Here is a 123,597-nt window from a genome sequence, read left to right as displayed (position 1 = left end):
ACCCCCGTGCCTTCCGTTAAGGGTAGTAACTGCCGCTCCGTGCAGGTTACCCCCGTGCCTTCCGTTAAGGGTAGTAACTGCCGCTCCGTGCAGGTTACCCCCGTGCCTTCCGTTAAGGGTAGCAACTGCCGCTCCGTGCAGGTTACCCTCGTGCCTTCCGTTAAGGGTAGTAACTGCCGCTCCGTGCAGGTTACCCTCGTGCCTTCCGTTAAGGGTAGCAATGCCGCTCCGTGCAGGTTACCCCCATGCCTTCTGTTAAGGGTAGTAACTGCTGCTCCGTGCAGGTTACCCCCATGCCTTCCGTTAAGGGTAGCAACTGCCGCTCCGTGCAGGTTACCCTCGTGACTTCCGTTAAGGGTAGCAACTGCCGCTCCGTGCAGGTTACCCTCGTGACTTCCGTTAAGGGTAGCAACTGCCGCTCCGTGCAGGTTACCCTCGTGACTTCCGTTAAGGGTAGTAACTGCCGCTCCGTGCAGGTTACCCTCGTGTCTTCCGTTAAGGGTAGCAACTGCCGCTCCGTGCAGGTTACCCTCGTGACTTCCGTTAAGGGTAGTAACTGCCGCTCCGTGCAGGTTACCCTCGTGACTTCCGTTAAGGGTAGTAACTGCCGCTCCGTGCAGGTTACCCTCGTGCCTTCTGTTAAGGGTAGTAACTGCCGCTCCGTGCAGGTTACCCTCGTGCCTTCTGTTAAGGGTAGTAACCGCCACGCCTTGCAGTTACCCACAAGCCTTATGGTAAGGATAGTAATGTTAAGAATTCAAACCAAGCAACTGTCAAACCCATAACAAAATTACTGCTATCAACATTTTTATGGGGTGAGCAGCCTTCCTGATAATTCATACAATGCTGCTGCTTGAACATGCTCTGCTTTTGGACTTGGCCCTAGAAACTGTTCTGTGCCTTTTTTCCTAATGTCCATGTACCAGTACCCCAGACCATAAACTTTGGGGCCCAGCATTGACCGTCATCTGAATCCAATTCTCCCCCCATCCCACCGTCAAAGCAGAGAACGATGCTGCAGTTGTGTCAATATCATGTAAGCTAATTAGTAATCCCCATGCCTTCTGCCGCTCCGTGCTGGTTACCCCCGTGCATTAGTAACATTCCCCATATCAGACCCTACCATTGAATCTGCTGTGCTGGTTCCAGCTTTTCCAGAATATGGTGGCTAGGCTTCTTACAGGGTCTTGAGGGACAATATTGCACTGGTTCTAGAGAAGCCTCGTTGGTTTGCCTGTTCCATTTACGATACAGCTTAAAATTCTACAGATTCTTGCACCTACAGATTATGTCACTGACCTGGTACATAGAAATGTAGAATGTGATGGCAGATAAAGACCATACAGCCCACCCACATCTCCTGCTCAGCTTTATCATCCCTCCCTTTTCCCTCAGAAATCCTCTCTGCTTGTCCTATGCTGTCATAAATTCTGATATGGTCCTTGTCTGCACCACCTCCGCAGGGAGGCTGTTCCATGTGTCCATCACCCTTAGATTACTCCTGAGTCTTACCTCATTCCATAAACCCTTATTCCAGAGCCTCCTGTGTATTTATTCTCTGGAGGTATTTAAATGTCTCTATCACATCTCCCCTTTCTCTCCTTCCTCCAGGGATATATATAAATATATATATATATATATATATATATCTTTAATTCTTTCCCCATATGCTTTATCATGAAGACCATTGATCATTTTAGTAGCCAGCCTCCAGACCAACTCTATTAGGTTTCTATCCTTTTGAAGGTGCGGTCTCCAGAACGGTACAGCCTACTCTCACTAAAGACTTAAACAGAGGCAAATATTGCTTCCCCTTTCCACATGGCTATTCTTCATATACACCCAACCATCCTTCTGGCTTTTGCAGTCTTCTTATCTACTTCTAGATCATCATATCTGATAACCCCTAGATCCCAGATCCTTGTTCCTTATAATGTACTGCTTCCCTGGGTTTTTGCAATTCAGATGCATGGCTTTGTATATTTTAGTATTTCATCAACTGCCGGCCTCTACTCCATTCTTCAAGGTTCTCTAGATCCTTCCTGTTTTCCACAGCTTCCAGAGGGTCTACCCTGTTGCTGATTTTGGTATCACCTGGTAAAAGACAAATCTTTTCTGACAGCCCCTCCTCAATACTAAAAGACAGGAAACAGAGAATAGGATTAAATGGACAATTTTCTCAGTGGAAGGAAGTGGACAGTGGAGTGCCTTAGGGATTTGTATTGGGACCCTTACTTTTCAATATATTTATAAATGATCTGGAAAGAAATAAGACGAGTGAAATAATCAAATTTGCAGTTGATACAAAATTGTTCAGGGTAGTTAAATCACAAGCAGATTGTGATAAATTGCAGGAAGACCTTGTGAGACTGGAAAATTGGGCATCAAAATGGCAGATGAAATTTAATGTGGATAAGTGCAAGGTGAATCATATAGGGAAAAATAACCCATGCTATAGTTACACAATGTTGGGTTCCATATTAGGAGCTACCACCCAGGAACGAGATCTAGGCGTCATAGTGGATAACACATTGAAATCGTCGGTTAAGTGTGCTGCAGCAGTCAAAAAAGCAAACAGAATGTTGGGAATTATTAGGAAGGGAATGGTTAATAAAATGGAAAATGTCATAATGCCTCTGTATCGCTCCATGGTGAGACTGCACCTTGAATACTGTGTACAATTCTGGTTGCTGCATCTCAAAAAATATATAATTGCGATGGAGAAGGTACAGAGAAGGGCTACCAAAATGATAAAGGAGATAGAACAGCTCCCCTATGAGGAAAGACTAAAGAGGTTAGGACTTTTCAGCTTGGAGAAGAGACAGCTGAGGGGGGATATGATAGAGGTGTTTAAAATCATGAGAGGTCTAGAACAGGTAGATGTGAATCGGTTATTTACACTTTCGGATAGTAGAAAGACTAGGGGGCACTCCATGAAGTTAGCATGGGGCACATTTTAAAACTAATCGGAGAAAGTTCTTTTTTACTCAGCGCACAATTAAACTCTGGAATTTGTTGCCAGAGGATGTGGTTAGTGCAGTTAGTATAGCTGTGTTTAAAAAAGGATTGTATAAGTTCTTGGAGGAGAAGTCCATTACCTGCTATTAATTAAGTTGACTTAGAGAATAGCCACCGCTATTACTAGCAACAGTAACATGGAATAGACTTAGTTTTTGGGTAATTGCCAGGTTCTTATGGCCTGGATTGGCCACTGTTGGAAACAGGATGCTGGGCTTGATGGACCCTTGGTCTGACCCAGTATGGCAGGTTCTTAGTTCTTAATATTGCTTACAAAAATGTTAAACAGATCTGGACTGATAACCTCCCCCCCCCCCCCCCCCTTTCCTTGGCGTGACCTCTGTGTACCACTACCCATTGTTTTCCACTAAACCAGTTTCTAACCCAGTCAGGCACCTTAGGGCTCATCCCCAGGATGCTCAGATTGTTTATAAGGCGAGAGGGTGGTGTGAGCAAAAAATCATCAAATGTCCGTCCTTTGTGGTGGAGGCGAAACTGCTTTTATTCCAAAGATTTGCCTCTTGCCATGGGCAAATAGTTTAATCCCAATCCCAACACGAGCCTGTGTTTGGCAATGAAGCTTTATCAAGGGGGAGGCAGTTTATAAAGCTTTCTTACCTGTAAGTCACCCATGTGGAAGGGTTTCAAAGACCTTATTGCAATCCAAGTTCACTGCATCTAGCCCCCTCCCATGATCGAACTCTCTGGTCACCCAAAGAAATTGGTCAGATTTATAATCCCTTGGATTCTGTTTTAACAGAAATCTCGTTAACTTCCGAAGAAGCCTGTGGTTCTCAGACTCCTCCTTACTTCCACTTTTGTCTCTAGTCCTAAAGAAGCCTGGAATAGGTCAAACAGCGGAGCTGCCAGGAGCTCCTCGCGTACCCCATCCTGCCCTGTTGTACTTTTCTTGCTTCAGTATTGCTAGCTCCTCGCGAACAGTCTTTCCCCAAGCCTGAAAATTCTTTGTGTGCCTCACTTCCAGTTTTCTGAGATCCTGTTCTTAAGCATTTCTGCTTTCTCCACCTCTGCTTTCCCAAGGGTCTGCCCAGCAGAGGTGGTCCCAGGTCCCTCTTCCAACCGTGGTCAGGTTGGAGTTGGCCTGCTGATCTCCGTTTGCCTATCTTCAGCCATGTCTGTGCAACACGGTCTCACCAACGATTCAGCTAAAGCCGAAGGATCAACCGCAGAGTTGGTTCTTTGTGCCAGCTTTCCCAGGGCATCGAGGGCTTTGATCCTGCTAAATGTCTTCATTTTGCCGTTTGATGTACATCATCTGATATGTTTTATTTGAGAAATGTGCTCTACCTTGTTGTTCCTAGCCATTTGATGTACTACGTTTAGCAATGATTTGCTTCTGCTTTGCCGTCCTGTATTTATTGTAATCCGCGGGGGGATGACTACGTGGCGCGGGATATCAAATTTTAATATTAAATTAAGGTAAAGAAGTGCAGGAACCTTAACCTCGAGGAGCAGAGAAAAGCGATTTCTTTCAGGCTCTTGCCATGGGCGCACCCCTGACTCTCCTAGCCCCAAGCTCGAATCCGACGCTTGGCATTTTCTAGGGGGTGGGAGTTGCTGGTGGAATCCTGTTGGTTCTTCCTATTAGAGAACAATTCAAAATGTCAGTCTCCCTTTTAGATAATCTTGTACCCAGTATGAGGAGATAGAGCTATCAAACAATGCAGATTTTGTAACTAATTGGCATTATAAATAAATGTGAAATAAAAAGAGAAGCTACTGGTAATTTATTAGGTTTGATTTCTTTCCCTCACCATCTAGCCCTGGACACCTGCTCCCTCCTTCCTCCCACGTCTGCCTCATTTGTGTCAATTAGGGCTTGGATGGTGCCTGATTTAATTCACTTGACTTTGCCTGTATGCAATCCCAGCTGCAGACGGGGCACCAGCCAATGACCCCACCCCCCCACCCCCGGCAGTCTAACCGCAAGAAGGGGGCCTGGGCATAGTAGAGGGGAGGCCAAGCCTCAACGTCTCCAGTGGTTGTGAAGTGTAACCCAGACAGAGCTGCAAGTCCATCAGGGCTGAGGTCATTACAGTGCAAAAGTGCTGAAGGAAGGAGGTGAAGTTAACAATTGAAGTTCAATTTGAAGCAACCCTGACTCATCAGGGATGTCTATTTTGCCTCGGGAGCTTTTCTCTCCAAGATGTTAGCTCTCAGAAAATTTCTGACCCAGGTCACTGCTGTTATAAATCTTCCCCTAGTGGCCTGACTCAAGGTGCATGCGTAGAGGGGTAGCCACGGTCTCTGGTATTTGGGCAAGGACCGATCCTGCAAATGTCTGGTCTAGATATAAGAGGGCAGAGGGAAGCTCTGGGTGATTGCTCACGAAGGCTCATGGCACTGTTGCCTAGCAGAAGCTGATTCTAACTAAGCTGGCAGCCCAAGGAGCAAATCAGGCTGAAAAAAATATAATCCTAATTCATTTTAAAAAGTTTTATTATTGTCCGCATAAACATTCTGCCTGCAGAGGAACAGAATAACAGACAGCAGGGTGGCAGCGAAGCAGAAGTCAGGATACTAGGCCAGTTTATTTATTTATTTATTTATTTATTTAAAATTATTTAGATACCGTTTTTTATGCGACCAAAATAGTTTACAATAAAAACATACATAGCAATTAACAAATTCATACAATAAAGTAACAATAAAAATAAGAGTAAATGAGATTTACGCACAGTGCCTACAATTGGCAACAAAAAACAGGACTGGTAGGATTAGATGGGATTAGTTTCGAAAGCGCATTTGAAAAGGAAGGTTTTTAAGTTCTCCTCGAATTCCTTCAGGTTGTCAATCTGCCTTAAAGTGTCTGGAAGAGAATTCCAGACTGAAAATGCACGTCTTCTGGTAATGCCAAGGCGGGTAATGTTAATGGTGGGTACTTGTAAAAGCTGTTTATGGGCTGAACATAAACTCCTGTTAGGTTTGTATATACGAAGCTGAGAACTGAGCCAGGTTGATGAGTCATCACGTAAAAGATTATGGATCAGGGACAGTATTTTGTATTTTATTCTGAATTTGACAGGCAGCCAGGGCAGAGAGTGAAGGACGGGAGAAATGTGGTCTCTACATAATTTGCCCGTTAACACGCGGGCTGCGCCATTCTGAACGGGTTGTAAGGGGCGGCTGGAGGAGCGTGAAGCTCTGATGGGTCACTTGACTGACGGGGAATCTCTCTTTGGATACTGCCCCGGTGCAAGGCTGGAGATTTGCCCCTGAGCCACAGGCTGGATTCCTTCAGTTTGTGGCCCAGCGGGCAGAGAAGGTGTGCATGCGTGTACCTGCTGTCAGCCAAGACCTGCAACCCCATCCCTAAGCATTTGGATCGATCCTCGCACTTTACAAGAGATTGCTGGGTTTCCCCCACTGTTTCTAGTTAACCACATGGCCTGGGGGTTGCACAGAGGGTCCCAGGGGTGACTCTGTATCTGGACCTAGATTCCTCGTGCCTATAACCTTGCAGCCAGACCTCATATGTAATGTTATTTTGTACTTAGAGTACCTTCCTTGCTTGGAATCAAACTGTCCTTTCCATTTAGCTTGGACTAGAGCTGGCTAACTCCTTAAAGGTGCAAAAAAATGCATCCAGCATCCGTCCATTGTTATCCGTGTAACTGCGAAAGGTCACATTTCGGGGGTGCAGCGTAATACTGCGCCTTTCCAAATCTGTCCTATCGATACCGGAATTCACAGGCTCGGGCCTGGCACTCAGCATCGCAGCGGTGCCAGGCTTCACTCTCCCGGCCTAAGTACAGGAGCATCTGCACACCAGTGCTGCGAGGACAAAATCCAGGAGCCCCACCGCTGCACCAGCCACAGACGTCAGCCCGCTGGGATCCACAGGGTTCACGTGCAAATGTCATGAGGACTCTGCTCTTTCTTTGGCCAGGAACTGAGTTCTTGAACTCTGTGCATAGCTGCAAGGATGAGAAGTCAAGTTTCTTAAGGAAGCCCCACTGGGTTGAAACTCTGGGCATTTATATAGCATGAACCCTGAGGAGGAGCGGGCTTCATTCGTTAATTACAAAGATACCCATAGGGTTACCAGGTCACTCCATCTCACAAAGGAGAGGCTGAGCTGGTCGTGGTCATGCCCTATCACAGGTAGGGACTTGCATTTCCCATTTACCTAATGACGACAAGCTCACAAGTTTGTCCACACAATAAGGTAAAACCAGGCCGGGTTCAGCTGCTCCCGCTGACCTGCAGCGATCTTGTGATCCCTAAAGGGGCCAGGAACTGGCAGGGGCTCAGTCCCTGAATCCTGACAGCCCTTGCTGAAAAGAAGTCTCTGAGCTGCAGAATCTCCACGTTAAATGAATTCCTTGTCACTGGTGCGGGGCAATAACCGCTTTCTTCTGTTCTGCACGCAGTGGTGTGTCACAGGTGGTCAGGCTCTACCTCCAGTGAGGGAATCTGGCCAGGCCTTGAGCATATTCTGCCCTGTACCCATGAATTTCTTGAATGTGCCAAGAATAAGGAAGAGCTGGGGAGGGGGGGGGGGGGGTTCCTGCCTGCTGGGAGAGCTCTTCCCACTGAGGGGCACAGCGAGGGTCTCTCCCCATTCTTATCTGCCTTCCCTCTGCTGCGCGGCAGCCAGACAGTGCGGGAGCTTGCGAGCTGCTAGGCGATTGGCAATTTTCTGCTTCCAAATTAAATAGAGAACTAAATTATCAAATTAATTGTTTGCCATGTTTTTCTCTGAGCCCCTGTCAGCTGCCGCCAGCTGCTGCTCCAATCAGAAGGGCCCTTTCAGCCACTCTGAAGCGGAGGCGGGTCTTTGCATGGGGGCCAGCTATCTGCCGAGTGTCAGTCACGTTAATTGTAAATTACTCTGTGTAGTACAGTGTCAACATGATTAAAGCATGAAGAGGAAAGCGGAGCCAAAAAATGTTATTTTACCTTTCATTTACAGCAAGGGCAAAAGCTGCTTCTCTGCTTCCCACCCATGACCACTAACCTGTCAACCATTACAGCGAGGCTAATGCAAGGGCGTTACACTCACCGTTCTCTGCCAGCCTGCAAATCCCTCTCACCCCCTAACCGGACAGCATCCCCAGGACAGGCAGAATTTCTCTGGCCTGGCAGCAGTGGAGTGGTTAGGGGTGGGCCTTGTTTGACAACCCCCCCCCCCTCCCCTCCATCCACTGCTGTCACCTCAAGCTTATCATTTCACTCCTCTGTTTACAAGCTTCAGGTGTAATCTCTCCAGGAATGAATGGGATCCTGATCAGGTGAATTACTTTGCACAGGGCTATGAACGCTGGTCCCACCCTGGAAGGAAACCAGTCACAAGGACGTGGGAAAGCTCAGGCCACGCCCTAAATTATTAACAACACACCTCACTTTCACTGGCACGGTTTCGGAGGAAAACGCCAGCCGTCATGAGGATGGCAACAAAGCCTAACCTACGTGGAGTAGTGGTTACAGCCCTAAACTGCTGTGGTACAACAGCATCGGGCTTCCAAGAAGGCTGGGGTGACCTGCATGGAGGGACCGTGGTTAGAAGCAAACGGGAGACCCTGTTTTAAGGCCTGGGCGTTGGATTAAATGTGAGGATCGTAGCCGAAGATGGCGAGGCTTGAAATGGCCCTACCAGTGGAAGTGGTCAGTGCCATCGCTGTACCAGATATTGGATGTGCGTGGGACAGAAGTGGAGGGCAGGGGTAGGAAAAGTGATGAGAGGTTAGGAAAAAGACGTGGGAGAGCAGGAAGCTAAGGTTAGCTTGCATGTGAGAATTTACAGGCGCATCCACCCAGAGTGGGAGAATCTCAAGTGGGCAGACTGGGTGGCCTATTTTGGTCTTTATCAGACATCATTTATTATGTTACTATCAGATAAGAACATAAGAAAATGCCATACTGGGTCAGACCAAGGGTCCATCAAGCCCAGCATCCTGTTTCCAACAGTGGCCAATCCAGGCCATAAGAACCTGGCAAGTACCCAAAAACTAAGTCTATCCCATGTAACCATTGCTAATGGCAGTGGCTATTCTCTAAGTGAACTTAATAGCAGGTAATGGACTTCGCCTCCAAGAACTTATCCTTTTTTAAACACAGCTACACTAACTGCACTAACCACATCCTCTGGCAACAAATTCCAGAGTTTAATTGTGCGTTGAGTAAAAAAGAACTTTCTCCGATTAGTGTTAAATGTGCCCCATGCTAACTTCATGGAGTGCCCCCTAGTCCTTCTACTATCCGAAAGAGTAAATAACCGATTCACATCTACCCGTTCTAGACCTCTCATGATTTTAAACACCTCTATCATATCCCCCCTCAGCGTCTCTTCTCCAAGCTGAAAAGTCCTAACCTCTTTAGTCTTTCCTCATAGGGGAGCTGTTCCATCCCCTTTATCATTTTGGTTGCCCTTCTCTGTACCTTCTCCATTGCAATTATATCTTTTTTGAGATGCGGCGACCAGAATTGTACACAGTATTCAAGGTGTGGTCTCACCATGGAGCGATACAGAGGCATTATGACATTTTCTATTTTATTCACCATTCCCTTTCTAATAATTCCCAACATTCTGTTTGCTTTTTTGACTGCCGCAGCACACTGAGCCGACGATTTCAATGTGTTATCCACTATGACGCCTAGATCTCTTTCTTGGGTTGTAGCACCTAATATGGAACCTAACATTGTGTAATTATAGCATGGGCTATTTTTCCCTATTGAATCAAAGGGAAGGAAAACACCAATCCATAGGAAAGGGGCAAGGAGAAAGGCCCAGGAGCTTCCCGCTAGGACTCCCGTGTTCACGGAGCAGTTACTATTACACATGGCGGTCCTGGGGCTGGGAAGTGGGGACACTCAGTCACTGCACAACAGCGGCACATAATGACTAGACTTCAGATCCGTGTTTTAATCGTGCGCCGGATGGAGCTTTTGTGCCCTCCCCCGCCCGCCTGGGGACTGTCACTCCAGTGGCTGGGCTAGGTTTCGTGAGGGAGGGTATAAAATAAAGGGAAAGCCCTAGCAAGAGAGAGCACAGATTCCACTGAGCTGGCCGAAACTATCGAAATGTTTGGCGGTCTGAATCCCACTTGGGAATGTGAAGGCTCTTTCTTTTCTGTGGTGCAACCCCTTTCTGTACAGATATACAAGTACACACCCCACAAATATAACTAACGGTGAGGTGAGCAGTGACTCCGGAGGACAGGGCTCCCTTGGAAGGTGGTCAGTATTTTTCCAATACTGAGGAAGTATGTCAGTCCATATCTGATTTGGAAACACTGTAGAAAAAGGAAGTTGTACTAATCGTGCTGTGGGAACTAATTGGGCAATAATTCATTTTATCCCCAAATGGCCTACAGTTAATTCTGTTTGGTCTGTACCAAGGATCAGTCCCAGGGCTAAGCCCATAGAAATGAAAGACAGAGACCAACTGGAGCCTGTGGCATTGTGAAATGACGTGAGTTGGGCGGACTCCATATGAACATGAGAGGCGCCATGCTGCGTCAGAGCAAGGTCCAGCCAGCCCAGCATCCTGTCTCGGACAGTGGCCAATCCGGCTCACAAGTACCTGGCAGATTCCATAAAGGAGATCTAATTTCTCTTACTCGTTCGCAGGGATAGCAAAGGCTTTCTTTAATCTACCTGGCTCAGCATGTGTCATGGACTTTTTCTCCAGGAACCTGTCTAAACCTCTTTCAAACCCTGCTATGCTCGTCACCTTGACCTCATCCTCTAGCAACAAATTCCACAGCTTGATAGTGCACCGAGTGAAAAAAACAATTTTCTATGATGTTTCGAAGATGCCGGTTTTTAAGTTTCATGGAGTGTCCCCTTCTCTGAAAGGGTAAAGAACCGTCCTTCATTTGCCTGTTCCACCCCACTCATGATTTTATAAACTTCTAGCACGTCCCCTCTCAGCCATCTCTTTTCCAAGCCTGTGTAGTCTGTCGTCTCAGGGGAGCTTTTCCATCTCCTTTATCATTTTTGTGGCCCTCCTCTGCACCTTTTCTAGTTCCGCTATGTTTTCTTAAGAGGCGGGGACCAGAACTGCACACGGTACTCAAGGTGTGGTCATACCACGGCTTGAGAGAGAGGCAATATGATATTTTTCGCTTTATTCTCCATTCTTTTTCGGATCATTCCTAACTAGATGGGCCTTACGGTCCTTATCTGCTATCATATTTTACATATCCATGATAGAGGGATTCGACAGAATGGCAATAAGCTGAGATCGATGGCACAAAGTCAGTTAATTAGAAGAGCAGCTTCCACGGCAGTCAGTGACATTGCAAATGTGCTGTGACACCAAAGTGGCCTGAGGCAGCCCTCCGTTTTGGTATCTTTTTAAATCCTGTGAATAGATGATTTAAACTAAAGTGTGTGTTTGACTGTTAGATGTAGGAGTCTTTATCCCTGGCTGGTAAGGAGAGGAATTCCTGTACCAAACTCATGGGATCACAATGGTTGAATTATGCCACCTGCTCCCATGACCAAACAGTAGAAAAAAAAAATCCCTCTTTGATCTAACTGAAGATCATTAGGTAGTTTCCCTTAATGGAGCTCTCAAAAATCCTCTTACATGAAGAGTGGTTTCATTTGCACTCTTGGGATGTTACAACCTCAATCTTTTTTCATGTCTCACACAAGGGTTGTGAGCTTCTGTGAAGGCCATTGATGGCTGGGGCATTGGTTGGTTCCTATTACATGTTTGGGATATTTTGCTAGACTGGTGTGTACGACTTTTAGATTTCTCCTAATAACAACAACAACAACAAAAATCTTTTCTCTGCCTTCTCCTCCTCCTATGTTTTAAACCGTTTCTCTTGCGTGCACTGTGGAAGCCTGGTCCACTTCATCAGCCGCAATGGGAATACTGGACCCCTGCTTTTATCCGCACGGCTCTTCTGTGAGCAAACGGGCCAGATTGCAAGGTGAAGCCTTAAATAATTTGTGAAGGCTCGCCCCTCGTGCCCGTCACCCACCACCCTTTCACTTTTTTCTTCTGAATGAATTCTACTTATTGAAAATCCCCAAATCGCCAGGGCTGTCTGCAAGTCCCTAAGTTCCGGCAATCAGCACACTAGCCCAGGGTGGGCTGGGCTAGAGAGCAGGTTCGCCGGGTCACCAAGCCCAGCGGCAGTGGGCAGTCCTTGTGAACCTTTTCCGCCTTCACGTTGTCTCCTCCCACGTCTCTCATCCAATTTTAGCCGAACCTGGCTATCCCTTGCCCCGGCGTGATTGCCAGCCCCACAGAGCTGCAGCTAATGGGATCTCTCAGACCCAGCCCAGGAAGGGAGGACACATTCGCAGGGGGCAGGCTAAATGGTAAAAAAACAAACAAAACAACCCCATACACTGAGACTGGGAGAGCAGATGTTGGACTGGGAGCACTGGGCGGCTCGATGCTGGAGCCCTGGTCAGGTTCCGGGCTAGGCGACGGGGAGGTGCCACTGGGTTCCCACCTCGCGCGAGCACCAGGGGGCAGCACCGGGAGTCGAGCTGGGCTCCACACACAGGCTCTCCCTCCCCCATTCCTGTCCTGGGTCACACAGCCCCCACCGGCCCCTCCCCCACTCTCGGCTCACACAAGCCCTCCAATCTCCCCGCCCTGGTGACACAGACCCCGCCCCGTCCCTCCCTCCCCCTCCTGTGACACAAGCCCCGCCCCCGGCTCCGGTTTCCGAGGCGGGAGTTTCCAGGAAGAGCAGCAGCGCTGGCGCAAGGACACCAAGTGCTTTGCCACGTTAAATAGTCCCTCCCGCCTCCCACTCTCCTTGACCCCGGAGCCAGCCGCCGCGGCCGGGGGAACAGTCAGGGGAAGCCGGAAGAGCCGCGTCGAAGCGAGCCGGGGTCGCTCAGAGGGGCAGAGCTGGAGGACCCCGAGCGGATGTGGCGGCGGAAGGGTCAGGCCCTAGCTCCTCCTCGGACGGGCGGTGTTGGGGCTGCCTGAAAGATCCGGAGCGGATCCGGCGTGCGGGAGCCCGGGGGCAGGGGGCGGGGACTCCGAGGGACTTTTTCCGCCTGATTCCTCGGCATTGGTGAAGCTGTTGCTGGCGCTGCTTTGCCCTCTGTACTGGAGTAATGCTGTCCCCCCGCCCCCACCCTTAGTCCAGGTTACCCCCGACCTCACCCTGAAAGTGCCCTGGCAGGAGATGGATAGAAATATAGACCCCCAAAGCCGAGCTTTAACATCGTGGGTGAGGGTTACAGTGAGCAAAATTAGGTTTTCTCCCCGCAACTTTTGTTATGGCTTGAAGCCGAATATTGGTGCTGGTAGCCCTGGCTGGCCCCGACCTCAGCTGTCAGGAGCACATGGTGCATGCCAGTCGAGGTGGGAGGCATGCAAGTCAACAGTTTTGTGAAAGAAATGTTCATCCTCGAAGGGTGCAGCACAGTTTGCATCCGACAGCGATGAACGCCTTTTCGCTAGGAATGTGGAGTCTGCATTTTGGTTTTCGCAGTTTTCCTCTGTGCAGGGCTGGCCATTGATACCCCATGAATGAATGGGGAAAAGGGCCGCCAATGCACTTCTGGATACACTGCGTGGCGTGAGCAATTCGTGCAGCAGGCAGGACCTGCATTTACTGCTTCCCCATCCCCCTCTTTTCCCTTCTCTGCTGTGACTGCATTAATGTTTCTTTCCTGGCTCTTCCAACAGCCTCATCCATTCCGTAAGCAAGGCTTCCCTGCCCTGCTCTGCTGCCTCTGAAGTTGCCTGTTGTCATGCAGGGGTTAATGCAAGCCTCGCAAACAGCCAGAAGAAAGCTTAAAGCAGCTCTCTTGCATTTCCCCTGCATACCACAAGCTTCTCTCTGCTGCCTCAGGAAGGGGGATCTCAGTCTAGTTGTGCGTGTGTTAGGCAGAGGAATGGTGCCGCAGCCCGCAGGACACAGGGCTGTGCTTGCACAGGCAGAGATGATAGCTCCCATAAAAGTGGGAGGGCCTGGTTAAATAGGTATTTTACCTGGGCAGAGTGGCCTAACCAAACATTGCCCTCCAAATGCAGGTAAAAGTTTCCTCAGCTTCCACGGAACTTGTGCTTTCAGCTGCATTCAAAAAAAGCGATCCTGGATGAGTGTAGGGCAGGGAAGGGGGTGGGAATGAAAATAGTGCACATACATTTGATTTAAAATGTGCACACACCACTTAAACCCCCTCGCCCCTTTTCACCATCTGCACAAATAAGTGCACAGGATTTGCACGTGCTGATTTTCAACACCACGCAGCTGGACTTCTCTCTGAAAATACGTGTCGAGTGCACACGGTAAATGTGCCTACGTAATTCGCAACTCTGCGGGCAGCTTGAAAATGGTAGATGAGCTTTCTCTGCCCGGTTAAAAATACATGCCGGCTTCCACCGCCTGCGCGCTTTCAGCCATGGGAAAAACAAAGCGTTCTCATGAATGTGTTCAGGCCTTCGGAATAAATCCGCCTGCATGCATTTGATTTTCAGAAGCGAGCGCCCTGTAATTATTCAAAAGATCCAGATACCTAACTTAAGGACCTATGCATTGGCCCTCCCTAAATGAGCATTTAGTTCCTGCTGAGCACCTAAACGTAGATGCAGGGTCAGGTCAGGGGGTGTATGTTGGGGACTCAGTCCTGAATTTCAAGGCTGGATGCGTAAATACAGGTAAATCAATAGCAGGCCTATATTTAGATCCCCAAGTAGAATTTTCAGCACAAAAATCAAACCTTTTTCAGTGGAAAGGAAGCTGTAGGACCAGGGGTCATGATATGAAACTCCGAGGGGGTTAAACGCAGGAACAATCAGGCCGATGAAATTTTGGTGCGCGTTAACGTCGCGAACATAATTGAGCGCCTGCCCCCTTAATGCGCGCTGATCCACCTCTCCGAGGTGCCCGATGCAAAATGCAAATGGGCTGCTGCGGTAAAAAGGCGCTAGGGGAAATCGCGTGTCCCAGCGCCTTCTTGGCACTGGGCGCCCGGAAGAGGTGGCTGTCAACCACAGGTTAAGAAAATGGACGCTCGTTAATTGAGCATCTCTGACCGCTGGCACCCTTTTATTTATTTTTTTTCGGGATATAATTTTGTAGTTCCTTCAACTTAATATCGCCACAATATTAAGTCTGAGGAAGAACAGAAAAGCAGTATATTCTGATTTTCTGAACACTTTGGGCGCCCATTTTTTTTTGTTTTGCATGGGGAGGGGGGAATAGATAATAGCTGTTGCGCGTCCAAAACGCGCGTCCAATTGGAGGTTGAGCCGTGCGCTGCAGCCGGCGCACGGTATTGCATCGGCCTGAATGTCAGAAAGTATTTCTTCACTGAAAGAGTGGTGGATGCATGGAATGCCCTCCTGGAAGAGGCAGTGAAGACGAGAAGGGTAATAAAATTCAAGAAGGCATGGACAAAGAGGATCCCTAATGGCCAAAGGCTGTGAACAAAGAAAAGGGGGTAATATTTCTACATGGGAGTAACCTGCAAAAAGCAGCAGAAGACATGGGGGGTGGGGCTGGGGGAGTTTAACTTGCTGGGCAGACTGGGCGGACCATTTGGTCATTACCTGCTGTCATGTACTATGTTACAATGAGCTGTGGGCAGTCTGGGTACCTTATCCGGATGCAATCATATGGACAATTTAAAACAGGATATTCAGCGGTGCAAGCAGCCTTAACCAGATTACGTACTCGGAATATCGGACTTCTTTGGTTAAGTTAATCTGGCTTAAGTTTGGCTTACCCACTCATGATTTATCCAGGGAAGTTTTAAAATGTAAAAACTGGTTTCTCCAGCTAAACCCCTAACCTAGCCAGACTAACTGTCTGAATATGGATCTCTAGTTACTGAAGTTTGATTAAACCTCCATCTGACTTCACAGGCCTAGGTCAGGGACTCCTCTTTTTTTGAAAACTGAGGTATATTTTACCCTCACTCAGCCACCCACACAAAGAATAGTTGCATAGTACAGGGGCCTTTTCTGCATGCAGACTTTATTTATTGTATTTCCTTGTATTTAATTTTTTTAAGTTGCCTTTCCAAAAAGGTAATTAAGGTGGGTAACAAGATAAAACAAAAAAAGCAATATCATACAACAGATAAAAACATAACCATATCATACAACAGATAAAAACATAACCACGGGGATTAAAGCAGCAGCAAACGGGAACAAGCGACACTAGATCAGCTACAGTCACAGAAATTAAAGGGGCCGATGCTAAAGCAGTGAAATAGCAAAAGAAAAGGCCCAAGCAATCTGAGCATCAAAGAGAAATCAAGTAATAGAAATCTCCAGACAGAACATTTTTCTTTTAGGAGGTAAAGTGCTGAGAGAGTCGGCTAGGCCGAACATTTTAAAACACATGTGTAACAGCCAGGCCTTCTCTGAGAAATGTCCTTCCAAAGTCTGGGTACAGCGCAGGGAAAGGCCTTACCCTACGCCTCTTTAGCAGATTTAAGTGGCCTTAGATCCTTCAGGCAGAGAGGCCTGGAGTTGCTGACTACTCTAAAAGCCGTCCTTAGCAGCGTAAATTTCACCCGAAAAGGGATTGGCCACCAGGGAAGGAATATAAGAGTGTGCGGCTACCTAGATGGTTTTCCTAAGAAAATTGCCTACATGATGTGCAGGCTTACAAGTGTGTGTGTGTGTGTGTGCGTTGCAAACAACACTGGCTATTCAAAATTTCCCCTATAAGAGGCTTTTTGGCTCTCAAACAGTAATGTTTTCTGTGCATCTGGATTATTTTACGAGCTGCTCGACTGAACTGCAGTGCAAGTAGAACAGCTATGACTTGCTCTCGCCTTTCAAATACACTTACTGGATTGATTTTACCATAAGTTGGTTGAAACCTGTGTCCAGTGTTTTAGTGAAGTGTGTGGGGGGGGGGGGGGGGCAGTGGGCGGATATTTTACACACTCATCTTTCTTCATTCTCTGCTCACTGTTTCCACAGAAGCACAAAAAATGGGACAAACCTCTGAATCCACAGCGCCTTAAACATTTAAATGGCTGCATTGCCTTAAAGCACCGGGCCGCTGTCACTGTAACATTGTAAAATGTGCGGATAGCTTTCACATTGTAACCTTGTGACTGGTCAATTTCCACATTGTTCAAGCGGTATATAAGAGTTTTAAAATAAATACGTCTTTTTTAATTAATTAATTAATTAATTAATTAATTAATAAATACATTTCAGGCAAGTGTTAATCCTAATGAAATGTCATAGCTGTCTCCTAAGGACTTGCTTGGGTCCCTCCCCCCCACACACACTTCTCACTGATGTGGAGAGTTCAGGGTACCCGCTTACTGGGCTAGGAAGAGGTGCATCACCCAGAAAACAAAGGCTTAGACCCAAGTCTAACTTGTTAATTGTAAACCGACATGATGCGACATCTATTGTGAATGCCGGTATAGAAAAACTTAAAATAAATAAATAAATAAATAAGTGAATTCTGACGTGGTTTATCTGTGGTTGTTGATGGTAGTATCCATTTTATAACTGCAGCAGCAGTAGAGATTTCTATTTATAATACTGCCTTTTTCCGCTAATGGGGGGGAGAGGGACACCCTATAGTGAAAAACACAGAATATCACTGACATCACCAGCTGTTCTGTGACATGGCTGCTTCCACCAGCAGCAGGGAACTCAAGCTGGTTTTGGACTTACTAGAGTCCAGAACTTATTGTCCAGCCAGGTAAGACCATTCATGGCCACTGGGACTTTCCTTCCAAATTTAAGCCTACATCCTACACCCTTAGGCTACCATCTGAGAGGTCCATCTCACCCATCACCAAGAGTTCCACTTCATCCCAGGAGCAGAGTCTGAGAGGATCAACTCATCCATCCCCAGGCACAGTTTCTGAGAGGACCACCTTGCCCCCAGGAGCAGTCTGAAAGGATCATCTCACCCATCCCCAGGAGCAGCATCTAAGAGAACCACCTTCCCCATCCCCAGGCGCAGAGACTGAGAGGATCATCTTGTCCATCCCCAGGAGCAGTGTCTGAGAGGATTATCTCGCCCATCCCCAGGAGCAGCGTCTAAGAGGACCACCTTGCCCATCCCCAGGAGCAGTGTCTGAGCGGATCATCTCACCCATCCCCAGGAGCAGAATCTGAGAGGATCATCTCGCCCACTCCCAGCCCCCTCTTTTTCTGTCCAGGCTTTCAGACTCTTTTTCGTTTGATCGGAATATTTTTGCACTGTGTTCTCCTGAGCTTTCCTTCAGCTCCAGTATTTATGTCATTTATCCACTTGTGAAAATTGTTTCCATTTGATTTTTTAACAGCAGAAGAGGGGTGTGCGGCCTTTTGTCGTTTTGCAGATGTATCAATGCTGCTGTGTATTTCTGTTGTCCATCCCCTGGGAGCTACATCACTGTAAGCTGTGCCCCCAGAAATGGTCGCTGTAGAAGGATTGCTGCACTAGGTGTGGGGGGAGTTGCAGGGGTGAGATTTGGGGAGGCCCAGCCTGCGAGACTGTTGGGTTGCGGTGGTGTGAAGTTCTGGGACAGAGATCAGCTAAGGCCTCCTCTGCTTAGCACAGTCTGACCTGCTCCCACAGCCCCCCTCCTTCGCTCTCAGCCTCCTCTCCGCTAGATTATTGATTTGTAGCCCCTCCAGCCCTTTCGCATGCAGAAAGCACAGGCATCAGAGCTGAAAACAATCTTGGGCTTCAGCAAGGAACGAGTGAGCGGCTTTTCTTTCTTCTCTATTGCTCTCTACGCTGGTTTTGTAATGTGAATTTAAAGGTGGGCACAGCAAAATATCTGCCCTGGTCCAGGCAAAGCTAATACGAGATGATGTATTCTGGTGTTTAGGTTACGAGAAGGAGCTAATTTTGGGACTAGTGATATGAATGATGCCCGTGATGGGGGTGAGGGCAAGTTTTTAATTATAATACGTGAGCTACTGAATGAAAGACTGATGGTAGATCTAAGACTAACCTTACGGAATAGGTGTTTGCCACGAAGGATCTGACCTCAGTTTCGTTGGTGGCCTCACTGCAAGAGCAGAGCCAAACAGCTAGAACACCCCACCCATATCACCTGAGCACCCAACACCATGTCGCAGGCTGCACTATGTGCTGCCTCCAAGACCAAAGTGCCTTGAATAACCGTCATCACCAGATCTCCGGCAAAATCTCAAAAGGCTCTAGCATGGCTGTGCAAGGAAGATCTGCCACTGCCCTATTCCCTTTCATGCTGTCTCCCTCTGGTGCCTCTGTTCTAGTAGGTGAGGGAGCCAGGTATTGATCAGCCCCGGAGTTTTTGCAGTCACTGTCCTGACAGGACCTGACAATGAATGCTCTGACTACAGCAAAAGCAAAAAAGCGCAGACCTGAGGCTAGGCTGGTGTTGCCAAGGGAGAATGTTCTGTGATTTAACTCACAGCAAGGGAGAAGAAGGGGATGAAGTGAGAGGAGACCAAGAATAAACCAGGATGCACAGCTGATTAACTTTCTAGCAGCTCCCCTACTTAGGATGGAAAAAAAATCAAGGACCCAGAAAATATGACACCGTTCCATGTTTGTCCGGTTCTCGTTTCTGTGTTAATTGGTGGCCCTCCTTAGTGAAGAGTTCCTGCAACCTAGTGAAGACTTCAGCCTCACCCTTGCCATTCATAGCCACAGTTGGATACATTACTAATGTAGTACAGCGAGTAGATACATACATGTAGTGCACATACATGTATACACAGTGCATGTGCAGGTACAGGCACTTTGGTATAGTAGATAGAGCGATAAATAAATACATATGGTCAGACATTGATACACCTGCAGTGTGAGTCTGATAGACACAACATCAAATCCAAAACTAAGCTCATGCTTTATCTAGTAGTATTGATCTCACACTACTCTACGAAGCCAAGGTGTGGATTACATACAGGAGACAAAGACAGTAACAGAATTCAAAAAAGTGTGGATCCCTTATCGGCAAGAAGATGGTGATGTGGATGGAGCAGTGGTTTCTGCTAAAACTACGTTGAAATGATGATATTGTGCTTCCAAGAAAGGCACAGGGGTAATCTGCACACAGTGGCAGTCACCCTTGTGCCTTCTGTTCACGTTTGTAACCTCCATGGATCAGCAGTTACAGTCCCCAACACATGGCTGGGCAGACTTGATGGGGCCATTTACTGGGTTGGGATTACTTTTCCCTGTGTGCCTCACCTTGTACTTTTCCACGTTAAATTTCATCTGCTATTCAGTTGCCCACTCTCCCACTCTCCCAGTCTCACAAGCTCCTTCTGCAGTTCCTCGCAATCCACTGCTGTTTTAACAAATTTGAATAATTTGGTGTCATCCGCAAATCTGATCACCTCATTCATCGTTCCCTTTTCTAGATCATTTATGTTTATATTAAACAGCACAAGTCCCAGTACCAGTCCCTGTGGTACTCCATTAATGAACTTTCTCCATTTGCAAAACTGACCATTTCTGTTTCCGCTTTTTAACAGTTACCCGTGCACAATAGAGCAGCGCCTCCTATCCCATAACTTTGTAATTTCCTAAGGAAATCGACCAGCTCACCTTTCTCTACATGTTTACTTACATCTTCAAAAAAATGTAAAAGATTGCTAAGACAAGACTTCCCCTCGCCAAAATTATGTTGATTCTTCTCCATTAAGCCATGTCATGATTTTCCTTTTAAATTAATAAAATATGCTGATTGAGGACTCCTGCCTCTGTTAGCAGCAATCATTAACATCAGCTTAGAATTGGGTATTTTACCTACTAGTCTAAAAGCAACCACAGTTCGCCCCTTCTTAAAAAAAAAAAAAAAAAGCACATTCATAGTCTGCTGAACCTGAAAATTACAGACCTGTCTCCAATCTGCCTATACGATCAAAAATCCTTGAGAAAGTTGTCCATGGACAACTTACTAATTTTCTTGACATACCCCTAGTATTACACCCTAAGCAGTCAGGTTTTCGAAAAGGTTTTTGTGCTAAAACAGCCCTTACTGCACTGATTTTAGAAATCAGCTTAAATTTGGACAAAGGTCTTGCTGTCTGCGTTTTTCTCGACATAAGTGCTGCCTTCATCACAATAGACCATCAGCTTCTTCTCAACCATCTATTCAACAATGGTATTCAGGACTCTTCCATTCTCTGGTTCAAATCATTCCTAGAACGTTCCAAATACACTTGAATTCATTTATGTCATCTATTCACTCACTTACCTGTGGGGTACCCCAGGGCTAAGCCCTTTCTCCTACTCCTTTCAATTTGTTTATCTCTCCTCTGGCAACCTTGATACAAAGTCTTGGTTTCAGCAGCTACATTTATGCAGATGACACTCAGGTTCTTGCTAGTATTGATTTTAAAAAGGGAGTCTCTCTCAACCAATTCAATCATTGCCTCTCTGAGATAGCCACTTGGCTTCAGTCCTCAAAACTTGAAGTTAATCCTGAAAAACCTGAGGCTGTTTGGTTCCCCAGAAATAGTGATCCAGTGGACTTCCCTACTCCTATCATGGCTGGAACTCCAATACCTCTGAAGAATGCAGTCACTTCTTTAGGGGTACAACTAGATTCTTCACTCAAATTCTCTTCATATGTTTCTGCCCTAGTTCAGCGATCCTATTTCTTCTTACGGTTCATTAGAAGACTCAAACCATGTTTAGAAATTAAGAACTTGAAGATGCTCACCCATTCTCTTATACTTAATAGACTAGACTATTGCAACGACATACTATATGGACTCTCTTCCAACCAAGTTCACAGACTTCAAACAATACAGAACACAGCAGCTAAAATAATCTTCAGCAGGGGCGGATTGGCCTATCGGGGGATCGGGCATCCCCCGGTGGGCCGGTCGCTCTAGTCATGTGGTCTGCCGAGCGCGGCCGTGACAGAGCCACGCTCGGCAGACCACGTGGTATCTCCTGGGCTGGCTGGGGCGGCGAATCCCCGGGCCGGTCGTCATCGGGAATCCGCCCCTGATCTTCAGTAAGAGGAAATGTGATCACGCCATGCCAATTCTCATCAAACGTCATTGGCTTATGGTTTCTTATAGAATTCGGTTCAAGATTGGCTGTCTAACTTTCAAAGCCTTTCACTGGGGTACTCCTTCATATTTGTCCAGTCTCTTTCTCCCATATCTGCCTACATGTACTCTACATTCCTCACAACTAGAGCTTCTAGTTCTCCCCTCGCCTAAATTGATAAAACTGGAACACGCTGGTGAAATCTGCTTTTCTTATCTGGCGCCCCAGTCTTTGGAACTCTTCCTTTGGTGTTTCACCTTGAAAAAAACGGTGCCACGTTTGGGAAGTCCCTTAAAACTTTCCTTTTCACAAAGGCTTTTAATGTATGGTATGTTTATTTTTTTAATGTATGTACATTGCATTGATATGCTTATGTAAGAATTGCAATTCATCAAGCTTTATAAATAATGATATATGGCCAGCGATTTTGTTTTTAAGAATGGCTTCTGCCATTTTGCCTGGCACTGACCATTTTGCCAGGCTCATCAGTCGAGAGTTTCCCGGTCACCTCAGAGCCCTTTATAAAAATTGGCATCACACTGGCCATCTTCCAGTTTTTGGGAATCATAACTATTTGAAATGATAGGTTACAGATTACCAGTAATAGGTTATCAATTTCATGTTTTAGAACTGGTTCCAGTGATTTGTTACTCTTTAGTTAATTGATCTAATCCTCCATTATTGCAGATATTTGTTTTAGTTGCTCAGAATCTCTGAAATTAAAGAATGTTTCAGATGTTTGTTCCCCAACATCCTCTTCCACAAAGACCAAAGCAAACAATTCATTCAGTTTTTCTGCTATTTCCTTGTCCTCCCTGAGCATCCCTAATGCTCATCGGTCATTTAGTAATTCAACTGACTCCTTCACAGGCTTTTTCCTTCCAATGTACTTGAAAATGTTTTTAGTTTTTGCCTCACTGGCAAACTTTTTCTCAGAGTCGTTCTTATCTTGACCTGCCTAACTCTCTTGCCTATTTTCATAATTTGGATCTGCTTTCAATTTTTTGAACAATGCTCTTTTAGCTTTAACTGCCCCCTTTACCTCACCATTAACCCATGCTGGCAGTTGTTTCGTCCTCCTTCGACCTTTTATAATGCATGGAATACATTTTATTTGAGCTTCCAAAAAGGTATTTTTAAACAATGTCTATACCTCATGTAAACTTTTAGCCCTTACAACTGCTCCTTTTAGGTTTTTTTTTTTCGAATTTCTTCATTCTATCATAGTCTCCCTTTATTATTGTGTTGTTCCCTGTGGTGTGTACTCTTCAGAGGTATGCAAAAGGTTATGCACAAAAGTTATCTCCATGACACTGAGCCAAATAGTGCCCCCCCCCCCCCTTTGCACCCTCTTCCACCCCAGAGTTGTCCCCACTATCTTTCTTATGGCATTATTTATAAAAATTAAAATAATTCCATGGTTTGAAAAGGAGGTAAGAATGGGGTTTGGGCAGCAATTTTGCTGAATAGAAGCCTATGGGAACAACACCTTTTGGAATACCTCCCGATTAATATCGTTCATTATCTAGACTGTGGCACATCTGGACTAGTGGCAGTTTACATATGCCATTGGTGTAGGTGCTCACGTGCCAGGGGTCTGAAAAACCTCAGGCACACTGTCAAAAGTTAATATCTGCTTCCCAAATAGGGCTCTTATTTTCTATTTTCAGTACAGAAATAAATATTACATCTAAATAACTGTTGTCTTTTGTTTTGCTTTCAGGTGTTGCAAAAGGAGATCCCTATAACAGTTCTGAAGGCCATGCGAGGCATTTCCCTGTTCCTGTTCTGAACGTGTTGATTTCTGGCTAGCCCTGCCTCACAGGGCCCCTTACCATTGCTCTCATGGACTGCTGGGCTCTTCTCCTGCTCGTTCTAAGGATGCATATTAAAGGGGCTCCTCCAGAGGACCCTCAGAGCTATTCTTCATAGAATAATAGCAGAAGACTCCAGTCTTGATCTGTGCTAGCCTCACCCTGCCTGTTCTAGTCTCTCTCTTTCTTCCCTCCCTCTCTCTAACACTCTGTTCCTTTGTCACTTGTTCTGTGATGTGTCTATGATGTCATCTCTTTATCTCTCTGGCATTTCTTTTTTTCTCTGTCATCCTTGCATTTTCTTCTTCGTGTATCTTCCATGCTTGTTCTTGCTTTGCTGCCTTGCATTTGAGTTCTCTCCATGCCTCCCATCTCTGTCTCTCTTGGATGCTCTCCCCACCCTACTACATAGTGAAACAACAGTGCATTTTTTTTTTAAATAAAATACGAAAGACATTGTGCTTTGCAGAACCTCCCTCATCCACCTATGCTTCCAACCATGGAGCATCTGAGAAAGTACATTCAACATTCAGAGTGGCTCCCGGGGCTGACTCTAGAGAAAATGATGTTGATGGCACTCCCCCCATACATTCTCTCCTCTTCCCCTTTCCTCCAGGCATTCTGCCGTTTTCCCCTTCCTATATCAGTTCTATCTCCTCTCTCCCTCCCTCCAAGCATTCTTACTCTCCTCCAGATATTGCTTCTCCTCCATCCTTCAGATATTCTCTCTTTCTTCTTCATCCATTCATTCTTTCCTCTCCCCCCCTCTCTTCCTTCTACTTCCCCTCCTAACTCCAGGCATTTCCTCCCTTCTTTCTCTCCCCCACTCCAGTCATTCTCTCCCTACTCTCTCTCCTTCCACATACTCTCCTTTCTATCTCTTCCCTTCCCTCTCTCCAGGCACATTCCTTCCCTTTCCCACTTCTTCCCATTCTCTCCTTCCTTTCAGGTATTTTCTCAGTGTGCAGAATATATTTATTTAGTGCTTTTTTATACCGGCATTCATGATACAGATCATATCAAGGGCCATTATATACATTCTGGAGTCACCTCAGTACTGTCAGCACAAACTCTCCACTACCAGGCACAAAACCCAACAGAAAAAACCCCCAAAACATTCTAAACCTCTATAGCCAATTTGTCATACCAAAACAGTACTCACTACCAGGACTCAAATAACAAAAAGCCTATGTATGAAAGGCAGCACTACAAACTGGACCCTGGAACATCAATACACTTCCTACTGGGAAAACAAAATAAATCACTGTGACAGATCCCTAAACAGAAAATAAAAACTAGTAAAATACTTGACCTCTGTCACAAATGCAGAATGCAGACAGATCCTCAGCAAATAGAGAATAAGGGACACCTCCCCCCCCCCCATGTCAGTCTTCCTCTCCCTTAACCACCATACTCCACTCCATGTCCCCTACCATCACCCCATGTTGGTATCTCTCTCTCTCTCTCATCTCCTAACCATCACCACTCCATGTACGGTCTCCCTCTCACCCCCATTACCCCTATAATGTAGCTCTACCACTCCTTGCCTCTGCTCGCCTCCACCCCTGCATGGTTGTATCTCCAGCTCTTCTGTAGACTCTCTAGAGCCAGCAGCATCAGTGCTCAATAGCACATGGCGTCTTCTGCTGCATGGGGCAGTCTCGCGGTTTGAATCATGAGATCCAATACTCTTGCGGCTCATAAAATGGGACTAGTCCAGAGGAAAATGATGCCCTATTGCGTACCACTCTTCCTGCCACCTGTGTACATAGTAGGGGGTGGGGGCAATAGAAGCCGACCCAGCCCACCAGTCATTCTAGAGCTTCATCTATTCAAACCTCATCTTATAGTGGGCTCCGATGATCAACACTGTTGCCCAGCTTACCAGTCTAACTGAAGATGCTATAAAGCACCCGAGGTGCCCCTTATCTCACAGTGCCCAGCTAGGCCTACCCAAAGGCCAGCCCTGGTTGCTCAGTGAAGACTCATGAATATTGACAGCATTAGAACAGAAAACTATAATTAGAACCAATGTTGTCTCGTTTAGAGTTATGAGCCTCGAAGGTGCTGAACTGCCCTGGGATTCAGACTTCATTCAATTTCCTTTTAAAGAGGGATTCTTTATACTGGTTGAAACTTGAAACATAAAAAAAAAAATGAGGAAACATATAAAGAAATAGGAACACCTTACAAAATCATTGTGATAATTGGTCAAAATGTGGTTTCCAGATAATGATACGTTTGCTTCTCGATCCCTCAGCACTACTTATGAAAGACCATTTGCATGCAAAGAGGATCTTTGGGACTGAATTATTATAAATATTTTCCCAGGGGCACAAAAGGAGAAAAATCCTTTATAAATCAGACCATGTGTCTCCCCAGCTCCAGCAATCCCTGCCTGTGATATCACAATCTTAAATTGTAAGCCCTCTGGGGACAGGGAAATACCTACAGTACCTGAATATAATCCACTTTGAGGTGTCGAAAAGCAGAATATGAAAACCAGATAAACATCAACAGATAATGACGACAATGCTTTAAGAATAATGACCAGCAAGAACTAAAGACCAAGCAGTTATTAATAATTGGGAGTGGAAATGTATAAAAAAAACATAGGGAGCATAAAGCAGAAATGTCTATATTACAATGTGCAAAATGTTATTTGCAATTTATCCTACCCCTCCCCCCCCCAGGAGTTTCCTTCTGTTCCCTTGGGCTTCTAGCTCCTTTGGGACTGACCTCTCCTGGGGTTATAGCACCATTCACAACTAGCCAGGGTTTTCGCCCTAATTTAAGCCTCCGCAGTGTCAGTCCTTGGTCAGGGGCCACAGGCTATAGCTCCCTCTGGGATGTCTGTGCCTTAAGTCTGGACAGTAGGTTGAGAGATGGCTGAGACTCCCACCCTAAGAGCTGTGGCCACCTCCCTTTCAGCATCTCTGGCCTGGACCAGGCAGGGTTGCAGAAGCCGGGTCTTCTGCATGGCAACTAAAGCTCTGAGCTGGCCCTTGTGCCATGTATGGAGTTACAGAAATTACGTTTTATTAACTTCGGTTTTTAAAGTTTTCTCCTACGTGAAAGTCACTGTTTCCCCATCTGTTAGAGCAGTGGAGTGAGAGGGGGGAAGGGGTGGAAGATCGAGGCTTAGTACATAGCCAAGGCCTTTCCTAGCCAGGACATTGCTGTGAACATCAGAAAGCGGCACACTCCAGTTTCTGCATGGCGAATCCACACCAGGTTTTGAGATTTTCTTTTGCCTTTTGTCAAAGGGGTCTGCAGAGGAACTGGGGAAAGGGGAAAGAACAAACCATCATTTTAAAAGGTTTCTTTCTTTCTTTCTTTTTTCTATGGGCAACATAAGTGTCGCAGAGTTCCCATGAAAATACTATAACAATATGGAAAACCCGTTTATACGCCCCTAAACGAGGTATGGACTCAAAAACTTTATTTAAAGAACGACAGTAGCTCACAGAGTTATTACAATAAGATAATTTACTCCTTAACTTTGAGTATGACAGTCCCCGAACCTCTATCCCGAGAAAGAAGAGGAAGAAAATGAGGGAAAGAGCTTGGAGCATTTTTGTATTCTGATTTTATTAACAAAAGGAAAAATAGATTTCTGGCCCATCCAGGTGGGGAGCTCGGTCGGGAATGGGGGTAAGAAGAGATCCCTTTGCAAGGGATAAACTTCCATGGCTTGTGAAAGCAGGGTACAGGCCTGTTCTGCAGCTGAAGCCTGGGTTTGGAGGGCGCACAAGCAGGGGCAGTGCCTCCCATCCCCTTTCTCAGGCTGGATCTCTAACTGTTTTAAGGGGCAATTACCAAATATCCTGTGTAGCTCCAAAGCTGGTGGGGCACTTTTACCAAAGGGTTACCTCCAACCAAAGCTACCCGGGTGGTTTCTCTTTGAAAAAAATACTCACTGATGTAAAACAGGCCTGGTAAAAGTCCGCGCCCTCCTGCGGCTGCCACCTCTGGGGGTGGCTGAAGAGGGGTAAATTAGCATGCATAACACTGACGAACCATGCCCCACAGGCTACCTCTTCCTAATCAGACTGACAGCATGCCCGGGGTGCAGCCGGCGGAGAAGGGCCTGTTTTAAGCCAGGCTGTTTTGATGAAGATTGCCCTGCGCATGGGAGGAGAAGAGAAGGGTGCCTTGCAAAGCTGAACTCGCCAATCCAAAATCTACAGCAGCGCCAACGACTTATCCTCGTAGCCTACTTTGTTTCGGCCATCTTGTTTCCTTCGATTTCGTTTTCTGTTGCATTGAAGGTGAGGCCGATTTAGCAGCCCCCCCCTCCCCCCGAGGTATTTTTGCTAATTTGTTGAGCATGGACCCTCATATCACGGTAGCAGATAAGAAAGGGGCCTCGTCACTGGTACTGCAGGGCCCCGGGATGCCATTGTTTACCAATGGGTTTCCCCTCCACATTCCCTTCTCATACCAAAATGTGCTTCAGGAGGCCGCAGGTCCTTCTCATGCACTGACGTATACAAGAGTCTTCTACGTAGCAGTTTTGGGGGACCATGTGAGAGGCCTCTAATTTGACAGGAGACAGTGGTCACACAAACAGCCGCTTTGCTTTGCATATGGCAGCCTGACCAGGGCGCTTTACAAGAAGAATTATGGCAGACGGACGGCACAAAAAAAAAAGTCAGGGGGTGGGCAGAGGAGGGGGACGTGAGATGGAAGCCTTGGAAGAGACAGAGAATTACGAAGGCTTGGACGTGAGAAAGGGCCCTGCTTGGTAGGTGGAACAGGGGGTAAGGGAGGGGCGTGGGAATGAGTGGGATTCTGACTCCGGAGGGAGAGGGGAGGGACAAGGCCATAGATGAATTTCTAGGTGAGGATTAAGGGTTTGTACACACAATCCTGAGGAGGAGCCAATGAAAAGGGGGGGGGGGGGGGGGGGTAACAGGGGAATAGCAAGAAGAGCGGGAAAGAAGGTGGACAGCAGAATGTTGGAGCTGCAACCACTGAGGAGTAGCACCAGTAAGGCCATGAAAAGAGTAGCGCATAAATAAATAAATATATATTACCTTCAAATGCTGTACAGATGAATCTTAAGTAAGCAGGATTAGGGGTCCATATACTGTACTAACTAAACATTTTTCCCCATTGGCACAAGTTGATGGGACGGAAATTCTCCCCATGGTGTACAGTACTATACACTCTCAGGAGGAAAGGCTTTTGCAGAAAAGTTATTTACTCTGTAATCTGGGACTTGACATTGTCGAATACAGAATTCTTCTCCCTGGCGCAGGACACACAGGGTTGGATTTTTGCTCTGTACATCTGCAGGGAGCACTCTGGGAGTTGAGGCGTTCCTGGGTTTTTATTGTCAAGATCCTAGCAAACAAAGACCCTTCTGAAAATGAGGCAAGGCTGCACGTAGGAAACGGCTGTCCTCATTCTTGTCAGAAGCACATCAGAGACGGATCCTGACACAGAACTGGCTGTAGGTGTGAGTGGATCCAGGGCAGACCCTCTTGGACCCATTTCCCCTGTGGACTTCCACATTGTCCCTTCTCCCACTTAGGGACCCCCCCCCCCCAATGGGTTAACACAGCCTCTGCTTTGAACACGATTTCTGCCTTCAGCTTTTTTAGGGGGTGGGTGGGGTGGTGGTGGCCATTTTCCCCTCTCCGTTCACTACGCTTCCTGTGCATCTGACTTGTCACTTCCCCACCCAGTTCCTGACTGAGGTAAAGGAAAACAGAAAAGTGCAGCTGGAGCCCCAACCAAATGAGTCCTCCTGGTCTCAGTTTGGGATCCATTGCCTGGGCTTCCCTCTGGGAACTGCAGCTGGCCCGGGAGTGGATGGCCGCGCTTCCGAGTAGACCTGCAGGTCCAGGAGAGAGCTGGAGTCAATAAAGAAGATGGTAACACCCCCCGGACCCCCGTGCTCACATACAACTCCTTACAGAGAGCGTAAAATGATGTGGCTCCCATGTACAGAAATAAATAAAAACAGAAATGATATATGGGTGAGAGGTACCATCTTGTATTATTTTATTGACCTTTATTTCTGTGTTACAAAGAAGGCACTTTTGAAAAGGGATTGATCCAGCCACCCAATCATAGAGTTAGGCAGCTAAATATTTATTGCATTTATTTATTCTAAAACTTTTATATACCGCTTAATCAATGTTGAATATAACCACCAGTTTCACTCTGTGTGGGCTGTGCTGTCCTTTCTCCAGACGACTGTGTTTATTCACCCCAAATGTATGTTCCCCGGAGTGTAACTGGCCTAGAGAGAAAACTACCCGGGTACGTTGAAAATTTCTCCTCGTTCAACCCCATCTCCAAAACGCACTTTACGGTGCTCGAAACCCAGAGACCTTTCTTGCTAAGCCTGTAGTTAAAGCACACCTAAGACAAGAGAGGAAGAATTAAATCCTCCCCCCTAAATGTGAGGCTGCAATAAGTTTGCAGCTAAATACAGAAGCATGCACAGCCCCGGCTTCGTCCGTGCGTGCATTCCCCCTCTCCGTTGGCAGGCAGGAATCCAGCCCACGTTTGCAGCCTGCTTGGGCTCGCTAGGCGGAATGAGCCGGCGCTCTCTGGTGAGCCTGCACTCCGGTTTCCATGTCAACAACTCACTCCACATTTCTCTTTGCACTGTTGGCAGTGGCTCCTTTGTGGCCGGGGCTCCCGTCCGCTTTGCCGAGCCGGGATCCGGCCTGGTTTTGCAGGCTGCTGCGGCGCTCGGCCGAACGCTCCTTTGTGAGAGGAGCTCCAGTTCCATCTTTCTGTCCCGAAGCGGTGGTACAGGTTTTGCAGCCTGCTCTAGCACTCAGCTCCTTTGTAAGGTTGTGCCGTGCCAGGGCCAACTGTAAACCAGTTACCCATCGTGGGCTTTTCTGGCGGTTAACCGGTTAATCAACAGACTTAACTGTTTGCGCACACCTCAAAATCTCGTCTTCCGCTGCCAGTCCAGAGTTCCTCCTACTCTCTTCCCCTCCATCATAATTAATAAGTCAACATCACTTTAATCCGCGCCCCCCTCCCCCTCCAGTAAATCCAGTTATGTCGCCTGTTTTCTATCAGCGCCACCCAGACTGTAAGCTCTTTGGAGAAGGGTCCTCCTCTGTAGCCACGGTCACCAGTCACCTGTTTAATGTGAACCCTAATACAGTGACGGACACTGCACTTTGCAATGAAATCGGTGTCCTGCCACTCTGGGTTTTCGTGGAAATTCGCCAGGTAGAATTTTGAAGCTGTGCCTGGTTAGTTGGCACGCTCCCTAGTCTCCCAGTTAGCCCTGCTAATTAAAAATGTAACAGGTTAACGCTTTATTCCAAGCCAATAAGTGCATACCAAGGGTCATTTCATAAAATAAGTAAATAAGGGCCAGCAGTGGCCTCCATTTTCACTCCAGCTGCAATAGGTACAAAGGAAGGTTCCAGGTCAGTGACCAAAGGTTCCTTTGTGAAAATAGCACCCATGCTATCTGTTCCAGGATCTATGACCCAATCCAATTTTTGTCCAGGTTGCTGTCAGGCAAGCCAGCAGGGGCTACTTGCCTGTTGCCCTTGCTTGCTGTGATCCAAGCATCCTTTGTCAGGAAGATATCAAATCAATTTCTAATAATTTTATTTGGAGAGATATGCACAAAGTTATCCGAAGAAGCACTGGCAGAAGACAAGGTGTGGTGGTATTTTGTCTTCTGCTTGTCTGGCAGCATACATACCCATTAATAAACAGGCCAATGTTTCAAAGCTCTAAGGGGGGTGAGATGTCTCGTTTATTCAAGATAGGAATTAGAATAAAACAGAGAGAGAGAGAGAGAGAGCGAGAAAGAGAGCAGATGGGAAATAGTACTGTTTTGACCAAATAAGGAGGAAAGATTGGCAACTCTGCAGGAGACTTAGTACATTTATAAAACAGTTCCCTTAATGGAAAAAAAAAAGTTAAACCATGTTTTAAAAGTGTTTCGGGCAGAAAACTATGATATGATCTCAAATGCCCAGCCAAGGCAGTCCGTTTTCCAGTACCGAATATTATTAGTACTGTATTAGTAGTATAAAATAGCAGCGCTCAGATGGCGTGCATGCAGTGTTCCTGCTTCAAGGATTTCCTAACCGAAACCGGAGCAGGCGATGTGCTCCCAGTCCAGCGAGCGCTGGATACTGAAGCAGCAAGAGATCAGAAAAGAATGGCATTCTCTAGCTCTATGACAAGCCGTCAGGACTACATTTCCCTAGGAAGATGCAGTCCCGGGCCTGCAGCCGCTTCCCCCCGATCCGGCACCGGAGAGCCTCTTTAGACTAGGAGGATCCGCATCCGAGCTTTCCCTCTCTCCCTGCTCCGTGCTGGGGAGGCTCCCTCTTCCCTTCCCCTGGTGCCAGCTCCAGGCCCGGGATCTGCAGCTCTCCGTGGCACGGCAGCAGCAGCGGCTCGGCCGCCTTTGTGAGAGGAGGAGGGAGCCGGGAGCGCAGTCCATTCCGTTCTCCAGATTGGGGATCCGGTCCGGGATTTGCAGGCCGCCGCGGCACTCGGTAAAATGGCAGTGCTGAGCCTCGTGTCGGAGTGAGCAGGGTCGGTCGCGGGAGCCGCTCAGTCTCGGCGCACGGGAAGCAGCCGAGGGGGGGAGCCGGGGGGCGGTGCATCGGGTTCCCCCCTTCCAAAAAAGAAAAAAAGATTCCTCAACCACATTTTGAGCGCTCGATCTCTCCAGACGCCCCCCCCCCCCTCTCCACAGAACGTTTGGGGATTTTTTTTGTTTGTTTGTTTCTTTCTAACTCTCCTTTTCCGCTCCTCCTTTCACCTTTTCCCTGCAAACGGCGGTGCGGGAGAGGGGCACCGGCTCGCTCTTAATTGTTTTCTTTTTTTCCGGTTCTTCTTCTAACCCCCCCCTCCCGATTAAGAGGGAGCGTGAGAAACGCCGGGCGAGCAGAGAGTCCTCCCCCCCCCCCCTTCCACCTACCATCCCCCACCCGGACCGCGCGCGGCAGCCCCGGCTCGGCGGGGCCGGTGGGGAATGAGCCGGGGGAGGCGGACGCGGAGCCCCGAGAAGCAGGAGAGGAGGAGGAGGCGGAGAGGAAGGAGAAGGAGGAGGAGGAGCAGCAGCAGCAGCAGTGCCGCCGCTGCCGGGAGGGAGCTGCCGCCTGAGCCCCGGCAAGAGAACGAGAGGGAGGGGGGCGAACCAGGCCCCGCTGTCCGGGGAGGGAGGGCGGAAAGCCGCGGAGCCCCAGGGGTAGGGCTCGGGGAGGGCCGGGGGGGTGGGTGGGGTGGGGGAGAGGTGCTCCGTCCGGTCCGGCGGTGGGTGGGGGGGGGGGGGGGAGGAGAGGTAGCGCACAGGCCCGGCCGGCAGGGAGGAGGAGAGGGGGGAGGGCGGCGGAGAGAGAGCGGTGAATCATGGCCGCGCAGGTCGCCGCCGCCGCCGCGGCCAGCAGCCTGGGCAACCCGCCGCCACCGCCCGAGCTGAAAAAAGCGGAGCGCGAGTGCCCGGAGGAGGCAGCGGCGGGGGGCGAGGCCGCGGCGGGGGTAGGGACCGGGGGCGCCGAGCAGCGCGGGGACCTGAAGGCCAGCGTAGGGCAGGAGGCGGAAGGCAACGGGGCCAAGGAGCTGCACGACGGGGCCGAGAGCAACGGCGGAGGAGGCGGCGGCGGTGTCGGGGCAGAGCCGGACCTGAAGGGCAGCTCGAACGGCAACCCGGGCCCCAGGCCGGCCGCCTCCGTGAACAATAACCTGGCCGAGCCGGGCTGCGGCGACGGGCTGGGGGCGCCTCACGCGACCGCCCTGCCGCCTTCCACCTACGGCTTCGGGCAGCAGCAGCACTACGGCCGGGGCCCTGCTTTCCACCAACATGGCGGACAACAAAGCCCTGGCATGGCAGCGCTGCCGAGCGGCGGCGGCATGGAGCAGCCCCCGTACCAGGGCCCGCCGCCGCCGCCGCACAACTCGCACCCGGCCGAGCACGGCTTCTCCAACCACGCGTACAACTCGTACTCGTCCTACCCCAACCGCAGCGCCTACCCTCCGCAGGGCTACCCGCGGCCCGCCGGGCCCGCCGCCGCCACCAAGCCGCCTATAGCCTCCGGCTCGTACCCGCCGCCGCAGCAGCGCTTCGGGGGCATGGGGGCGGCCGGCAGCCCAGCGCCCACTGCCACCCCTACCCTCAACCAGCTCCTCACCTCCCCCAGCTCGGCCCGCGGCTACCACGCCTACACCGGGGCTGAGTACGGCGGCGGCGGGGCCCAGGACCCCGGGCCCCCCAAGGGCGCAGCGGCGGCCCCCACGGTGGCAGCGGCGGCCGAGCTGGCCGGTCAGTACGGAGGGGCCGCCCAGAGCTGGGGGCCGGCGGCAGGAGCAGGAGGAGGCCAACAAAGGAGCCACCATGCGCCCATGAGCCCCGGCAGCAGCGGGCAGCCTCTGCCCAGGACTCCGCAGGTACGGTTTTGGGGAGTGGCGGGTGGGGGCATGGGATTAGGGCGGGGAGGGGGCCACAGGGGGGGTTGGGGGGGCCCCATGGAGTCTGCCCTGCAGGCCGGCTCGCAGGGCCCACATCGTCGTGGTACATCTGCCATTGTGTGTCTTTCTCTAAATGGCTGCCTCTATGCCTTGTGGGGCTCTCTTCTCCCCCTCTTTCTGCATTGTGGGCGCTTTTTTGTCCGGGGTTTGCCGGGAGGCGCTGCTCTCCGGGGCTGGGGGATACCGTGGGCTGGGGGGAGAGAAGAGATGGACGCGGGTGTGAGGGGGGGAGGGGGTGCTCCCATTTTTTTTTGCAGGGAGAAACACGAGCAGAGCTGGGCTTGCTTTCTTGCAGGGAGCTTTGCTCTTGCTACATCTCTTGCCTCCCTCCACCACCATGGAGAGCAGTGGCCCCTGGTGCTGAGGCTGGCGGGGGAGCTCGTGAGAGAAGGATGGGGGCAGAGGTCTTAAGGGCCAGGCCGCTTACAAGTGCTTGAGGTGGCCGGCTGGGGCCATTTTCTTGTTCCCCCCACCCCCTGCCCCAGCTCTGCTTTTGCCAGCCCTGTGTGCATGGCCTGCACTGGTGCCTCTGTGCTCGTCCCCTCGGACGCGCTAGTAAACAGTTCCGTGATTTGAGTAAGTGCAGATTTGCTTTGGTTTGGGATTTGAATTATGGAGGTAAAATCCTTCTGTCAAAGCCAGGAGACAGTTGGTCTTAGGTTGACATCCTATCTGCGATCTGATTGGCTCCCCAGCCCCTGCTCCTGGCCATTTATAATTGCCTCTGATGTAATGGTGCAACAATCCCTGATGAGCTCATAAACTCTTACACGCGGGTTCTCAGCTCGCGGCCACCTAAACCCGGGTGGGGGGGCCTCGGCCGCCGGGTGGCAGCTGCCCCTGACCTTGAAGGGGGGGTTCAGCGCTCCTGGGCCCTTGTGAGCATTCTGCCCGCAAACAAAAGAGGAGGCGAGGGGCGTTGGGGCTCGCTTTCTGTACCTGGATTTATTTTGTTTGCTGGGTTGCAGGCGGCCTGAAATAATAAGATTCTGTGCGCTCAGAGCAGTGTCTGGCTTTCTCTGTACGATGGGTTTTGGTGATTTTTTTTTTTAAATTTTATTTGGACTGGCACTCTTTTTACTTTGGAATCTATTTTTATATTTTGGATAATGCCGACCGCCCCCCCCCCCCCCCCTTCCCTTCTTATGGTATTCTTTCCATCCTTCTCCTTTCGCACAATTAGACTTGATTTTATGCTATTTTAACTCAGTTCTGCAAATTTTGTGTTCACAATTAATGCTTTAATAAAGTTAGTTATTTTTTTTAAGTGAGATCTCCTACTTCTTTACAGAGGATTTTCATTTTATTTTTGTTTCCTTGGCATTCATCTGGGGTGGGTGGGGAGGATATAGAGTATAGGTATAGAGGTAGATGTAGATGTAATTTGCCCACCTAAATACTAAGACAGTTTACTTGTTTTTGTTTTTTAAAGATTTATAAAAGAACACCCTTGTTCCTTTGTTGTTGTTGAGCCCCTGGGTCAGAGGTCTTGGGGTGTGTGTGTACAATATTTAGCTTTACTTTAGTTTTAATATCCATCCTTGGCCTACCATTCAGAATTTTGGAGCTAAGAGTACAGTGGTTAGAACCTAGAGCTGTAACCTTGGAGATCCCCGTTCAATATCCCCTATCCTCACATCCTCTGTGACCTTGAAATTGCTTAATTAACCTCCTTGTGCTCAGGCTTGATTTGTAAGCTGCCTTGGGCATGGTCATTGTCATAACTTGAATTATTTTGTAGAGCCTGTATAAATCATAATATTTAAATATTATTTTACTCATGAACTTGCTTGGCAAAAATTGCTTATGAGCATCAAGCAGTAGTACTTCTCAGAATGCAGTGGGTGCCTGATGTTACAGAAAACTTTCTGTTCCATAAATCATTTTCACTAGGTAGTAATAGAGTGATTTTTTTTTTTTTTTTTTTTTTTAAAACAAGTAAACTAGATTGTTATAACCTGGAGGTCATAGCAACAAGCTCATGTGGTCCAGAGCTTTGAAGCATTTTAATCCTTACTCAGGTGTATTCATGTGTGTGGTTTTTTTTTTTTTTTGTTATGGAGTTCCTGGTTACACAATTTGTGAAGCTTGATTCAGTATCCTGAGCTGTCATTTTTATGCTACAGTGTTTTATCTCCTTTTTGAAAGAATTGTCATATTCCAGTACTGGTCACCATTTATTAATTCCTGATTTGGTGAGCACATTGTTCTGCAGTAGTAACTATCCAATTTTTCAGAGAGCTTTTTTAGGAAAAGCTTCTGGTAAGTGCCGGAGGGATGTCCTGAAATTCACTTTTAGGAAGGGAGGAGTTTCCCATAAATTCTCATTTGTGAACCCTTGCTGTGTGTTCATAGTCTTGGTATGCACTTCTGCGTGTGTGTGTGTGAAGTTCAGTTTTGCAGACAACACTCCCCACCAACATTAGTAACTAACGGCAGGTACCCAAGGACCTGGATCTACAGTGCTGATAGAATTTGAAGGGAAGGCTAATACATTCCAAGATTAGTTTCCCTTTGATTGCTATGGTATATTACATCATTAAAATGAGACATTAAGTTAGCCTGAAATTTTGAATTAGTGGGAGCAAACTTGAAGCGAGTTTCACAGGTGGGCTCGTGTAAACTTGTCCGTGGAATATTGCTTTCTTGCAGTTTTCCCTGGGAAAAGAGAAACATGGTATTGTAATCCTAATTTCTAAACTTATTTTCTGTGCAGAGTTTAGGAACAAAAAAAATAGTAATCCTGGTGGACTGCATAAACATGAAATGTGGCATTTCTGCTGATGCTCTGGGACAGGGTTATGCAATTCTGGTCTTTGAGTGCCACAAACAGGTCAGGTTTTCAAGATATCCACAATGAATATGTTTGCAATTGTATTTACATACAAAAGAGGTAACGCATGCAGATCTCTCTCATGCATATTCATTGTGGATATCCTGAAAACCTGACCTATTTGCAGCACTTGAGGACTGGAGTTGCTCTAGGAGAAGTGACCTGGTCCTCTGGAGCCAATATTTGTCAGCATTCCAGGTATAAAACGGAAAATAAGCCTCGTGCATATTCATTAGGGATATTCTGGACACCCGACTGGCTGTGGGGAGGGGGGACATAGGACTGGTTTGAGCACCCCTGGTGTATAGGACGGTTATGTGACTTGCGTAGGTTGTAAGGTGGACAAAGAAAACTATATTGTCCAGGTTCTACCCACTCTAGCCAGCCCCATTTAGACAGCATCAATGCTGAAATACGAATTTCTGTACTGAACCATCTAAGGCAAGGCATCCCAAACCTGTCCAAATGACCGCCCTTACAGCTAATTGAGATCTTCAGGATATTGACAGTGAATGTGTATGAAAGAGAATTGCAAATACTGAGTCTGCAGTAGACATTCATCGTGCAGACCCTGAAAACCCGACTGGCTGTGAGGTTCCCAGGACAGGTTTGGGAAGTCCTGGCCTAAGGATTCTTTTGGAGGTATCAGACAGACCGTCTCACTCTGTTCTGGGAAATCCTGTTGGCTGGCAGCCTGGGGGATGTCCTGGGTGTTTTCTCTGTGCATGAAATTGAAGGTAGCCAAAACCAGTGGGATTCAGCTGCTCTGGCTTCATTAAGGAGACTGTTAGAATGGGTGCAACAGCAATGACCAATTTCCATCTCCATAAAACAGTGTTCCCGGATTGAAATTGGCCACGTTTCTCCTCGATTATGAGTTGTTGAATGTAATAGGACTGTGTAGAGGTTTATTTAGGCCCACTAGATCGGCCTCAGAAGATGGGGAATACCAGGCTGTGGATATGTGATCCTCCCCTGGATCTTCTGGAATCCTTGATCATGCCCTTCACAAGGTGCTAGCTCTTGTTAGATTTGATGGGGTAGAAACCCTGTTCCACCTTGCATGGTCATTTGGCTCCCTATTTCTTCGACTTGGTGGCGCTTTTTTTTTTTTTTCCCCTTCCCCTTTCATTGCTGTTGAAATTTTGTTATATGATCTCCTGAGGCTTAGTGATGTGGCTACCAAGCCAGTGTTGTGGTCCTCATTGCCTCCTTGGTCTCTGGCTTTCGGGCCTGTTGTGAGTACAAGTGGGGGGGACTGATTTTTAGCTTGTTCTTATACAGCTTATTGCCAGTTATAACACCCAGGAACATTTTGTAGATGTGACAGGAACGCATATGATTTCTGTCTGTGGTTTTTAGTGTGGACTTTGATTCTGTGTGTGATAAGCCCAGGTAAGTGGGGGGGGTTTGTTTTTGTTTTTTTTTTTCTGTAGCAAAGGGTAGACTGAAAAAAGTGCATCCTGACAACTCGCATGACTTCTTTCAGAAAAGTGAAATCTTGCTGGAGATTTGTAGTTATTTGTTGCTCATCCTTGAAGTAATGGCACAGTTAAGTTTTGTGTTTTTTTTTTTTTTTAAAAACAACCAACTTGAGCCGTGGCACGGAATGCCTCTTGCAATCTATGAAACCTTTATGCGTTCAAAGAGCCTGCTACTTGATAGGTGCAGTGTCTTTGTCATGTGAATTGAGTGCAGCGGACCAGCTGCCTGCTAGTGAACAATTGGATGGCCCTATGCTGTGAAAATGGGTAATTCTTCAGTGTTGGCTGAAGTATACGTTTTGGAGCCAATGGGGCATGACATGCTGTCAATCTGTTGGCACCATGTAACCTTGTCTGGAGCCAATGTGCTCCGGCATTATCCTAGAATCTGAAACTGTGCCCTGGCTGTTGGCATTTTATCTGAAGGGATTTTCCTGCACTGACGTTCCCTTTTGGCACTTGGTCTCTACAAGAACATACCATCTAAAGTTCGCACAATTTATTGGGAAAAGACCTTTGCAAGTTGCAGCCAAGTGTAAACACCAAAGCGCATTTGTGCAGTCTGTAGGGCAGAGCAGCCAGAAAGCTGCCTTATTTTATTTACAAATATTAATATTCCACCTTCCAGATCCACAAATCTTTGCAGTGTCTTTCATTGTTCAGATACAAAACGGTAGAAGCAATTCTGTGCACGTGGAATAATTCAGTCATGATAGTCTGATTTTGTGTTTGAAATTTTTTATTAAATGTCAAGCTGGATCATAGGCCGTCTTGAGGTGAGACAACCCCACTGGTTTTCAGTATTTAAGGTAATCGAGGATTCCTGGATAGACTTGTCACCATGCAGTTTCTGCCATATATTTTGTTAAAATCATATCCCGAATGGACTTCATAATCTTTTTATTACAAATGCTCAGATTTTTCTTGTGCTCTGGCCAATAAATAAGTCATGAGCAATTTTACTATCCAAGAAATTTATAGATAGGTTGTCAGCTGTCCCTTAATGCATGATTACATGTCCTTGTTTTAGTAATCTCGGGAAGTATTTCTTTACAGAAAGGGTGGTGGACACATGGAAGAGATTCCCCTGGGAGGTGGTGCAGACAAGGACCGTATCAGAATCCAAGAAAACATGGGACAAGCACAGAGGATCTCTGTGGGACTGTAGAGCTGAGGAGGAGACGTGGCTGGGCTGTATGGACTTTTATCTGCTGTTCTGTATTTCAGTTTGAAAAACTGAACTTTTAAGTGGATATATTGGGCCAAAGATCTTAGGCCACTCATCACCTGTGAGGCCCCCTCTCCTCCACCTGAAATAAGTATCTAGGAGCAATGCAGGGAATGGAAGGCTTTAACTCTCTGAACGTGAGAACTCAAGCTGCCTTCATACCTATGATCTGATTCACTGTTGTGACTGGCAATATGGGTGTAGTTTGCAGCTGGCTAGGATGGCTGGAGCTGCGAATTGCACCTCAAGACTGCCGGCATGGTGGTGGCCCATAAGATAGATTTGGAGGAGTGGTAGGAAAAATGGAGGTACCCATATATGCTTTGTTTTAAAGGTGGGCTCTTACAGCTTTTCCGCCCCTCGACTTGGCACTCAGCTATGCACCCTGCTTGCCCCCTGCAAGGCTGAGGCCCAGACTGGCCTTTTCCATACTGCCTCATCAGGAGTCTCTAGGAAGCTGCCCATTTAGCAGCTTAGATTAAAGGTTTTCTTGCATCACTACACGGTTTTACAGGGAATAAGTGTACAAATACGGTAGTAAAATTGCAGCTGGGATAAACTCTCTGATCTTGACTTGTGGAAAAATGACTTAGAAACTCCTAAAGCTAGTATTAATCTCATTTGGTTGTGGGTTGGTGTTATAGCTACAAGCATGTCTTGTCCTTTCCATACCAGATTAATATGAATTCTGTTTTCATTGTGAAGTTTTTTTTCCTTTTTATGTTGCATATTGCCCTCAAATTTGAGGACAGATTCAGAAGCTTGAATGATGATTGAGGGAAATGGAGTGAGTGAAGATAGCGACTTACCCTTGCCTTGCTCTTCTCCCTCTAGACATGGGTGGACAAGAGGAGGAACAGGAGCTGTTTAGAATCTTAGTCATCCTCTTATGGTTGAAAATCTGCTGTGAAGAAGCCGTTACTTAAGTTAGTATTGGGAGGCTCACGTCATGTTTGAGACGTGGGCCAGACGCCTGCTCTCCAGGCTTGACCAGAGGTGTAGCAGAGGTGGCATTCAACGACCCAGGGAATGGGGGAGGGAAGGAGTCTATTACTGAGCCATGGCAACAACGGCCCACATTTAGGCTCTGGAGGAAGCTGCAGCCTCTGGTCTCTAGCCAAGGAGTGTGGCTGCCAGAACATAGGAACGGCGTGGAAGAATCCTTGGGTGGTGGCTCATGAAGGCTCAGGATGCCATGTTCTGATAGTTGGAAGCCGAGAGGAGCAGGAGGACACGATAAAGAAATGGGCAGCCTTCTGGAGACACCCCCCCCCAAAAAAAAAAGGCATTTGGTGTAATTCTGGCATCTGCCTTTGCTGGTCGGAGATGTATTAGCAGGTGCTTGTCTGATAGGATGGAGAGCGACTTTGTAACTTTGGCTGTCTGAGTTGGTTGTTGCACGGCCCGAGGCTCTTAACATCTTTCTCTTTCCAGACTGGGCTACTTCAGAGCATCTTGCAGGGCGACAGGCAGGTAGAAATTTTAAGAATAAAGCAACGATAGCTGAAATGCTGGCGACGCACACGACTGATAGACCTGCAGTGACTGCTATAAAAGTGGCAGAGCAATATTTATTTCGGCATACCAGTGATCTAGAAGTAGTGATTTTACAAGTGCTTGTTTTCCTGTGGTTTTCAGTATTGGAAGCTGTTTTAAAGACTTGCGTGCCATTTCTCATTTTTTGGTGTTCTGTTGGATGACCTTTTTTTTTTTTTTCTTTCTTGTATGTAGAAGTGATTACTGTGGAATGTGTCATTTTGCTGGCATATTTTGTCAAAATATGAATATTTTTTTTTTACTCCTAACTTTTTCTGACTTGTGAAGTTCTTGTCTGATAAGTCCCAACAATCGCCTCCTATGAAAATGCTCCCCTGGAGTGTATAGCAGTACAATAATTTGCTTGTGTGGTTTTTTTTTTTTTTTTTTTCCTGGTTACTCCTTGAAGGCCTGACTACCTAAGCCAGGGGTGGCCAACGCCAGTTCTCGAGAGCCGCAAACAGGCCTGGGTTTCAGGATATCTGCAATGAATACTCATGAGATTAATCTGCATACCATGGAGACAGTGCATGCAAACACTCTTCATGCATATTCATGCTGTCTATCCTGAAAACCAGGCATCCCCTGTTTGTGGCTCTTGAGGACTGGAGTTGGCCATCCCTCGCCTAGGGATGGCCAACTCCAGTCCTCACAGCTAGTGCTCCAAGCACTAGCTGTGAGGAAGCTAGCAGTAGAGATTTCTTGTCTCTGCCAATCTAAATTCCAAATTATGGAGCAATTCTCCCCAAAATGGTGTATAAATATCTTTATGGTACTATACAATTTTCATGAATAAATATATTTTTAACACTAGAAACCTGCAGAGGGAGCATTTAAGCATAGCCAGCTTCAGGGTTAATGAGGCTGATCTTCTGCTTTAACGTTCCTGGGAGTTTGAGTGTGTTAGTTCATGTACCATGGTTTTGCTGTCTTCACTGAACTTTCTTTGTGGAAATTGCTTAATGACGTGGTGTGAGGCAGTACTGGGGTTTGGAGGTCAGCTTGAAGGTCGAGCACCCTTCTCTGAGAGTATTGTAGAGAGGGCTCAACACCTGGTACTTTGTAAGGACCTCAGACTGTGATGTCATGTGGATTGTCGCACACTTCTGCAAGTCACAGTTCTGACCTCATTGACTGACTGAACTAAGCTTTAGGGAAAAACTTGGACTAATTATTGATGCTTGTAAGAATGTGAGATTTTATTTTTTTAAATAAAGGGTAAGCATTAGTTAGAGTGCTAGGAGGGCAGAATGGAGATGATTCTGTTGGATGGTTTTGTAGGATGGACTCTTATTTGACCTCTGCTTATGGAGGAGAAGCCTCAATATCTTAAGTAGTCTTCTCAATCGTTAAGCTAATGAATTGTGTGTCAATACTGAAATGGAGTGAGGTTTGCTTTACAAATACCTGTGCTTTGTTCCCCTCCTTCCTTCCCCAAATATTCCCCAGCATGTGCTGATGGTTTGTTTGTTTATTTAACAACTTTTTTTTATACATCTGACATTCGTGGGTACATCATATCAGTTTACAAGGAACTAAGAGAAATACAGCGAACGGCAGGGGGGATGGATCTGTATGGTTGGTGGTGGATCTGTAGCCCAGCTTCAAAGACCGGTGGGCGCACACAAAATAGCCAGCGTTGATTTTTATTCCTTCATGAATGTTACGAAGTTCCCTAAGTAGCAGACATTGTCAGTGTGAACTCTGCCAAACCAGCCGTCTGGGAATGGGAGCCCTGAACACAGCTATCCTGCCCAGGGTTCAAACCCGTCTCTTACAAGAGACCAGAGCTCAGTAATGGAAGGATTTTAGCAAAAAGCATCCATGGTTTTCAAAGTGTGGCTTTTGAGTAAAGACAGGCTTCTTGGAGGATGTGATCAAATAAAAGGCAAACCTCGTACCTGTACCCAGTGCATGTATATTCGCTTGAAATGTTAATCTGCTTTACCAAGATATTTTTATAATATTTCAGGCCTATTGTATTTATTTTGTTTATAAATTATATATGTTTACTGGTGTAGTTTAATATTTACCAAATTTCCATGCGTGGTACACTTCATTTCTGTTTGAAACAATGCATTGTATTGGAGAATTTTTATTTTTTATTAAGTATAACACAATAAATGTCTCTGACATCTGCCACATGATTTGGTAGAGAGCAGTGACTAACAGCCCGTGTAACCAGAAACCCGAGTCCCCTTTTCCTGAGCAGTCAGAGCTTGAGTTATAAAGGGCTTTTCCCATGGGCCTGTCCAGAGCTCCCTGTGTGTCTGCTTATGGATCAGTGAGGTGTGTTATCCTTCAGTTCCTTGAATCCCGTATCCCTCCATGTGGTGGCCGTGGAAAATCACATCTGTAGTGTTATAGGAAACTGTTTTTATTGTCATTAACAGGTGTCTCACTCTGTCTGGCCTGCAGCAAGGCGGCTTAAGTCTCTTTGCTACTCTTTGGGTAGTGGTACGTGTTCGCCAGATGTGAATGGCCTCTGTGCTAGTTCGTTGAAATATACTTGAGCATTTGCCATTATAGATGTTTCTTTCAGGGTGAGGTGAGTGTTTTGAGATGAAACAAGGCATCCCCCATTTTTGCCAGCTTTTTGTTTAGAGGTTTTACATCTTTTTTTTTCCATAAGATTCCAGGCTTCTTCCATTGCAGTAACAGGAAGGCCGTCCAGGGTTGCAGCAGTGTTAGCAACACGCGTGTCCCCCATCACCTTGACCGTCGAGAGTAGGTTTTCTCCTGTTGCTGACCTGTGACTGGTGGCATGGGAAGCAATGCTTGGTGAATACTTTTTGCTAATGTATTAAGTCTGCCTGATGAACCCAGATCTACAGTCTCCTTGTGAATGTTAACTGGAGAGGATGTCTCATTGTAAGCAAAGGGTTACATTTTAAAAGGCTTAATTGGGACTTGAGACACAATCAGATGTGCATACACATTGTAGGTTGTCATAATAGATGTAACTTTGCCCACATACAAAAGGGGGGACATATGACTTTCTTTCTTACATAACACAAGTTTTAAGAATATTATACCCACAAATGGCATGACTACATTTCTAATGTTGGACGTGTAGTGTCTAACTTTACACACCAACCTGATTTTCAAAGTCAATTTGTGTATTTTAATTGTTGGGAGAGGTAACATTCACTTTTCAATGTGTTTGAAAATACCCCTGTGAATCTGGAGTTGGTATTTTGCTTTGAAAATGAGTTCCTGAGCTGAAGGGGGCTTAAAACTCTCCACCAGTCTAAAAGCTGAGGGACAACTGTAAGTAGTTGGTAAAATGTAAAGAATCTCTATCTCAAACTCTAGGTAGTAGTAGTATGACTATCTCTAGTAGGGGCAAGGAACGTAACTAATGAAAAAACAGTTATCTAAAGCAGGTGTGTGCCATGCCTTCACAACTTTGGAAACTTAAAAAGCTATGGCTTACGCCTCTGAATGGGCAACAAGGAGAGGATCTTCCAGTTACTGCCAGGTGACCTGGCCCAGTCCATGGCAGCAAGAGCATACTAAGCACCAAGGCCCTCTGGTGACACTTATGTAAATATTCAGAGGTTGGGTCACTGTTAAACACAACAGTATTTAGTTTCCCTGAATACTTGTGGGCAACTATGTTAGTTTCAGTCCGATTTATTTTATATTGGACATTCAAGACAGCTAATCGGGTTGCATGGTGCTGAGCATCACTGCGTGGGAATCGTAGAGAAGCACCTTGTAGAATTTCGAAGAGGGGTGACATGGTGAAATTTTAGATAAGTTATTAGTGTGAATTTAGCTCACACCTTTTCACTGGTAGCTCCAGGCAAGTATTTTTATGAAGCAGAAAGGGTACAGCATCCTTCCATCTGCATTAATGAAGGGAGAAAGTTTTAACTGTGCAGTCAACTCATTATCCATGTTGGGGGACAGGAAGGAAGGGAAGTGGAGCCATTGCTGTTAAACTTAAATGGAAGTGCTTGGTATCTGCAGGCATTTTTTTACTTCTGTAACTCTCTTCTCCCCCCCCCCCCCCCCCCCCAGCTTGCTCTGCTTTTCTCTGTAAACTAGCACCTACACAAATCCTATCCAGCAGTACCAATTTCTAAATGGTGCTTCAAGACCACCTTTGAGTGCTGCTCTAGCCATATGTCGTTGCGTTCTTTTATGAACATGCATCAGTCACTTTCTGTGAAGGAATCTTACACAAGTTTGACATTAGTTGGGAGGATACAAATAAATCAGTCTATAGTAAATGATCTATAGTACTAAGGTAGCTATGCACAACTAGGCTTTCAGATACTTGAAAGGTTTTAATGATCTAAAGACAATGACAAACCTTTTCCATTGGAAAAAAATCAGCAGAACCAGGGGTCACGATTTGAAACTCCAGGGAGGAAGACTCAGAACCAATGTCAGGAAGTATTTCTTCACGGAGAGGGTGGTGGATGCCTGGAATGCCCTTCTGGAGGAAGTGGTGAAGACCAAAACTGTGAAGGACTTCAAAGGGGCGTGGGATAAATACTGTGGATCCATAAAGTCTAGAGGATGTGAATGAAGAGAAGAGGCATGGGGGTAGCTTGCAGGAATGACAGCTACTACCTGGAGATTAATACCCTTATTCAATAAACATACTTGCTGTCAGTGTGACTCCAGCATTGCTCTATGCTTCAACGGCAAGAGGAAATGTGGGAAAAAGGATTTGCATTCACAAAAAAGCAGGGAGTAGCTTGCTTGTTGCGGTGGTTACTACCCCAAACTAAATAAGTCTGATACTTCACTTTCAATGCATATCCAGCATAGCTCTGTGCTTCTACGGCAGGGGGGAAAGAGGAAAAGAGGATTTATATTCAGGCAACAACCAACAAGGACTGAATTACATAGTCTGGGTAAACAAATAATTATGGGTGTAGCTTGCTTGTTACGGCGGTTACTACCCCGAATCAATTAAGCTAGATACTTCACTTAGATGCAGCTCCAGCACTGCTCTCTACATCAATGGTGGGGGTGGAAGGTTACAAGAACCAAAAAGTTACTAATAAGGGCCAAGAGTAACAAATAAGTATGAGAGAAGAAAAAGTGTGAAAGCTTGCTGGGCAGTTTGGTCTCTTTCTGCTGTCATTGCTATGTTTCTATATGTAAATTCATTCACTTGCTGCCTCTTTGCTGTCAACTGCTGAAGTTTGTGGTGCTTACTGCAAAAGTACATGCAAGATGAGGAATATTAGGATATCTGTAGCCCCCATCAGCACATGCATGTGTTTAGTATTAGATATTGTTTTGGGCACTATTGGTCTGGTTTCCTTGATTAGTCAGCAACCCTCCTTGTTAGTTGTGGTTTTCCCAGGTTTCTGATGGACATGTGATTTGCAGATCTTAGGTCTGGCTTTTGAGGTACAGCTACCATAGAGTAGTAGCTCTAGTCTGATTGGGATTATTATTTTGTTGGAGTTGTGGTGTTAAAGCAACTAGCTGGTGGCCATGATCAAAGATTTGTGAATGACTAAGTCTTAAATGTTTCCTCTTGGTTAGTTGGTTCATGTGTAGCCCTGTGACAACACAGACCACTTTTCATTACTGGGCTAGGTTGGCCGTGGCCAATGAAAAATGCTTTTTCCTTTAATGAAGTCCATGAGCTTGTCTCTTCCTTATCCTTTTCAGCAGGGCATGTGCAAGCATAGGCACCCTAGGTAAATCTCTGGTCATTCATTTCCCCCTCTCCCATCTTAACTAAAGGCAGCAGTGCTTCCGGCACAGTGCAACCTTAGACAACAGAATTGGCTCAGGTACAGCCCCCCCCCCTCTAGACCTCACACAGACGGACGGATGGACTCCCAAATCTTGGCTCTCTAGACGACTGCCTAGTTTGCCTAATGGAAGCACCAGGCCTGTTTCCTAGTGTGATCTGCTGTATTGTTGAGCATGGCCTCCCCTTTAGAAATCAGTATGGCTAATCTTGTACCTTGCCCCTTGAGCACACACTCTCTTTCCTATTGGTAAGCATGTGAGGTTAAAGAGATGGGACTTGGGGGCATGCAGGAGTTTTCAGCCTGATCCTGGGAGAACTCTTGGTCAGTCTGGTTTTCAGGATATCCACAATGAACATGCCTTGCCTGTGAGGGATTTTCATGTATTGGCTCCATTATATGCAAACATCTTATGCACATTCATTATGGATAACTTGAAAACCTGACTGGTCGGGAGGTACTCAGAATTGGGGCGGGGGGGGGGGGGGTAAAGTCGGTCCAGGTACAGATAATTAGGACTAGGATCCCAGACAATTTACATTCAGGCCGATACAGGAAAAACGTGCGGGAGAGCCAGCGAGCGCCCGCTCTTCCTGAGCGCGCGATTCAGGAGGGTGGCCTATGCAAATTAGGGCTTGCGGTAAAAGGAACGGTGGCTGTCAGTGAGTTTGACAACCGACGCTCAATTTGTCCGGCGTCTGTTCTCAAACCCGCTGACAGCCGTGGGTTCGGAAAACGGATGCTGGCAAAATTGAGCGTCCTTCTGACCCAGGGGCTGATTTTTTTTTTACTTTTTGGGGCCTCCGACTTAATATCGCTATGATATTAAGTCGGAGGGTGTACAGAAAAGCAGTTTTTACTGTACACTTCTCCGGTGCCGGCCGAAATTAACGCCAGCCTTTGGGCAGGCGTTAATTTCTGAAAGTAAAATGTGCGGCTTGGCTGCACATTTTACTTTCTCTATCGCGCGGGAATAATAGGGCCATCAACATTCATTTGTATGTTGCGGGCACTATTAGTTTCGGGGGGGTTGGATGCGTGTTTTTGACGCGCTATTACCCCTTACTGTATAAGGGGTAAAGCTAGCTCGTCAAATGCGCGTCCAAACCTGGGCTAACAGTGCGCTCCACCGGAGCGCCCTGTACTGTATCGGCCTGATTGATAGCTACTGGGAAAGCCTTCTGTACAGGCTAATACTGATCTCACCCAGTATTTTTTTTTCCACAGGCAGCTGCAGTGACTATAGATACCCAATGCTATTTTTTTCTTCCATTTCAAAGTATTTACAGCAATAGGTGTAAGGCAATGGGAAGCTTTTATTTCAGGCTAACCCAACCATGTAAACAGGTGCTGTTGGAGTAGCACTTTGCAAGTGGACTCCTTGCAAAACTTGCACCTTGCTTGACTGTCTTGTGCTGCTGCTTCCCCTATATTTTATTGACCATCCTGTGCCTTTAGAAACACCTGCTCTGTGCAGGTTGAATGCGAAGACTTCCTGCCATTGGTCAGTGGATTCACTGCAGGGCCATACGGGGCATCCTTGGTTTGTTGCATGATGGGACTTAGTTCTTCCACCCCATGTTGTCGAATCTTTCATATGCGAGATGAGGTGCTGAATGTTTTGTTTGTATCTCTTTTCTGTACAATACGCACAGTTGGCAGAACGTTTTCCGTGGTGTTCTGTTGTCTACTTACCCCTGTTGAGTGCTGAATATATAATTTAGATGTTGGGACAAGTAGTGTCCAACTTCAGCGGCAGCTTTTTTTGTTTGTTTGTTTGTTTTTAATTTATAAAGTTTCCCTTTTCAAACACCGTAGTTAGTAATGCAACCTGCACTTTGCCTGATCCGTGGCACGCGCGTCCCCAGGGAGAACGTTAGCACAGTCACGTGACGCTGTTTGACAAACGAGACTCTGCGGGATTGCCCTGCAATCTATTATCGCTGGAAGTCAAAACGGTAGCCAGGTTCCCCCCCCCCCAGCAAAAAAAATAAAAAAAAATCACGGCTCAGTTCAAAGGCGAAACCTGCACTTTCCCTGAACGCTGCCCTCTCCCCGGTACAGCCCACCTGCGCGGTCGCTGGATCCTGCATTATTCATAGGCCTGTGCTAACGTCAGGGTGTTGCCATGGTGTGGCTATGACGTCATAAAGTCGGCCTGTAGAGTTCACGCCAGGGCCAAATGGGGGCGAGAACGTGGTCATTGATACACGTGCGCCTAATTGTCAGAGGACAGAATTTTAGAGTCGGATGCTGACTGCATGGCCCTCTGTGTACCGCCCCCTTCCTAATGTGCAAGTGGGGTGGTTCTTGATCCGTTTTGTGCGAAGGACGCTAGACTTTGTGGTGGCAGAGTACTGCGACCACGGCTGCTCCTACTTATGTTGCTGGCAGTGAGAGAGGAGTTTGAAAGGACCGGCGGGAGGGAAAGAGCCACTAAAGGGAAAAAAAAATGTAGCTTGGGTTAGTGGTGAAACTTAACGCACACAACTTGTGATAATTCTTGTTCTTCCTTTTCTGCTCCTAGGAGCTGGAAATCTCGGTAACATCACCGAAGTGATTATCTGAAGCAATTAGGCAGTTTCCAGTGTGCCAGACTGAAAATAAAAGCTCTCTAGGAGGGTTCCATAAATCTTAAAAATGTACAATGAGATCAGTTTCCATGCTGTTTAGAAAAGAACTGGTAAGCTAGCTACTTGAAAAGTTAGACACAAAGACTTGTATCGTTTTTATTTTTTGGTGTAGTAGGGATATTGACCCTAAAGCAACTTTCTGTCGGTCACTTTCTGCTGATCTGTTTAGATGGAAAGTATTCATCACTTTAATGTACACAGCAGCATGAGATAGATATGCAGCCACCTTCCTAGTGGCGGTAGACTTCCTTAAACAGGGTTGTTTTGGTTGGTCTCAGATGAGAGATGAAAACTTGTGAAATGAGATGAAATGCTATAGTGACAACGGTGTTAAATTGGTTGGAAATGGAGAAGGCGTTCAGGAGAGGAATTCAGGAGCTTTGAAGATGGGTAAATGGGGGGTGGGGGCATTTTAATGAGGGGAGAATGATGAAGACTGGAAGGAACTGGCCCAGAGCTTCTCTCCATGCTGTGGCACTTACTGCACAATTCTCTAGCCCTTAGTGTGTTTTGGGTTTTTTTACCCCCTGATGGGGAAACCTGGGGCCTTGCCTGTTGATTTTGACACCTCTACCCTTGGTACATTTTGTCAAATTTGATTATATTGATTTGATATTAATATAACTTGTTGGACATTATACGTGCAAATGGACATTCCTACCCTTCTGAATTGGGGATGTTGGCGGAATCTGCGGGTGGTCCGCACTCTGCTTTTGTGAAAGTTGTGATCATGCTAGTTCATGTGTTGATGAAGGCCTTGATGCAGTGTAAGTGCTCCAGGCAAGTTCTTAACCTATGGATTATAGGGGGTGCCATTATATGAAGCTACTTGGAAAATCCAGATTGAAGTACAATGGGATCTGACTTTTTTTTTTTTTTTTCTTGTTAGCTTCTGAAAAGCTGGGATATTTTAACTTCACATGCTTTTACAGTAGAGCAATGAGTGACCAATTGCCACTTTTCATAACTCTCCTTCACAGATAAATTAGGAACACCCATGTCTTATTGTGTACAAGTGCATGGGTAAAATGGAGTAATTCTGTTCCCCCCCCCCCCCCCCAGTGTGTGTTTTAATTCTGGCCTATACCATAATCAGGCCGATACAGTAACCCACCATTGGACGTGCGTTTTCCCTTACCCCTTATTCAGTAAGGGGCCGAAAACGTGCATCCAATCTCCCGAACCTAATAGCGCCTGCAACATGCAAATGCATGTTGATGGCCCTGTTAGGTATTCCCGCGCGATTCAGAAAACAAAATGTGCAGCCAAGCCGCACATTTTGCTTTCAGAAATTAGCGCCTACCCAAAGGTAGGCGTTAATTTCTTCGGGCACTGGGAAAGTGCACAGAAAAGCAGTAAAAACTGCTTTTCTGTGCACCCTTCAACTTAATATCATGGCGATATTAAGTTGGAGGTCCCGAAACTTTCCAAAAGTAAAAAATAAATAAATAAATTTGAAGTCGGCCCGCGGCTGTTGGGTCGAAAACCGGACGCTCAATTTTGCCGGCGTCCGGTTTCCGAGCCCGTGGCTGTCAGCAGGCTCGAGAACCGACGCCGGCAAAATTGAGCGTCTGCTGTCAAACCCGCTGACAGCCGCCACTCCGGTCCAAAAGGAGGTGCTAGGGACACGCTGGTGTCCCTAATTAGCATACTGAATCGTGCACACAGGAGAGAGTGGCCTGTACACGCACCGGGAGAGCTCTCCCGCGAACTTTACTGAATCGGCCTGACAGTCAGGTGCTATGGATTTCACAATTTTCTGATGAATAAAATTGCAAATGTGCAGTTATTCAGTAGAATTGACATTTGCTGTTCACCTCCTATAAAGGTTAAGGGGAGGACGGGTGCATGAGAGGGACAGTATGACTCCAGCTTTTGTCAGCTGGAGCTTCTTGTAGTTTGCTGGAAGTGGACAAATCCACCTCCATGGGTTTTTCATTGAGAAATTGTTGGGGTTGTTTGCGGAGGCAGATTAGCCCTACAGTATTCTAGTAGCAGAGAGAACTGATGCAAAATGAATGACAGGCTCCTGAGTTCTGCCTGTGGTTTCTCTTTCTGTTCCTGCCTGATGTGTTCAGTTGGTGTAGGAACCAGAGAGGTAATAAAATTAGCTTTTTAAAAAATGGACACAAAGTGGGGGGCGGGGGGAAAAAGCATGCATCTTCGCTCTTTGAAGTTTAAGCTCTGAGGGTGAAATCTTCCTAAAAATGTTCTGGACAGAATCTGTTAGCTTTAGTGAGTGGTCTTCCACTACCCCTTCAGTATATGGAGTAGGGGGAGAAGCTAGCCTGTCAGCTGGGCATCTTGATAGCAGCTGGGAGGATATCTGTTAGGGGAAAAAAATGCTTGCTGGCTGTCCTGCCAGATGGGGGGTGGGCGAGTTTGTGGCTTGGTGCTGCTCAGCTAGTGCAGGGGCATTTTGAGGGATCTTTATTCTGGGTGAAAGGCTGCTCTGGGGGAATCTTGAAGCACAGGAGACAACTTTTCAAACTGACTGGTGGGGGGGTGGTAACCCAAATTTGACTTCTATGTTGCTTAGTCATAGCCCAAAGCAGATTACAGGCAGTGAAAGAGTTTGCTCAATATTGGGGGTGCTCAAGCACCCTGTACACACAGAACTGGCATATGTGGTCTGAGGGATCTTGATTGTGGGTGCGGTGCTGCTCTGCTGGGATAGGGGTAGTCTGAGGGATCTTGAGTGTGGGTGCTCTGCTAGACGTGGGGGTCTGAGGGATCTCGATTATGGGTGTTGGTCTGGTGGGAAGGGATGTTGAGGGCTATTGTACTGGAATGGGGGGGGGGGGGTGTGGTGTTGAGGGATCTTGCTCAGTTAGGGCAGGAATTTGTTGGTGCTCCATAGCGGAAGCATGGCCGGTCAGTAAAAGATACGGGGGTAACAACTGCTTCTGCTCCCTGCATTCATGCTGAAGGACGGGCTTCAGTGTCTTTTGTGAGCCGCTCGGCAGCCGAACAATAGCCGCTGCCGCTTGCCGAGGCCATGTGGCGAGTCACGTGTCCCGCCGCCGTCCCTGCCGGGGTCCTGGCCCATCTGTTAGATCGGCGCTTTCTGGGTTATCAGGCGGAGATCCAAGTCCTCCCAGACTGCCTCCTGGCCAGAGATTACAGGCACTAACCTTTTTTTTTTTTTTCTTCTCCTCCCTGCCAGGGCTGGTGTGGCTTTTCTCTTATGCAGATTAGCCATGTGTTTCTCACTTAAGACACAGGGGAAAGACTTTTTTTTTTTTTTTTTTTTTTCCCTTCCCTGCATTCTGATCGGAAGGGGCGGTGTCCGGCCGAGCCCAGGGACCGCATCTCCGGGCCAGGGAAGAGAACAAGTGTGGCGGAAGGATTACTGCGGCCCCCCCCCCCCCTCCCTTCCTTCCCACTGCGGCAACGTCAGCACAACACAACCAGCCTCTCTCATGCTGCTAGTGTCATTCATTCAGTGCCAAGACTGCTTTAAAAAATTCCTTTGGCCCCGGTTCAAACAGGAGTACAGCTGGGATGTGTTAGATTTTAGGCAGTCTGCCCTCAATTTGAGATGAGATATAAATAGCCGTGCCGACTTCCTTAACTAGCGCTCTCGGAGGTAAAATGCAGGTTAATTACTGTGGGAATCGATTGGGGGGATCCTTGGCACATTCCCTCCCGCTCTTTGAAGAGTCTCAGGGACTTATTGTTATGAATGGGACAGGGAGGGAGAGAGCAGGTTAGCCGGAAGGTGGGAATTTGATGTGCATTTTAATACGGAGGGAATGGATGGCACCGCTGGATCAGATTTTATTGATTTGGAATTCCTGGAAGAGTCCCTGAAGATGTGGCAAGCAAGAAATTAATTTTTCTGCCAGTCTCCCTGCCTTTTTTTTTTTTAATAGTACACATTTATTGTGAAACTTGACCTAAGCTGGTTGGTTAGAGTAAAGCCTACTAATGTAATTTAAAGTAACTAGTCATTCCATCCTAAAAGCATCCTTAACAAGAATATAGGAGTCTGACCTTGGATGATGATGATTCAGGAATAGATGTCTTCATCTTTTATAGACTGATTTCTTAATAAAAGTAATTAAAATTTTTTTCCTGTCTAGCGTGTGACACTTTTTTTTTTCCCTTTGCTGCAACATCCTGGTAGAACCAATTTTTTTCTCTTTGTTTTGTAAGGGATCTCAGAAAAAAACCCATATAAAAAAGCATAAGCACTTCCTTTTTATTTTTTGGGGGGTGGGGGATTAGATTATTCTCCTAGGGCGACAAGCAGGATGGTAGTCCTCACATGTGGGTGACATCATCTGATGGAGCCCGGCATGGAAAACGTCTGCCTAAGTTTCTAGAAACTTTGGCCAGCAGACTGAGCATGCCCAGCCCGTTGCTATCCGCGCGAGATCCCCCTTCAGTCTCTCCTTCAGTGCAGTTGCCACATCTCCTTTTTTCTCAGGTATAAAATGGTGGGAATGCAGTGAAGTAGGTGTGTTGTGAATATTGAGAAGTATATGCTGGTGAATTGTTTCCTGACACTTCTCTTTCTGCGAGGGACCCAGTCTTCACTAGCATACTCGTGCCAGCTCACTCCTAGCGGTCTCTGAGTAGCATCTCCTGGTCTCTTGCAAGGACTTGAAGACCCCTTTTGGTGGTTTCTTCCCATTTCTTGTGCTTGCCTGGGAACAGAGCGCGCACGCATTTTGATTCCTGTTTCCTAGCTTTCATCTTTGGCGCCCATGAATTACACCCAGTAAAGCTGTTTGCTGAAGTGCTGAGTCCAGCAGTGTCAGCAGTTACTATAAAAGCAGCATGTAGCTTTCAGAAAAATCTCACAAGTATTGGTGCTGTTTTTTGATGGAAAAGCTGAAGAAAAATTTTTTTTTTTTTTAAACCAGTGGTGTTGAGCATAGCTAGATTAGGTATCAAAACAGCTAGAACACAACCCTTATGACTACAGTACAGCAAGGACAAGACACACTCAAGGCGAACAGAAAAAAAGGTGCACAGGGTGCAGCTGGCAAAAAAAAATGCTATGGAGATCCCAAGGTCATCAAGCTAATCCAGAAAGGGGGCAAGTACCCTGAATCCTAGTGCCAGCTCCGTGGGTGTCTGAGCACCTCCAGTATTGAGCAAAATCCATCATTCTGCCCAAAGAAGGATAACGTGTGTTGCGTTTAGCACCACTAGTTATTTTGAAAAGCTGGCACCTATGCTTCAAATTTTGGTAAACCATAAAATGACTCCATAAAGAAACATTTCAGTCCTAATACTGAACCTTCATCAGGGACCAGAAGTAAATTCTTGTTAATCTGAGGAATGCAAAGTTAACCTCTATTTAGTTTTGTCTCTTGTGCTGCGTTTCCAGTAGAATTTGTGTCTTTTTAAGGAAACTGGAGCAAATGTCATTTTCTTCCTAGAAACACTCAGTTGTTATATGTTTTACAAGAAAAATAAATTGCAGTCTTTAAAGGCATTTAAGCTAGTTTCAATGAAAAGCAATCTCCGGTGTGAAATTTTGAGTAGAAAATTAAATTTTGCTGGCAGGTTTCTTGCACTGGTGGTTGACCTGTGTGCTGCTGCACCGCACAGTTACCTGGAAAATCCTAAAGGCGCGAGGCAGATCTCACACCATGGTGTTTGGTTTATTTTCAATAAGTCCTTATCCTGCTTAGACAAATTAAACGTTAGAATCTCCTTCTATGTTTCAAACTTACCGTTTCCATCTGTGGCTTCTCTTCCTCTGCATGTTCCCCCAGCTGCTCTTTGCTACCTTCACTGTCTGGGACTTTGATAAGGGTCTGGCTGTGCAGAATCCATTTGTTTTGCTGATTCTCTGTTTAGGGCACACTGTGTACGACTAATTTAGCTGATAAAGGGGTGAAATTGGAGTCTGTTTTAATAGGGCTTAATTTAATCAGGTGTATCATCCTTGTGACATGCCGGGGCGCGGGGTTTGGCCAGCAATTACCTGAGCTATTTTAGAAGAATCTGAGCCCTGAAGATCGAGTTCTGGTTTATACGCTGGTCAGAAGAGAGCGGAACACGTTCAGCTTTTTCTGCTTCTCTCTCCTGCTCGAGCTTTGCATTTGCAGCATAAAATGGCTGAAATTCCTTACTCCTCGGGAGAAGGGTTATCTAGACCCTACTTTTTCTGTGGGTTTAGACTCCGGCATGAGAAGTGAAGTCAGAAGTAACTCCTTTGGGCTGCAGACTTGCAGAAGTCACCATTAGCATCTTGTGTGGCTCTTTCTCCCATCTCTTCAGAAGCTCTTTGCTTTTTTTGCAGCCCAGAGCATGACTTCATGCATTTTTTTTTCTGATCTGCTCGGATTGTAAAGCACATTGTGAGATGATTGGGTGGCTTTGTATGAATGTAAAATGTTATCACTGAGATGGGACAGCTCTTTTTTTTTTTTTTCTTGTACTTGCTGGTGCTGTGTGGCTCACTCTCTGTAGCTATCAGTAGCCAAGGAGGACAAGTGCGGAGTCTGCGCTGGAGTCTTCAGCTAAGCAGCTGTGATGGTATTGCTGCTCTCTCACCAGAGATGGTGTGCTGAATGCTCCCATTTAAATCTGATAAATGTAGCTCGGCCATGCTGCAAGATCTTGTTTTTGATCTGAATACTTGGACTCTCCATTTCTTGTGGAAATTGTCATTGGATCTTTCATATTCACAAGTTGTTCCAGCGACTAGTCTAATGGTCTGCACATTTGACAATGCCACTTCGTTCCGAATACTACTCTCTGGCATTTGTTGGACAGAACCAGAGCCTATGCTGTTGTAACTGGGTCATAGATAATTCTGATTTTATTTTGGGTACAGAGGTTTGACAGGCTGGCATTTTAGCCCCCTATTTAGTGCTTTGGGTAACTTTTTTTTTTTTTTACACTTTTTCACATCCATGGGTACTTGAACCTTGTGGTGGGTTTACACTGTATCATTTTCTTTTACTGCAGATGTACAGTTGTAATTCCTCTCTTTCAGAAAGCATGCTTCCCAATATTCTAAAAATAGGCGGCTGTTGCCCCAATTCTGAAGAATGAGAATGCTCACCCTAAGATAGGCTTCAATTATAGACCGATAGCAAACTTGCTATTTGCTGCAAAGAGAAAGTGGTGACCTCTCAGATCTCTGGGTTTATGGAAGAAGCTAATAAGTCAGAGCTAGCCCAGGCTGGTTTTAGGAGGGGGATGTAGCATGGAGTCCATCATGGTGGACGTGATGGGACTCTCTGATGCCTGCCCTTAATGCACATGTGATTCTTGGTCTGTCAAGTACTTTTGACCTTGTGGATAATGGTATCCTGATCTCTTTAGGATTGGAAGGGACTGTCTTAAAATGGAATTCTTGTGTGTGTGTGGTGTTTTTTTTTGTATCCTTCCAAGGTTCTTGTTAACATTTAGGTGGTTCTGGGATTCTCGCTGTCTCCCTTGTTCAGTGTTTGTCTCTGTTAGGGGGTGGTATTTGATCTTTTGATTTTATCCCTTTTATAATGTGGATAAGTGCAAGGTGATGCATATAGGGAAAAATAGCCCATGCTATAATTACACAATATTGGGTTCCATATTAGGTGCTACAACCCAAGAAAGAGATCTAGGCGTCATAGTGGATAACACATTGAAATCGTCGGTTCAGTGTGCTGCGGCAGTCAAAAAAGCAAACAGAATGTTGGTAATTATTGGAAAGGGAATGGTGAATAAAACGGAAAATATCATAATGCCTCTGTATCGCTCCATGGTGAGACTGCACCTTGAATACTGTGTACAATTCTGGTCGCCGCATCTAAAAAAAGATATAGTTGCGATGGAGAAGGTACAGAGAAGGGCGAGCAAAATAAGGGGAATGGAACAGCTCCCCTATGAGGAAAGACTAAAGAGGTTAGGACTTTTCAGCTTGGAGAAGAGACAGCTAAGGGGGGATATGATAGAGGTGTTTAAAATTATGAGAGGTCTAGAACGGGTAGATGTGAATCGGTTATTTACTCTTTCAGATAGTAGAAAGACTAGGGGGCACTCCATGAAGTTAGCATGGGGCACATTTAAAACTAATCGGAGAAGGTTCTTTTTTACTCAACGCACAATTAAACTCTGGAATTTGTTGCCAGAGGATGTGGTTAGTGCAGTTAATATAGCTGTGTTTAAAAAAGGATTGGATAAGTTCTTGGAGGAGAAGTCCATTACCTGCTATTAAGTTCACTTAGAGAATAGCCGCTGCCATTAGCAATGGTAACATGGGATAGACTTAGTTTTTGGGTACTTGCCAGGTTCTTATGGCCTGGATTGGCCACTGTTGGAAGCAGGATGCTGGGCTTGATGGACCCTTGCTCTGACCCAGTATGGCAGGTTCTTATGTTTTCTTATATATGCAGATGATCAGATTGTAGTCCCATTAAGCCAGGATGCTGATGCTACTCTTTCACCTTGACAATTGTATGATTGTAGTTAGTACTTGGTTAAAAGAGAATTTTCTGGTTTTCAATTCCAAAAAAACCCAGAGATCTTACAAATAGGAGCCAAACTGGAGAAAATTCAGATTTTCATTGATGAGTTGTGATCTCGATGACTGAAGAAGTGAGGCCATTGGGCTAAACACTAGTTGGACCCTGGAAAATCAAATAAGTGTAGTTTTACGAACAGCTTATAGGCGCTTATGCCTGGTAAGGCAATTAAAACAGTTTGTCCTTTTAGAGCATTAAAATTGGTGGTGTATGCTCTAGTACTTGTAATACTGGATTATTGCAATGCCATATACTGGTGTTTTTAATAAGAAAGTTCTAGGTATTTCAGAATATGGCGGTGAGAACTGTAATAAGTCGGTCTAGCCGGGAATCTGCTGCCCCTCTTTTAGTAAACCTGCTTTGTGGCAACCTGTGAGGTTACGATGTATGTTCACACTGTTGGTGCTTGCGTGGCACCTCTCCTCCACATATGTCTTGAAGGCTGGGTTGGAAATCCTCAGAGACGTGCAATCACAATATTGCCATCGGCTTCAGCTGCCACCAATAAGAGCTTTTTGGCATGTTTGAAAATAGATCATTCTCTATAACTGTACCCAAACTATGGAATGATCTCCCTTTGTCCAAGGAAGAGAATAATTTAATATGATTTTGCTATAAATTGAAGACCTGGCTGATGATTACCAAGTGTTTATAAGTAATTGTTCTAATCTGGAACCAGTAGTAAGAATCTGTGCTTTGTCTATGGAGTGTTTTTCTGTAATGGTATATTATGTGTTTTTTTTGTTAAACTTTGTACATTGCTTTGTAAAGTGGTATTCTAAAACCTGGAAAGCAATTTATAAAATTTATTTTATAAATTTATTTACAGATTTATCACTTAAGTGATTTTACAAAAAACTCACATTCTTCTAGAATAAATCATACAATGAAAATAACTTACAGATAAAAACAAAAAATCAAGTCTCTAACACATTAGATAATGTTGGCTTCATAAATAGCAGCAATTGTTGAATTTTATAATTTATAGGCTTGGGCAAATAGGAAGCTCTTTACCATCTTCCTGAATGTTGTCAATACGGTTTCATTTTTGAGTTGCTGTGATAGTGTGTGCCAAAGTGGTCCTTGCACATAAAGATGCTCTCTGGATTCCTCCAAAAACGTACTAGCTTAAAAGAAGGGCTATCTAGATTTAGTTGTGCTCCCGAACAAAGAGTCTTAACTAGACAATACAACTTACGGGCAAGTTCATTCCTTTGTATACCAAAATTAGGGTTTTAAATTTTACCTGCCAAGCTACAGGAAGTGCAGTGAATTGGAGTAGTCGATGGTGGATAATACTAAAGAATGGATCACATTTTTTAAAACTGAAATCATTCAGAAAAGGCCGAATTCTCCTAAGCGTTTATAATTTAATTTTTAATAGGTGCGTACTATTCAATCTAAGAAAGGCAGTGCCTGTCGGGTTGGATACAATACAAAACCTTATCCCTCATCCACAAACAGAATGGATGAATGCTGCGCTACTCTTCCAAACACCTCAAAGGAATCTGCGTTCCACAGACACCGGCCTTCTCACCATCCCCTCCACAGATCAACCAGGGAACGTGCTCTGTCCATAGCCGGAACGCCCTTCCCCACAAACCTAAGACTTGAACCAACAAGACAAACCTTCAGAGAGAAGCTTAAAAACATGGCTCTTCCAAAAAGCCTTCACAACATACAAAGGACCACCACACTCATCACACTCCCTCCCATTCCCCCCCTCCTCAGTCTCAAGCCATATCTTGAAACCCATTTAACGCAGAATATAAGCTTCTATATACCTAAAATGGTGATGAGAGATAAAGTTCTCCTTTTAATAGATTGTTTCCCCGTTATGTTCTCCAAGTTCACAACCTGTTACAATGTGATAACACATGTTGAATGTCTGTATATAAAAGCAAATAAATAAATAGTGCCGTTCTGCATTTTTGTGGCTCAGGCACGTTGACTCTGAGCATGGAGTCGAGCTGGTGTTGTGCCACCTAGGAACAGAGGTTTGCAAGAGCCGTGTGCTCTCCTAGCTCTGAAGAGAATGCCACCTTACTCTTGACCATGGGATATGGGCAAAGTACTTATGAAAGCCAAATAAAAGGTTTATTTTCATGGGAGGATGAAGGGAGACCAGTTCCGGCAGTTCCTACTGCACACAAATATGTTAAAGCAAGGGGCAGTGGAGGTCTGTGCAGTCATTTAACTGTAACGAAAAACTTCTTTTTCAAACTATACCTTCCTTGTATCAGAAATGATGGGAGGGGGGAGTGAAAAAAGCATTTGCATGCATCCAACTATCCCGCCTGCCTCCACTCCTAGTGAACCCCTATTTTCAGTTGCCACAATTGTGCACAATCGCACATTACACTTGCGCTTATCTGTACAGAGGCTCGGCAATGTTCAGAAGCCTATTTTATGGCATAAACGTGCTTACCGCAGGGAGATATGTAGATAGTTGCTGTCTTTGTGTCCCGTTGTAATTGTAAGGTTAATGGACAATTTTGGGTGGGATATGGCGAGTAGACCCTAAGGAAACACAAGCTATTGTTAAATGTCCCTAAAAAGGCAGTGTAAAATGTTTACAGCTTAACACAGAATGACCAACACAAATGGAGCAAATTATGTATATACATTTTAAGATGCCTTTTACTGGTCTGGGCTTTTCTTTTTAACTGGGATGCTGTTGGCGGCTCAACCTTTAAATCTAATTGAACAGATCTGCAAGTTCATAAGTGTGCAGAGTGGTCGAGAACAGGTAAACTAAGTGCATTACAAGATGGCTATTAGTCTGAGGTTCTGCTGAGTTATCATAAACCTGGAGATAACGTTTAAAACATCCGCGCGGGCGTACACGTACATGCGTATGCCAGTTCACGTGAATGGTTGTGGCCATTTTATAATATCCGCGTGTATATGCATGTTATAAAATCGGATGTACATGTGTGCACAATTTTATATGGACCTGTGCGTGCAAATGCCAGCTCTCCCGCATAAGGGGGAGGGGGATTTAAAAAAAAAAAAAAAAGTGCTGATGCAATAGCCCTCTTTCCCAGTTCACCAAGTTAACGGATCGGATTTCCTAACCCCTCCTGTTTAGCCTTCCTTTTCCCTTTAACACAGACCCTTAAAAACACCACTGACTCACCTAGCTTTTTTTTTTTATTATTTTTTTATTTTAATGCTTGCACGCAGTCCACCGCACACTTATGTACGTAAATATTTTTGCATGCATTTCAAGGCAAACGCCCTCGCCCCACCCCCTTTTTTTTTTTTTTTTTTTAATAAGTTTTGATTTGAGTGCATTCTCGCGTGTGCCTTAATCTGCGTGGCACGCGCCAGCCCAAGCTACATATCTCCCGAATTTGGCGCACGTAGGGCTTTTAAAATTCACCTGTAAGAGTTTGTGGTCACCAAGCCCCAGATGTTGGTTGGACTTCCTAGGTAGATCCGAGTGAGTGCAGCACCTTAGCTTCCATTTTCTGTAATAAAGTTATGCAAACGTGCAGCATCTTAGAGTATATATAATAAAGCTACTTCTACAGATTAACTTTTTGAAGAAAAATTCATAATTCAGATCTCAAACCTGGCTCACTGCTAAGAGTGGGGATGATTTAGGACCTTGGGGCAGTGCTGATCATTTTTGGTACATGTGAGATTGACAATTCCACCCCTCCCACCTTATCTAGGAATAAAGCAGTCTGTCTGTCTATCCCGTCCATCCATTCTTCCTTCATTCTCTTTCCTTGCAGCCTTCCAGTCCAATGGATCAGATGGGCAAGATGAGACCTCAGCCGTATGGAGCAAGTAATCCATACACGCAACAGCAGGGACCTCCTTCAGGGCCACAGCAGGGACACGGCTATCCAGGTCAACCGTATGGACCACAGACGCCCCAGCGATACCCAATGGCCATGCAGGGAAGGACACAGGGTAGCATGGGCAGCAACCCCTATGCACAGCAGGTGGGTGCTGACACATTTTGCCCATGGTGGAAGCACCAAGACCTCAGTAGCCAGGCACTTCTTTTCCCCGCCTATATATTCTTTGAATTTTATTTTTCTAGAGGACAGATTTAAGGGTGTTTTGTTGCTTTTGGTACAGGGCTTTACGTGGCAGGTAATGCTGAGCTGCCCAAACCAGATAATTTGCAGGTTTTGGTTATGTAACGTTATTTGTATTGCTTATTTTATATAGGTTTGCTCAGTCTGAGAGCTTTGCTCTCTACATTTTAAAGCCTGCCTAGGGAGGAAGACAGTATGTTATGAAATTAGAAGCTACTTTATAACATCTCTTATTGATGAATGTTGGTACCAGCATCAGAATTGGCCAAGTCCTGATTCACTGGTACCTTTTTCTGTCAATGTTGACAGCAGAATGCCAGTATTGTGACTAAGCATCAGACTCCTAAGTGTGCCATGGGGGGGGCTATGCTGTGCACCCCAGTAATCCAACTGGGGACAGATTCCTTGCTGCACAAGATTAAAGTTTTTACAAAAATGCCAGTGGTTTTAAAAATTGTAACTGGCATATAAGTTGTATATTTTGCCCAGTGTGAATGCTAGTGCGGAGAACGTATTATAATGTGACTCTAAGCATTGGGTGTCTGGCTTAGTCTGCTTCAGTGATGTCACATCGGTGCTTTTCCACTTGGGCATTGCATCACATTCCCTCTAAATTGGTATTTACTCGGCTGCAGCCATGGAATCTGCATGTGGCTCTTAAGAGTCCCCAGTGTGCTTCCTTTATCCCACAGAAAAACACCAATAAGAACAAGAGTCTACAGTTTGAAAGAGACTTTGAAAATGAGATGGTTGAGTTGTATGCGTGTTCCAAGTCGCTGCTGCGTTTCTAAATTAAATCCATTTTACCCTTCCAGCCACTTAAAGTGGGCTATTCAGCTCCTGCTTTATTCTCCCTGCTTGTGACATGAACAGTTCCTGGCCTATTGTTTGATGTCCTGAGCACAGAGAGTCCGGCTTGAGCCAGACGGTCCATTTTTGTGTTCTACCCCACAGGAAGGGGGGGGGTGAAAAACCAGTTTGTTTGGGAAAACTGAGCAGTTGAGAGGCTGTGAAGAATATATTCATTTGGAAAGTAAACTCCTTGTTTTCCCAGTGACTTTAGCAGGGTAGAGATGATTCAAGGCCTCGGTGAAAGTGTCCGCCTACCTTTTTTTTTATAGAAGTGGCTCAGTGTGACTAGGGCAGAGCACCGCTGTGTTACTGTTTTGAAACTCTGCAGGTATTCAGGCTGCAGGACAGTCTGGGGAATGACAGATTGAGGGCCTAGGAGGAAACTGTTTTTATTTATTTTTTTGCTTGTTATGAACAGCATCGTCATTTTGGATACAAACTTTACACTTGACTTCCAGACCTGCCAAACGGATGCATGTTAGCTTTCATGAGTATGTGCCAACAGCCTTAATTTGATGTCTTGTGTCTGTATATCTGGCCAGTAAAGCACTCCCCCATTACAATGTATTGCCGAATTTGACAACACTAATGTGCCAGGCAAACTGTTAGATGCTTGGCACGCAAATATGCCTGTGCAGGAACTTTGCTTGTGAGGGTTTCAGTCGTTGTTTAATTTTGCCTTGTGTCCCCCCTTATTCAGATTCCTCCATATGGACAGCAGGGCCCCGGTGGGTATGGACAGCAGGGTCAGTCTCCCTATTACAACCAGCAAAGCCCTCATCCGCAGCAGCAACCTTCTTACACTCAGCAAGCGCCATCGCAGGCCCCTCTATCCCAGTCTCCTTATCCTCCGTCGCAAGCACCTCAGCCTCAACCTCAGCAGCTGCAGTCCTCGCAGCCTGCCTACTCCCAGCAGCAGTCCCAGGCCCCTCTTCAGCAGTCTCAGTCTCCATATACCCAGCAGCAGCAGCCGCCGCAGCAGCCCACGGCACAGCCTCCGTCTCAGCAGCAGCAGCAGCACGCACAGAGCCAGCCTCCCTACTCCCAGCAGCAGGCACCGACGCCCTACGCACAGCAGCAGCAGCCGGCGGTCCCCTCCGCCCACTCTCAGCAGTCTTCGTACCCTCAGCAGTCGCCTCAGCAGCAACAGACTGCATACTCCCAGCAACGCTTCCCACCTCCACAGGTAGGACCCGACGGCGGCCGACGCCGATCGCGTGTGGAAAGAACTTGGCAGTGGGAGGGAAGGGGGTGCTGATGCTTGCGCGATGGCAGGAGCTCTTAACGTACGTGTGGCCAGCTTTTACCCGCTGAGGCGCTGCGCTATTGTTTGGGTTTTTTTTGTAGGCCAGAACCGGTTCCTGGATTGGGAAGTCTTGACGGCAGTATCGGACAGAAGCACGTGCTGTACAGGAAGTGTCTGTCCAGACCTTCGTATTAAGGCTCACTTATTTCCATGCTGCTTCTGCGGCAGCAGCTCTCCTCCTGTGTTTCATTCTCTCTTCCTGCTTGCTTCCTCTACTTTTCTTACCATCTTGCATTTTCAGTGGGGTTTGTTTTTTTTTTAAAGACATTTTTACTTAAACTGTTAACTGTCAATGAAAGGTGCACACAGACTTTCTCGCTGTTGCTTCCTGGTGGAGACGATGGCGCGCTCAGCTTCTCCTCTCCACCCCCTCGCACCTTTCCCGGGTGCAGCGTTTTTCCTCTTCTTTGTGCCCCGTGTCTTAGGCTGCAGCTGTGGGGGGCTAAGAATATGAGCGCCCAGCTCTTATCCATGGCTGCTGCTTCTCTGCCCGTACTCGCTACCTCTTTATAAATGGGGAAGCATGAGGAGCAGGAAGAATCTGTCTCTTGCCATTAGTATCCTGCTTTGACTGCTGCAGGCCTAGGGGGTTGGGGTGAAGGGACCCCAGAAGAGCTGAAACAGTGCAACTATTTATCCTCCAGTCCCTCTCTCTCTCTCTCTCTCTCATTTTTTCCCCCCTCCTCTTCTTCTTGGGGTTCTCCCTGCCTTCTACCACAGTCTTGTGTAACGTGGCCAGTGCGATTCACACAACATCGCTATTTTGCCATCACAACCTAACCTATTTTAAAAACCTTCCACAGCTTGCCATCTGATTTGCATATTTTGTTATGCAGGAATGGTAAGAATATGCCATGTGTGTTTGGGGGTAGGATGAAAAAAAAAAATGCAATAATGTGTGTAAACATTTAGCCTGTGGTCAGCTAATAAAGAAAAGGCTTCTATGTATGACAGTGTATCAGTGCTTACAAAGCTACAATAGCCAAGTTAATGGAAAGCCAGTAGATACCAAGGAACTCGTAGGCCTGTGTTTAGATGGCTCATTCATCTTTTTAAATTCATTTTCAGAGTTTTAAATGCCTTCTCTATGAATCGAAACAGATTTTTGAATTTTCCCTCTGACCAGTGTCATTTTCACGTTACGAAACCTAACCTGCTGATTCTTAATTGCTTAATGCTGTGCATGAGGTATCTCCAGACAGTATGGACTAATTTGTGACACCGCTACAAATGTAACTTCTCTCCGGGGAAGTAATTTATAGGTACTAAAAAGAAACCACCTACAGGGTGCTTATTACTTCCTTGGGTGTATGCCAAAAGGGGGTGGTGGGAGAAGGCTGAGTGGGGGCAGGTTTGAAACTTGGGAGCAGTAATGGAATCCTTAATTTCTGCTCTTGTTGCTATTAATTCATGTCCCCGGCCCTTGGTTCACAAAGGCAGGGGTTCAGCTAGTGCAAGAATTGCTCAAATAAGAGACCATTCCATTTGGTTAACTGGACAGGTGACTGTTTTTTTAAACACCTCACCCTTACATGTGCTTTTTCTCTCATCTGACTTAAGAATATGCACTGACGCAATCTTTCAGCTTCTCTAAACTAAGGACAAAGCTAAATAGTTAGTGCACTTTGTACATCTATAAGATCATCTAGGCAGCAGTCTTTTATGGGCTCGGTGTAATAGCCTGTTCTGAATATTTTATTAGGGGAAGTTTTGGGTAGCCTTGAAAATCCAATGGTATTTTAGGGTCCATGTTGCAAATGTGTTGAGATTGTGTCTGGTCTCTGTTCACTTTTTCTTTCCTTTTTGGGTTTCAGGAGTTATCGCAGGATTCCTTTGGCTCTCAGGCATCATCAACCCCTTCAATAGCTTCCAGCAAAGGAGGACAAGACGACTTGAATCTGAGTCTTCAGACGCGTCCGTCCAGCCTGCCAGTGCGTACTGGGGACTGTGCCTCCCCCAATCTTTGTACTTATTCCAGCAACTAGGATGCCATAGGGGTCTAAGTCCCTTCCCAAAACAGTTCTCAGTAGGTACCTGTGGTGATTGGGGGGGGGGAAGGAGAGAGAATTTCCCTGGGGCACAAGGAGTGTTGGTAGGAGAAGCAGGATCTGAATCCTGCTTCCCACCTCTTATATTTATCATGTCTGAAGCACTGAGATCGCTTGCTCCGGTTTACGGGAATGTGGACAGTGTTCTGGGTATTGAGAGAAGAATAATAATGGACACTGGTGGGAGCAGTTGGCTATGTGTTTGTGGATCATTAGGCAAGGGTGAATGATTTGACAAGGTCTTGATAATTTTTACCTTTGTAATTTACCATTTCCAAGACCCTAATGGTGCGCTGGAGGTGAAGGTGGTAACTTTTTTTTTTTTCCCTCCCCCCTTTCTTTAGCTGCTTTTGTAGTAGAAATAAGTATACACTGACTTAGTATGAGGTCTTTAGGTGGGTGACAACGGGACAACTTTGGTGAATTGGCCATCAAACAGAATGATCAGTGTGGAAGGCACAAAATTAGTGGTGGAGCTGGTGTAGTCGGTTCATAAGTGTTGGGTTTTGTAGGTGAAGATGTGGTATATCTGAAATCTTAAGTAGTTTTCTGGCACACTGTAGCGGCTCCCACTAGTGATGAGGTGAAGAGATTTGTATCTTCTGTCAAAGTCTTGGGGTAAAAGTATAACCCTCTGCTGCTCAGGATCTGATTCTGCACGTGGTGGGTGTCGGGTCACTGTAGTCTACTAATGAGGGGTGGACAGGGCATTGTATGAGCGATGGGAGGAAATGCACACATGTTAAAAGGCTTGAGCTATCTTTTTCTTGCTGTCCAGGGGGTGTTGCTAGGCACTAGCATATGGGAGCCCATGTCCTGACTACAGCAGCAGCAAACTTCCTTGTCCCCATTCCAGAGGGACCAAGAGTACAAGACTTTCCCCAGTTCCTGGTACAATGCTCTGCTCTCTCCCCAATACCCAGTATGACTTGTTTTCTTCTCAGAGTCTCTGTCCTTTTATTTAAAAATGTACATACCACATCATAAGCAAAACTATTACAGTAACTTACAGTGAAAACATCCATAAATATAAAAACACCCACTCAAGCAATATTTATTTATTTATTTTTAACTTTTATATACCGATCTTCTTGCATGGGATACAAATCAAACCGGTTTACAGTGAAACAATAACCTCGCATGAGAGCGTTACATTGAATAAACTTTGAATAAAACATTAGGAATATAGAACATTAGGTAGCATTACGTTAAATTAAATAGAGAATAGGAAAGCCTTGACATGTTTCCCGAATTTTTGATCAGTTCTGACCGAACTGCAGTTGGAAACATATATTCCATAATTGTGGAGCTCTGCTAGTAAAACGCTGCAACCAAAATCCATATCCCACTGAAGGTGACAATTGAAAACTCTGCGAAGATCACAAGTCCCAACCTGGAACATACCATTCCAGCTTATACCAGTACTTCAGACCATTACGCCCCTTCCCTTCAGGTTAGTAGAGGTGGTAAAAAAAAACTGCACCAACTTCTTACTTCATGGGACCAGTCTCCTAGATCCCTGTAGATCTTGTGACTTACGCTGTGAGACAGCTTCCTCTGCCATGCAGGGCCATATCTTATAATGGCGGGGAGCAGGAGGGAGAAGAGCATAGCAGGGATAGGGGAGAGGGATGGAGGGGTGGTAGTGGTGAGAGAGCACGAGGATGCTGGATTTGGGGAGGGGAGAAGGAAGAATCTAGAGAGAATGTAAGAGGAAGGGGACAGCATAGCAGAAGGGGACAAGTGATGGGAAAAGAAGAGCAGGCAGGAAGCATAGGGAGCAAAGCAGGTGGAGGAGAGAGTATATAAAAATATTCATTGTAGAAAATGAAAGAGAAAACTGAAACAGAAGAGGTGGACACCAGAGAGAGGAAAAAAAAAATAAGGACCAGATCAGAGAATGAGACACCGAGTTGGAAAATTGTGTTGCCTGATGAAGAATATTAGTGTAAAATATTCTGGAACCAGTTCATTCTCTGACCTGCATGTGTCTTCTACATAGAATTTACATGTTGGGAGCAAGCATATTTTGTTTTCAGCTGATCTGGCTTTTTCTGGTGCATAATTCTCATCTATGCAGGACATTCTTGCCAGACAGACTACTTTTTTGTTTGTATTTAATTTTTGGTTCAGATTTGCTCAAGAAAAATATAGTAATTTTATTATCCAGGAATCTAGGAGCACCTCTCCAAACACCCCCCCCCCCCCCAAAAAAAAAACAAAAACAAAAACACAACAAACAAATAAAAATAGCAGCAAAAGCTTCATCTCACATTGTCCCTCAGTCTCTGAATAGGCACTCCCTGGCACTGTCCCAGCTCCCATTCTCCTCTGCTTCCTGGTACCCATACCCAATTTTAACCTGGCCAGGCCCTCAACCTCTGAACCAGCTAGATATGGATCCGGGAGGGGCAGAGCCCCACACACCCCAAGGAGCTTCTGCTGGCAAAGCAGTCTGCAGCTGGAAACCTGTGTGGGGAAAGACAGCAAACCATTCTCATCTGCAACCTGAAGCCGTCAGGCAGCCAGTAGAGGCTGGCAGGGGGAGGTGATGTGATTGTCAAGTTTAATTATGAAATTCTCCCAGGGGAGGAGGGGGTAGGGTGGGCGGCACAGATGGGCCCAAGCCCCGAATCTTTTAAGTACCTAGCAATGCTTTTGCTGTTGTCCTTGTGTTACCCTTGTCGTGTGGGTGGCGTTTGGTATTTCCCCCCAGGTTTTTAGGAGTGAAGGGTGGAGTTTAAAACTGATTTGTGCTCTGAAAGTGAGAGATGCGATAAACGGAAATATACAGCCACACAACTGCATCTCTCTCTCGGGGAGCTTCAAGGGAAATGTGTATATAAGACTTAATGGGGAACGGGAAAGAACCCTTCTATGCACACTTTCCCTGCTCCGAGGGGTAGGTGGGGATCCTGGTTAAAAAGAAAAAAAAAAACAAAACCCCGGTTGCGCGGTGCCTTGCCCAGCATCCCCTCCCCCTCTCAGCGCGTTGGGCGCTCCTTAGCCGAGCTGCCTCCTTGCTGTCAGAATGTTTGCTGCGGAGTCACGTGACGGGTCACATGCTTTCGCTGGGGAGCAGCGAATTCTTGTAAGCTGTGTTCAGCTTGTGTTCAATAACCTTCCTGCTTGCACTGAGGCACGATTGTGTAACATCAGTTTTGGCTAGGTTATCTTCCCCCCTCCCCCACATACACACACCCCGTGTGTTTTGGGGGTACTTCTCTTGAGCTTCTGCAGCTTTTCCTTTTTTTTTTTTTTTCTTCCTCTTCGTTCGGAGCTGAAAGTATAACCTGGTATTTAGAAGGAAATTCCCCGCCCCCATACCAGCCATGGCAGCTCTGAGCTGCATTGAACCTTGTGCACTCAGTGTAGCTTTCTGCCAAGGACAGCCAATCAGCTTGCGCCGTATAAATCAGGCTGCTGGGAGCTGTGCAGGCAGTTTGCTTTGCCTGCACTTCGTGCTGGAGCCTGTGTTTGCAGCAGATTGCTGTTATGCTGGTTCCCGGGCCCGTTTCCTGTTTCTATTCTAGTCGCTGGTGGATCAGGTCTGCTTCCTGCCTGTATGTATTAAGCAGCTTCCCGGGCCTGGCTGCTTTTCACTAGATTAATTCGTAATTCTCTTGTCTTTATGCACAATTTCACTGGAAAACCGATATTAAAAAAAAATGTTAAACTCCTAATGTCACGCAGTATCTCTGAGAAACTAGTCATTGGTGCCTTGGGACATTTCCCTGGCCCTAGACAAATCTGTCACGGGTTGCTTTCTGCCAGAAGGGAGGAGACTATCTGTAATCTGAAAAGGACTGACTTCACTGTGCTGTAGGTCTTGTGGAGCTGGTTATAGTAGGCTTGGCTCCTTTTTTTTTTTTTTTTTTTTATTTATTTAAAAAGTTCCCTATTGGCCTGTGTTCTGCCTGTTCTTGCATCGGTGTCCTTTTTCAGATCCAAATCATTGATCATAACTGCTTTGTGTGTGGGCATAGACGCTGCCTGTCTTTCCAGTGTCTTTTTTCCTTCTAACCTGCTTCAGATAAACTGGAAGTTGAGCCCATATGTGGTGCTTTGAGTGTGTGTGGGCTCAGGGGAGGATAGGGCGTTCTTGTCTTCCCTTCTCCTCCTCCTCTTCTTTTTTTTTTTTTTTTTTTAGTGGATGTGATGAGAACATTTGTCTGCTTTTGAAGTGGATTTTTACCATGCATTTATTGAATGAGTATAAGTGCTGTTTAAAAAAAAAAACACAAACACTGCAGATTGTTGGTCTGAATTTTACTACTGTTTAAGTTTTGGCCTTTTTGTACAGGAATGAGGGTTTAGGAAGCCACTGAGTTTTCTGAAATGGGAAATAAAATAATATTTGGATTTAGATTAGATTTAGGGGTGGGTTTTTTATTTTTGTTGGTTTTTTTTTTTTTAATATATTCCTCTTTTCACTTTTTTCAGCACTTCAAAGCGGATTTACAATTTGGTACTATAGGTATTTCCCTATCCCCAGAGGGCTTACAATCTAAGGTTGCTGAACTAATCTACTTGGATATGTAGAAATGAAGGTCAGGAAACAGCTGTAGATAAAACTATTTTATTGGAGTAAATACGTTTTGAGCAGCTTTCAAGAATTACATCAGGTCAGTGCAGCAATGGGGAGAAACCAGTTTGCTAGTAATTGACTACTCTAGCGACCTCTGACTTCTGGGGCTAGTAATCGGCATGGGTTGACATGTGGAATAGGTTACCATGGCAATGCTTTTCCTCATTTGTTTATACTTGGGAGGGGTGGGGGGTGGAACCATGGCAGAAGAAACTTCAGTTTCCCGTTTTGAAGTGCTGCAAAGTGACTCTCCGGATTGGGACAGGGAATGCTGTAGTGGTGATGGATTGGCCAGTAGTAAAATACAGAATATTCTCTAGAATACCTGAACTTCCCAGTATTGTTGTAAAATTCAAGTGGCCTTTTATTTTAAGATGGACACAATTGCACCACAATAGCTCAGTTGTCCTCTTACAGTTACTGACATGTTAGGTTTTTTGGAATGTTTAATAACAAAATTGGAGAGCAGTATGATCTGTTATGATTGTGACTTAATGCACACAGCACAAATGTTTGCATTTGTCCTGGGCTATCACAGCTGTACCATCTTCAGTTTGCAAAATATTAGTTTTGCCTGTTCTCGTGGCTACCATCCCCTGATCTCATGCCTCTAGTCTGTTTTCTTTATTTTCTGAAGAGATTTTATTTCTTGTATCCTTCATATTTTTTCCATAGATAGAGTTGCTAACTTGATGGCACAGCTGCAGCTTTTAACATCTCCAAGGTTATTTTTCAGCCAGGTGTACTGTATTTATATTTTAGGAAGTATGGATTTAAATGCTAATAAACACAGTGGTATCCCGATTTACCTGTGGTAGGGACAGGCCTGGCTAAGGAAGTGCTTTGCAGTATTTTATAAATGCCTGTTTCTAAAAAAAAAAGAAACCAAGGAATACTGCTATAATGTTGTTGCCCTTGACTGCTGATTTATGTTTAAGGATTATTTTGGTAGTACTGCTGTAGAATGAAGGGCTACTGAGCATGCTGGTAGTTTTCAGATAGTGGGGCTTCATTATGGCCTGGCGGTCTGTCATGCTTTAATAATTAAGAGTGCAAGGAGGGGATTTGGTATCTGCTCAAAGTAGCATGAGAAATGGCTCCCAAAGAATATTTGTCTCTGTAGAGACAGTAAGCAATTGTTCATTCTTGGGACACAGAAGAGTATCGCAAGCATATTAAGGCTGCGTTTGTGGGGTGGGAAGAGTCAGACAAGGGGGACAAAGCAATCTTAAGCAGTACTGGGAAAAGATGTCACCCTTTTATAGAATGCTTGGTTTGTTTTTTTCCCTGCTTTTTTTGCGGGTGATGGAAAGCTGATGGCGTGAGTGGGGAGAGTGCCTTGTGAGAAGGCGACATTACCTTTTGGGGAAGGGGTCTCGGCGGGGGTAGGGCAGACTGTACTGAAGCAGTAGATGTGATTAAAGCTCTTGGTGAGCAGATCTGTAGGAGTAGAATATTGACCTGTGAAAAATCAATGGCTGCTGCTGCTACTGCAACAGCCCAGATGCTGTTGCAGTTTTCCTGTACCAAGGGCAGAACCCCCAACATCTACACCTGCCTTCCCCCATGCTCAGTGGTGACTCTTGTCCTCAACCAAATAGTAGCAATTCTCTCCAGTCCCCTTAGAAATATTGGCGGAATGAATTTGAATAAAAGGTTAATATGGTTCTGCAGTGGGAGTGTAATTTATCTTCCCGTAGCTGGAGAGCTCCTCCCTTCCAGTCCCTGCAGCCGGAGCCAGCCAGCTTCTGCTCGCCTGTCTGAAGGGAGCCGGCAAGGCTGAGCTGGCTAAATTGCTCTTTACTCTTAGAAGCCCCTGTGGGGTGTTCTCTGGACATACACTAGTCACTCTGCTGGGGATGGTAAAACACTAGAGAAACAGGTCACAAAGGCACATCCTCAACTCTCTCTCTCTTCTTTTTCTGCACTTTTTATGTAAGATTTTTCCTGTCTGGGTGAATGGTGTGCTCCCATTTTCTCTACGGGTGGCTGTGAATTCTGATGATCTGGGGAAGGAGGTGAGATGGATTGCTCCAGGTTTTGAAAAACTGATTTTTATCCCTTTTACGGTGGACATTTAATGGGGAAGGGGGCTGGGAATTAGAGGATCGTGAAGGGGGTGGCACAAAGGCCCACTGCTAACTGAAGCCAATCTGCTTTAGTATGTCCTCTGATACAGAACTACATAAGTGATAGGGCTGTCCCAAGTCCACATGCAGGACTGCAGCAACTGGAATGATTCTATTCTGCTAGTTATTTTCTTTTTCTTTTTTGTTATACAGAGCTAGGTAGTTGGATACATGGTTAGTGAGAACAGACCATAACACTTGGGTGTAACTATTTTGCCCACCCTCCTTGTTTGGTGGACAGCCAAATCCTTAACCAGAATCTGGACACGGAGGCCAACATCTGCCATTTTTCATTTGCCCTAGTTATGCTGTAGACAGCCACTTCTCCCAGTCTTTTGTATAACGATTATTGGGGAGTATTGATCACCCACAGGGGTCTAGCCCTCTGATAACATGCACAAGTTTTGAAGTCCAACAGACTAGGCTGGCTTGGTGTTGAGGAAAGACTATTCTTATCACAAATTGTTAGGGGGTGCGGGACAGGCTTTAACCTGATGGATAGGATGTTTATCCAGTGCACGTTATAATTGGTTTAAGTTCTTACCTGTTTTCATCGATCTTACAAGGCACTTGAACTGTTACGGAGTAATCTGTCAGTTTTTTAGTTTGTCTCTTTCCACTATACAGACTTAAAGTGCGTGCAAAACGTCTTTTAACTCTTTAGTTTCACCAGGAAATAAAACTCATTGTAGCAGAGGACTTGACCTGGCCCTGAGTGGTGCACAGAGCCACTGTTCTCCTGCTGTAGGAGAGATTGGGTGGGGCCAGGAGCAGATGGCCCATGGAAATGGGAACTGTTGGGTCTTTTTAAGACTGGTGCTGGTCAGATCAGGTTTCCCCTCTCTTCCTCCTTCCCTTTTCATGGTAGAACGTGTGACTTTCCAGTCCTGGTTTTGTTGTGGTGTGAACTGAAGGTGTTGGCTGCAGAGTTGCACTTTTTGTCTGGAACCTTGACAGACCCAACTCGGCATTGCTTCTCACGGGGCAGCTAGTCCTGGGAACCCATGCAGACTTCTGCGATCGCGTCGCATCCCAGAACACCACCGGGCAGCGTTCTCAAGCCGAGAAACGGAGGCTACAGAGAAGAAGCCAGCCTGGTGTGCGAGCTCCTGTGGAAAAGGCTTGGAGGCTTTCCAGTTTGTCTGATCTGCATGGCAGATAAGCAATAAAATACATCAAAGCACATTGGGAACACGTGGGGAAGTTTCTCCACATCCTGGCACCCATTCTCTGAGCAGAGCTGGCGAAGAAGCTCTCACGGCCGAGCCACACAGCCTCACTGGATTGCTATAAGTAGGAACACAGGGATAGGAAGAAGCCTGGTTTATAGAACTTGGGTTTGCACTAGTGGTGTGCTGTACCTGAGAGTTTTGAAGCTCAGTTTTGTTTAGATGGCTTTGAATGTTCATGCATGAGAAAATATGTGGTTAAAAGCAATGGGTTCCAGGTAATGTCTTCTCTGGTTAGTAGTCATGAAAGGATGGTCAGAGCACTTAGTTTGGTTCGAAGTGTCTATGTCTTAGTTTTCTCCGGCATTGGAAGTTGCTCAGCTAACTCTAGCATTGGTGCTTTCTCGTTTTCATGATATGAAAACGAATTTTGGCTGCACTGTTTTGTGGAAGTTCCTGGGTTAGGCTGAGCTCCTTGTCGCTGTATACAAATACCATCTGGTGGTTTCATTCCTCTTAGCATTATGGAAATTTATAGTTAGGACAACTTTTTTTTTTTTTTTTTTTTTTTTTTTTAGTGGTCTTTTTAAAACTTCTACCTGCTTGATGCTAATGTCTGTGCATAGAGAGTTTACCACTGTGACACTGATTTGGTGATAGAACACACAGAGAACCCAGTAGTGGATCCTGAGTCTACAAAGCAGAGATGGATGTGCTGCACTTAAAAAGGTTTCCTTGGAAAGGTAATGTTCGTGTTTCTTTCACTGTCTCTTGCAGGACCTGTCGGGTTCAATTGATGATTTGCCCATGGGTACAGAAGGAGCCCTGAGCCCTGGCGTGAGCACATCAGGGATTTCCAGCAGCCAGGGAGAGCAGAGTAACCCAGCCCAGTCTCCCTTTTCTCCTCATACCTCCCCCCACTTACCCGGAATTCGTGGACCCTCTCCTTCCCCTGTAGGATCTCCTGCCAGCGTTGTTGCCCAGTCTCGTTCTGGACCCCTCTCTCCGGCCACAGTGCCAGGTAAGTAGCTCGTTCCGGACTGCAGCCTCTGATAGAGCTGTCAGAGCAGCCGTGTAGGACATGCATGCTTGTTGTGTGAGTGCCTCCGAGTATGTTAATGTGCTATGTATGTATCTTCTAATAGGGTAGCCCCCAAGCTTGTTAAACTCTGGATGTGAAATTTAGTGATGGTTGGTACATAGCCCCTTAAGTGATGACATGGTGTAGTAAATAAGCATCCTTTCCATGGCATAGGCAACCAGATGCCACCTCGACCACCAAGCGGCCAGTCTGACAGCATCATGCATCCTTCCATGAATCAGTCTAGCTTGGGCCAGGATAGAGGTGAGTACATGCCTATCTGTAATATAGTGTATTGCAGTTATGCGCAAAGCTGCTTGACCTTCCCCTTTCTAAGCTGACTCAACTGTTGGTCTTCTCATAGATTAGCTGCAAAGGAATTTTTAAGATGCCCTCGTACATTCATCTTTTTAACGTTTTTTCCTTTCTGCCTCTGTCCCCTACAAATGTGTCTTTCCCTAGTTTTGTTTAACCATGGCTTTGTGATCTTTCGGTTAGGATACATACAGAGGACTCCTCAGATGCCCCAATATGGATCTCCTCAGCCAAGCTCTGCCTTATCTCCACGGCAGTCTTCTGGAGGACAAATGCATGCTGGGATGAGCCCCTATCAGCAGAACTCCATGGGAAGCTATGGACCCCAAGGTGGTCAGTATGCACCACAAGGTAAGACTGTGAGTCAGTCTTATTTGGGCATTTAGAAGAGAGCAGATGTATTTATTTATTTTTTTTTTTTTTGAGACCCCTTAGTGGTTACAGAAGTAGAAATATTTACTTAGCGAGCAGACATTTTTTGCAGGGTAGGGTTTGTATAGGGCAAGGGAATTTAAATGAATGGAGATGGGTTAGAGATGTGGAGCTTGTTTATGATGCCATAAGTCAGCAAAGATTGTGAAGCTGTCTGCTTTCTGTTTATTTTGGGATCTTATTAATTGAAAGTCTTGAATATTTATTGGTTGGTTTGTTTAGTTTTACTAGATGTTGCTTTTATTACGGTTATGTTTTATTTTATTGTATTGCTGATTTTGTGGGCTGATTTTATTATACTTGCTGCTTGTTTTGCTGTGTACACAGTTTGAACCTTGTTTGGGAAAGGCTATTTATTAGTTTGATTATATACATAAAATATATAGTAGTGTGGTAGAATGTTCAGAGGGAGAGCCATGTTTAGTCTGGTTTAGCAAAAATGACAAGAGGTGGGTGGCATTAATTGGATTATTCTGATTTTTTTATATTTCACGTTTTGGCACTAAAAAGTTATTTCCCTGTCCCCAGTGGGCTCAAAATCTGTTCGTACCAGAGGCATTGGAGGGTGAAGTGATTGCTCAAGGTCACAAGGAGTGGCGGTGGGATTTGAACCCTGGTTCCCTGTACTTACCCAGATCAGTCCAGACTCCTGGGTTTTGCCTTCTCTCCAACAGATGGAGACAGTTTTACTGGCACTTAAAATGAGGTGCCACCTGAAGTCCTTCAGTATTTCTCTGTCTGCAGCAGATGGTGGAGGTGGGGACCCTTATTCATCTCACAGTCTTCTTGCTAGACAGGGTTGAAAACAAGGGGTCCTGGATCACTCACCCTGTGGGACCAGTGGAGCCTGCTGCCTCTCTAAGGGAAGAGCCTCTTTTTTTTTATTTTTAAGTGAAAGACCAAGTCTTTTTTCAGTGCACAGAGGAGAGAGGCAGTCAGCGTGTGTCCGGTCCCTCACTGCTCTCTACTATCTCGGGTGGCTCCAGTCAAGCTGTCCCTTTCCGTCCCCCTTGCCCCACATTGTGGTCAACCCGGCATCAACTTCCATGCTGTGTGGGGCGGTTTGTACCACCTGCGGAGACGTTCAGTCGCGTCTCTGGCACAGAGCAAGGCAGGGGTCAAACTGAATAAGTGCCACGAGCTGGGGAGGCTCTTGCCGGTGCGACCTCCTTCCGATGATCTGTTCCTGTTGAGTGCAGGAACGGCGGCCATTTTTGCCAAATTCAGCTCTTCTGCATGGGCCACAGAGGGGGGCAGGGATCTCCCTCCTTTATCTCTGGAGGTAGAGTCCTCCAGGGGAAGTCCAGAGGCCAAATAGGGCCCCTTAGTGTGAGTGAGGAGGACACCAGGGGAGACTCGGGTGGCTCTTCTTTTTCATCAGAGTTCGTGCTTTTACTTCACAAGACCAGGAAGACTGCACTTTGCAGGACTGTGAAAGGGATCCCACTGAGGCCCACAAAGAGATCCAGGACCTCTGTGGATATGGGGACTCCTGAGGGCCTCTGGCCGCTGTGGATAATTCTTTGGCCGACTTGGACAATGATGGTGACCATGAGCTGGATTCTCAGGATTCAGGGCCGGGCAGTTGAGCAGGACCCAGATCAGGCACTATCGCAGAGCACGGCAGTCGAGGGAGATGACCCTAAGGCGGTGCGATTTGTTCCACAAGGAAGAGCTGAACCTGCTTATTCCCGTGGTTCTGGAGGAGCTGGTTATAGAGGTCCCTTGGCGGGATTCTGAATTGGGAGCAGTGGACCCGGTCATGGTTGCTCTCAGAGGTCCAGCAAAATCCTTCCCTTTTCATAAGTCGGTTAGTGCTCTCCTGTTCAGGGAGTGTGGGATGCTCCAGATACCAGTTTAAAGGTCAGCAGGGCCATGGATAGATTGTATCATTGCTGGAGGAAGTGCTTGACCTTCTCAAGGTTCTGAAAGTGGATGCCTCAGACTCTTCATTTACCAAGAAGATGACCATTCTGGTCATTGGAGCTGTGGCTCTGAAGGATCTTTAGGACAGGAAACTGGAAGCACACCTCAAGAAGATATTTGAGGTGTCTGCCCTTGATGCTCGGACGGCTATATGTAGCAATTTTATGTTGCGAGCAGTTGAAAATGTACAAGTCTTTGTCTGAGTCTGAAGCTCTACAGGCTGAATGGCTGAAGGCTGTTGTGGCGTTCAGTGCAAGTGCTTTTTATGACCTTCTCAGAACCCCTTCCAGGACCATGTCTGTGGTCTTGACCTGGCGCCTTCTCTGGCTGAGGAACTGGTGGGCTGATGTTTCCTCCAAATCACAGTTGGGATCTTTGCCTTTTAAGGGGAAATTGCTCTTTGGTAAAAACCTAGAGGAGATGGTCAAGTCCCTTGGTGAGAATAAGGTTCATAAGTTACCACAAGACAGACCAAAAGGGAAGAGCTTCCTTTTTCCTCGTCCCCTGCTTCAAAGGCCCTTGGGAACAGTTCAGACAATACTCCGGTAGGCAGCAGTCCTGGAACCAGTCCTTTAAAGGACGTCTGCCTGGCAGAGATGGCCCCTCCCAGAGAGGAAGTGGTGTCAAATCTTCTCAATGAGATGAGGCTGGTCCACTTTTCAGATCCAAAGATAGGAGACCGTCTGACTCTATTTTACAAGGAGTGGACCAAGATCACATTGGACTAGTGGGTCCTAAGTGCGATTTTAAAGCAAGGTTACGCTTTAGAATTTGCTCAGCCGTTAAGAGACTGGTTTTTGGTATCCCCAAAAGACACCGAGCGACAGCTATGTCAGTTGGAAGCCATTGTCCCCATCCCCTCCAGATGAGCAAAGAACAGGTCACTATTTCATCGTCCCCAAGAGGCACGTTCCGCCCGATCCTGGATTTAAAGAAGGTGAACGTATCTCTGAAGGTTCCTCTGTTCTGGATGGAGACCCTACGTTCAGTGATTGCAGCTGTGCACAAGGGGGGAGTACCTGGTCTCCCTGGATTTGACTGAAGCGTACCTGCACAAAGGAATCCGCTCAGATCATCAGATATCTGAGATTCATGATTCTGGGGGAACATTTTCAAATTTGCGCTCTCCCTTTCGGTCTAGTGACTGCGTCCAGGACCTTCACCAAGGTAATGGTTGTGGTAGCTGCAGCTCTCTGGAAAGAGGGAGCTCTGATCCATCCCTATCTGGACGATTGGTTGATCTAGGCAAAGCTGGAGTCCCTTTGCAGGAGGGCAGTGGGTTTGGTTCTCTGGCACCTCCGATCTCTAGGATGAATCATCAATCTGTCCAATTGTTATCTTGTTCCTTCCTAGAGTTTGGAATTCCTGGGGGCGCATTTTGAACCGAAGTCGGGGAAAAGTGTTCCTCACTGAGGAGCGGGTTTCCAAGTTACAGGCTCAAGTTCAAGGATTGTTGGCCAAGCGAATACCCAAGGTCTGTGATTACTTGCAAGTGCTCGGGTCTATGGCTTCTACCTTGGAATTGGTTCCATGGGCCTTTGCTCACGGAAGATCTCTGCAACTGGCCTTACTGTCTCGCTGGGTCCTGTTGTCTGTTTTCTGCTTCCTTTTTCTCTCCTGGAGCCCTGTGTGTTTGAATCTTTTATGGTGGCTCCGCCCAGACAGGTTGAGTCATAGCATGGATCTCAAATGTCCCAATCTGGACAATCAATACCACCAATGCCAGTCTTTTTTGGCTGGGGTGCAGTATGTCAGAGCCAGTTGGTACAAGGCTGGTGGTCGCTGGAGGAAGGATCCTGGACCATCAATCATCTAGAGACCAGGGCGGTGCGTTTGGCCCTGATGGTCTTTCTCCCTTTGAGGGGCAGGCTGGTAAGAGTCTTGTCGGAGAAGTCGACAATGGTAGTTTACATCAGTCAGCGGGGGGAGGGGTACCAAGAGTCAAGCAGTGGCTCAGGAGGCCTGACTTTTGGTTGATTGGGCAGAACATCATGAGAAGTCTTGAACGAGTAGATGTGACTCTTGTTATTTACACTTCCAAATAATAGAAGGACTAGGGGGCACTCTATGAAGTTAGCAAGTAGCACATTTAAGACTAATAGGAGAAAATTCTTTTTCACTCAACGCACAATAAAGCTCTGGAATTTGTTGCCAGAGGATGTGGTTAGTGCAGTTAGTGTAGCTGGGTTCAATAAAGGTTTGGATAAGTTCTTGGAGGAGAAGTCCATTAACAGCTATTAATCAAGTTTACTTAGGGAATAGCCACTGCTATTAATTGCATCGGTAGATTGGGTAATTGCCAGGTTCTTGTGGCTGGCCTCTGTTGGAAACAGGATGCTGGGCTTGATGGACCCTTGGTCTGACCCAGCATGGCAATTTCTTGTGTTCTTAACATCTGGCACGCTTGGCAGCCTCGCACATTGCAGGCTCAGACAACATGCAAGTGGATTTTCTAAGCCTCCAGCAGATGGACACCGGGGAGTGGGAGCTGTCAGAGAAGGCGATGTCTATTCAGTTGCTGGTTGGTTACACCGTGTGTAGACTTGATGATGACCTCCCGAAATGCCAAGGCTCAGCATTTTTCTTCAGATGATGGAGAGAGAGGAGCAAAAGGGGTGAATGCATTAGTCCTGCCTTGGCTGACTGATGTCCTACTGTACATGTTTCCTCCTTTGGCGGGCAAGGTTTTACAGCGAGTAGATTCATCTGGGCAAAGTGATTCTCATAGCTCCAGAGTGGCTGAGACTCCCTTGGTTTGCGGACTTAGTCAACCTAGCAGTGGACAGCCCATTGAGGCTCGCTCACCTGCCGAATCTTCTACATCAAGGGCCTGTTTAGATCAGGCAGATTGATTTTTGTCTAGCAGCTTGGCTTTTGAGAGGCAGCACTTGAAAGGTAAAGGTTATTCGTACACTGTCATCACTATCATCCTACAGTCTAGAAGGCCCTCCACTTCCCTTGCCTATGCAAGTGTATGGAGAGTTTGAGTCCCAAGTGGATTCTAGGTGAGCTTTGGTGAGGCATATTTTGGCCTTTCTTCAGGATGGTCTGGTCAAAGGGTTATCCTTCAATTCTCTCAGGGTTCAGGTGGCAGTGTTAGGTTGTCTAAGTGGTAAGGTTCGAGGATTTTTGCTATCGGCTCATCCGGACGTTGTGCATTTTTCTTCGGGGAGTAAAGCATTTATGCCCCCCAGTCCGGCAGCCATGTCCTTCCTGAAGCCTTAATGTGGTCTTAAGTAGCATGTGTGCTCCCCCTTCGAACCCCTGAGACATGCGTCTGTGAAAGATCTCACTTTGAAAGTGGTTTTCTTGGCGGCTATCTGTTCGGCGCGCAGGATTTCTGAGATTCAAGCTTTATCCTGTAGGGAGCCCTTTTTGAGGATCTCAGATGAAGGAGTTTCCTTGAGGATGGTACCTTCCTTCTTACCCAAGGTGGTGTCTTCCTTTCACTTAAATCAGTCCGTAGAACTCCTGTCTTTCTCAAATTTGGATCCTTTGGCACCTCACACTAGACACTTATGATGGTTGGAGGTAAAGCACACATTGACGAGGTACCTGGAGGTCACCAATAGTTTCCGCATGTCAGACCACCTTTTTGTGCTGTGGAGTGGTGCCAAGAAGGGGCATAAGGCTTCTAAAGCTACTATTGCATGGTGGTTGACAGAGGCTATTCGGCGTATATCTGTCAGGGTCGCCCGGTTCCGGAGGGGCTTCGAGTGCATTCTATTCGTTCATAACCTGTCTCCTTGACTGAGTTTCAGCTAGTTTCTCCTCGATCTGTAGAGCGACTTCTTGGAAGTCCTTGCACACTTGCCAGACATTATTGCTTGAATGTCCTGGCTCCAGAAACAAGGGGTTTTGGAAAAAGTGTGCTTCGAGCAGAACTCTGTCCCACCCTATTTAGGGACGCTTTGGTACATCCCATGAATCTGGACTGATCTGGGTACGTACAGGGAAAGGAAACTTTTTGGTTCTTACCTACTAATTTTCGTTTCTGTAGTACCACAGATTAGTCCAGAGTCCCGCCCGCTGGAGGTATTGGCTAATTTGGAGAGTTGGCTTGATTGATCTCTTTTTCCATACTTATCCTGAAAAGTGATGAAGGTTTTGTTGGTCCTACACAGGGTTTGTTTGGGCGTGTTTTACCGTTTTTAGCTTCAAGGCTTCACTCTCCCCACTGCTCGTTTAGGGGAGTCTAGTTGGTTTGTTATTACATTTCTGGCTTGGGTACAGATTAATAATGAGGGATTGCAGGTGGCACCTCATCTTACGTGGCAGTGTCAGTAAAACGTTCTGTCTCCATTTGCTGGAAGGGAAGCAAAACCCAGGGGTCTGGACAGATCTGTGGCACTACAGGAACGAAAATTAGCAGGTAAGAACCAATTTTCCTTTGTCACCTGCTGCTCCTCGACTCCTTATAGACTAAACAATTTATGGGACCCGCCTGTGCTGTTAGGACCTTGGACCCACTCATACTGTAAGCAAGTCAGTCTTGTGAGGGCCTGCTGCACACGTAGGGAGGTGCCTAATGGCTATTGGCATTTTGATTTTTAGGATTTTGACATCCAAGTCGCTGCTTTTGCTTCTTGGTCTGAAGATTTTGCTGCAAATGGTACCTGTCTGAATTCACCCCTTTCCCCTTTTTCTTTCTCCTAGGGGGTTATCCCAGGCAGCCAAACTACAATGCCATGCCCAATGCCAACTATTCAAGTCCAGGAATTGGAGGTGGCATGAACCCCATGGGAGGCAGCAGCCAGATGCATGGACAGACTGGAGTGCCCCAGTACACTGGCTTGCCCCCTGGGAGGATGGGCCATGCAGCAATGGGAAGTAGACCTTATGGGCCCAATATGGCAAATATGCCTCCCCAGGTGGCCTCTGGGATGTGCCCTCCTCCTGGCGGGATGAACCGGAAAGCACAAGAAGCGGCCGCTGCAATGCATGCTGTGGCCAACTCCATCCAAAACAGGTAAAAACATCGTCCTGTCTGACACTGTTATATTGGTTCAAATGTGGGGGTTTTTTTTGTTTTTGTTTTTAAATCTTTGTATCATGTGTTCAAGGGTGGGGGGAGACTCGTTTCTGAGAAGGTAATGAGTGAGCAGAAGGAGCAGGGGGTGAGGAATGGTGGTTTGGGAAGGGGAAATGTCGCAGTTGAAATACATGTCGACATTGGGATAAGGATTTAGAAATGAATACATCTGGAGCCTACATTCAGTGCTATTTATCTGGCTAATTTATGTAGATAAGTTTGAATATCTATTTTGTAGAAAAAATATTATTGAAGCCACTTATTTAAGTTCTAGTCTACCCTAGAATGTGTTGCTTTATCTTGTATTGACGGCAAGCTTTGCTTTTCATGTGTGCTGCCTCGTAGATCGCCTGGCTATCCAAACATGAACCAAGGGGGAATGATGGGGACTGGACCACCTTATGGACAAGGGATTAACAGCATGGCAGGAATGATGAATCCACAGGGCCCCCCATATTCAATGGGGGGCAACATGGCCAACAATTCAGCAGGTGAGCCACTTCTGAGCAAGCTAGAGAACTCTGACACTGAATGGGTTTTCTCTCGTCCTGGAGCCACATCTAAAGGTGCTTTTGGTTCTCTCCCATTCTGTAGGAATGGCAGCCAGTCCTGAACTGATGGGTCTTGGGGATGTCAAATTGACACCGGCACCAAAAATGAACAACAAGGCCGATGGCACCCCAAAATCTGAATCCAAGTCTAAGGTAACAAATGGCACCTAGAGTCCTCTAAAGCAATAGTGTGTGGTGCAGTGCTTTCTCCGAGAGCAAGCAGGATGGCAGTCCCTGCACATGGGCAACATCGGATGGAGCCTCTCTGAGCATGCCCTATCCCACGTGTCCATGCAGGGTCCCGTTTACTGCCTTCCCTGCCCCATGGAGCCTCATGGTCGCGTATAATTGAGTCTTTCTCTTGCTGTTTTCCAGCAAGTTCCTGTCAACATGGGGGTCAGTTGTTTTTTATCCCCTTAGTCGGCTTAGCCATTAAGTTTATTTCCCTAACGTCTCGAGTAGCAGTGCCTTTGGTCATCGTCATCAAGCTCGATTTGTCTTCCATTTTATTTTGTGCTAACGAGTCCATGTCCAGTGTGTGTTTGTTTTTGACCAACTTTGTAAGATTGTCAAATGATAAAACAAACTCCGTAGAAACATTGTGAGACAAACATAAAATTTCTCTTAGGACAAGCAGGATAGTAGACCTCACACATGGGTGACATCAGATGGAGCCCGGCACGAAAAACTTATGTCAAAGTTTCTGGAACTTTGACTGTGTATACTGAGCATGCCCTATCCCAAGCATCCACGCAGGATCCCTTTTGTCATGTGTTTTAACTTTCGCCTCGCGGTTAAGTGAGCTCGTGGGTTTTCTTCAAGAAATTGCTTTGGAAAACAGGTTTTTTTTCCACCGATTTTTATTTTTGGTTTCTCTCGCGTTTCAATGCCAGGTCCTTTTTGGCTCTCCTTAGTCAGGTTTTTTGGCAGTTTGGTAAGTTTAGTTTTGCTTTCGCTGCCCTGTGGTGTCTGTGCCTGCCAGTGTCAACAGCTTGCCATCACTGTCTCGTTTTTTCCCTTTCTTTTCGTTTGTCATGGCCTTGTCCAGTTTCCGTTGATGCCTCCAGTGTCGGATGACCATGTCCGTTACGGACCCCCAAGAGGTGTATGCCCTCTGCCTGGGGGTGTCACATGATGTCCAGGGTTGCCACATGTGCGCCCAGATGACCCCCCCCTAAGTGTTTTGGGCTCAACGTAAGATGGAGAAACTCTTCAGGTTGAGGAAATCCAAGCCATCTGCATTGGTGGCATCTGCACCAATGGACACCGAGCCATTGACATCAGCGGGGCCGTCTGTTCTATCGATGCTGCTGTCGGTCTCTTTCAGGTTGAGGGCGTCTGGTTCATTGTCATCGACCTCCACACTGGGGAAAGACTGGGCTGAGCACAGAGGTAAGCCGAGGAAGTATCTGCACTGGTCCACGGTGCCAGGCTCGGTAGGTGCCGGTTCATGCCATGATGCCCCTGAAGTGACCTCCGGTGAGGAGAGCCCATCCTCAATCAATGCTGGGGGTCTGCTACGGTCTCCACAGGTCCTGGTGCCAGTCATCGATCCTCCTTGGGGGTCCAAGGAAGATTTGGCCACCCCTCCTGCCTCCCAGTTGGTTTTGGATTCAGCAACTTTTGAGAAGGAGTTAGAGCGCAGGGTCCAGCTGGTGGTGGAGTGGGCGTTGCAGGACATCGAGTCAGTGGCAATGCCGGTGCCTGCATTTGCCCTGCTGGAACGGTTCAGTGTGCTTATCGGTGTGTTATCGACCCAATTGGTGTCTATTCCCAAGAGGCCATCAATGCCAGACAGGGCACAGATGCTTCCCCTGACTGTTATGGTGTTCATTGCCGGTTCCTCCTCCTTCGAAGAAGCTCCATTGAGGCTGGCAGGGACACAGAGGCCTGCAGCCCCTTGTCCAGTTTTTGCCGGGGCTGGCACTGGTGCCACCAGTGCCCATGCCTCTGGAAGAAGGCCGAGCACCAAGGACCCCATCCCCTGTGGATTACAGTGAGGATGAGGACCTGATTGACCCCTGAGGGGATGACACTGCAGAATCATACTCAGAGGACTTGAAGGATCTCCCTTCAGTGCTGTCTCCTCTGGAGAACTTGACCTTTGCAGGCTTTTTGCGGGCGATGGCTGAGGCAGACCCTTTTCAGTTGATGACAGAGGAGGCTGCTAGACCCAAGATGCTGGAAATCATCCAGTTTGTGGAGGTCCTGGTGCATGAGATCTTTAAGTAGCTGCTGAGGATCTGGGAACACCCTTCACGGTACATCCTGCCAACAGGAAAGTGGATGGGGTTTACTTTTGTCCAATAGGCTACTGGATTTGAGAAGGGTCAGCTATCACATCAATTGGTAGTGGTTGAATCTGCTCTCAAGAAGGCCAAGTGCTCTTGGACCCATGCCTCTGTGCCCCCAGGCAAGGATCATAGAGCAATGGATGCTCTTGGGAGGAAAGTTTTCCAAAGGGCCATGCTCATTGCCTGCATCGCCTCTTATCAGCTCTACACGACCCAAGTCTCTTTCAACCTCTGGAAGCATGTGTAGGAGGCAGCCAAGCGACTGCCTCAACAGCGGCAAGATCCCTTCTTATTGCTGGTGCAGCAGGGCCTGGAGTGTGGAAAACACAAGGTTCGTTCAACCTATGATGTTTTTGAGATGGCATCAAGAGTCTCTGCCGTGGGAATCTGTGCCTGCAGAATGGCAAAGCTGCTGGCCTCTATCTCCAACCGGAGGTACAGGAAAGACTTGCTGACTTGCCGTGTAAGAGAATCTCTTGGAACACAGCCAACGTGGATTTACCCAAGGGAAGTCTTGCCTAACAAATCTGCTTCATTTTTTTGAAGGGTTTAATAAACGTGGATAAAGGTGAACCGGTAGATGTAGTGTATCTGGATTTTCAGAAGGTGTTTGACAAAGTCCCTCATGAGAGGCTTCTGAGAAAACTAAAAAGTCATGGGATAGGAGGCGATGTCCTTTGGATTACAAACTGGTTAAAAGACAGGAAACAGAGAGAGTAGGATTAAATGGTCAATTTTCTCAGTGGATAAGGGTAAACAGCGGGGTGCCTCAGGGATCTGTACTTGGACCGGTGCATTTCATATATATAAATGGCAGATGAAATTTAATGTGGATTATATATATATATCCACATTATATAAATAATATGAGATCTGGAAAGGAATATGATGAGCGAGGTTTTCAAATTTGTGGATGATACAAAATTATTCAGAGTAGTTAAATCACAAGTGGGTTGTGATACATTACAGGAGGACCTTGCAAGACTGGAAGATTGGGCATCCAAATGGCAGATGAAATTTAATGTGGACAAGTGCAAGGTGATGCATATAGGGAAAAATAACCCTTGCTGTAGTTACACGATGTTAGGTTTCATATTAGGAGCTACCACCCAGGAAAAAGATCTAGGCATCATAGTGGATAATACTTTAAAATCGTCAGCTCAGTGTGCTGCAGCAGTCAAAAAAGCAAACAATGTTAGGAATTAATAGGAAGGGAATGGTTAATAAAATGGAAAATGTCATAATGACTCTATATCACTCCATGGTGAGACCGCACCTTGAATACTGTGTACAATTCTGGTCGCTGCATCTCAAAAAAGATATAGTTGCGATGGAGAAGGTACAGAGAAGGGCAACCAAAATGATAAAGGGGAATGGAACAGCTCCCCATGAGGAAAGACTAAAGAGGTTAGGGCTGTTCAGCTTGGAGAAGAGACGGCTGAGGGGGGATATGATAGAGGTCTTTAAGATCATGAGAGGTTTTGAACGAGTAGATGTGAATTTACACTTTCGAGTAATAGGACTAGGGGGCATTCCATGAAGTTAGCAAGTTGCACATTAAGACTAATCGGAGAAAATTCTTTTTCACTCAACTCACAATAAAGCTCTGGAATTTCTTGCCAGAGGATGTGGTTAGTGCAGTTAGTGTAGCTGGGTTCAAAAAAGGTTTGGATATGTTCTTGGAGGAGAAGTCCATTAACTGCTATTAATCACATTTACTTAGGGAATAGCCACTGATATTAATTGCATCAGTAGCGTGGGATCTTCTTAGTGTTTGGGTAATTGCCAGGTTCTTGTGGCCTGGTTTGGCCTCTGTTAGAAACAGGATACTGGGCTTGATGGACCCTTGGTCTGACCCAGCATGGCAATTTCTTATGTAAGGTGAGGGTCGTGGTGGCCCAGTTAAGGGATCGCCATGAGACTTTCCAACAGCTCTCCTCCAGCACTCCACACTCGCTCTCCTCAGTCAGGAGGTCTGCAAGGCAGGGTCAGAGAGTCTTTCTACTGCTAGAGGAAGTACTATCCTCCAGCCCCTTGCTCCTGTTCAGAGGGTGAGCTCCCCAGCCAAATCCCGGGACGGTGTTTTGTCAGGATCGTAGCAAGCATGAGCCAACCATCTGTACCTGTGACACTACAGGTTATGGTTCTTTACAGATCAGTGGCCCAGTATAACCTTGGACCAGTGAGATTTGTCCATCATCCATCAAGGGTACCAATTGAACCTATTGGGTGACCCTTCAACTTGTCCTCCGTGCCTGTTTTGGGGGCCAATAGCGCGTCAGGAGGTACTGATATGGGAGCTGTCTCCTTAACAGCCAGAGTGGTCAAATCTGTCCCACAAGGCAAAGAGAGCAGGGATTCTACTCCTGGTACTTCCTGATTCCAAAGAGATCAGGGGGACTCTGTCCTATCCTAAACCTAAGGGCCTTGAACAAGTTCCTTAAAAAAAAAAAAAAAAATTCAAGATGCTTTCCCTGGGCACCCAGATTTCCCCTCCTGCAAAAAGGGGACTGGCTATGCTTCCTTGATTTGAAGGATGCGTACACTCACATCGATCTTCCCAGGTCACAGGAAGTATCTCAGATTTGTGGTGGGAAAGCAGCACTTCCAGTACAGAGTGTTGTCGTTTGGGCACGTGTCTTTACAAAATGTCTGGCTGTGGTGGGGGCGCACCTCTGCAGGCTGAAAATGCATGTTTTCTCTTACTTGGACAATTGGCTGGTCACCTCTCGGACAGGGGCCAGTCTGTCCTTCTGCTTGACTATCTGGGTGTTGGAGTCACTAGGGTTTGTCATCAACTACCCAAAGACCCATCTCAGTCTGTCACTTCGATTGGACTTCAAAGGAGCCCTGCTAGACATGGCTTGGGCAAGAGCCTTCCTGCTGCAATCCAGGGCGGTCACCTTGGCATACATAGTGGTGGTGGTAATTCAACAGAGCCAGCAGGGTTTCAGCTCAGCACATGTTAAGGCTGTTGGGCCACATGGCTGCAGCCATCCATGTACTCCCTTGGCACGCTTACACATGCGCAGAGCCCAGTGGACTCTAAGGTCACAGTGACGCCAGGCCATGCAGAGCTTCTGGGCTTGCATCCGAATCACTCTGCCTCTCTGGGACTCTGTCCTGGCAGCAGGTCATATCATTCCAAAATCTCCCTACCCAAATTGTCCTAACCATGGATGCGTTCACCTTGGGGTGGGGAGCTCATGTAGAGGAGCTCCGCACCCAGGGCTTATGGTCTGACCAGGAACCACGGTGTCAGATCAACTTCCTGGAGCTCTGGACGATCCGGTACGCATTGTGGGTTTTTAGAGATCAGCTATCCAATAAAATTGTTATGATCTAAACATACAACCAAGTTGTGATGTGGTATGTCAGCAAGCAGAGAGGCACAGTGTTGTACCTCCTGTGTCTGGAAGAGGTCCAGATCTGGTCCTGGGGGATGTCACACGGGATGGTACTCGGGGGACATGTATCTGGCCAGAATGGAGAATGTGATATTGGACAGATTGTCGTGCATTTAGACCACTTGAGTGGTCTCTGAACCCCAGGGGGTAATGAACCAGATCTTCCGCCTCTGGGGTGGACTTGTTTGCATCTCCCTGCAACAGGAAGGTGATTCAGTTCTGCTCCCTATACAGGTCAGATGGCAAAACAACCTCAGAAGCCTTTGCCCACAACCTCAGAAGCCTTTGCCCGCCATTGGGGCAGAGGTCTTCTGTATGCATATCCTCTGATTCCTCTCTAGAAGCTTTGCAAGGACCAAGGGACTAAGATCCTCATAGCCCTTCATTGGCAGAAACTGATCTGGTTTCCACTGCTTCATGAGTTGTCCATTCGGAGACTGATCAGTCTGGGGACTTCCCCAGATCTCAACACGCACAATCAGGGCAGGCTATGGCATCCCAACCTCCAGGCCCTGACACTCGCAGCTTGGATGTTGAGGCTAATTCTGCAGCCACTTGATCTCTCTGAGGATGTGGTCTCTGGTCCTGGTGGCTTCCAGAAAGCCTTTCACTAGAAGGTACTACGGACTGACATGGAGGAAGTTTTCCATGTGATGTGAGCAAAAGGCCTTAGATCCTTTTTCCTGTCTCACAAAAAAACTGCTTGACTACCTTCTATACCTATTGGAGGCTGGCTTGAAGACCAACTCTGTTAGGGTTCATCTCAGTGCAATTGACGCATCCCGCCAAAGTGATGCCCATCTCTGTACATCCAATAGTTGTATGCAACATGTTAGGGCCTGCTTCAACTGAAGCCTCCTCTAAGGTCTCCCACTGTCTTGGGACCTCAACATGGTGCTTGCTCAGCTGATGAAAGCTCCCTTTTGAGCCACTGTGCTCCTGTGACCTGAAGTCCCTGACCTGGAAGGTCATATTTTTGGTGACAGTCACTTCAGTGAGCAGGGTCAGCGAGCTCCAGGCCTTAGTGACTTATCCACCTTATACCAAATTTTATCATGACAGGGTGGTCTCCTAAGATCCTGCCTAAGGTAGTGACGGATTTCTGTCTTAACCAGTCAGTCGTCCTGCCAACATTTTTTCCCAGGCCCCATTCATACCAAGGTGAATGAGCACTGCACAGTTTGGATTGCAAGAGAGCCTTAGCCTTTCTATCTGAGTGGACAGAAGCTCATAGATAGTCCACCCAACTCTTTATTTCTTTTGACAGGAATAGGTTGGGAGTTGCTGTGGCCAAACATACACTATCCAGTTAGCTAGTGGACTGCATCTCCTTCTGTTGTTCCCAGGTAGGACTGCATCTTGGGGGTCATGTCAAGGCTTATTCTGTCAGAGCCATTGCAACATTGATGGCCCACTTGCAAGCAGTTCCATGGAGGAGATCTGCAGGGCTGCAACATGGAGTTCTCTCTACACATTCGCATCTCACGTCTGTCTGGATAGGGATGGCTGATGTGATGGTAGGTTTGGCCAGTCTGTCCTTCAGAATCTTTGAGATGTAGAACCCAACTCTCCTTGCCTAGGGCCCATTGTTTGGGTTCAGGCTTTCTCCCCCTCTGTTACCAACAGAGCTGTGGTGGTTGTGTCTGAAGGCACCTGGTTGGTGCTTGTTGGTCCCATTTTTTGTGTTGAAGCAGCCTGTAGCTAGGGATTCACCCATGTGAGGACTACAAGAAAATTATTCCTTACATGCTAATTTTCGTTCCTGTAGTACCATGGATCAGTCCAGACGGTGGGTTATGTCCCCCGTCCAGCAGATGGAGTCAGAACAAAACTCGAGGGGAGGCACTATGTAACCTCCCTTCCCTTGCCTCAATCCTTAGTAATCTAGACTAGCAAAGCCAATAAGAGAAGAGACAGAGCGATCAAGTAACTAAACACCCAACAAGGCAAAGAGAGAGAATTTGAGAACTGCCTTAAAAATACCCCAATAGGACTTGCAAATAGAACTGTGAAACAAACAAACCCTGGGGACCCAGGGCGCAGAGAGGTAAGGCAAAAAAGACACTCGAGCGGAGGCGTATCCCAAGAAAACCCCCAAAATCAGGGAGGGCGTCTGGACTGATCCATGGTACTACAGGAACGAAAATTAGCAGGTAAGGAATAATTTTCTTTTCCCTGTATGTACCAGGATCAGTCCAGATGGTGGGATGTACCAAAGCTTCCCTACTATGGGTGGGCCGTAGACGGCCCTGCTCGAAGGACGCTATTCCTGAAGGAACCGAACACTGGCACCCTTACATCCAGACGATAGTGACGCGCAAAAGTATGGAGAGACTTCCACGTGGCCGCCCTGCAGATCTCCTGCGAAGACACCGCAGAACGTTCCGCCCAGGAAGTAGCTTGAGAGCGAAGTGAGTGCGCTCTAACAGACAGCGGAGGCTGCTTTCCGGCCCCGAGATACACGGCTGCAATCGTCCCCTTCGACTGCCAGATATTGCAGCAAACATCGCTTAACATCGAGTTTGTGAAGATCCCTGGGATCAGTCGGAGAAAAGGAAGGCAATTCGACAGACTGGTTGAGGTTAAAGGCTGAGACTACCTTAGGAAGAAACGATGGGACCGTGCGCAAGGAAACTCGCTCATCAGTAAATCGGAGATAGGGCTCTCGACAGGACAACGCCTGAAGCTCGGAGATGCGACGTGCAGAGCTGATCGCCACCAGGAAGATCGTCTTGAGGGTGATATCCTTGATGGTGGCCGACCGGAGAGGCTCGAAAGGCGGACCGCCAAGAACATGGAGTACCAAGTTGAGATTCCAGGAAGGGCAGGGTGGTCTCAACGGCGGCTTCAGGTGCCTAACTCCCTGTAGGAAACGCAAGATATCCGGGTGAGCTGAGAGTCTCGAGTCCCGCCCATTGTGAAGAAAAGCTCCCAGCGCCACCACTTGGACCCGAATGGAGTTATAGGCGAGGCCCAAATCCAGACTGGCCTGCAAAAACGAGAGAACCTGTGCCACTGAGGCGTGGGACGGCAAAATAGTACGTGCCTGGCACCATATCTCGAATACCTTCCAAACCCGCACGTAAGTGATGGAGGTGGACGTTTTTCACGCCCGCAGAAGAGTAGAGATCACCTCCTCCAGGTATCCACGACGCCTCAGCTTGCGCCTCTCAAAAGCCAAGCCGCAAGAGAGAAGCGATCTGCCTCTTCGAAAAATATGGATCCTTGACGTAGGAGGCGTGAGAGATGACTGAGCCGCACCGGCCCCTCCACCGCCAGGTGAAGTAGGTCCGCGAACCACGGCCGAAGGGGCCATTCCGGTGCCACCAGTATGACCGGACCCTGATGGCTCTCTATGCGCCGGAGTAGCTTCCCCACCAGGGGCCATGGAGGGAAGACATACAGGAGAATCTGCCGAGGCCACGGGAGTACCAGGGCATCGACTCCTTCTGCGGCTGAAGAAACGAGGGGCCTTTGCGTTTTCAGCTGTGGTCATGAGGTCCATGTGGGGAGTCCCCCACCGTCTGACTATCAGGCGCATTGCTTCCTCCGAGAGCTCCCACTCTCCGGGATCTATGCACTGCTGGCTGAGGAAGTCCGCTTGGACATTGTCCACGCCTGCAATGTGGGAGGCTGCCAGACGGCTCAAGTGGAGTTCCGCCCACTGCATCAGCTTGTCCGCTTCCAACGAGACGTGACAGCTCCTCATGCCCCCCTGGCGATTGATGTACGCTACCGTGGTCGCGTTGTCCGAAAGAATTCTGACCGCCCAGTGACGGACCAGGGGAAGGAAGCCCTTCAACGCTAAGCGAACCGCTCTTGTCTCCAGGCGGTTGATTGGCCATCTTGATTGATCCAATGGCCCTGAATGGAGCTCGACCCACAGACTGCTCCCCAGCCAGCTAGGCTGGCATCCGTGGTGACTACCACCCAGTTCGGAACTTCCAGAGAGACCCCCTGTGCTAAGTGGCGAGGGTTCAGCCACCAGCGGAGACTGAGTCTTGCAGCTGCCGGGATCGGTAGAACCACCTGAAACTCCCGCGACACTGGTTTCCAACGGGATAGCAATGCCCACGGTACAAGGTCGATGGTGGACGCCATGGTTCCCAGGACCTGCAGGTAACCCACACTGTTGGGGGCCGGAAGCGCCAGGAAACGAAGGATCTGCTCGCGCAACGCATGTGCCCGGTTCGGACGCAGGAACACCTTGCCCACCCTGGTGTTGAAGCGTGCTCCCAGAAAATCCAACGATTGAGATGGAGTGAGGTTGCTCTTGGAAAAGTTGATGATTCACCCCAGGGACCGAAGCAACTGCACCACCCTGTCGACCGCCTGAAACCCCTCGGTTCGAGACTTCGCCCGGATGAGCCAGTCGTCCAGATAAGGGTGCACCAGGACCCCTTCCCGCCGTAGGGCTGCCATCACCACTACCATAACCTTCGTGAAGACACGTGGAGCTGTTGCCAAACTGAATGGAAGGGCTCGGAATTGAAAATGCTGCCCCAGGATCTTGAAGCTAAGATAGCGGTGGTGTGCCCTGAGGATCAGGATATGAAGGTACGCCTCTGTGAGATCCAGGGAGGCGAGGAAATCCCCTTGATGGACTGCTGCCAAAACTGAGCGCAGTGTTTCCATTCGAAAGCGTGGAACCCTGAGGGACCGATTGACCGTCTTGAGGTCCAGGATGGGTCGAAAAGTGCCTTCCTTCTTGGGCACCACGAAACAAATGGAAAAATGTCCCCGACCCAGCTCGGAGGCAGACACCGGGACTATCGCCCCTAGGGAGAGTAGACGGTCGAGGGTCTGCCGAACAGCCCTTTGCTTGTGAAGGGAGCCGCATGGGGAGAAGAGAAATCTGTCCGCGGGCGGACAAAATCCAAGGCGTAGCCATGTCTTAGAATATCCAAGACCCACTGATCCGACGTGATTCGGGCCCATTCTTCGTAGAAGAGGGCAATGCAACCTCCTACCCGGGGAATCGGATCGTGGGACAGCCTGGCATCATTGAGCTGATTTCGAGGAGGTACTCAGGCCCTGCCAGGACAGGAATAAGAGAAACCAGCGATCCTTCCCCGAACCTCCAGGGGCAGAGGATCACAGCGCTTCAACCCATATAGAAGCACATATCAAGTGGCCCGCCCCGCAGGTCGGAGCCAGTCGTTTCGGAACAAGCACAACAAAAGGGGAGCCAGCTCGGGCTCTGGCCCCAGCCGCACCACGTAATGATAATCAGCCGACCCATCCAAAGGAAGAAGCCATAGGGGACAGACTTGCCCTATTCTACCAAAGGTGGGTCCTATCCATCATTCGAGAGGGATATTACTTGGATTTCCACCACCTCCCTCCGGACAAATTTGTGGAATCCCCCTGCCACGACCCTTCCAAGAGGTTGGCAGTGGAAGCTACACTGACTAGATTGCTAGCCTTAGAGGCTATAACACCTGTGCCTCCACAAAAAATAAATACTGGACATTATTCCATGTATTTTATCATCCCCAAGAAAGAAGGAACGTTCAGACCTATCCTGGACCTCAAGGCGGTCAATGTCACCTGAAGATTCCTCGCTTTCGCATGGAAACCCTACGCTCGGTAATAAGGGTGATACAACCGGGAGAGTTCCTTACATCCCTGGATCTGTCGGAAGCCTACCTACACATTCCAATCATCAAGAGCATCAGCGTTTTCTATGCTTCTCTATCCTGGACTGTCACTACCAGTTCCGGGCACTACCTTTCGGGTTAGCCATTGCACCCCGGATGTACACCAAGATCATAGTGGTGGTGGCAGCAACACTGAGGAAGGAAGGAATCTGCGTGCACTCTTATCTAGAATATTGGCTGATCAGAGCGAAATCCCCAGATGAAAGCTACCAGACAACCAAAAGAGTCAAAACTCTACCGGAGAGCCTTGGGTGGGTGGTCAACACAAACAAGAGCTGCCTGCAGCCCTCTCAATCTCTAGAATACTTGGGGAGTCCGGTTCGACACCAAACAAGACAAGGTCATCCTGACATCAACAAGGAGATCAAAATTGATGACCCAGTTATGAATCCTGTTGAGCGAACTTCGCCCCACAGCATGGGATTTACCTACAAGTTCTCGGCCTCATGGCATCCACATTGGAAGTAGTGCCATGGGCACGAGCTCACATGAGACCCCTACAACGCTCACTACTATCACAATGGAATCCACTGTCTCAGAACTACACTGTACTGCTTCAGCTCCCGGACAGAGTTCGGGCCCAACGGTGGCTACAAGAAGCCCATCTGAGCCAGGGAACGAGACTATCCTCACCAACCTGGATCCTACTCACCACGGATGCCAGCCTACGAGGATGGGGAGCACACTACCAGGAGCTAACCGCCCAAGGGCAATGGCACGAAGAACATCAATCGCCTAGAAGCCCGGGCAGTCAGACTAGCCTGCCTAAGGTTTGTTCAGACTCTGAGACAAAGCGGTCAGAGTAATGTCAGACAACGCCACAACAGTGGCCTACATCAACCGTCAGGGAGGAACCAGAAGCCAACAGGTGTCTCTGGAAATAGACCTCCTAATGTCATGGGTGGAAGTGAATCTTCAACAGATCTCGGCCGTCCACATTGCCGGGAAAGACAACGTCGCTGCGGACTACCTCAGCAGAGAAAGTCTAGATCCAGGATAATGAAGGCTGTCAACCACAGCATTCCAGTTGATAGTAAACCGTTGGAACACCAACCATGGACCTCCTGGCAAACTGGTCCAAAGCCCAAGTACCCAGTTTCTTCAGCCGCAGGCAGGAACCTCAGTCCCAGGGAATCGATAACCTGGTACAGACCTGGTCACAGGAGACTCTATTATACGCCTTCCCGCCATGGCCTCTATTGGGCGCAGTTATCCACAAGATAGAACACCACAGGGGACCAGTACGTCTAGTGGCCCAGGACTAGCCAAGAAGACCATGGTGCGAAGACTGCTGACAGGAGCCCTCTGCCGCTACCTCCACACAGGGACCAAGGATCCAGCTTGATTCTCTCTTACGGTCTGGCCATTGAGAGGACTCGCCTAAGGAAGAGTGGATACTCAGGGGTAGTAATTGACACCCTACTCCGAGCACGCAAGTTCTCCACATCCGTAACATACATAAGGATTTGGAGAGTATTCGAAGCCTGGTGCAAGGACCACGATGACATACCACGCTCTGTCAAAATTCCTGCGATTTTGGAATTCCTGCAGAACATCCTACAGAAGGGTCTGTTTCTCAATTCCATCAAGGTACAGGTGACCGCATTGTCATGCTACGGAACCAAGAGTGAGAGCGGCAGAATAGCCTCTCACCCGGATGTCTCCCGCTTTCTGAAAGGAGTCAAGCAGATCTGACCACCCCTGAAGTGGCTGGTTCCTCTTTGGAATCTCAACCTAGTCCTAGATTTCCTAGCAGGAGCCTCCTTCAGACCTCTCCGCGGCCTGTCTCTATGACTATTAACACTGAAGACAGCCTTCCCTGCTGGCAGTCTGTTCGGCCCATCATATATCTGCGCTACAAGCACTGTCCTGCCAAGAGCCGTTCCTCAGACTCACCCCGGGAACCATCCAGTTACGCACAGTTCTGTCTTTCCTCCCCAAAGTGGTGTCTCACTTCCATCTCAACCAAACCATCTCGCTACCATCGCCAGATGAGCATAAGAATTCGGAAGAGACTCGAAGTCTATGCCATCTCAATGTCGGCAGGCTCCTAGCCCGATACCTGGAAAGGTCGGAATCCGTACGAAAGACGGACCATCTATTCGTCCTTCACAGCGGGAAGAAGCAAGGGGAAGTGGCCTCACGAGCAACCATAGCCCGCTGGATCAAAGAAGTCATCAAGGTGGCCTACGTAGAAGTAGGCAAGCCACCGCCTTTACAAGTCAAGGCCCATTCTACTAGAGCCCAGGCAGTGTCCTGGGCGGAAACCAAGATGCTGTCACCCGCCAAGGTCTGCAGGGTGGCGACATGGTCCTCCATTCACACCTTCTCCAGGTTTTACTGCCTGGATATTCAGGCTCGGGAGGACACAGCATTTGCAAGGACAGTACTAAGTGGGTCACGGGCAGCCTCCCACCCGGTTCGGGAGTAGTTTTTATACATCCCATTGGTCCTGAGTCCATCTGCTACACGCAAGGAAATGGAGAAATTACTTACCTGATAATTTTGTTTTCCTTAGTGTAGTCAGATGGACTCAGCATCCCACCCACGGCTGCAGTTACTCATGGAATTCTCGGGGGACATCCCTGGGAGCGAGTGATTTCACAGGTCGACGTTTTTCGGTTGAGGGCACTGGTGGTCTCCAGCTATAGCCAATTCAACCAATTCAAATTAATTAAGTTATCCAAGTTATAAAGTTAATCAAGTTATTCAAATTATTCAGTCATACATATATCCACCATGCTTTTCGAGGAGAATATTGAAGAGCTGCACTTCCTGCAGGAGTATATGTACTAGGGCTGACGACAGATTGAAATCTGATCCATCTCCAACTGCTATCAGGAGTACACTATACCCATTGGTCCAGAGTCCATCTATCTACACTAAAGAAAACGAAATTATCAGGTAAGTAATTTCTCCATTTGTTCAGCTAGGAAAATCTCATAGTTACAGGCTTTCTTGCCATGATCAGTTCTTGTAGATTTCAGACTCGGGAGTGTCTTTGTGGATGATACCCTCGTTTTTTACCGAAGGTGGTATCTGTGTTTCATGTGAGTCAGATGGTGGAGCTTCCGGTTTTCCTGAGATGGACTCTTCCACGCATCATGTGCGGGAACTTAAGTTTTTGGATGTCTGCAGAGCTTTGTTGAGGTATCTCAAGGTAACAATTGATTTCAGGAGATCGGACCTTGGAATAGCCTAGTGGTTAGAGCAGTGGACTATGAACCAGGAAACCAGGGTTCAAATCCTGCTGTCGCTCCTTGTGACCTCGGGCAAGTCACTTTACCCTCCATTGCCTCAGGTACAAAAACTTAGATTGTAAGCCCTCTGGGGACAGAGAAATACCTACAGTACCTGAATGTAAACCGGTGTGATATCTTGATTGAGATCGAATGTCGGTATATAAAAAAAATAAATAAATAAATTTGTTTTGTGGAGCAGTTTGAAGAAAGGTTCTCAGGCTTCCAATGCTATCATTGCGTGGTGGCTCAAGGAGGCCATTGGATCAATGTACATAATCAAGGGGCATCAGGTTCCTGAAGGTTTGAGAACCCACTCTACGTGTTCTCAGGCGGCTTCATGGGCAGAGGCTCAGCTAGTTTTGCCGCAGGAAATTTGCAGAGTAGTGACTTGGAAGTCGCTGCATACTTTTGCAAGACACTATCGTCTGGATATAGGGGATCCATAGTCTCTTTTGGTAAGAGTGTTTTGTGAGTGGGACTCTCCAGGTCCTGCCCTAAATAGGGAGCTTAGGTACATCCCAGGAGTCTGGACTCTGATCCAAGGTCGCATGGTTTGGGTGTTCGGACAATGTGATAACAATGGCGTACATCAACCATCAAGGAGAAACAAAGTCCCACTGTGACTCGGGAAGCTCAGCTATTGTTTTGTGGATGGAACATCATCTAGAGGGAATTGCAGCTTCTCACATAGCGGGAGTTGACAACGTGCAGGCAGATTTCCTAAGTAGGCAGCAGTTGGATCCCGGGGAGTGGTAGCTGTCCCCGGAAGCCTGGAATCACATTTGTGCTGGATGGCTGGATCTCATGGTCACGCGGGCCAATGCGAAGACGGCAAGATTTTTCAGACATAGAAGAGTGGGTCGGTTCAGTAGGACTGGATGCTCTGGTGTGTCCCTGGCCAACGGGGATTTTTCTGTATGTTTCCCTGTGCTACACACAATGAAGCGCATCCAGGGTCAGTGGTACTGGTAGCTCCAGAGTGGCCATGTCGTCCATTGTTCATGTATCTGGTGCATCTATCGGTGGATGAACCTCTGCAGCTGGCTCATCTGTCGGGTTACTGCAACAAGGTCCCATATTTTCAGATTGAGAGAATCACTTTTGTCTCGCGGCTTGGCTTTTGAGAGGTGGTGATTGTGCATGAAGGGATACTCTGAGCCAGTAATTCCTACTCTTCTTCAGGCTAGATGGCCTTCTACTTCCATGGCTTATGTCGGGGATGGAAAGTTTTTGAGTCCTGGTATGTTCAGCAGTGGCTGGATCCTCTGGTGGCATCCGTTCCGCATATTCTATCCTTTTCTGCGGCAGTGCTTATCAAAGGGTTTGGCTTACAGTTCACTCCATGTCCAGGTTTCTGCCTTGTCTGAGGGACAAGGTGCGGGGCAAACTTTTGGCCTCTCATCCCAATGTCATCAGGAGGGTGAAGCATATGAGACCTTTTGGTTCGAAAGGTGTCTCCGGTTTGGAACCTTAGTCTTGCAAATCCTCTGAGGCCCCTTTTGAGCCTTTGGGGTGAGCTTCCTTGAAGGACCTTATGTTGAAGACAGTTTTTCCGGTGGTAGTTTGTTCAGCCAGATGGGTTTCGGAGCTTCAGGCTCTCTTGCTGCGATCCTTTCTTGCATATTTCTAACAGTGTCCTTGCATATGGTGCCTTCATTTCTATCGAAAGTGGTTTCTGCCTTTCATGTGAATCAGTTGAGTTGCCAGGTTTCCTGGAGGTGGTCTCTGTTCTGTGGAGGGTAGAGAGCTCCACTTTCTGGATGTTCAGTGCGCCCTGTTGCATTATTTGAAGGTCACAAATTCTTTTAGGTGATCAGACCATCTCTTTGTGGTGTGAAGAAAGGGGAGAAAGTGTTTAAAGCTACTTTTGCCCATTGGTTGAAGGGGGCTATTTGTTCAGCCTATGTATGTTTGTAAGGGTCGCCACATCCCCACTGGTCTTAAAGCACATTCAACTAGAGCACAAGCAGCCTCTTGGGCAGAGCGTCAGTTGGTAACTCCTCGATCTGTAGGGCCGCAGTATGGTCCTCTCTTATACTTTCACCAAGCACAACTGATTTGGATTTTAAGCGCAGGACGATGCGACTTTCGGTGAAAGTGTGTTGAGAGCGGGTCTTTCGGGTTCCCGCCCCGTGTAGGGTTGCTTTGGTACATCCCACTTGCCTGGAAAGGATAGCGGGTAAAAACAAATTTATCTTCATTCCTGTAATACCACAGATCAGTCCAGAGACTTGCCCTGGTGCTACTGCCATAAACTGAATTTTCCTGGTACTTATCTGTTCGATATGGAAGAGTTTTCCTTGCTAATTGCAACAGTTAAGTTTTTTGTTGACAGAATGGTGTTTTTTGTAGGTCTCCAGTTCAGGGGAATCCAACCCTGGGGTTTAGTTTGCCCTGGGAGAGGGAAATGATTTCTGATCTTGGCTTGGGTTCATGGTCAATACTGAGGGACTGCAGGTGGCACTCGCGCTTATGAGGCAGTGCCTCAAAGTTTTTGTTCTCTGCCTCCATCTGTGCTTGCAGGGATGCATAAACCCACTTGTCTAGACTGATCTATGGTATTACAGGAATGAAAATTAGCAGGTAAGAACTAATTTTCCTTTGCTGTGTACCACATGAGAAGTACAAAAGGTTACATGATAAACCATGAAACCTTGGCAGAGTAGGGTTGTGTTTTTTGTTGTTTTTTTTTGTTTTTGTTTTTTTTGTGGTCACTTGAAAAGCAGAGCCTTATTCCTCTGCACTTTTATGTATAAGGGACTAGAATACGTTTTATAGCTCCTATCTTTTTGTATATATATGTCTGTGTTTTGACTAGCTTTAACTTTTTAAATCTCCAGGACAGTTGCCCTATAGGAAGCTTCCCAGCCATGTTTTATTTTCTGGCTGGCTAGGTTTTGTATTTTTCCTTTTCGATAGCCCAGGCATTGTAGTAGTTCATAGTTGACTTTAAAATCAATAAACATATGATATACCTTCTAACACCTTCACCATTACCCCCTAAAACCCACACTGGATTTAACCCTATGTACACTTGAAGGATCCTGCCAAGCACTGCTCAGGCTCACCTGCACATGTGCTATTGTGCAGATAACCTGCTCACCAACTGGGTTCCCACTTGTTTCTGGGCAAGTACTCTTCATACATTTTGCTAGAAATGCACCTATAAACCAAATATGCAGAAATTGCTGGGATATATTTATGTGAGTTGCTATTAAGTGGATAGGAATAAAATGATGCCATAGCTGGGCCAAAAAAAAAAATTCTACTCATTAAACATGTGACATTTGGGGTTTTTTGTTTTTTTTTTCCCATATGCTATCTAGAGAAGTATACTATTTTAGGACTACCTTGCTCACCTGCACCCTCCAAGTATTCCTTCATAAAAATCCAGAGACTTTGGCTTAGTGAAATTAGAGAAAAAAATGCAGATAACTTTTCTACTTCACTGCCCCCCCCCCCCATCTGTTTTTTGTAAAATAAATGCATTTAAGTATTTTATAGGATATATCAAATGCTGTTTCATGATATATTATTGCTGCTAAGTATTTTTAGGTATGTTACTTGTAATCCACTGAGATTTGTGGATCAGCGGAATATTAATTGTTTAAATCATCAGTCACAGAAACAGAGCTAACAAAGTGAACAGAAAAAAATATGTAACTTGCAAACAGCCAACATCTAAAACAAGAATTCCTATAGTTGACACTACACTTGGCCAGTACTTGGAGAGATTCCTGATGGATGTATGGAGCTGGGACAGGACCTGTTGGCACAGATCTGGAGAGTTCTAGTGAGTTCTGGGCTAGTCCTCGCTAGAACTGGTACTGTATGTAAGCAATGATAACCCAAGGAGTTAGCTTTCTGACTAATCACAATGCAGAATGTTGCAACCTTACATCTTATAGAGACTGGGTAGTATACATTCCAAGCCTCATTTTCAGGTTTGTAGCACGTTAACCCTGTTTAGTCCTGGCTCCCTGAAACTGTAGAGCACAACAAGAATTAGGCTGCCACCTGCCTGTGAGTTCAAGGATTGCAAGGAAAAGGAGGGTGTCTGTAAATAATCTGCAGCATGCACAAAGGCCCCCATTTTGCCACACCTAACATGCTGCTTTTTTTTTTTTTTTTTTTTTGTTACAGAAAGCTAGTTCTTCCACCACCACCAACGAAAAAATCACCAAGCTGTATGAGCTGGGGGTTGAGCCAGAGAGGAAGATGTGGGTGGACCGTTACCTGTCCTTCACAGAAGAGAAAACCATGGGCATGACCAACCTCCCTGCTGTAGGAAGGAAACCCCTAGATCTGTACAGGCTTTATGTTTCTGTGAAGGACATTGGAGGATTGACACAGGTGAGAGAGAAGATCTCGAAGTACTTAGAAATGCGATCAGAGATCAAGAAAACATGGAGGAAACTACAGAAATAATCCCAATTGCATTGTGAGCCACCGGCCTGATTAAAAAAAACTCCCCAAGGCGTACCTGGATGTGCCCTTTTCAGTACTTGGGTTGTTGCAAAGAGCTTCCTATGAGCTCCACAAGGAGGTTCTGTTTGGCCCGATGCAAGTACTGAAAAGAGCACTAGCAGTACATTCCCTGTACGTACCAGGATCAGTCCAGACGATGGGTTATGTCCCATGTCCAGCAGAGGGAGTCAGACCAAAACCTTTTGCAGTACGTTTGAGAGACTGAGGTTATACTTAACATACCCTGACGAGTGAGGTTCATTCCTGTCGAGGTATTCATGAACCACCACCACTTGCAGACACTTTTTGTGCAAATGCCTTGTGTTCTCCCTGCATCATTAAGACTTATCTGCGCTCTCTCTGGCTTGATCTATTAAGCTGGATCAGCAATACTTGACCTTTTGTCACTCCGTGTGCCGCATTCACTTAAACTGTAAAATGTAAGTGCTGGTTCCATTTTCACTCTGTTCCTGGAGAACCGCGAGTGTCCCAGAAAGCTCGGTGCATGCCATCGTTTGGGGTAAATTGTGTCTAAACTGCATTGCCTTGAAAAGGGGCAGCTGCCTCCCAGCACACCTTCCTAAACTGTGGGTGGCAATGTGGCTGCCAGCTTTACTTTCTGCGGATGCAGGCGCCTGGAGAACGGAGTTCAGCCTCACCTCCCTCAGCCTTCTCAGAGTTGCTGTTCAGACTTCCCCCATGCATTTTTGGCTCCATGAACAATTGTCTTTGCCTAATCTGTAATTCTAATTTTAAAACTTACTGATTCTGGATTTTCAGAAATTGTTTTACAAAATCCCTCAAACACTTCAAGAAATTAAAAAGTCATGGGATAGGGGGCAGTTCCCTATTGTGGGTTGGGAACTGATTAAAAGAGAGAAAACAGTAGGGCTAAATGGAAAATGTTCCCAATGGAGAGAGGTGAATAGTGGCGTGCCCCAGGGATCTGTTCTGGGACTGCTGCTCTTTAATACATTTATAAATGACCTGGAAATGGGAACAAGTGAAGTGATCAAATCTGCTGATGACACACAATTATTCAAAGTTATAAATTGCAAGAGAGCATGCAAATAGCAAATGAAATTTTAGTGTGGACAAGTGCAAAGTGATGCACTGAGGAAAGAGTAACTCAAATCATACCTAAAAAAAAATGCAAGGTTCCATATTGAATCGCTATTCGGGAATGGGATCTAGGTGTCTGCTCAGTGTGCAGCAGCAGCAGCCAAGAAAGCAGACAGAATGCTTGGGATTATTAGGAAAGGAACGGAGAATAAAACGGAGAGTATCATAATGGTGTGACCTCATCGTGAGTACTGTGTGCAGTTCTGGTCACCACATCTCAAGAAAGATGTAGCAGAATTAGAAAAGGTACAGAGAAAGGGCGCCCAAGATGATAAAAGGGGATGAAATGATTCCTGTGTGAGGAAAAGCTATCAGCGGCAGCTGAGAGGAGATATGATAGAGGTCTATAAAATGAGTGGCGTAGAACAGGTAAACGCAAATTGGTGGTTTACTCTATCAAAAAGGACAAAGATGGGGGGGCGGGGGCGGCCCACAACAAAGTTTAGTACATTTAAAACAAATAGAAAATATTTTTTTACTCTACACAAATTAAGTACTAGGGAGTGCATTCATTTCATCCATTTTGGCACATGTGCGTACATCGCCAACTTTATAGTACACGCAAAAAACAAACGGATAATCGTGCATTTTTTAATGAGTTATGCACATATCCGGTTTTTTTTCCCCCATGTGCACTACACAATCGAAGAGGTACGTGCGTACTGCCAAAATGAATGCACGCCCCTTTTACTGGAATTTGTTGCTAGAGGACGTGATAAAGGCTGTTAATGTAGTTGCGTTTAAAGAAAAAAAAAAAGGCTTTGAACAAGTTCTTGGAGGAAACGTCCATAAACAATTATCAAGGTGGACTTGGGGAAATGTCCTGCTTCTCCCTGGGGATCTTATCTACCCCTTGGGATCCTGTCAGACGCTTGGGACCTGGATTGGCCATTGTTGGAAACAGGATGCTGGGCTTGATTGACCTTTAGTCTGACCCATTACAGCAAATCTTTTATGTCCTCCAAGGGGCAGACTGATTATTTTGTGATCCGTTTGCTTTGTGCATTTGGGCAGGTTAACAAAAACAAAAAATGGAGAGAGCTGGCTACCAACTTGAACGTGGGCACATCCAGCAGCGCGGCCAGCTCCTTAAAGAAACAGTACATCCAGTGTCTCTACGCCTTCGAATGCAAAATTGAGAGGGGCGAGGATCCTCCCCCCGACATCTTTGCTGCTGCTGACTCCAAGAAGTCCCAACCGAAAATCCAGCCGCCTTCTCCTGGTGAGTGTGGTGGGAATGCGTGGAGCCTCTCGAGATAACTGCCTCGTGCTGTTTTTTTTTTACCGTGATCTCTGTGTGCTGGTACAATCGCGGGATCCTTTTCCTTGTGGTCCTGGCTCCTCCCTATTTCCGAAGCAGTTCGTGCTGTAATCGCGCTTGATGTTGGTGCGTTGCCTGCATTTTGGGCTCTCATGGAAGTGAACCGAACAGTTACCTAAAGTGGGTGTTCACAACTAGGAGGCAGCTTCTGTATCTCTAGGCATAAACTGACTTCAGAACCCGTCGGGGAATCTCAGCGACTATGTCAAACTCTAGTACTGTGGCACACTGCTGTGCAAGCTCTTCCCCTCCTGTGGTGAGCCGCCATCATACCCCGGCTAGGTTTGCATATGGAACTGACGTAGCCTGGGACTCGAACACCCTCCGTTGTTGAGCAGTGTTGCTGAGGGCTGGAGGCTGGATGGTGGCAACACCATGGAAAAGCAGTTTTGGCTGGAGGGTGTAAATGCCGCCAGCCCTCCCCCAGAGAAAAGCAGTGGTATTGTATTGCATTCCCCAGAGAGCAAGTCTGCGGTGGCTTTAATTCACCAGTGTGTGGCTGGCAGCCTTCCAAGTGTTTGTAAATCCGCCGGGGGGGGGGTGGGTGGTAGGGATGAGCTGCGATGGCAGCCGTGCTGGGAACGTCTCGGCCAGCATCTTCCTGCTGATGTCAGTGGCCCGGGGAACACTTTGTTCCCCAGAGGGCTGAGCCCTGGTGCTAATGAATTGGAAAGGCGGGTGTGGAGGAGAGGTTGTGAATGAAATGCCTGGGCCAGGATTTACTCCACTGCTGTTACACAGCCAAAATCAGGAGGGAGGGTGGGAAGACGGGGGCAGACAGGGTGCCAGGAAGGTACGGTGTAAACAAATATGACCCCTTGGTGACCTTAAGAATTGCAGTGAATTGCAGAAATGAGTCATCAGCCGCTGGGTCTTGGAGAGCAGGGAAGTGCAAGGGACCTGATGCCTAGAATTGGAGGGCATCCAGTAAGGCAGAGGTTGGCAATGCCACAATGAATAACGCATGGGATGTAGTTCCATGTAGTGAAGGTGACCTGCTTAGACCTACACAAATTGTATAGGCGGTGTATAAAAGATTTTAAATAAATATAGTGCAAGCAATTGCATCTCATGAATATTCCTTGTGGCTATCTTGAAAACCTGACTGGTTTGATGCACTTGTGGATGGGAGTTGCCTACCCCTGCAGTAAGAGTTCAGCAAGGTAGCAAGGCCTTTGAGATGAGACTGACACAACAGGGAGAGTTGCTTTAGGCACTGACTCACGTTTCTGCTATTCTTACATTTCCTGGTGATTTCTGTTGGGGGGGGGGGGGAGGTGTCAGACCTATTTTTTAAATATATATATATGAGAGTAGAACACAATTCACCATTTCATTCTTTGGAATGTCACATAACCAGGATCTAAAAAAAAAAAAAGTTCAATCTAATGATTTATTATGGAATTCTCGAGTGCTGTCTCCCCGTCCATGGCTTTCTGGGGAAGCTGCTTCTCCTTGGGTGGGTTATCTTGATTGGGATTCAGGTTTGTGACACTGAAATTGTTTGAAAACTCAGGTGAAGCTAAGAAAGCGGGACATAGCCAGCCAGACAAGATTAGTCCCCACGTATGACTAGAAGAGTGGCATAAAACTAGATAAAATATTTCAAATAGGAGAATATAGGTGGATGTGATTTCAGGAACAAACTTTACCCTGAATAAGACTGAGTATTAAATCTATTAGCGGTTGAGGATGAATCTGCCTACCTCAAAAGTTTAAAAAAAACAAAACAAAAAACTGAGAGGTTATGGGGGTGAAAACAGGGAATATCTGGTTACGCCCACTCTGAAGGTGTGACCCCAGTGGTTCTCAGCCTGCTGCTCTAAGCAGAGAAGCCAGAGCTGCTCCCTGTGATCTTGGTGAACTTGCGTCGGCTTCTGTTGCCTCAGGGTAAGCCTCTGGAAAAGTCAGATGTAACCTGCCTTGAGTTCAGGTTTGAAATCCAAAAAGAGGGAAGCTAAAAATGAGAATTTTCTCTGTTTGCTGCAGCAAGCATATCTTAACCCATTAATGCCCACTGTGGTAGTGGGCAGGAGCTGCCGTTAATATTTCATCAGCTTTTATTAAACTGTAGAACTCCTGATTCGGATGCGTAGGAGCATCCTAAGAAAAAGCTCCTTACAGGCCTCCGTTATGTTGCTAGTAAGTTCTGCACGTTCCTGTTAGCAGCGTGATAGGTCCGAATGATGGTCCCAAGTGTGCTTAAATAGATCGCAGCAAGTAATCTGGGTATATGAACACCTGTGGGTGCAAAAACTAAATCTTAGGGTTTTACTATGCAAAAATATTCTGCAAGTTTCTACTGCAAGGAATCCGGTCTGAACTACCAGTGCTTAGCTTGGAAGTTTGATCATCATCACAGCCATAATTGCATTGGCTACATTCTCACAACATGACAGTTACATATTGAACTGTGTGTTTCTTCACATTGTGAGCAAAATGAGGGTTTGGACAGGAAGTTGGGTCCAATAGATGGAGCTGTGGTTGGGAGCGTGCAGGATAGGTAAGGTACCAAACTTGCAAAAACCCGGGGCTAAGAAACAGAGTAGTATTTATTTATATTCTGTTTTTCTTCCAACTGTATCAGAACCGGACAGTGGCACCATTTTCCAGCTAGCTAGGATCCCGGCTTCCCCTGAAACCTGGGTCCTTCATTTAGATGTGGCTGGGATTCCTGACCAGCCTGAGGGAGGAGGCGTTTAGGGTCACAAACTGAATCTGTTTTTTTCTGCATAACTGCATTGTCGTAGAGCCATCTGGCTGGCTGTGGAGGACAGACATGCTGTTGGGCAAAGGTGTGCTTGTGAAAGCTGGTATATCTGTGCAGGATTTGGTTTTTTTCATTCATGGCTTTGCATGGGAGTTGAGGGACTCTGGGCCAGGAATGCTTAGTGTGACCCAGGCTGCCTGAAGTTTGCATCTGGGGTCCTTGCAGTTTAGTCCTAGACTTCTAGCTGTTCACACCTTTCCTCTCCTTTGCAGCGGGATCAGGTTCCATGCAGGGTCCTCAGACTCCTCAGTCAACGAGCAGCTCTATGGCAGAAGGAGGAGATCTGAAGCCACCAACTCCTGCGTCTACGCCGCACAGTCAGATGGCCCCTATGCCAGGCATTAGGTAAAGTGTTCCTACCACAGGTGGAGTGTCCTCCCTGTGCTTGGGTTGTTGATATTGGAGAAGGTGAATAAATCATGCAGGCCAGGTCTCCTTCCTTTCTGCTAGAATAAGGGAGTGAGGCATGGGGGGATTGCCTTTCGCTCACTTAGCAGTTGACTCTGCTTTTCTTTTGACCTAAAACTACACAATTTCTATTTTCTGGAACAGGAATAACTCTGTAGGCCTCCAGGATGTGTTTTCTGACGGCAGTGACCCCACGTTCCCAAAACGCAACTCCATGACACCGAACCCTGGGTATCAGCCTGGTATGAATACCTCGGACTTGATGGGACGGATGCCCTACGAGCCAAATAAGGATCCTTATGGCAGCATGAGGAAAGGTGCTTTGCGCTAGTTGACTCCCCTCTCTGCCCTCGTCAGTACAAGGCTGCATGGCCTTTTTTAACCTTTTAGTGGTATCTTATTTTTGTGTCGACTTCGCACTTGTTGTTTGACCGTACGACGGCGTGTTTGCAAAGGTTGCTGCTTTCTCCCATTTCTGAAAACTTTGGTTCCTGTCCCGTTAGCCTTTTTTGTTTTCTAGGGGAAGCCAAAGATGCGAGGGCCGCCGGCACATAGATTGATAACTAATCCGTGACCTCTTCCCTCAGCTCCAGGAGGCGATCCGTTCCTGTCCTCTGGGCAAGGCTCAAACAGTGGAATAGGAGACCCTTACAACCGTGCTGCAGGACCAGGGATGGGGAACATGGGGATGGGACAGCGGCAGCACTACCCATATGGAGGCCCTTACGATCGAGTGAGGTGAGCCTGCTGACACCCCCCCGTGGCCCCGGTTACAGTTGCCTTCTCTCGCTTCTCCACCATACCTGTTTAATCCTGTTAAATGTATAACGCTCCGGCGTAAGTTCCTGTTCATTGTACACCGACGTGATATCTTTGATGAGCGGCGGTATATAAAAAACTATAAATAAATAAATAAATACCGTCCTTTCCTGGCATACACCATGCCCTGTTCTCGGAGTCAGCCTCTTGCTTTTGTTTTAGAACGGAGCCTGGAATGGGAACGGACACCAACATGGGAACTGGAGCAGCCCAGGGTAACATGATGTCCTCAAACCCGGAGTCGGGCATGTACTCTCCCAGCCGCTACCCCCAACAGCAGCAGCAACGGTAAGGGCGTCCTGAGGTGTAACAGGCCTGCGAATGCCGTCGAGCGCAGGCAGCGTGTGAGGCGTGCCCTGGGCTTCTTGGGTACTGCGGTCTGAACTCGCGTTTTTTTCTTCTCCCCCCCCCTTTAACAGGCACGAGTCATACGGCACTCAGTTCCCCACACAGGGCACGCCTTCTGCGAGTCCCTTCCCCAGTCAGCAGACGGCAATGTACCAACAGCCACAGCAGGTGAGTTGCCCAGATCTCAAGGAGCCTATTGAAGAAAGCAGAGTTCATGGAAATGCGGAGAATCTTTTTACTTCCTCCGTAAATGCGAAGAATTTAAAAAATGGCTCCAGTTTTTTGTTTCCCCTGCAGCCTTTTGCTGTTTGCATTGCTGGCTTATTGACGTCCTTTTAGGAAATGTAAGAGTGGAAGACTGCTTAATTGTTGGAGTTTGTCAGGCTGGGCTGGGTTGAACTTTACCGTATAGTATTATTTTGGTAGGGATGTGTGTTTTTTTGTGTTTTCTTCTGTTTCGGCGGGTATGCGTGTACCTCGCTGACTTTCTAGTAACGCGAAAAACAGATACTATGTGTGTATTTTTAATGAGTTGTGCGTACAATATCCGTCTTTCTGCGTGTACTACAAAGCCAGCAAGGTGCATGCATACCTGCTGAATCAAAATGCATGAATTCGCATCCCTACTATTATGTGATAAATTCCTCAAAGCTGCTTGATCAGCTTCTCCCCCCGGGTCTGTCTGATTTTGTTAGTGCCGGTCTGAGGCAGATGTGAGGAAGGACCGGAATAGCAGTCCCTGCAGCAGACGTCCTTTATTGGATCCTCTGTGTTGGACAACACCAAGCAATTGGCAAAGCCATTTGACCTCCTGCTGTGATGAGGACTTAGCAGGAGGCTGCTTATCCTCGTTGACTTTTTAAAGTCTTCCTTTTGCCCTCATTGGAGATTTCCCTGGTCTGAGAGGATCCCTGCAGTTTTTTTGCAGGGAAGACACTTGACCAGTCCTGGAACTGAACCTGCTTCCTAATCCAGGTTTGCTGCTTCCATTTGTGTACAGTAGCCCAGTGCATTTTATTTGTATTTATTATTTTAAAATTCTTATATGCTGCCTTATCCAAAGCTCTTAACATAAAACATAGGTATAAATTTACAAATAAAAACAGAGCTAGCCGGACAGTTTCCCTGTACACTCATTCCATCATTTCTCTAGCTCAGCACTGTGCTTACCAGATGTTTCCAAAAAAATAATTAAAAAAAATGTCCGTGTCAAACTCTCATAGTCACAGGTGGTGGTGTAGGTGCTTCCAAAATGCTGCTACACTAACTTGCCTCTTGTGTGTTTCTTGTAGAACTACAAAAGGCCAATTGATGGCACTTATGGGCCCCCTGCCAAGCGACATGAGGGGGATCTGTACAATGTACCATTCGGCAGCGGGCAGGGGCAGCAGCAGCAGCAGCAGCAGCAGCAGCCACCACAAGCGCAGCCTGCGGCTCAGACCCAGCAGCCGAGCCAGCCCCAGACCCCGCAGCCGTCACCACAGCAGGACATGTACAACCAGTACAGCAACACTTACTCGGCTGCCACCGATCGGCGACCAACCACAGGGCCCCAGAACCAGTTCCCATTCCAGTTTGGCAGAGACAGGGTCTCTGCTCCCCCAGGCTCAAACACCCAGCAAGCTATGCCCCCTCAAATGATGGCCAGTCCCATGCAGTCAACTCAGGAGGGACCACAGCAAGGAGGAAGCATGTGGCAGGGACGCAATGAAATGGGCTACAACTATGCCAACAGACAGGGTCCTGGCACCACCCCCCAGGGGCCTGGGTACCATGGAGTGACGCGAACAGATGACATGTTGCATTCAGATCAGAGGATGAACCATGAAGGACAGTGGCCCGCCCACGTGAACCGTCAACCTCCTTACGGCCCCTCTGCCCCTGTGCCTCCCATGACACGGCCGCCTCCATCCACCTACCAGACCTCTCCTAGCATGCAGAATCACATTCCTCAGGTATCCAGCCCAGCCCCCATTCCCCGGCCTTTGGAGAACCGCACCTCGCCCAGCAAGTCTCCCTTCCTGCACTCGAGCATGAAGATGCAGAAGGCTGGACCCCCTGTCCCTGCTTCCCATATAACTCCCCCTTCTGTGCAGCCCCCTCTGATCAGACGAGACATCACCTTTCCGCCTGGGTCTGTGGAGGTTTCACAGCCTGTGCTGAAATCGAGGCGGCGGCTGACCATGAAGGATATCGGTAAGCAACTGCTGCATCCGCTGCTCCGTTTCATTCCTCCTTCCCCAGGATTCAGGCTGGGTCCTGCGTTGGCACGCTTAATGTTCTGGCTTAATTTCAGTTCATTAGTTTTCTCTGAAGAGTAGGTGAATTGGGAGTGCCTCTCAGCTGGGTGGTGTCATCCAGTGGTGCTAACACGGAAGAGCTTTCCAGAGCTTTGTAGGGAAAAATTGAAGGTTCCTCCCCCATCTCGGTCATGCATTGCATTTTCTGCACTCAAAGCAGTCCAACAGCAACGCACGTGCTTTTTCTCTAACTGCTGCAGTTAATTCAGAGTGTTTTTTCTCACTCTTGGGAACAAGTGTTCCTTAGTAGCGCTTTTCATTCATTTTAGTGTTTTCAGTTACGGTTTGTGACATTTTTAAAGTTGTTTTTGGGTTTGTTTGTTTGTTTTAACTTTCCTGTTGGTCGGCCCCAAATTTTTGTACATTCTGACAAGCTGCCTCAGCTGTGGAGTCTCTTTCTCTGCTCGGACTCTTTTTGTTTTAAAAGTTTTCTTTTCCTAAGATTTTGTCTGTTTCCCTGACAATGATAGAAGTGTCCAGCATGCAGGCAAGAGATGTCCATAGCCAACCGTCATAAGACCTGCTACAAGTGTCTGCATAAAATCATGATACTGCAGCACTTGCTCTAAAGTGTTTCCAAAGGCCATCCGGCTCCGCCAGAGAAGACTATGGTCTCATCTGGAAGAAATGAAGAAAAGGTTAATGTCTACTGAACTGGTGGCAAAGAGTACTGAAAATGCACAAGGAAGCATCCATTCTGGCTCTGTAGCCTACAGAGGCCCAAGAAGTGAGAGCAGTCTTGTCCTCCCGGCTTGTGCAGAGTATAAGATTGAGCACTTCAGCATGGAACAGAGGAGAGAGAGTGCTAAAGGCCTGTTGAAGGAGAAAGTATATCTGTGCTGATCTTTTGCATGGTGCTGAGAGCAGGGGGATTCTGGAATATGCTGTTTTGCCCTGTTAAGTGATTGGAGGGAAGTACCTCCTGCCAGCTTCAGTCCCTGGCGATCATCACGCCCCCAAAGATCAGACTTTCTGCTGAGCCTCATTGACTCCTTCAGCTCGATAGTCTTTGATTTGCCTCCAGAAGTTCCTCCTCAATGTGGTTGCTCAGCACATGAAGAGCGAGTGCATCAGCTCCACTTGGAGTATCGCATGATTGACCTACTGCTGCCTCCCAAGTGCAGTAAAGCACCTTTGGACCTGCCTTGAGCATTAAAGTTAGATGTTGATGCCGAGCTGTAGCCGAACTATTCTAAGGGAAGCCTTTTTTGATGATTAACGGTCAACTCTGATGCCCTTAGAGTAGAGCATTAGCGCAACCTCGTAAACACTCTCTAGTTTATCTAGTATGGTTTTGAATATTCAAGGGAGTCCTTCTGCGTCAAAGGAAAGAATTCCTCTTCAGAACCTATCACTTGAATTTCCCTCAGACCCTTCTCTCCCACAGGCAAGGAGTAAGTCTCCAAGAACCATTTTCTTTCTGATCTTGTACAAACTATTTTTTATTCCCGCTCAGGGCAGCTTTGACTGTCTCAAGTAATTGAATGCCTTTAAAGATTGTTAATGTCCACCATCTCTGAGGTAGAATGTGAGAAGCCCCCAAATTATACTCCCTGTTAACAAGAAGGCAGACACTAAATATTGTGTCCAGGAACCTGAGGGATTGGGGTAGTTCCCAACTGCCATACCAGTTGGTGGTGATTGAATCTGCGCTAACACAGATGTCTAAGAAATACACCTCTTTCCCCGAGTATGAATGACAGGCCTGAGATCGGCTTCAGGACTGCATTGCATCTTACCAGACCCTCATGGTCCAACAGTTGCATACAGTTTTGGAAAGGACACTAGGATTTGCAAACCACCTACCTCAAAAAGATAGAGGTGAATTCAAGCTATGGGCTCGAAGCAAGGGATGTGAGAAGTATGTCTCATACACTAAGCTTATGATGTGTTTTGAGTCTCTCTGGTTATAGATGAACACAAACTCTCATGGCTGTGGGTGTCTTAACCTGAGTGGAGGAGTAGCCTAGTGTTTAGAGCAGGGGGCTGAGAACCAGGGAAGCCAGGGCACAAGTCCCACCGCCACTCCTTCTAACCTTGGGCAAGTCACTTCACCCTCCGTTGACTCAGGTACAAACTTAAGATTGTAAGCCCTCCAGGGATAGGGAAATGCCCATAGTACCTGGATGTAACTTGCCTTGAGCTACAATGAAAAGGCAGAAGCCCAAATACAGTCTTCATCCATTTATTTAGTCTATGTGCCTTGTACTGGAAGAAGTCTCATCAGAGATAGTAAAAAAAAAAAAAAAAAAGGCTTCCAAAATCCTCAGTGATCACCATTTAAGGCTTCAGTTTAATACTATCTCCACCCTCAGGAGATACCTGGGCAATAAATTTTCTACAAGATTAAAGTTTTTTCTAAATTCTACTGCATAGGGCAAATAACAGAGATTTAGGCTTCACCATCATAAGGCTTAGAAGCTCTGAGCCCCACACAACTTCCCAGCCAAAACCAGAGGATGGGCTTTCGACTGGATCCGTAGTCTACAGCCAGTAATAGTCTTTGGTCCAGACAATTGCCCTGTTGGAAGAAGGCCGAGGTTTTATGCAAACCTTGGCTCGTAGTAACTTCTGACATTTGTGGGTCTCTCAAACCATATTAAGCTACAGATAATACTTATTGGGAATCCCTCCCAAGTCCCCTTTGAGGAAAGACTAAAGAGGTTAGGACTTTTCAGCTTGGAGAAGAGATGGCTGAGGGGGGATATGATAGAGATGTTTAAAATCATGAGAGGTCTAGAACGGGTAGATGTGAATCGGTTATTTACTCTTTCGGATAATAGACTAGGGGGCACTCCTTGAAGTTAGCATATGGCACATTTAAAACTAATCGGAGAAAGTTCTTTTTTACTCAATGCACAATTAAACTCTGGAATTTGTTGCCAGAGGATGTGGTTAGTGCAGTTAGTGTAACTGTGTTTAAAAAAGGATTGGATAAGTTCTTGGAGAAGTCCATTACCTCCTTTAATTAAGTTGACTTAGAAAATAGCAACTGTTATTACTAGCAACAGCAACATGGAATAGACTTAGTTTTTGGGTACTTGCCAGGTTCTTATGGCCTGGATTGGCCACTGTTGGAAACAGGATGCTGGGCTTGATGGACCCTTGGTCTGACCCAGTATGGCATGTTCTTAAGAGCATGGACTCTCAGTATGCACCAGGAATTGCTTAAGTTGGAAATCTCCCTTCATGTAGGCGGCCTCCCATCAATCCTGTGGAACTAAGGGTAACATGCTTTGCTCTTAAGGTTTTCAGAAATCAGGTGACCAAATTGTCCTGGTCAAAACAATCAGGTAGCCATATTCTACTTGAACAAGCAAGATTTGGGTCTAGCTTCCTGTATGAGGAAGCAATCAAATGGTAGAGCTGGACTCTTACATGGGATGACTTTTAAAGCCGTTTGGCAGACCAGGCGTGTTGTCTGTAAGGCCCTCATGAGTGTTTCCTGAGTTGCAGTGTAGCATGCAGGAGCTCACCACAAAAAGGTCATGCTGAAACGCAGAACAGGAAGGTACTGGTATTCTACTTCAGCAGGAGATCAGAAAGCTGACTAGTGTCAGATGCCTTCTCCCTGCATTGTGGAAAGGGATGCTTCTATGCAAATCCTCCGATACTTCTACTGGCAAAAACCTTGATAAATTGTCCCTCTACTACCCTGAGGTTTTTCGTAACTACTGCTTGGCTAGGACAGATTTGGTTTCGGATCCTTTGGAATTATCTGTTGGGGAAAACCAATCAAGTTGGAGATTTTTCCAACTCTATAGCAAAACCAAAGAACCTTGCTTTTCACAGTAACCTCCAGTGTCTTGCCTTCATGACCTGGCTATTGAGGGGAAAGTAATACCCGTTTTATGGCTGTCGGGTCATTTCTCAAGTGCTTCTGGTTTCTAGGAAGCAATCCACTACAAGGTCTTAAGATTGTAGATGGAGGCGGTTTGTTTTGTATAGTGGTAAGGACCCAGGCCTCTTCTACTATCCTATTTCCTAGAAAGCTCTGGACACTCGTTTCTTGTGAGTACTGTTGGGCGATGTCACTCAGCTGTTTGGCTATTCCCCAGTTTTCATCTTACCCAGGCATATGGGACTGTATTGCTTGTCACTTGAGTTACTTTCCAAAGTGATGGGGAACAGATTGGAGCCCCAGTGAGTTTGGATAGGTGGATGTAGAGGAAATGTAGCTTTAACATGGAGATAAGCAAGTAGGCTAACAGTGAGAGGGGCAAGCTTCTGGTACAGGAAGCGGGGTAGATTACGTAACAAGGGAGTGTGGGGTTTTCTTTCCCCCTGGATGAGATGGTGTAGGGTAGGTACGGCTAATCCAAGTCTTCAAATGATATAAATAGGTGTTATTTTCAGAATATGTGGAATTGGTAATGATTGGTTTAAGAATCAATGTACATCGTGTGTGTAAAAATAAAAAAATACTTTTTTTTTTTGTTTGTATCTATGGGAGCACCTGAAAGAGAAGCAGAGAAAGGACTTTTTCTATAGTCCTAGCTGCATGTGTGTTCGAAATTGTGTGTGAAGATTTTGCTGTTTGGGATGATTTGGGAGCTTAAAGTATCCGGTTTCTTTTTCAGGAACCCCTGAAGCATGGAGGGTGATGATGTCACTCAAATCAGGGCTTCTGGCTGAGAGCACATGGGCCCTAGATACCATTAACATCTTACTGTATGATGACAACAGTATCATGACATTTAACCTCAGCCAGGTGAGTACATGCCTTCCACACACACCCGTTTTCTGGATCCAGTATGTACTATTAGATATGTTCACATAGGTGAGAGATACCAGGGTGATGCTCTGCGCCGTTCAGACTGTCTTGACTCCCAAGGGCTGTTGATTGATCTGTTATCTGTTCTATGATAGCGCTACTGTTAAATATTCTACGAGAGAGTGAGAACTGGATTTATATGGTGATGGACCCCATTAGTAGGCCTTAGCAATGTGTGTTGAGGTAGAGAGCTGTGAAGTGTGTGGCTCACATGGAGTGCCCTTTCTTGCATTTTGCTTATCAGTTAAGGGATGAGCCCTTTCCAATATTTGTTGACTTGTGGTAGTGATAAGGTAACTGAGTTGTATAGCCAGTTGGAAAATCCATGTTTATTGTGAAGGTCTCAAGGCTACACAGCAGCTAGGCTTATATAGGGATTGTCTTCTGCCTCAAGCAGCTTCATATTTTCTTTGCTGGCTCTGCTTGCTTACTTGCTTAATTCTATCTTGAATAACCTAGCATGAGTACTGTTTTAGTCTGTTTGGATACCTAGAAATAAAAGTTTGGTCCGATGACAGGAGTATAGCTCTCAAACACTGCAGCAACAGTCCGTGAAAAATAGTAATGCCCTCAGCTTGTTTGCTGGCCTTTTTTCTGTGTTTGTTTAATTCCAGAAAGCAAGTGATGTAGTTTCTTGCTAGAAAGGTTTCTTTGATCGTGAAGGTACTTTTTAAAAATATTCATTAGCGTTGGGGAAAAGATGCAGTCTTCTGGTATCACCTTGGGCACAGTTTTAGTAGTCCTTAGCCCTACTATTAGGGTATCACAAGCTTTTATTTTTATTTTATTTTTTTACTAATTTCACTTAATTTGCTGCCCTTTTGTGTTCTGACTTCTTATTCTGTCTCTCTGCATTCTTCATTCTCTCTCCATTTTTCATGCTTTGGTACTTTGTTTTCGAATCGCACTTTTTCCCCTCCTGTCTGGTGTTGCCTTTAACTTCCATGTTCTGTTTGCTCTCCTCACACACTGTTCCTTTTGTCTCTTGCAGTGCTCTTGTTCAGCATCTTCTGTATATTTGTTTTTCAATGTCTTCCTCTCTCTTCCCTCGCAGTTGCCAGGATTGCTGGAACTCCTGGTGGAGTACTTTCGCCGCTGCCTGATTGAGATCTTTGGGATTCTGAAGGAATATGAGGTGGGAGATGCAGGCCAGAGAACGTTACTGGATCCTGACCGGTTCAGCACGATTCCAAGCCCCACTGTATCGGAGGAGGAGGAGATAGAGGAGGAAGAGCAGCAGCAGGAGCCAGATGAGGTGGAGGAGCTTAGCCCTGACTGTGAGGAAGAGGAGGAGGAAGTTGCATTTGCCATTAAGGACAAAGTACCTTTAGAGGACAGTGAAGAAAATCTAAAACAAGCTAGTAAATTTGATAAACTCCCTGTGAAAATAGTGCAGAAAAATGACCCGTTTGTGGTGGATTACTCTAATAAGCTGGGACGAGTACAGGAGTTTGACAGTGGCTTGCTACACTGGCAGATAGGGGGTGGAGACACCACAGAGCACATTCAAACCCATTTTGAGAGCAAATTGGAGCTGATAGTCCACAAACGTGCTTCCCCCAACACCACCTCAAAAAAGTGTTCAACAGTCAAAACCAGCCTGTCGGTTAAAGTGGAGGATAATCTCGTATTGGACGGCCCGGTAGAGAAAAGTATAACTGCTACTATTGATGATGTGCTGTCAGCACGGCCGGGCTCACTAACGGAGGAGGGGGTCAAAAATGCTGAAGCCAACAAGGCAAGCAGCAAGTTCCCATTTGGTATTAGTCCAGCACAGACGCATCGAAACATTAAAATCCTGGAAGACGAGCCTCACAGCAAGGACGAGACCCCACTGTGCACCTTACTGGACTGGCAGGACTCTCTAGCCAAACGCTGCGTTTGTGTGTCTAATATCATGAGGAGTTTATCTTTTGTGCCTGGCAATGACTTTGAGATGTCGAAACATCCAGGCCTGCTGCTGATTCTTGGGAAACTGATCCTGCTGCACCACAAGCATCCAGAGCGCAAACAGGCGCCGCTGACCTACGAGAAGGAGGAGGAGCAAGACCAGGGGGTGAGCTGCAACAAAGTGGAGTGGTGGTGGGACTGCTTGGAGATGCTACGGGAAAACACCCTAGTTACTCTGGCCAACATTTCTGGCCAGCTGGACCTCTCCCCCTACCCAGAGAGCATTTGTCTGCCCATCTTGGACGGACTCCTCCACTGGGCGGTGTGTCCGTCAGCCGAAGCCCAGGATCCCTTTCTCACACTGGGGCCTAATGCTGTCCTCTCCCCTCAGAGACTGGTCTTGGAAACGCTCAGCAAACTCAGTATCCAGGACAGCAACGTGGATTTGATTCTCGCCACGCCTCCCTTCAGTCGTTTGGAGAAGCTGTACGGCACCCTGGTGCGTTTTCTGAACGACAGAAAGAACCATGTGTGTCGAGAGATGGCCGTGGTACTGCTGGCCAACTTGGCGCAGGGCGACAGCTTGGCAGCCAGGGCCATTGCCGTGCAGAAGGGCAGCATTGGCAACTTGTTGGGCTTTTTGGAGGACAGCCTGGCAGCCACGCAGTTCCAGCAGAGCCAAGCCAGCATGATACACATGCAGAACGCCCCCTTTGAGCCAACCAGCACGGACATGATGAGGCGGGCGGCCCGGGCCCTGCTCGCCCTGGCCAAGGTGGAAGAGAACCACTCTGAGTTCACGTTATACGAGTCGCGCCTGTTGGACATCTCTGTCTCGCCTTTGATGAACTCGCTGGTTTCACAAGTGATTTGTGATGTACTCTTTTTAATTGGCCAATCATGACGGCCGTGGGATGCCTAAAAAAAAAAAAAATAACACAACAAAAACCCCCCCCCCTGTGTGCGTGCGTACGCGTGAGTGGAGAACTGACTGTTGCCCTCTATTTATGCAAAACCACCTCAGAATCCACTGTCTGCCCTGCGCTGTCCTGTTTCTCTCCCTCTGGTAAGAACTCCTGCCAGCCCCTCCCCCCCTCCCCAAAACAAGTCTGTCCCGAACCCCCGTCCGAGGAGATAGATAAAAGTTCTGACTACATAGAAGACTTTGTTTTTTTATTTTAACCAAAGTTACTGTGTCGTTTACAGTGAATTTGGGGAAAAAAAAACACACACACACACACACACACAGCCTTGCCCTGCTAACTGTAGTGAGGGGGGGGGCGTCACTTTCATAACTTTTTAATGGTAAACTTTTGAAGGCAAAAAAAAAAAAAAAAAGTGACTTCTGAACTGTGTGGTTTATTGTTGTACATTCACAATCCTGCAGGAACCGAGAAGTCAGCAGTTGTGAACAGACCTTGTCCAGACGGAGGCCTGTACGAGTAGTGTAGAACTTTTGTGCTGTACACCTTAAACTGTAAACATCCTGTAACGTTTCACCTTGATAAAGCGCTGCATCAGCAAGCCGTAGTTTTTAAAAAAAATGTTTTTAGTTAATGTTGAGGAGAATAAAATAAAAAAAAAAAAAGGCTTTTCCCCCAAAGTATCATGTGAACCTACAACACCCTGACCTCTTTCTCTTCCTCCTGGATTGTACGAGCAGCCCCCCCAGATATGATCACCTCTTATAACTGGTTTTAACCTTCTAGCTGCAGCCCCCGAGCTGCCACGTGTGTATATATATATGACGTTGTACATTGCACATACCCCCCTCGGATCCCTTGCAGTTTTGTTCCCCTCTGCCCCTCTCCCACCATCTCTTATAGTATGATGAGTTAACGAGTTGATGACCTGCAGAAGCGAGACAGGATTATTTAATCTCTTGCCAGCCATTCCCCCCTCTCCCCCCATCCCGGAGGATGCTGTACAGGTCTCTCTGTGTATAAAGTCATTGCTGTCTCAGCAGCCAATCAACTTCTAGTTTGTTTTTATTTTCCTGTTTTTTCTTTCTAATCAAGGTGTGAAAAAGTTCTAGGTTCAGTTGAAGTTCCTGATGAAGAAACACAATGGAGATTTTTCAGTGATGAATTCTGCATATTTGTATTTCAGAAGATGTAGCTAAAAACTTGATGTAAATTCCTCCCTTTTTTCCTTTTTTGGCTTAATGAATATCATTTATTCAGTATGAAATCTTTATACTATATGTTCCACGTGTTAAGAATAAATGTACATTAAATCTTGGTAAGATGTTTGTAGGGGTTTTTATTTCCATCTGTTTTTCAAAAGTGAAAAGGAGCCAAGAAGCTGTGCTGACGGAGTGGGGATCGCCTGCTTGCAATTTCGTTGATCTGGGACAAAGATGCATTTCAGAGGCTGAAGGTTCAGATGGGATTAGGCACCTTGGAGAAATAATTTAGAATGACAGCATAATGCAGCAGGCAATCCTAGTCAGGTAAGGGTACTGGTGAATCTTTATTGGTGCTGCACTGCCCTGCTATTACTAGACCTCGAATGCCTCCTAAAATTAATAGAATGCTTTTAATAAACCTGCTTGCAGTACCGGTGTTCGGTTACACTGCTGACTCATTGGTGTCCCTTTCTCAGACATGGAGGGATAACTTGCTGAGTCACACACAGCGCCCCATTCTAGATGAATCTGCGTCAACCTTTTTAAACACTGGTGTTAGCCAGGTCCGAGTGTCACTAACTTGTTTGTGAAGGCATCTTTGATTTATAAAAGATTGAATCATGCCTTTGGGTGTACCTTTTGAATTGATGCGACTTAGAAAAAAGAAAACCGTGTGAACGTCACAGGCTTAAGCAAGATGCTCAAAGGACTGCTAATTCTGAGGCAGCATTTAATTTATATAAATCTGCATTTCATGCTGCTAAAAAAAAAAAAAAAAAAGAAAATTAAAAAAAATTTTCAGTCTATTTTGGAATTCCTTAAATGAGCCACACGAGTTATTTGGTATTGTCAAAAGGCTAGTGGAGAAGCATGATTTCATTCTGAAGCACTTACAGAATATTGTATAACAAGATACCAAACTTACACCTCACATTCAACTTGCATGCAAATGTATGCTGGAGCACTTTTCGTACCCTTTCAGTAAAAATTGTTGTTTATAAATCTAAGAGTAGTTCCGGGTTCTTCGGCTCCATGCCCCTTTGGGTACTTCAGAGCCTTGAACATGTATTTGTTATTTACCTAACTTGTTAATATGTAGGTGTGGTTCCAGTTTCCTTGAAAGGAGCAATTGTAAATCTGTCATTAAATATCAACCCAGGCTGCTGCAGACCCTAAAAGCTTTCACCTAATTTACAGACTTTCCTTTTTTTTTTTTTTTAGTGAAAATGCTGGATAAAGTGGAATGGACACATTATTTTCTAGAAGAGTATTGGGTATTAGATCATCAAAGTGGCTTTCGTAATGGGTTTGGTACAGAAACTTTGTGGGTATCTGTTAGATTCTGTGCTATGTGAGACAGAGAAGGGTGACTGTTAATGCTCGATGTTTCATCCGCATTTGACACTATTAATCATTAATTTCCCTGTACGTGCCCAGATCAGTCCAGACTCCTGGGTTTTGCCTCCCCTCCAGCAGATGGAGGCAGTTTTACTGCCACATAACCTGAGGTGCCACCTGCAGTCTTTCAGTATTTCTGTTTCCAGCACATGGTGGAGGTGCAAAACCTGCAGACTGAGAATAATAAGGGAAAAAAAGTGTCTTTCTTAGCGTGTAGCAGATGGACTCAGGACCAATGGGTATAGTGTGCTCCTGATAGCAGTTGGAGACTGAAACAGATTTCAATCTGACGTCAGCACCACATATACCCATGCAGGAAGCTCTGCTCTTCAGTATTTCTCCATCTCCTTAGCAGTTCGGGACTATACACACGCTTACACAGCGTTAGAAAATCCAAACCAAAGAAAATTCCAAAAATACAGAAGAAATAATCTTACCTCTACAGAGGAGCCCTGCTCTCCTGCGGTGATACCTAAGGGTCCCTCCCCCAGTCGAGAATTCCTGAGGTGATTTCCGAGATCCCTCAGAGGTAAGCCTCGGTCCGGTAGCCGGCTCCCGGCATGGACTTAGCCCCCAGGAACGGGAGTGGCTGAGAGGCAGCGGGTGCAATACACAGCGTGGCGGTGAAGGTAATCTCCCTCTCGCCCTGCAGCTGGAGACCGCCCGGCACGAGACCGGGAAGCGCAGAGACGAGGTAAGGTAGAAAACTTTTCTTAAAGACTCTGGTCTCCGAGGCTCAGATAGCCACACAGATCGTCCTTCCAGAGTCTCTTCAATCGGGTTGAGCAGCCCCCGTCTGGGCTAGACCCCCGATCTGGCACTAGGGTCCTCCCACGTGGAGACCCTCCTGGGGGGGCCGCCATCTTGCCCGCATAGTCGCCAACGCCATATTGTCCTCACAACTGAGCCGGGCGCATAAACTACTTGTGTGCACAGCGATGCGCATAGCGGCACGCTCAACGGTACCGGGCGCACAAATAGGCCCTTGCGCACAGCGGCGCGCACATCTTTTGAATCCCGCGCACCCGGCGCGCAAAACTAAGCCTGGCGCACGCATATACATGCACAGATGTTTTGAACGACTCCACGCGCACAAATCATGGCACCGCTGGTCAAGAAACAAGCCCGCTGCGCAACACGAAGTGGCTACTTCCCTGTGTCTACAGTGCGAGGTGGCTCTGGGGGAACCGGGACAAGGCCTTCCTCTGCCAGTAGATACCTCTCTATCACCGGCTCAGCCCCTCCTCAGGCGGGACCTCTGGGAACACCGGGTTCAATATAGACCCAGGAACCTTTTACTGGGTGGAATTCTACAGCCACATGCTCCACCAAAGGACCAAATTCCAGGCCCCTCTCGGCCTCCCCGAGATGTGCCTCCTCCGGACAAAAGCCTCCCCTTAGGGGGCACGGAGGAAGAGCCAGATTCCCTGGAGGAAGGGGAAATCCCTCAGTGAACAGAACCATACTGAATCATGATGCATTTCTTCTGCAAAGACAAGCTCTCAGACCTTGTGTCTCTGAGCCTGAAGATGCTGGCCATCCCAGGCACAAGCACCACAGCGGAGCAAACACAACAAGAGGGGAGCCGGCCCAGGCCCCAGCCGCACCCCA

At 46.8% G+C, this 123,597-nt stretch overlaps 1 protein-coding gene across 1 annotated transcript; it reads left to right on the top strand.

Moving 5' to 3' along the window:
- Positions 1-33,121: 33,121 nt before the first annotated feature.
- On the top strand, positions 33,122-120,077 carry ARID1A (AT-rich interaction domain 1A). Its single transcript, XM_029619245.1, has 20 exons — positions 33,122-34,156; positions 61,898-62,110; positions 63,762-64,247; positions 66,182-66,298; positions 75,079-75,322; positions 75,557-75,646; positions 75,881-76,048; positions 82,712-83,024; positions 83,433-83,578; positions 83,682-83,791; positions 102,385-102,594; positions 104,845-105,052; positions 108,134-108,266; positions 108,474-108,646; positions 108,917-109,067; positions 109,311-109,436; positions 109,568-109,664; positions 110,789-111,692; positions 116,377-116,507; positions 117,625-120,077. The coding sequence occupies exons 1-20, from the start codon at positions 33,122-33,124 to the stop codon at positions 119,362-119,364; spliced, it is 6,795 nt and encodes a 2,264-aa protein (XP_029475105.1). The 3' UTR covers positions 119,365-120,077.
- The last annotated feature ends 3,520 nt before the right edge of the window (positions 120,078-123,597 follow it).

The sequence above is a fragment of the Rhinatrema bivittatum genome, chromosome 11 (assembly GCF_901001135.1).
Source record: "Rhinatrema bivittatum chromosome 11, aRhiBiv1.1, whole genome shotgun sequence".
Taxonomy (NCBI): Eukaryota; Metazoa; Chordata; class Amphibia; order Gymnophiona; family Rhinatrematidae; genus Rhinatrema; species Rhinatrema bivittatum.
The sequence above is the reverse complement of the archived record's forward strand: the minus strand, read 5'-3'. Positions and strand labels throughout refer to the sequence as shown.

Bases quoted from the DNA above. Each gene is read 5' to 3' on its own strand.
- ARID1A (XM_029619245.1), top strand. From the start codon at position 33,122: ATGGCCGCGCAGGTCGCCGCCGCCGCCGCGGCCAGCAGCCTGGGCAAC. The intron at 83,025-83,432 runs GTAAAAACATCG...GCTGCCTCGTAG, and splicing joins GCCAACTCCATCCAAAACAG to ATCGCCTGGCTATCCAAACA. The intron at 109,437-109,567 runs GTAAGGGCGTCC...CCCCTTTAACAG, and splicing joins CCCCAACAGCAGCAGCAACG to GCACGAGTCATACGGCACTC.